The sequence below is a fragment of the Tetrao urogallus genome (assembly GCF_951394365.1).
Source record: "Tetrao urogallus genome assembly, chromosome: 19".
In the NCBI taxonomy this organism is placed as follows: Eukaryota; Metazoa; Chordata; class Aves; order Galliformes; family Phasianidae; genus Tetrao; species Tetrao urogallus.
In genome coordinates, this window is record NC_136832.1 from 4723036 (window position 1) to 4844931 (window position 121896).

Sequence of the window (121896 nt, forward strand, 5' to 3'; positions counted from 1 at the left end):
AGCTCCATCAGTGCTCAGAGCCCCAGCAGCCTCACCTTGGCTGTCTGCAGGGATGGCCACTATCACCTCTCTGGGCAACCTTTGCCACTGCTTCAAGTGCCCTCGTATCCAATCTTTTCTTTATATCCCAATAGTGTTTGTGGATGCAGAGATCCATGCCTCAACTGTAGGAAGAGCAGCCCCACAAGCTCAGCTGTTCATTATATCCCAAAGGCAAAGGAGAGGCCTTCATGCATATCCCAGCTGCTGGAAATACTTTGATCAGATGTAGCAGATTGCCCTGGGACACTAAGCTGTGGGAAACAGCTCTTCCTCCATGTCGGTGCTGCTGAGCTGAGGCTTTCAACCTGTGCCATCAGATTGTGGAAAATACAGGGTATTTTCCTTGTTGAGTGTGGGTTGGTCTGGTTGGTGCCTGCCAGTTGCTGGTCCAGTGTGGAGGCACAAAGACATGCCTGGAGTCCCAGCTTCAATACCAGCATCTTGGTTGTGCTCAAAGGCACATGAATGCCAAGGACCCACACTGAAATGAGCATCATTCTGTTCCATCCTTGCATCAACTAAAGCCAGGTGGAGCAAGGCAGAGGCTGTGGGCATGGCTGACAGCCGTGTGCAGCCAAATCACTGACAGCTGTCCTGCTTTGCCCCCTGCTGCTCACCATTACCTGGTCACACTTATCCAGGTGGGGTCTTGGCATCAGAAATGGATGCTGAAATCCCTTGCAGTTTAGCTGCCCCATCTCAGCTTTCCAGAGCTACTGCTACAGTGGTTCAGGATGGACCCTGCTCGGCTCTCTCCCTGAGGGGTAGAACCCAGCTTTCTGTCACTGTGTAATGGGATTACGGTCATTTTCTTGTTTACCAGCTTTCCTTTAGCTCTCAGTGTGGCTGTTTGCTATCAGGGCACTCTCAGCCGCTTGCATTTTTCCAAGTGCAGCGCACGTTCCCCAGCTTGAAGCAGAGCAGCTCATCAATCACAGGAAGCGATGCTCGCTGGGGTTTGGTTCCTTCTTATCTCTGCTACCAAATTCTCACAGACCCTCTTGGCCACGTGTTGCTGTTGCACTCGGGACTGACTGTTCCTCCCATCAGGATCACCTTGTGAGAGCCAAAATCCTCTGCTCACATTGCAAGCTGACTGTGCTTGTTTACTCTGCCTCTGTTTTCTCGCTGCCTACCAGTGTGAGCCTCCTGTTCTTTTGGTTTGTGTTGTGCCTTAAACCAGAGTTAATGGAATAGAGATTTCTGAGAAAAGAGATCACGAGGTTTCTTTGTGATTATGGATTTTTTTTTAAAGTTTCTGTGCAAATAAGAACCTGAGCATGTCAATGCAGGAGGCAATGCATGGCTTCACTACTCTGCTCTCTCAACTGTGGGAGCTCCTGAGGGGGAAAGAGCTGGTTAAAGCAGCAGGCTAGGAGCAGCAGCCCGAGGCTGGGAAAAGGAATTGTTACAGATGGGCTATTTGGAAAAGCTCAGCTTTGGGAAGAGGTCAGCTGTGTTGTTTGTGTCTTCGCAATGGGCTCTATTTTATTTTGTCAGCTTCCCTTATGTTTTGCAAATAGCTGCCACCTCTGTTAAGATGGGCTCTGCATTCTTTAGATATGTGTGTTCAAATTGCTCCTCCTGGGTCTGCCATGCAAGGAAACTGAAAACCCAGATCCACCCAGAGCAACCCTGCAGCTTCTGAAACTGGTGACATCGGATGCTCACCAAAACACCACCCACAAACAGTGAATCTGGAATGTACCATTGGGCTGAGGAGGAACCGGAGGATCACTTCAGACTGAGTGTTTTTATATGGCTGATCACACTGCATGATTTTATTCCATTATATGCTTTTGCAGCTAAGAATAATTGTAAGGTGCAATAGTGATGGTATTTTCCCTTACCCAGCTGACCCTGTCCCACTGAGCTCTCCAGTCTCCTTTTACAGGCAAGAGGCATAGGGAAAGAAAGGTGGCAGAGAAATTTAAAACACTTTACGGAGTATTTTAGAGAAGAGTGATGTGGCATATGTGGAGTGGTTAATAGCATGGTGCAAGTAACTGATGGCACTGATATGTGGGGCAATCGCCGTGTGAGCTCACGCTAATTAAACCCTTAATCAGCACAGTGTAACCATCACCAGCCAGGGAGATGCTGCCCTGGGTCTGGTGAGAGCTGTGGGTTACAACTGCTGCAAAAATCCCCCCAGCAGCAGAGCCTGGGGGAAATGAGTTCGGTGCCAGAGACCTGGAGGGAGGGGAGCAGCTCGTGCTTACGGAAATGCAGAACTGGCTGCATGAAAATTTCATGATGTTTCTGAGTTTCTCCATGTCGAGGCTTGGTGTAAATTCTGTGCTGCTTGTGGAGGTCAGTAGGGCAGCTCGCTGCGTATCGATCTTTCTCTCTGCGTTATCGTCGGGTGTAACTAAAAACAATCCAGGAGTGTGTGCATGCGAGCCTGCATTCAGGCAGACAAATGCAAATCTCCTTCCTGTTCTGCAGGGTGAATTCCATCAAGGAAATTGGTTTTGGAGTGGAAGCCAGCCCCATTTTTTTTTTTTTTTTCTTTTTTTTTTTTTCCCCAGTAGAAGAAATAGAAACGTCAGGTTTCAGGACCATATACATCTCTGCCTCTACTACACCAACAAAAAATAATCAGGCTCCCATCAAAACGCGTCCCCTCTTATCTTGACAGCTGCTGACAGTGATGGAGACTGACAGGTTTAGGAGATCAAACACAAGACAACCCATACTGCATTTCAAACCACCCGAGGCTCTTAAGAGCCGTTGTGACATCTGGAGGTCTCAGGAACACGAATGATGCTCGGCAACACCTCTGTCCACGTCAACCCTCATTTAGAATCATAGAATCATTCAAGTTGGAAGGGGCCCTTAAAGACATCTGGTCCCACTCCCTGCACTGAACAGGGACACCCGCAGCTCCATCAGTGCTCAGAGCCATCCCCTGACCTTGGGTGTCTGCAGGGTTGGGGCACCACCACCTCTCTGGGCAACCCGTGCCGCTGCCTCACTGCCCTTAGCGTAAGAAATACCGCTGTTATAAATTAATAGCTTTCTCCACTTTGAACTCACTATCCAACATGTGCACTACGTGTGTTTCTCTGTTAGGGATCAGGCTGTCTTGAAGGCAGGAGGCCGTGGGAATGGTGATAGGGTATGCGAGATGAATATGGAGCTGTAAGAGGATGCCTTGTGCCAAATAGTACATTGGGAACATGACGTGGGTTCCACAGTGACACTGGAGGGAAACCACGAGCAATTGGACTCAAATGGTGCTCAGGGAATGCAGAGAACTCTCCCACTTGCAGCAAGGCTGGCTCACAACGCGGTTATTTGAGGGTTATGCAACTGTTGGAGAACACACGATGTGCTCTGGTGACTCAAGGTGAAGCAGGCTGCCTTTTCACCCCTCAGCTGTCAGTTTTCCAGGCTGCTGGCACATATAGGCCTGAGAGCTGTAAAGGGCATCCCCTGGTGCAGGGGATGCTGCTCCCAGCAGTGCCAGCATGTTAATGATGCAATAATGTGGTTACATTTCCCACTTTTCCGAGCACTAATACTGCGATTACTTCATCTCAATAATGTCCAGGCTCAGGCTGCCATGTTAGCTTTCTGAAGTGCAATTTACAGGCGTGATAAATTAGCCTCTAAGCCATAGAATCAAAAATAATTAGCCTTATATCTCGATCCTTCCTTTATCTGCTGTTCCTTTTTCCTCAAGAGCCGTGCAGACGTGGTACTCAGGGATGTGGTGTAGTGGGTGATGTTGGTGACAGGTGAACAGTTGGACCAAATGATCTCCGAGGTCTCTTTCAACCATAATGATTCTATGATTCTTACTCTAAAATAATATTAGGTGACCTCCAAGCATGGAATACAGCATGGAGAGGGTTGTCTGGATGGCCTCCGAATTGTCTGTGCCTTTTTTGTGTGGTTCTGCTTCACTAGCTCAGCCCAGGGCATTGGGCACAGTGCTGGCAGCTCATATCCTCAGATCCTGAATAGGATGGAGAGAGCAAATCTCCTCCTAGGACACAGCGAGTGGCACCTAAGCTGGGTGGCTGTGCCTGGTGACAGTGCTGAGCACCCTCACCAACTGCATGTCATGCAGAGCACAGCTGCTCTGAGCTGGTTTACTCAGCACAATACAGAGGTGTCTGCTTTTGCTGTCAGTTGCTCTGAGCAATCCCAAGCAGAGCAGCTTGAAAGAGTGGAGAGTTTCTTGTCTCCACTCTTTCCTTTAAACAAATGGGCATTTTCTTTCTTTCTTTCTTTCTTTTTTTTTTTTTTTTTTTTTTTTTTTGAGCAGCTAATGTTCATTTTGCGTGCGGGCACGCAGTTCCAATTCTGTTTGAGAATGCACACAGTGCAGTGCAAAAATAAAGATTGCATCTCATCCATAATGCATGCCCCAGCAATCCGCTTTAACAAATTACCCAAGTAGATTCCTCTGATGGGGCTAAGGGGAAAGGGGGGGTGGGGGGAGGGATTGTAACAAGTATCTTTCTAAAGAAAGGAAAGGCAAACACGCACAAAAAGTAGGCAGCAGGGCTTTTCTCAAGAGGAATCGATTCAGAAAGCAGGTTGGGTGCTGGGCTTGGACAGGACAGCAGCCCTGAGATCCCTGACCTCCCTTCAGATCATTGCGCTCCATGGAGGGCACATCTTCAGGCTCTTAAAGCTGGGCAGAGGGGAAGAAGGGGTGCCCCTGTGTGTGAGGTTATCCTGCATGGGGGAACCCGTGTGCGTGGGGGTACCCGTGTTGTACCGTGTTGGGGGTACCGTGATAGGAATGGGAGGGTGGTTGGATTAGGTGATCTTGCAGGTCGTTTCCAACCTTGTGATTCTGTGGCTGTTGACACTTTATTTCCACCCATTGCAGAAACGAGCAGGAGGGCAGCGTGCGGCACTTTGCAGAGCGCAGTGCTGCCAGGTGAGGCTTCGTGTCGGAGTCAGCAGCCTGCAAAGCCTTTTGGCTTTGAGTGTCAACAGAACGTCAAAAGGCGCTGCAGCTATTTCTGGTTTTGGTGGTGTTGGTTTTTTTTTTTTTTCCTTTCCTCCTCTCTTTTCCATATTGCAGCTTCTGTTGAATTTGGAAGTGATGACAGGAGCCGCTTTGTCTCGTTCAGGGTTGAGAATAAACCCAGAGCACAAGCAAGGTGTGTGCACCTCGCTCAGCTCTGCAGGCTGACATTCAGCAGGGTGTGAGCCCTGCCCTGCCTGAACCCCGGTGTGAATTGCACACAGCCTCCCTCCCCAGCACACCCCCCCAAAACGCAGCTTCGGTGAATTAAAATACCACCCTGTTCTACTGTGCTTTTGTTTTTAAACGCTTGACTGCATTAGCATTGATTTATTTTTAATACAGCCAGCTGCCGCGATTTGGGGCATTGCTTCTGTTTGTTCGCTTTGGCGACTGTAATGTCAGCTACCGGCACAGCCTGCAGGACAGGGGGCTGGTGGCAGGAATGTTGTGTGACACCAGCAGCGCCTTCATTCATTGCTTGTAGGGGCTTAAGGAGAAGGAAAAAGCATTCTCTTGCTTTTCTCGGCTGTTTCCAATCACCTTGCACACGAAATGGAAGCACGGACAGGAACTCCCTAAGTAAATGAGCCCCTCCTTTAATTCTATTTGCTTACGCCACTGATTTTTCTCCCCCGTAATTATTTTTACAGGAAAATTTAATTCTGTGTAATGGGGACAAAGTTTAACACTCCATAAGCTTTGTCTGCTGCAGCCCTCCATCTGCTACGCTGTTTTAGCTTCATTGTTTTTAAACTGGCCCAGTAAACAGCGCGTTTAAGAGGCGCTCCTCGTGGAGATGCAATGCTTTGATCTCACAGAACTGTCTGGTTTTAAAGAGCTGATGATCCACCAGTATTTTTTTCTTCCCAGTAGGGAACCTGTCTGCCTCACCTGCCCTGCCCTGCCAGAGCTCCGTTCAGACTGATGGAAGGCAAAGGGGCTCAGGAGCAGAGCTGGGCACAGCAGGGACCAGCAGGAGTCAGTGACAAATCAGCTCAGGAAAAAAAAGGAAACGTTTAATTTTTATTATTTAATCACAGATGGTGTAGGGAAAAAAAGAAAAAGAAAAAAAGCTGCACAAAGAGCAAGAGAGGGGTTGCACTATATATAGATGTACAGCTGTTTCCTTCAGGTGTTATAACTCAAAAACGTAGGATGATTAATTTTGAAAGTTGAAATGTATAGCAGATTCTGATTACATCTGAGTGTCTATAATTTAGCTACTTAGTAAAATTAACTTGATGTTTTTAGTGAGCTGTGAGGACAATAACGTGTGAAGAGACTGAAGAGAAAGTTTGACTGCATGCTCTTTCCTTACCTCCCCCCCTCACTTTTCAATTTGCAAAGTTAAAAATAAACTTTTTCACTTTTTTTCCTGCATCTTTCCTTTAATCCAGACAAATGAGTTTGCCTCCCCCTGCTGTCAGCTGCAGTCCAACGTTTTGCTTCGGAGCATCTCAGAAGGAGAGGTGAGCACTGTGCAGCCAGGAGCAGGAACAGAGCTTTGGGCAGCCCAGGTTAAGGAGCAGCCCAGCTTGGGATCTCATTGTTGTGCTTCAGAGAAAACCCAGTGCTGTGATTTTGTGAAAATCAGGCAGCTCAAAAGCGTGTGGCTGTTGTTCTACCTTTAATAAAACCCCACCAGCACACACAACCCTTGTGGGGAGCACAGCCAGCATTCAGTGAGCACAAACTCATTTTCCAGTGAAAGCCTCTTGCTCTTGCCTGTTCTCCAGAGCGCAGCGTGAAGGACCCAACAGAACCCAACCCTGTGCTGAGATATCCCAGACCTCGTGCCAACCTCTGTGGATGATGAGGGTAAGTTATCTTGTACAGCATCATCAACTTCAAATTCATTTTGTTCCACGGAGCCAGGACTGCACCATGTTTTTGTAACCAACAAGCACTTTCAGTTATGGGCGTGTGAGGGTTAAACTAAATGATGTCCCAGCTCATGCTGTGCCACTACCTGCATAGAGTCTGTGTGGGCAGCTTGGACTGAGCTGTGGAAAAGGCAACAGAGGATGAAGGGAGCACAACCACGTACGTGTGGTGCTGCCTGGCCAAAATATTGCTATGAGAACACTTTTAGAAGTAATAATAAGTGATTAGCTTTAAAATTAGGACATTTTGGAGTGTTTGTAGCAGAAAAATGGATTTCAAAACTGTCAAGCTGTGGTCTTGCTGCGAGGTCCTGTTCTCTTGGTATGGATTTGAGGGGTACAGAAGGGAGCACAATGCTTCTGCCAACAGCAAAATGCCTTTTGATTGTGGCTGCTTGAAAGCAGGTTCTCAAAGGGAGAACTTAGCAGTGATGTGAGCAAACACAGCTGCAAGGGCTGCATTCCATTTGCTCCATGATGACAGACTCAGAGCTCTGTGCCCCCCGTACCGAAGATGCCCAGCCTTGCCTTCTTTGTTCAACAAGAGCTCAAAGTTCTGCCGTCTCAAACAAAACAACGCAAACAGATCTGTGATTATGTTAAAATTTAATGAATGGTCTGACCCTATATAGTATTTTCAGACCTAGCATCAACCTAACTTCCTAATAGGGCAGTGAGGAAGCACAGGAGGTGGCTTCCAGGAGAATCTTCCAGATGAGATTTAAATGCTTTTAAATACTGAACATTATTTATGTTACTATAAAGCAACGACAGCTGGCAAAACCATTCTTCTTTCACCTCTGTTCTGTCATTTCAGCAGTAGAGAAAAGGGCTGGAAGATGGATTGTGCTCTTGATTCTTTCAGGACCTGTATGACTACAACAACAAACAGCTGTATAACACAATATAAAATCTCAAATGAGCCAGCTTTAAAAAAATCTGGTTTTTTTCAATAACTCCAGTACCATGTTTTTGTAATAAATATTAAAAACCAACATCTTTTACATTACAGAAAATGTTAAATAAGTTATTTACAAAAAAAAACAATTTTTTTTGCTCTCCTCCCTCCCCACGGCTGGTTCCATAAAAATATTCTTTCAGCTCTTTTAACATCAATAAATAGTAAGGCATAAAGAAGCAACCACCATGCAGAGGAACGGTCTGTCTTTATTAGTGGACCTTTCTCCTTCAGAGAATCCTTTTTTTGCTGGAATAGGAAGCTGGTTTTTGATTGTCAGCTGCTGGGACCTGGTTAGAAAAGCAATAATTAATACTGTTCTGCTGTACTGCACAGATCCAGTCCCTATCCCTGAGCTCTCATCCCCCAAAAGAATCAGCAAATCCTGTGTTCAGCTGATCTACCACGAAAGATGAGATTTCTGTAAGCAGAAAGACTTCATGTCCTCAACCTCCAACTCAGGTAGGACTGAGCCTGTGTAGGAGCTGCATAAGGAGGTGCTCAGAAGGTGCTGCTGATGAGGATAATAGAGAAGAGATTCACAAAAAGAGAGATAAATTTAAGGGCGGGCTGGGAACCATACAGCCATTGAGAATGGAATGGTGTGAGGAGAAGGATGCGATTCAGGAGTGGAGAAGTATATTACAGCCTTCTGGGAGTGAAGTCAGAGCCTTCTGGGAGAAATCAAATCTGAACAGTGGATACTTAAACACTCAAAGTAATTTAATGCTCTGCATTAGCAAAGAGCTGTTTGCAGAAGCTTCACCTATCAGGCCTGCATTTTAGGAAAACAGAAGCACCGGTTGTTAACCCACACTCAGGCTTTAAATAAAGATGCCTTTTGTGAACTTATTCAGTAGACAGCTTATTGGACTGTGAGCTGATGAAAATAAACCATCGGAGAAGAAAAAAGACATCTGAATATTAATCTGGGGAAAGTATCAGAAAAGAGAGAAGGTTTAGCTGTTTGCAGGGCCAGTCATGAAACTCTAATTGAAACATCAAGTAGTGCAGAATATTTATCGTGGTAAACTGCTGTCACCCAGACTTGATCTTAATGTTGTTCCAATTGCAAACCCAAAACAACCTGGACTAATTCTGCAAAGTGCTACTGGCATAGCAGAGCCTATTTCTACTGAGCACGTCAAGGAATTAAGCGCAGCAGATACTTCACTTACTTCCAGGTTTCCTCTAGCCTTCTTCAGGACATCATGAGTTAAAACCACTGGAAACAAAGAGGCAATGATTACAGGACACTGCACTGCACTCAAAGTCTTACAATCAAATAATAAATGATGTACAAACTGACATCTATGAGTTGGGCAGCAGCCAGGCAACCATACACAGCCCCATCACCACCACTTCAGCTTTCTTAGCAAAACCCAGACCTGTTCCTCTGTCCAAAGCCCTGTTTGGGCTCAATCCAAGGCATCAAAAGAACGTTTTCTGTTCATTTTAAGAGAGATGGTGCATGATCTAACAGAGGTTAGGGGGAGAAGGAAGAAAATGGTGCAGTGGAGAGGTTATGTGGGATGATGGGCTGGGAAGACAAGGGATGGCAAAGAAGTCAGCCAGCTCCTCCTGCAGTTCAAGGACAAAGCAACCTAGATATGCTTGGGGGAAATCACATCAGTGGCTCGCTCTGAAGTGGCCCAAGCTTTCTCTGCTCGTTCAGCTAGTTTTGCCTCTGCAGGGAGAGAGCAAGACCTGTGAATGGAGGAGGGGATGCTTCTAAACAAAACTGATATTTAGAAATGTCAGGTTAAATATGTGATTCTCTAATCTGTGTCAGCTCCATAACTGCTGAAAAATACCATTCACAAGTGCCAATTTAATATTCCAGTCTCAAAAATAAACAATTTAGCCATAATAAAGATTTTTCATTACAATAATAAGAACCCAACAACTCCAAGGGTATAGCTGTCATGAGATAATTATACCCTCGGCGGATTGCTGCAATTTGGCACTGCACTGTTACATGTTCAGAGGTTCAGATGAGGTTTATAAGCATTACATTCTCTTGCCCAGAGAAAGCAGACAGAAGACTCTGAGCCATAAGAATGTTCCAGTCTCTGACTCTAATGTATTTAGGAATGCGAAACTAAATAACAGAAACCTGAAAATCCTCAGTGGAGTGACCAGCTAGCAGGGTACTGAGAGAATGAAGCCAAGCAAGGTCACCCACTGGAATGCCTGTGGTTGCTTACTAGCAAAACAAAACAAATATAAGCATCATCATAAACTCCAGCCTATGATTCACCACTTTTGTTGTTTGTACACAGATGCAATTTGGAAACATTTCTGAAATTGCTCTTTAAGGCACAGGTGACTTGACATCCATAATTCCCATCATCAATGAAACTTAAAGAATCTTGTATCTAAGTCTTTCTGTGCTCTTTGCTCATAAAGATCTCTGCTAGTAAACTCACTTCACTTGGCAAACTAGATTTTTCTAAATCAAAAATATTAAATTCAGTCCACAAAGAGAATTTAGAGTATGTGACACTAATGGTGAAGCTGCTGGGAGGCAGGCAGGACTGCACAGTACAGCTTCAGAACACACAGGTTCCATGTTATTAGGATCTAATTCTGGGTGTGAAATGGAGTGAGTAAAATAAGAGGGAGATGCTCCGTTTTCTTTCTGAAAGGGTGGATGGAAGGAGAGGCTGTGTCCATGAGGTTAAATCTCTGCTGATTGAAACCCTGCACAGCTCTACTGAAATTACCCACTGTCTGTCTGACACGTCACTGGAACTAGGAACTGACCAAACCAAATCAGTTCATCTCTCCTGAGGGATTTTAGTGGCACAGACACAATAATAGCTTTGATTTTTTTATATGACAAATCCCAAAACAAATCCCTAAACAAAATCTAATTTTAGATTTTGTGTAAGTAACTTGTACGTTATCTGGTACAACACTTCTGGAGGAGATGATCAAAAATCAGCTCATAAGTGGTAAAAAAGCAACAATAATCTGTATGCAGGAGATATACGAAATCTAGACATACAAATTGTAGGCTATGGAGCAAAATAACACAATGAGTTAAAAAAGGGCAAAATAAATGACTTGAGGAACACAGTGTTACAATAAACAATAACTTTGCATGATGCAGAGCCTTTTACCTTCTAGATTAACTACTGATAGAATGAATGCCATTCAGCACAGCCTAACAGCCTTCATTTTGCTGTTTCTCTAATTCAGTGGAAGCCACGAATTACAAAAAGGAAGAGCCATTGTAAGGCATACACTTACACTGGTCAATGATGACTTTCTCCATGTTTTCCTTCAGCTGGTTTGTAGAGTGCAAGCGTTTCACTGTGCTGTGTAACTTCTTCTCCTGCTCAGTCAGTTTCTTCCGCAATCGAAGTATTTCTGCTTTCATTCCTTCATCCTGCATCCAGAGATGATGATAATATATTAAAGCATAACAGAAATTATTTATACCCTGTTAACTTTAGGTTCAGTTTTTAACCACCAATTCTAAGCAGGTCATGGTTGGCACCCTGTAAAACAGGACTTCAAGTAGCCCTGACGCAGTCTGCTAATAATGCACTGATCTGGATTCCCCATGCAAAGTTAAGCTTATACATTTGTCTTGTTGTGCTGTGAGATAATAGTACCTTCTGGAATTCTCCCCCAGCACTTTGCTCTTTAGAAGAGCTGATTACTCCTGTGGGGCTAAACAGAAGGCAGCGAACGCTCAGTATCTTCTGGGAGGCATTCTTTCATTCTTACTGCATTTAAGACATCAGAAGCACTCTAATAATCCTAAGATCTCAGTATGTTGGGTAAGAAGGTCTAAAAAAGAATTCTAAATAGACTCTAATTAAGAACTGTAGTAGAAACTCAGATCTCTCACACACGAGGTCAGATTTTCTGACTGATCCAGATCAGGGTTTAAATCATACAGACAGAAAAAGCCTTTGTCTGTGTGTATCTGTGACGTGCTCAGATCACCCAAGCCAGGCCAACATACAGCTGCCCACATATACTGTGCACGTAGGGATGAAAATGGAAGTGTTCCAATATCCCACATATGGAAGTGAGACATGAAAGATTTATACTGCTTTTTTGATTTAACACATATAACAGTGCTAGAATGGCAACAAAAACGTTATTAAAATGATATATCAAGTGTTAGCTTTCCTAAAGTTCTATTCTCTTCAGCAATCTCCTGCTTCTTTTAAGAAATACGTACAAAAAGCTCAGGGAAAAAAAAAAAATTCAGATGGATTTTACAGCCAGAGTTTGAAGCAGTTTATTGTTGAGTGGTGAAATCATGACAGTACAGATAATTCATTCCTCATTCGGTTTACTTTCATTCATTTGCATAGTGCAATCCTTTTTAGTTAAAATGTTATAAAACTTGTCTCGGGGTTTTGTCACACTTTTAAGAAAGCATCCTATTTTACAGCTTAGGCATCAAAAACATAAAACGAAAATGTAGCTCAGATTACATCAAAGTTGCTGAAGTTTCTGTTGTTACTGGAATATATATAATCAAATTGAATTTAATTCTATAACAGGGAGTCCAAATCTTGTCTCACTGAAAGGGAATGTTTGCAGTTTGCCTAGCTTGCCTAAATATCACACGGCAAGGCTGCAGATGAAACCTTCATATAAGGAATCTGGTAAATAAGCAGCTGAGTTGTGCAGTCTGATCAGCACAGGAAGGCAGTGCACATTCAGCCATGGCCTTCAGATGAGAGCTACCTAAAAACTGGGCTACCCACGTTGGATTTACAAACCATTTTCCCACATGACATGTTCTTCACTGGTGTGTCCTCCTTGACACACGGCAACAGCTCCAGACAGCAAAACTCAAACAACATGAAACAGAACAATACCTGAGTGCTGTGAGCAGAACTATGTGCTGCTTTCATTGGAAGGGAAACTCTCCAGAGAAGTTTCAATAAACGTGCAGCCTCTTCTAAAATCTGCTGCACTGTGTTGGTGCTTGCAGAAAAGCTTTGCAGCGATGCCTGCTCTGGTACCTGTATTGTAGGATTAGACACACGTTACATTTTACCTTTAAGGAATGATGAAAATGTAATCTTGATTAGTGGTATAAATTCCGTTGATAAGGTTTCCTATTTAAGATGATGTACACAGCTATTGTGTGCCAAAAAAGCTCATTTCTTCGTTTAGACAGGCTGTTGAATTGCACATTATCTCAGAATTTGAGGGAGGAAGGAGATATCTCCTCATCAATAACCATGATTAATAATAGATTACATTTACTGGATTTGCTGTGCCACATGGTAACAGTTGGCAACTCTTGCCTTCCTCCATTTGCATTTTGTGTCACGTTATTTGAAAGTCAAATGATTACAGACATCAATTTAAGCAATATAGATGTTTCTTCCTTAGCAGACCCTTTAAGCTGTTCCATTTAATGCTAAAATAACTATCAGAACACACATAAAGTGTTTTCCTCTGCTGACAGATGAGAAAATCAAATTGAAGAAATTGCACAAATGTGAAATAAAGGAGAGAAAGAATGCAAGGGGAGCAAATGGATTACCAAAGCAGCAGTGATACAGAATGGGGGAGGGCAGTGAAGTAAAGGCATTTATGGTTTGTGCCCCATCCAACGTATCATCTGAACAGTGACTCGGAATTGCAATCCTCCTGTCATACAAAGCATCCCATTTGCCAAGTAGTCTGAAACATCAACGATGTAAAGCCTGATAGGAAACCTCACTGCTTTTATCTTTACACCAACAGAAGTTAAAAACTTAGATTTCTTCTTCAGTCATTATTAGCACCTTAACTGGGTCATCTGAAAACACACAGTACTTCAGAGACCCTTGAGTGTCATTCACACATCTTTCTACTGTGAGTGTGCAGGTGATACTACAAAAAGAATTTCAGAGTTGTTGCAGGCTGCATTCTCAACAGCTTTACTAATTACAACTTGGAAATAGAAGTGTTCTTAGAAATATCTCTGCTAATAGTGATTCAGCAGTGTCAGTGAGCAGCCTCCAGTACAGTGTTTCACTGTTTCTACCACCAGCATCTCATTCCAACCTTCTGTTCCAAATCTCCCCTATTGCAGGTTAAGTTTCTCAGTTCATTATTAACTGCCGTGGACACACAGATTGTTCTTTCCCTTTTGCTGAAATGTGGAGGTAGGTTTGATTATCTCATCCATCCCGAATGCACTATTGGGCTGTTAACTGCACCCAGATATTAACACTAAGTAAGAACAAATTAGTGTAAGCAAACACTTGCTCTCCTGATTCTAGGGGAAAACCATGAAATATCTGATCTTTTTTTTCCCTTGGTATCTTTATGTCACATATGATGCAGAAAGAAAGACAGACTGTGTCTAAGAAGTCAAGACTTTCCCATTACTGAGATATTCAAGTTGCTGGATTAGCTGCTGATACTACTGAAGTATTCATCTGCTACCAGAAAGTGGAAAAAATATATAAGAGCTTCCTCAGTGTGAAACCACCCTCGTTAGCATACATCAGTCATTGCTATAATGTGATCACTTGTGTTACTGGAGGGCAGGGTACAGGTAAGTGGAGAACCCAGCCAGCTGGCTGTCGTCAGCTGTGTATTAAATTACTTTTAACTAACTCTCATTTCCTGGGCTTATCCCAAGCCTCCATTACAACAAAATCTCCTTTATTATTATTATCCTTAGGTTACTGATACATACCCATAGCTTAAGCCCTGTCTAAAGCATTTTACAATTGAACCTGTTTTGCTGTTGTTTTTTAGTAACTTTCAGTGTGATGACTACCAGTTTCCATAGTAAAAGCAAGCAGTCTCACCTCATTTCAAGCAAAGTGAGACACCTTATTAAAGGACCAGAATTAACTAATTTACCCACAGCCCCATTAACACAGAATCACAAACAGGAGCCTGCATCTAGATGCAACTTCAACAGCCAAGGCTGAGGTATCCCACCAGAGTTAAGAAGTTAATAGTGCCTGCTGCACCATTAACCTGGTTGTTTTTGTAATCTATACATTTTGCATCTCTAGGCAAAATCCAGCACTTTCTACCAGCTTTCACTGCTTACCTTTATTCCAGGCTCCTGCAGCTTCGTACCGGCGACCTCTCTTAAAGTAACCTCCATTTCTCCCAAAACCTCTTGCCCTTCTGAAATCTGTTTCCGGAGAGCATCGTAATCCTCAATCAAACCAAGGACGTGGCGCCCATTTTTGTCTGCCCACATCCGATGCCCAGGAACGAGCCGAGGGGTACATGGTGTACCAGAAGATGAGGTACTGCAGCAGTCTAAGTCGTCTTTAGAGGCACAGTGTGTACCTGGCACAGAAAAGCAGTACAGATTTGTTCTATCCTTACACATAGTTGACATGAGACGTCTTTCAAACATGCACATACAGGGTACCTGTGGATGTACCTGTTTGTGCCAGCGAAAAGCCGTGTCTGTGCTTCTGCAGCTCACAAGTGTTTCTGCTGGCAGCAGGGCATTTGCAAGGATTTTCTATACATCAAAAGAGAATAAGGAAGAACGTATCAATAGAAGTTAACACACATTAAAAAATCATCCTGGGTCAACTTCTGTTCCTCTTTTCTACAAGAAGTAGGGAAATACAATGAATTTTCTTGTACTCAGGCCGAGCACCTTCCTTCACCCACACTCATTATTTTTGGCATCTACCCAGAGCTGAAGATATCTCCCAAACTCAAGATGTGGCTACAGTATAGCCTGATGAAGATATTTTAATCAGCTCCGTAAGGATGACACTCTCCAAAGCTACATCATACATAAGGTCAGATCTTGCATACCTATACAAGCAGTGGGAAGGGAGACTTTAGGCTGTACGTATGGAAAGCTGCAGAGCACTTCAGCAGCAAGACAGACCATTTTTGTGCCTTGTTCATCCATACTGGGGCCATAACCCGAAATGCAGCCATAAGAATACATTTTCCCTGATGTGCTGCAACAGTATCACTTAACAGTGATTGAAATAAAGGTAAAATATTTCCCAAGAGCATAAAGGGGAAAACTGATTTATACAAAGACCATTTAGTGAACTTATTGATCCTTCCTGAGTCAACCACAGCAAATGCTATAGAAATCTGCATTAAAATAAGAACCCTCCAGTAAGCAAAATTTCTGGCACTTTAACACAGCCATCCTTCCATCCCAGACATTTTCCACAAATGCTTTTCTTGAATGAAAAAGAAGTGACAGTTGGAGCCTATAAGACAGCACAGTGTGCATGTCATCACCCCGTGCACTAATTGCTCTAGCATGAAAGGGATCTGAAGGGCTGATGGGCAGTTTCCAAACTGTAGAGTCGGTGTTGAATAAAGTTTTAAGAGCATCTTTAAACAAGGAACAGGTTCTACAGTGTAACCAAAGCACTTGTGGCACAGTACCGTTCATTCCTGCATAATGCTGAGATTGTTTGAAAAGATAATTGATATTCACAGCTGACACTGATCCCATTTCCTCCTTCTTTTCTTTTGAAAGCTGCTCCTCTAATTTTTCGTGCAAAGTCTTGTTTGTCTCTATGCTTCTTTCAAGCTGCACTCGCAAACTCTGTATTTCAGTCAGTAGTTCATGCAAGTCAACTGGATTATTCTGATCTTTTCGAAACTCTTCTGATGCATCACATCTGGGATCTGAAACGATTTGAAAGAAACACTTAACATCTTTCACAATTAAAATAATATCAGCCATTATCAGAATGCTGAACAAGTAAATTATAGCCAGTTTTATCCTCAATATTAAGAATTAACTACAAACGGCACTGAGATAATGGTTTGACAAAGCATGTCTTAATTGCTTTTACTCTCAAAAGATCTGAAGAGCTGAAAATTATTTTGTACTTTGTCCATAAAAGCTAATAAGTCTCATACCAACAGCAAAAATATAATAGTAAGAGAATGAAGAAGATTTACAAAATTTGAAGTGCAATAAAGCACAGTCTGGGGGAAAAAGAAGTAATGGGTAATCTTGGAGTACAGAGGAGGAATAGAGGACAACTGGGAGTTTAATTTTACACACTGCAGAGAAAAAGAAAACAGTGATCACCTGGCAACCAGCAACAAATCTGAACCTCAAAAAAGAAAGGCTGTATTCATCTTTCATAGAAGGGGGTCGGTACACCAAAAATTTCATGTGTTGCTGATGCTGAAATCAAACTGTTCTCCAGATAGTGGAAAGGATTCCAGTGGCGTGAGGTGGGTGCTGCTGCTCTCTAATCACATTACCAGTTCTGCAAGGAAATGTACTTCTACCCCTGAGCCAACAGTGGCTTAATGTCTGACATCAAGAGGGCTGTTCTGTAGTTAGGCATGAAATACAGTAACAGCAGGGCATATTACTTAATGTTGGAAGAAGAGAAAAGCTGACTTTCACAAGAACTTCCAGTGGGACATTTGCTGGATCCTGTATGCTGTACTGAGGGGCATTCTGCTGTTTTACCTAACCATGCTACCCCTATTTGGTGCCATATCTTCCATTAAAGGTGGAAAGCAACCTGAACATGCCTGGTCAGAGCATAAGCACACCTTGCAGCTACACTTCCCAAGTAAAAAGCAGCATTTTATCATCAGGCTGTTGCTTCTGCTTTTGGAAAGCAAACCCAAAGCAGCAGTGACCAAGCCCTACTGTCCTCTGACAAGATCATATCCAGGGAGAGAAGGGCTGCAAGAGCCCAGGGTAAAGAAATAACTGTGTTTATACCTGTCCTCTTCCTCCTTGCTTCCTCCAGCTTCTCATAAACTTTGATCTCAGTCCGGAGCGACTGCAGTAACTTCTCATTCTCGGAGAGCTGATGCTGCTTTACATTCATTTCTGTTTGCAACCTGTTAGGATCCAATAAATCACTAAGTTAATGGTTGAATTCTTACCCTTTATTTCAAAATCTAGAATCCGCTCCTCCTTCCTCAACAATTCCTCTGTTGCCTTTTGAATGTATCTATGAACCTGATTAATGTTAATGGCTGTGGCTAAACACATCCACATCACACTGACAATTTTCTTCCCTAAATGCATGTCTAAATGTGGACAGAATCTATACCTGTTTAATTCATTACGACTGCTGTAAATTTCACAGGTCAGATATCTGGTCTCGTCCTCCTTTTTGCCAATTTGTTTTTGCAACCTTTCATTTTCTTTCTTGATGCATTCATAATCCTCGTGAAGATGTTCAATGATTGCATTCTTTTTAGAAAGAGATTCTCTTAGCTTTTCATTTTCCTTTTGTTTATCTGAAAGAAGAAACACGTGGTGTTTGTATTGCCTATAACACATTAAAAGCTTTTCAACAGAATCAGCTCTCTTAGAGACTGACAGAAAATAGCAGCTGCTCTTGTGAGTTTTAGGATTTCACTTTCCCAATTGTTAAATGATTTTTTGCTGTACATATTTCCTGTGAAAATACGACATTTAATCCCCAAGACTTGCAAGAGGTTCTTTAGGAGGGCTCAATAAAAACCTGTGTACAGCCTCCTTTGCCAATGCCCCACATCTTGGAACTGATCAGAAGGAAAGCATTCAAAAACTAGCAGCAGCAATTTCCCAAAGAAGGCACATTAAATTTGATAATCCTCCCAGAGTAACTTTTTTTAGTTGTTAGGAGGAAAAAAAAATTAATAGGCTCGCTTCTGGGAGTTGCATCCATTCCATCTTGTCCCACAGAAATCCCTTCATCCTATCCTTCCCAGTCTTATCCATCTGCCAACTTTATCACAGCTGTCCTCCCTTCCTTGGTACAACAATTCCCCAGGACAAAGAACTGTTGGTAGGGACAAATGACTGCTGCAGCCAGAGAACTCCACAGGGACATTAAGTCACCCGAAGTGAACCAGCATTAGAAAAGAAAGAGGCAGGTTTGGCAAGGTAACACAAGGCAGAGTCATTCCAACTCCCAACAGTTAGAAAATCATTCCTTCACCTTCAGTAGCCGTGCTGAAAGCACATGCAAATGGTAATACCACGTGCTGCTGACAACAAGCACCTTCAGCCTTCCACTGCTAACAGGATAAGCTAAGATTGGACCCAAGATGAAAGCAAGCAAGAGGTAAGTAGGCAGCTTTCCTCCAGGAACAAAAGGAAAAGAAGCTCACAGCTCTGGAGACATGGATATTATTTTAAAACTCAAGGGCAGCAATGCGTTATTCATCACAGTTCTTAATATAAAAAAGAAACACTGGTATTATCAGATCATATTGTCAGATGTAGAAACAAACAAAAGCTGTAATATTTTAACAAACAGTACATTTTGAACACAATGGTAAGCTGTAAGAGGCACCAAAACGAGGGCTTCAGAACACAGACACGGGGAAAAAAGGATTATGAAAATGGGAATAAAAGGCACAGAAGAAAGAGGTGAAAGGACATATAAAAAAAAATGGTATATAAAAAGAAGAATGGAAAAATGAAAGCACACATCAAATGGAAAATGCTACGAATAAAGAGAAAGGAGCATTACTGCTTCACTTTTATCATTGTTAACTCCAGTGTGAGTGCTTCTGGCTGAGCACGGAATTTCAGGTGTGGGAAGAACGGGGAAGGTAATTTAATGGACTGTAAATACTTCCTTGTTTTCTGATTTGGAATGAGTTGCAGTCTACTTTTGTAAAGCAGAGTTTTACATTTTACCTCTGGATCCTTTTGCCAGCATTGCATTCAGAACTTGATTTTGCTTTCTCAGGAAATGTACTTCAGAAGTGAGAGAATTATGCTGCTCTGAGCCATGGATAAAATTGTTTGCAGAACCTATAAATATGTACATAAAAGATGATTTATGAGTCATCTGTAGGTCATTAAAGATTAAACTTTCCAGACAAGAACAATTTTTAAAATTGCAGAAAAACATGTTATGAAAGGTATTTATCCCCTATGTGTTTTGAAGGTTATCCTTACAGACTGAAAGACAGTTCAGGTTAATGCCAAGTAACCTCAAGCTCTGCATCACAAGTACCTCTCGTTGCTGGGCAGCCATTACCCAAATTGCAAAATTATCCCTGCTAGTCTTTAACTATCAGCCAAGAACACACCAGGACAGAATGCAGCAGTATTTTGTGACATTGCTATTTTAAAATAATGCAAACTGTACCAAGGTTTACCTGTAATTCTGTATTGCTCTGTTCATACAAACCATTGCAGAGACGGCTAGCTTTTACAAATTAATTAACAATGGCTAATGAAGGAAGTAATGTGATGTTCATATATACGATGCCATTTCAGTCCAGAGTGTAAGCGTGAAGTCACCATCTTTCCCTCCAGTTATAATTTATGATGGTAGGGATGAAGACTCATACCTCTTTATTTCAGATATTTAAGGTTTATATAGCTGAGCTTGAAGGCTTGGGCTTCCTTCAGTGGAACCTTGGATGGAACCTTGGGCTTCCATCAGTGGTTATGGGGAGGCACAGGAACCCCCAGAGAGGGACACATCCTCTGCACATCCCTCTGGGGAGGAAATGCACTGTTCTCCAAAGGGAGGAACTTCTTGCCAGTGCCTCCAAGAGGAGCTGTGTGTGACTGGATTTTAATGTCTGACTGCTAGAAACTCAGGGTTGGTGAATCCTACTCTGAAGGTCTCACATGGATGTGAGTGTTGAATCCTGTTGTATCCACATCAGGTGAACTCCAGCCTAAGTAATCCTCACAACGTACTGCATTTACACTACTCATCCCACATTGATGTGTACAGTACACCTTGAAAACTGCCATATTCCATTCACAAGGCAGCTGCCTTGCAAACACAAGTCAGGTAACTGTTATTGCCCTTTATAACCTATTTCTAGTCAGTAAAGCACTTCAGAACCCACCGGAATTAACATTACCATTAAAAGTATTTTTCAGTTGATTGGTTATCCCAGCATCTACTATGCTTTAGTGCTCGAGATAACTGCATGAGTGTCAACTGTTTGGTTAATAGAGAAATAACCAGCTGGCAGAAAAATTAGTGGAATGTATGAGGAGGATGCCTTTCAGCTCTGGCAATTCAATTCAACTGGATGTGCTGCACTTCCTCTGAATAATCTCATTTTATTGTAATCCCAACTGAAGCTTTTACCAACTACCTAACTGCGATGTAGTGTGCCATGATATGCACCTCTTGTCATTACTGAAAGACTCACACGCTCTAGAAGCTCAGCACTAATGGCATTTTACTATCTATATGTTAAAGAGTTGAGGTAGCTACGTGAACTCAAAAGGCTTTTTCCTTTCAGATTTTAACAAAGCAATTCGACTTCAAGTGGCAAACCTTGATGGTCTCATCTTGATTCTAATTTAATTTATTGCCCATCACCCAGCTTTATCCTATTTGAAAAGTTATGCTATCACAATCCGACCGAAAAGCTTTAGAATATAACTATTAGTTATCTTACATAATAAGGGATAATGCAGAGCCAGTGGTAATAAGGCCACAATCCTGCAATTTGACCTACTACCGAGACTACTACTTCTGTGCAGAGCCCTGCTGACATCAATTATGCTCTCCATAGATGCAAAGGTCCATCCAGCCAGAGTACAGTGAAGCATCAGGGCCTGCAATTGGGCTACACTTGAGTTTTCATTATGTTATGTGCTGAGCACTACGTGTGAGCACTAAGAAAGCATACCTTGAAGGTTTCAAAGAAGCACTGGCTGAAAGACAGGCACTACAGAACATCACAGCAAAGAGCAGCAAGCACTCCCAATGAAAGCAAAATAAAGGCAAAACAAAGCTGAAGGCTGAGGACAGACATTAGTTGCTTATGGGTTAAAAAAAAGGAAACAAAAACCCCTTTTAATGTTAACTGCTGTTATTAACATTTGAAACATAGGAAACTCAAAATTAAACCTTTGATTTTATTTTGATGCCTAACATTTGAAATGATTGAAGCAATTATTTCAGTTCTACTTGCACTGCAAATCTCAGCTCTGTAGTAATGATGTAGTCATTACCAGCACCTTGTATCACTTATAGAATGGTGGAAGCCCAGAGGCACTCAAATGCTTTGAAAATCAACTTATTAAAAATAGTGTGGCAAAAAAAGCGGGCAGGTGTGTGTGCATACATAGATGCAATATCTACCAAATAGTCAAGAAAAATTCTGTGTGTTAAATTTCTTTGAACACATAACTCAATATCAAACAAATTTAAGAGGCTCTCATCAGCAATTAAGTTCTGTTACAACTTGGTTTCGATTTTTAAAAGAAAACAGAGTAAGGATATTAAGTTAAAACTGAAAAAACTGCTTTGAAGATTATGACTCAAAGCTAAAATCCCCTTCAGCTCCACTTGGGAACTTGTTTTTACACTGAAAGTTAGAACATAAAATAACAAAACCCCACGAACAAAACCCATCTATTATGAAAATAAGTAGCATCATTACTCGAAGAGAAGATATCTGAGAACATGAAAGAGATCTTCAGAACTGAGAGAATAAGGAAGAGCAGAAAGAACACCATAACAAAAAGGAACAGCTGTAACACACAGTTGTTTTTTCTTTTCTTTTTGAAGATTTTCCTCCATGCATTGCTAGGTGCACCAAGGCAACAAGAAGACAGACAGAAAGCATAAGACAGTTTATAAAGAAAATATACTTTCACTGCATTAATGGATGCCCTTGCCAGAATCTTTATGAAGCCATAACAGAGCTGGAAGTGTTTCAGTGTGGTTATTTCAAGAGAACGGTGTGCTTTTCCAGCACTGTAAATACTTCATGTATGAAATGGATGCTTTTTTTATACACCATTCCAGCAGCGTAAATTATTCCTGAAAGCACACTGCCATTTGTAGCCAGTATCCATTTAAACAACAACAGAAACGGATCACGGGGATGATGTAAAACGTAATGAATCTAATGTCAATATTAGTGAAACTGAGTTTAGAGAAGAGCACAGATGTATTCATTGCCTGCTTCCACTCTGAGTAATATTACATATTAATCAATTGTCCCATAGGGAAAAACTTGGGAAGGAGAACAAGAAAAGAGCAAAATGTAGGAAGGTATGTCTGGTGCTGTGTGCTTGAAAGGTGCTAGGAAATGGTCCTGAGTGGGAGCCTGGCCACCATCTCATGACAAGTTTTAAATGCACCACTGAGCTGAGTTTTCAGAGGTGCCGAATACTACCAAGAGAGAGCACAGTAATTCTGAATTTGCATGTTTATTTTTAGTCTTTTTCATCCACTGCTTTATATTAGAGTTTGGAATGAAAACCCACTCTATGTTAAAATTTCCATCGGTTTGACAGGTACTTCTCATTAAAAACTCACAATGTCATTTTGTGTAGAACACATTTATCATAGTAATCACTTCAAATGACAGGTTGAACAACAAGGCCCAGGCTCTGTGCTCTACTGTGGCTATTTGTCCTTTATGTACACAAACCTGGCTTCAGAGGCAGTCAGAGAGCTGCACAGAAGGCACTGTGCTGTACATGGAGCACTGACCACCCTGAGTACACAGGGAGGAGAGGTATGAGAGCTAATTCCACAGCAAGCATTCCTCCTTCATATCAATAGCAGCAATGTAATTTAGAGCAAATACCCTCCTCTTTTCATACTGGGCTTGGGCCCAATTGAAATTATGTTGTTAAAATTGGCTTCCTCACCTGCAACTGCCCCCGGCTGGACGTGGCAGAGGATTAAGAGGGTGACATCCTAACATCCAAGACCATTATAACAATAATGATGTCCTAAAGGCAAAAGGAAGCGGGCTGTTCTCTGATAACAGAACTAGAAGGTCATTCAATTTTCTGGGTGAAATTCAACCACAGTAACATCAAATGGCTTGAAACAACCTGGTAGCACTTCGGTCCTGTTCTCTTAGTAACACTTGGAACTGTGGTGTGTCTGCATCCCACAGAAGCTCTGTGCATCTGTATTGCTTCAATGAATGGAGTTAAGGTTAGGATTAGGCATTTGTTCCCTCAGGCTTCAGGCAGAAGAGGTGGATTTAAGTTATCAGCAGATAAATTCTTACCTTGATCTAGCTCTTTGTCTCTCACTTGCCTCTCAAGCTGCTTCCTCAGTCTCTCATTGTTTTTTATGGAGTATTCTAAACGCTGCCTCAGGATTCGAATTTCATTCAGATACTCCATTAATAACTCTGCATGAACCAAGAGATCACTTCTTATTTACAAGAAATTCTTCTTATTTGGACCACTTCTTATTTAGAGTAAATGACTGTATCCCTCTCCACTGAGCACTCCTGTCAAATCTAATGTGTGTTACGACACAGAACCATTCAAAATGTTACACACTAAGTAACTGTCTCCACAACAGGCATTTCTCCATTTGGGCCCAAACCACACATGTCCTGAGAACTACTCTAAATGTTAACAATGGTCCAGTTTTCAGGCTTTTTAAACATCATCTTCCTAAAAAAACTGTAGCAGATGGAAATAACATCTAGTTAGAACATTGCCTACATTCAGACATGAATCCAAAGCTCTGCAATACAGCCAAACATTCAGACTAAACACACTAAGAGTACACATTCTTCCTTATAACAATAGGAAGCCTACTGGAGTAACTCAGATATAAATTTGACTTTGGCTCACACAATGCATACCTTAATAAATAAATCTGCTCTATCAAGTTTCATTACCATACCTGTTCCTTCTTGCTTTGCCATTCTACAATTCTTCTTCCACTGGCTGTAGGTTTCAGCGTTACCCAGGAACTTATCTGTTTTAGCTGTCACTATCTTATTTGCCAGTTTATCCATGTCATACACTCCTGGTTTACTCTGCAATATTTTTCTCCTGCACACGACGTGCTATCCCAGCTATTAAATTTTCATTGCTGCCTGTAACAAACTGCTGCCAGCACCGCTCGTGCTTAGTGAAACTATCCAGGTCAAACATGACACCGCTTATTAATTATGCAGCACTTACAATTCTCAAGGAAACACAACACTGGCTTTTATAAAATTAGAAAATCTTTCTTTTTCAGTGCAATAATCTCTTGACAATTGTCTATTTTCCCTCATAACTTGTCTATTTAAAGACCGTCTGGAGTACCGTAAAAGATGATAGTCTAAAACAACAAAGACAAAATATCGTAGTTAATTTTGTTTCAAACAGGAGGTAGTTCAAATCGTTGTCATCTCTGTATGCCTTATTACTGAAATTGCAATGATTATGCAAGATACTGGAAAGCTGAAGCAGACAAACATTCTTCATTATTTCTTAATTAGTTCCCTCGTGTCTTATTTATCGCAGTTTCCCCAATATCTTCGTTGGGAAGATTATTACCTGGGGGAAATTTGCTTGGCAGAAGTGCCAGTGTGGCATGCTGTCCTTCTCCTAGGTCATGTCTGGGCTCTGGTGATCCAAGAGATGACTTCTCTGACAAATCAAAATCAGACAGGCTATGAAGAGCAGATGGTACAGGTGATTCATCCTTAAGCTCCTCATACATCGTGGCATTCTTCTCATTTTCCCTTTTGAGACAGGCAACATGTTTTAAAAGATAAGAGTTATTCTATTATTTTGGGAGCAGGAAAGAGAGCATGGCATCATGTTTACAGGACAAAGGTAAAGCAAGTGATTTTAGGTGACTAAACATTACAGAGCACTATGTTAGCTGCATGTATCAAGATTGAAATCCAAACCTCACTGAAGTCAGCAGGAACAACCAATGAATCTGAAGCTCAGTGTTCACAGCGCTAAGGGGACACCTCTGTGCTAAGGGGACCTCAAACTGCCTTCAATAGGAAGCTGAGCACTTCTGTAGCACAAAAGAACCCCAGGCTGGCAAGAAACCCAACATATGCAGCCAACACCTGCTCTCTTCACCTTCACCCTTATGCTGCTTTCTTCAGCAGAATGGTGTTTTGACAATGAAGTACAACAGAACTGTATACTGGTGCACCAAGATCACACAACCAGAAAAGCTACCCTTTCTAGCAGCTGCAATTAGGATAATACCTAAATACACACAGTGGTGTCTTACAGCACAACAGCGAACATTTTGTTTCTTTGTGAAAGGGAAAACCTGGTAACGCAATGTTTTGCTTCAGTAATTAAACCATGCATTGGTGAAACACTGGCAGAGGTTGGTGGTGGATGCCCTGTCCCTGGAGACATTCAAGGTGAGGCCAGACCAGGCTCTGAGCACCCTGACCAAGATGCAGATGTCTCTGCTCAATGCAGGAAGGTGGACCTTTAATGATCCCTTCCAAATGATTCCATGATTTGCTGAGTAGAGAAAAAAAAAACTAAGCTTGTTTTCTGTGAATATTTTACTAACAAAATGTATATTACTGAAACAGGCAGCATCAAAAAAGTCCCCTCCAAAAAGTAAGACAGTAAGGTTGGGCTGCAAAACATGGAGCATCCTTACCAATTTGTCAAACAACAATACACTTAAATAACACTGAGTTGCACTCTTACCTTTGAGCTAATTCATAAAGTATGGTAACTTCTGCACCTACTGACTCTCCTGCAAAGCAAAAGCATCTGATTAAAGAGAGAGACTGAGAATAATTTTTGCTTCCCCTCCATTTCAAGCAATTCAAACACAGAATGGTAAATTAATGAGAATTTAGAGAAGCCAGTGGATTCTCAACACGCTGTGCATTCATGTCAAATATGTACATGAGAAAAACTACTTAGAACACAGCAACAAAAGTTTCTTTGAGTTCAAAAAAATGACCAAGGAAGGACTGAGCAACATATGTGCCAGATTTTACACAGATTTTAGTGTTTTAGTTAGCAGACAGAGATGAAATATCCTGCTACATGACAAAAGGATTAGGGGCACTACTACTGCCACTGCTACTTCAATAAAAATTACACAAGAACCATTCCAGCTCACTTGGATGTTGGCCATCTGGAGCCAAGCTAACAAGCTGTCCTTAATAAAGGAGCACACACAGGGCTCTGCCTGCGGTACTCTCAGTGGCACAGTGTGTAAGCACACACACAACTCAGTGCTACAGACCTGGGCTCAGACACTAATTTGAATTAGGAAATAAGAATTGTGTCATGTCACCTTGGCTCAGCACAATGCAAAATTTTTGTGCAATTAAGCAAAAGTGGCAGGCAAGAGTTGCACAGCTCAGATTTCAGGGGAGTGAACTGAAGGTGAGGATGGAAATGCAGAGACAGACGGCTGTTTATGCACCTTCTTTACAGTCAGTTCCTAGTAAGCTGGATGTTCTTTATCACCCTACAAACATCATTTTATTTTACAGTGTGATTCAGTGCAATAGCATTGTGTTAGATACATTGAATTGTCTCAGTTGTCAGTGGCTTTTCATAGTATATAGGATACCATCTGTTGGCTCGGTGGTTTTTTTTGGTTTTTTTTTGTTTTTTTTTGTTTTTTGTTTTTTTTTAAGACATTTAATGTTTATTCACTGCACACTCTTCTTATTTTTAATGCAAGGAATCTCTGTTGCCACCAAAATCACTGAAGACACTCAATCTCTTATTACACTGCTATGACACCCTGCCCGTTAATGCCTTTTTCTCATATACAGCTCCCTTCCATGAGCCATCACAAACAGCAAAATGCTGCAACTATCTTTAAAGAAAGACAGAATACAGATCATTGCAGGGCTGGGAACTGAACGTTTCCAAAGGGATCTTCCAGAAGCAATGTCAGAAAGACACAGGGGGTCTGGGTCCCTTTTTTTAGGGCAATTCAAGTGCTTGGCTGAAGATGTCCGTTTTGCAGCTGACATCTGCAGAAGCTCTACCAGCTGGGTCACAAACAGCACCATTTGCAATCATAGGACTGAAATTAAAACTTTAATAAACCATAACCACTGGGTTTTGAGCAGTGTAAAATCCTCTAAGACAACTCAAAATGGAAGGTACCAATACAGAGGGCAACTGCAAAGGTAAAGCCCAGTCTTTTTGGATCTTCCAAGCCAGTCCATCGCATAACACATCCAAAAGCAACCATGAGAAAGCAAGGTTTCCATTTCCACAGACACAAAACTCTACACGAACACATTTCAAACAAGCACAAAGCTTTGCTACTTACCATACAGGAGTTTCCTTTCCAGCTTTTCAAACAGCAGCACACTTTGATTCAGCTGCTCACGGAAGCCTTCAGCAACGTAATAATCCACATCGCTGGCTTGAAGCAGTTCCTCAAAAGCCTTAATAAGGCTCGTCAGATGCTGATGGTAAGTGACACAGCCACAGCGGATCTCTTTAATTTGGTGGTGTTGAATGGAAAGCTCTTGAGCTTGTGAACGAACTAATGAATCATATCTGAGGAAATGAAATTATCTTTGAAAGTAATTTTCTGACCGTAAATAACATTTAAATATAAATAAAAAGTGAATTAAATTTATATTTCTAAGCTATAATTTTATGGGACTCGATTTTCTTTTAAAATGCTTTTATGGCCACAATGACAAACGCTTTGTCTCTAAGTGCTGAGTTTTGTATCTGTGGGCATAACTGGTGGTTATTGTCCCTCACTTAACTGCTTCATTTTTAAGATGTGCAGAAACTACAATGAACTGGTTTGTCTGCCTGAAAGTAACACAGATTGCATCGAAGGTGCCAAAATAAATAAGGCAGAATACACTAAGAGAATGTTAAAGAATACACTTATTTTTTCCTGTTATTATTATTGTTTTTTACTCAGCATGCAAACTTTCTATACTGGCCACCAGGAGCACATTTGACTTTCATCCAGCTTGATGAATTCTGCACATCTCTGCATGCTTATTACCAAAGACATGACCATGGCAACCACTGCAGTGTTCAAACTCTTCTCCACAAGCTAGGGGTCTACATATCAGTTTAGAACAGTTGAATTTATTCTGCACTTGTGAATGCAGACATCTCCTTTATATTGCAGCTATCTGTAGCACAGATGCACTCCCTTTTATGGAATCAAACATCAGCGGATCTGAAAAAACGCAGGGAGTCAAAGAATAGAGGGCATAAACAAAATTTATGATGGTGTGGGTTGTTATGGCATTTTTATTGTCATTTGTATAGGGAGAGACACATAATTCATTTTGGGGTCTGTCATTTGTGACTCGCGTCGTTGTTCTACACAGTGGCCATAAAAACCTCACAGAGCTCCGTACCTTCCCATTCCTTAATTCACACAGTTACATCTCCCTTTGTAATATGAAAGAGGTGTACTTTCAAGGAATGTAAATTTATACATGCTATGTAGTAAGACTGTATTTTATGACAGTAATACTAGAAGACAAACAATTGTCCATGTTGCTGGTTGCTCGCTGTCTCCAAATATCTCTACCCAAGCATTCCAAAGAAAGCCAACAGGAAGAATACCTTTCCTTGTAATGCTTCCTGTTATTCAATCAGCCCTCAAGAAATTAATGACACTACAGTCAGGGAAAAAAAAAGGTTGGATCTTATGAGCCCACATTTTATGTCTGTGATTTCTATATATGCTATCAGAGATGCTGCCCCTAGTCCTTCCATATGAAAAATAGGACTGATACTTCCCAGCCTCCCATAAATGATTTTCTAGCTTACAAGTTTATGCCATAAAATTTCATTCATTAATTTCAACATATATATACTTCTACATCCTTCAAAGAAGGCACTACAGCACACAACTGCAGAACAAATTATAACTAGTCTCAAATTCTTATTTTACACATAAAGCGTGGTCACACAAACAGAGGGTTTGTATAAACATGTCAGCCAGCTTCCCAGGGAAATATTTGTAGCTTAGTGGGACCTTCCATTTCCTTATGCATGTCAACTGACAGAAACAACCTCTGAGTGATGTAAGGTCATCCCAACTCATAGAGTAACCAAGGATATTTGAGTTTGCTCAGGAGAGGATATTTCACTGCAGAGCTGTGGGCCTGAGGTGTGGAAAGAGATCCATAGCATCCCTACTGCAGGCAGTACGAGCTTTTCAGTGGTTCTGCACTAAGAAATATAGTAATTTGTATTTCAAAACATCTCTTAATTAAATGCTTCAGTTCTTTTATATTATATTAGTAAAATTCATCATTTAGTGCAACACAGTTGTATGTGAATAAAATCTATCACTTGGTAGTGCTGTTTAGAAAAAGGAACCTGAACCAGTAACAACTTTACTCACTTGGATGGTGATGTGTCTCTCAGTTTGTTTTGAAGGCTGTACACGTCATCAGGATGCATATCTGCAACCAGCTCTTTTTTGAGGTCTGTCTCATTAGCTGAGAGTATTTCCTTAAAGTTTTGTGCTGGCCACAAGGTTTGTGCTTTTGAAGACCGTGAATTCCTATTTTCGGTGTGAATCTCACAATCCTTCAGCTGATGTAAACCAGGAAATGGTTTGATTTCCTGCATAGCTGTATCTTGTACAAAACGTCCTTCCCCAGGCAAAGCTGCATCACTCAGCACTGCCCTGGAAATACCACTCAATAAAAGCTGGTCAGAGGTCTGTAAATGAAATACGAACATTTGGTACTTTTCAAGTTCAGACTGCATACTCTTAATTCTTTGTTTCAGTTCTTCTGTATCATCTACGACTTCACAGTCATCAAGTGCATCTGTGCTTGTTACACTCGATTTGAGAGAACGAAGACAATTGGAACCTGAATGTGCTGTGGCTGAGTCAGTGTCCTCATGTTCCACTGAATAAAGCTCTTCATTTGTTTCTTTTAATGAATGCTGGATATTCACATCGCTAATGTCATGATGATTTTCCATTTCTGAAAAACAGGAGGCTCGTGTGTGAATATTAATATTTATTTATCTAACATTCTGTTCTTAACAGCACTAGAACGAATTCATTTACTTCTATAATGACTGAATAAAAATGCAGAATAATTACGAACTGCACCACACTTGTTTTGGCCCTTTCACCCCTTTCTGTGATTTGCCCATTAATTCAACTTGAACATCAAATACTGCAAACTCCTTATCAGCTGTCAAATAACCAGTACTGAAAATAAATCCACTTTCTTTTCCCAAACGACTGAAGAATACTTTTGGTACATTCACTCCTGAATCAGAGACACTGACGATGCCCACTTCTTTCCAGCCAAAGGGATGATAGCTTCAGACATAAGGCAGTGAGGTTTAAAAGCTGACTGCGTGACCTTAAAAGTGTCTTTCTAAAACTTCTAATTATATATTCTTTTTCTTCTCACTTCAAAATCTACGTAAAACCATTTGGAGCAAAAAGTTGGTGGAATTTTAAAAAGACTATTAACAAAACAGTAAAATTTGAAAGAAGAGTCTTTAATAACATCTTTTTTAAAATGTGCTCAAAACAAAATTCATTAAAACGTTCACTGCTAAAGGTTTTACCAGCACTGATTTGGCATTCACAGCACATCTCTTGGTTGCCTTTGCCACTCTAAGTAATGAAATCAACGCAGACTCAAAGCAATAAAAGTTATATATATTGCTACATATGCTCTGTGTTAATAGTTCTGCGTGTGCTGAGGGCTGTAAGTATCAAAGAAAATGGTATTTTCTGGTTACCAATAAATTAAAGTCTCCCCTTCTATTAATTCTGCAAAAGATCTTAACTACTTAGAAACTCCCTTCTGGGAGTCATTCACTGATGTTGAGTAAGTCTGAAGAGTTTCAAATCCCTTTTCATGGAGAATGAATGTGAATGCCCGAAATCTGACTCAGGATAGTATGTTTGAGGGGACAGCTGTATGTGAAGTCTTAGGTCAAGCAGAAGGATGAGATAATAAGAACAAAATAACCTAAAAAGAGGGGGGGGGGGGGAAAAGGAAGCTAGATTACTGGAATATCAACATATTTGAAATTAAGGGTAGGTGATATTCTCTGCAACACACAGATTGCTGAACAGCATTTACATCATTCCAAAGGCAAAAGAATCACAGGACCGAAATGCTTCTCAGAAAGCATTCAGGTATGAATTCAAGAAGACACAGTGAATAAGAGGTGCAACATTAAGTTCATTCGCTTCTCTTCCTCCTCCTCTACCTGAAAGGCACAACCCTTTGACTTGGTAGTTTATTTCTGTTGAAAGAGATGCAGAAGGGCTGTGGACTGAAGTACCACATGAACTGAAACTCTGTAAGCCTGACTTGGGGAGTAAATGTTTCTGGTTAGAATATGGCCTATAGCTTTCAATGAAACACTGTCCATTAAGAACTAAAATGCCCTATGTGTGTACGTGTGTCCATGCACACAGAGCACGAGCCTGCAGACTGACAGGCTTCAAGGACTCTTATGAATAAAAAAAGTGATGTGATCAAAATTGACTATATCCTCTATCTTGTGAACAACAGGTTAACTTCGTTATTCAAGCCCCTCCATAAATGACTGATACACAGTAATAAGCCTATTTACATTTTCATTAAATGGTTTCATTAGGTTTCAACCTAGTTGAATGCCTTCAAATAATTCAGATAAGCAAAATTCTGTCATTCGACTGCTTCATTCCAATAGTTTTTAAGTAGATGCAGAAGCATAAGTATATAAAAAAATATATATTTAATACAGAACAGTGTTCAGAAGCAAGGACATTAACAGCAGAGATCAGGGTTAGGCACACAACTCACTGTTTTTACTGGTATCCAGATTATGAATTCCTGTGACCCTTCTGAAAACAACCCTTAAAAGACTAACTTGAATTCTTAGAGCAATTCATCCATACTAGCCAAGTAAGCAAGATTTAGAACTCACAAACAATGACAAAGGAGACAGCTACCTGCAGCAAGTTACAATATTGCAAAACTTAGCAGAAAATAGTTTCTTTTTTTTTTTGTTATCCCTTATAAATGCTCTACCTTGACAGTTCTGCTGATTTCTGTACATCACATATTCCTTCTTGCCCCCTGTATCGGCATCCTGTGATTCAACCTGGGGCCCAGTGCTGCCTGCTTTGCTGAATGAGTCACCTGGAGAGCAGCAGAGCAGGGAACAGAAGGCAGTAAGTGAATGAAAAAAAAAACACACACCCACAAACCCAAACCTGATCTCACAAGTCAGAACTGGAAAATCATGAAAGGAACGACTCCTGAAAACCTGATACAAATATTATTGGTGGCATGCAACAGTTTTCACATTTCTTAAAGCACTTGACTGAATTACAAGAATAACTACTGAAGAATGTCCAAAGCATCTTAACAATGAATAAAAACAAAGATTTGCAATTCCCATTTGTAATATAACTGCTAATCAATTTTTAGTGCATTTTCAGATGTCTCATGTGAAACCCAGAGAAAGGCTAAGAGGTGTGTCTGCTGCTCCTCTGCAATATTCCATTGCATCCAGTCTCAGAATTAGTCTGTAGTACAACCATTACCCTCTACAGGGTAAAGAATCCCTCTACAGGAATGGAAAGGAAATCTCAGCACTGCAGTATTCATTTCAGGACCAGTCCAAAAGCACTTTCCCTCTCAGAATTCTCCATAGAATTTGCATCTATCAAAATTAAATGCTACAGTCTTATCAACTTCAGCATTAACAATTAAGTCATGCCATATCTGACCCATTCCACAATGTTATCCTTAATGCAAAGCCTCTCATCTTCTGCTTTTGACAGCAGTTCACTTGGAACTTGATTTAATCTTATTTCCTACATTTATGTCTTCTCTGTCCCCCAGTTGTCCTTTACATCTCTACCCAGTTCCAACCTTACTAAATGCATTTCTCCTTTACCACTCCAAATCTTTATATAGTACCCATTGTTCTCTGCCTTACAAATCTGTCATACTTTGCTGATGCAGACACTTTGTCAACAAGTGAGTTTAAATTAACCCAGCCACGCTGGAAACTGACACGGCTGACTTGACTGATCAGTGGAATATTGGGAAAAATATATCTACACAGCATAAACAAATACAGTATTTTTGTATTCTCCTGTCTCTGTTACAGTTTTCATTAGACTTGGAAGCCCACGCAAGAAAGTGTTCGTTTACCTGAACACTGACATGTGTGTGTGCACATGTGGGCACCCTGCAAAACTGCCATTTATTCTGCACTTCATGCCATACATGCAATGTACTTTCTATTCCATATAAAGCTGTTTTACATTCTAGCAGCAAAAATTCCACTAAAAGAAAAAAAACAACAGTGCTTCTCAAGACCTACACACATATAACTCACTACTCAATAAGATCTTAAGTTCAAGCAGCATTTGATGTGTGTAAAAGTGACCTGTTTTCACTTTCTACAAGGAAAGAATCCACTATTTCAAGCAGCACTGTAATGTCTGCTCTTTAAATACGATTGCTTATTCACCTGTCATTAATGTGCTCTCCTGTGCAGGCTCTTCTTGCAGGTCTGCAGTTCCAGACTCGTGCAATAGCAGCTCTCCATTTGCTTGTGGTTGAAGTTGCTTGGTTTGAACCTCACATGCCTTCAGACCTTCATAGGGTGCTCCAGTGTGATTCCAGAGTGCTGAATGCAGCCTGTGCACAGAGGAGCTCACAGGCCAATTTCCTACTGGCCTGGATGATCGTAGCAGGACGGGCAGCCGGGACTTCCTCAGCAGATGAGCAGCATCAGTCTGAAAAAGGCATCGAATAAAATAGGTTAACAGTTAAGTATGGGAAGTAGAAAAACAAGCATTGCAGGAAAAATAAAGATTTTCCAGCAATATCAGTCAGCTTTCACATGAAATTGTTTTGAAAATAAGACTGTAACACCCTTGCATGGAAAACAAATATGCAGTGAGAACAAAAAACTCTGTTCCACCGGTTCAGTTTTCTGAGTGAGTGCTGCTAATGCATCCACAGCCACTGGAATGGCTTCCAGTCCATGAAGTAAGACAGCAAATTCACCCAAACAAAGGATTTTGGTCAGTAGGTCATCAACCTCAAATTTTTGTGTGTCCTAGGAAAATTGCTTATTACTCAAACTGACTTCTGTTACTACCCACTCCAATGATTTGTACCACATGTGACTGCCAAGCAATTGTTTCCCTCAAAACCTTTTTTTTTTTGTTTGCTTTGAAGATCTTTCTAATTTTTCCTAAATTCCTGAACATATTTTCCTTTCTTCCTCTGCCTCCAGGCCCTACACCTCACCCCAGCCCTTTCTAACCTTCGACTAAATGAACAGAGCTCTGCATCAGCTGCAGAAGAAATGCGCTCCGCCTGAGAGAAATTACTGATGAACATGAACAATTTTATCACCCACACACTCTATACATCGCTCTTGCAGGACTCCATCACCTAATGTAACTGACATTCCATCAATGGAGTTGGGAGGAGAAACTCAATTTCTCAGTGGAGATCACAGCATGTCAGCTGCTCACCTTGTGAGGACACCACATAAAATAAATGCAGCCTCGGTTAAGCCATAGAGCATAAGATAGCACTATCTCCAGAAGGATAAAAACATGCTATATGTTGATGGAAGTTATAGAATTGTGTGTAATAATAGTAATAAAAATCAATAATAGCATGTTCAAACAGATTTAGTTTATTCTTTTGCTGTTCATTTGCTCCACCAGCATCATCAGGCCCTGTAATTTCTTTTACCACCCAATGTATTCTGAAATACCTTTCCACATTCATTTCTTAGCAATTATAGTCTTTACACAATTTAAAATAATAAAAAGCAAGTCCCATTTTCCTAATGACATCCTCAATTCGTTTTCTACGTTCGTGAATACAAATATCATTTGGAAGCTGAAAAATAAAGCCTGTTGAGATGAACTTTTCTAGCTTTACTAAAATGCTCTTAATAGTGTCAAATTATTTCCACCTGTGTCAGGGCTGTTGTATATACACACACACTGCACAGATTACTCTAAGTTCAATTCAGCAGGCTATATGAAATAAAAGCCATTCAGATATACCAGTGTATTGCATTAGACCAAACAGGAAGAATTTTAACCAGTGCTGAGGTTGCAACTCATCTGGCAAATGATGAATCAAAATAGCATGCTAAAATTTAACAAAGACAAGAACTTGAAATAAAGAGGTGACAGTGATCAGAGTTGCAGAAAGAACTCTTGGCATTTCTCACAGGGGGCAGGCAGGTCTCCATTTGCCTCCAGAAAGACTGTCCTTCGTTCCTGAGAGGTGACACCAAAGCTACCACGTGTGCTTTCACACAAATCATCACAAGTAGATCTGCATTAATAGGCCAGCTGGGATCTCCAAGCCCTCCCCCTACCAACGCACTTTAACTATTTGTTACCAGCTGCCTTCATCTCTTCAAGTGTTTCTAAAGCCAGCTGCTCCAGGCAGCCCCAAAAGAGAGAGACCAGTTCCTTTGTGCCTCCAAAGGACTTGGTCAGAGCAGCCAAAAGATGGAGGCAAAACAGTCAGCCTGCCAAACACAGCTGACTAAATGCCCAGCAGCCTGAAAACACTAACAGTCACAGAATTACTAAATGGGTTGGGTTGAAAGGGACCTGAAAGATCACCCAGTTCCAACTCCCAGCTGTGGGCTGGTTGCTGCATCCTGTCCCCAGCTCAGGCTGCCCATGGCCCCCTCCAGCCTGGCCTTGGGCATCACCAAGGATGGGGCACCTACTGCTCTGGGCAGCACTGCCAGGGCCTCACTGCCCTCTGAGTAAAGAATTCCCTGCTAACACCTAACCTAAACCTTCCCTACAATGGCCCTAAGAACATCCCTGTTATCATTATCTTTTCTACCCACTTAATTTTTTAAAAGATAGAAAAATTGCAACCAGGACGGAAAGCTTGAAAGTCTGGGAATGTAACTGAATCTCTGCCAGCAAAGATAGAGTTTGATTACGTGTAAAACGATTAGTGAAACAAGATGTTGTTTTTGTCAGCTGCATACATGGGTTTTGAATTCTAAGAATTCTCCATAGGGTTTCCAGGGACCAACAATGCATGACAAAATCTTAAAGTCCCAAACCATACTGAGTTGCTTACACCAGTACAGACAACACCTCTTGCTTTACAAGCACCCTCTTTTAATGAAATGAAAACAAGGAGAACAAGCCAGAACAAAAATCACCAGCTGTCAGCAACCTCTTGATCACTAAAGTCACAGAAAACATTCTTTGCAGCAGGTGCTACAACATTCTCTATTAGAAGCACACAAAATCAACAACAAGATTCTTCTTTGCCTCTCTTCCAAGACCTTCAAAGAGTTCTCACCTCAGCCTCTCCACTCGCTAATGAAACAATATGCAGGTACCCTTTAGTAGACATTACTTTGCCCCCTTTTTGTTTGGGATCACAGAGTACCTGCCTGCAAAAGGCCTGAAAACTTTAACGGCACAAGCAAACAAAGCCTGTGCACAAAGCAGATTCTGTGCTCTTAGTTCCCCAAACAAATACGAAGAACTGACCTCCCAGTTTATAAAACTTTCAGACATCCCTAAGAGAGAGACGTGATGGTAAGATGTTCATAAAAGCACAGAAGAAAGATTTGAGTTTGTTGAAATCCACCATTAGTGCTTCACCTGTGTGCTCTGAGATATTACACAAGTCTTCTAGATCTCACTTGCTACTTACATTTAATAAACCAGAGGTTCAGAACACTCTGGTTCTGCGCTTTATGAGCATCTGTACTGAGATATGAGGCAGCACAGAATCGGGCCACTACGCTGTAATCTATGTCTCTATCCAACAGCTATAATATTTACTAGTGCCTACTTCCAGTGAGGAATGAAATTCCATTAATGTTCTAAGGCATGCTGAAGGATGAAAAGCTCCGAACATTAAGAACAATTACCTTACATATATTTAGTGTACATCTCTCTTTTTAATTTTAAAAATTACACACAAGCAAAATCTGATATTAGAAATGACACGTACTTTTCTCTTTGTACATCTACTCCCCGGGTACTAAAAAGAGAATCTTAAACTCACTTCAGTTGTTCTCCTTGAAAAAAAGCCTCTTTCATGCTGTTTGCTCTTACACACGTTCTCCTGCTGAAGTTCTCCTTCTGCATTTAATCTTGAATATTTTGTTCTCCCTTCTGAGGCTCCTTTATTGTCTTCACATTTGAGTCTCATGACATTTTCCTCTAAAGTCATTGTTTGTGTAGCTGCATCTTTCAGTTCTGCTTTCAGCAACTCAATATCCTTATTAATCTGTGGCGCTGCATCTGCATGAAGCTTCTCTTCCCCATCAAAAGTTGATTTTAATTCTGCTTGCTGCTTTAAGAATTTATTGGCTTGCTTGAAATGTTTGAGTTCAGCTCTTAGTTGAATGATCATTTGCCTAAGATCTTCTTCATTCTCTTTCTCTGTGTCTTCACTCAAATGTTCTTGCTCAGTTGTGCTCAGATGATCTAACAGTTCATTTACAGTTTTCATTTGTTCTTGTCTGCTATACTCAGGAAGGAGGAAGGAAAAGGCATGAATTTTGATTTTTATTTAAGCAAACAAGAACACCTTCTAAGAAACACTTTTGCAGCGTCTTGACATACTTGAAATTCCCGGGAGGCTTTATTTTATGCACTAATGAATTACTCACTAATGAACAGAGGTTTTGAAACATTTTCACAGCGTGAATTGTAACACAAATTATCTCATCAACACTTTTCTTCTATTCATGACCATATATGCTCTACCAGCCCTCTCCTCATCCATGAACAGTTAGTAAACCTCTAGTAACTAAATTAATTGTATACATAACAGCAATAGAAGAAACAGGAATGTATTTTGAAATGAGTTTACTCTTGGATTTAAATACTTGAAAAATAAAACTCCCACCAATACACAGGAGGCTCTAGAGGTTGATTTTTTTCTTAAATGGGTCCCTTTGTGCTTTTCTAATGTAACATGGAAGCTGGAAAAGGAGAAAGCAGCCAAAAGCCTGCAGAAATAGCTCACTACAGACCACCGCACTGCCTCACAGACCACCAGCATCCATTGACAACAGTTTTGAAAACAACGCTGTACATGAAACTGAAGCCAAATAAGCTGCACTTAAGGCATAAGCAAGTCTTCAAATCCTACAGATGATATCATGTGTCCAATAAAGAACAGTTTGTGCCACTAAACATATAAACTAGCATTTTAAACAACTGTATTTATATAGTTAGCATTTGAAGTGCTACAGACTAACTAGGCTCTTTATGTCTCTGTCTGGCATCTAATGTCATTAGTGAGAATTAAGTTACCCAAAGTACAGGCTCATCACCAGCCAGTCTGGTCATTTATATCTGAATACAGAAAAAATTACACATTAGAGACCTAAAGATGACGGTGCTGGAATAACTAGCAGACTTTTAAGTAAAGTTAACAAATAAAACAATGTTATCTGTTCATATTCTATGAGTAATAACCCCCTCATTTATCACTGACTGGTGCTTTGACAGCTAAGATCATTGGATCTCTTGGAGAGTTCTGATCAGCAATGTAAAAACACAGAACTGCTTGAGTAAAGCCAGCTGCAGTGCATGCTGAACACAGAATAGGATTTGACTTGTGTAACTCCACAGGAAATTCTGCTACCAGCACTGCTGAGTGCTCAGTATATGGAAGGTCATTGCCATTACTCTGAAAGCACAACACTGATGGGCACAGGAAGAAAAAGTCATTCAATACTGTATACAGTCATAACACTGTGGAAAGAACAAAGAAAGAAAAATGAGAGTGATCTCCAGGAAAGCTGTAATTGAGTTTTCAACCAGAAGATTAAGTGGTTTAAGCATAAAATGGGAGGGAAAAAACCTAATGAAGGTGTGTTTTTTCTAGACACCTTGTTTGGTATTGTCCAGTTCCTGCATTTCAGCTGGGAACTGACTGCACTGTAGTATAACACGCACACAAACAGAAAAGACAGAGGCCACGAAGGGTACCAGCAATGTCTAATCAGAATTAACCCTCCAGTCACTGTAACTCCATTTCCACCGTCCATAATTTCTCACTCATACCCCTTCTAAGCAATATGGATTCACTCCCTTCAGCACACCATCATTTACTGCCCTGTGTTTTCAGCTATGTTAGTATCATTGAGAACAAAACAAAAAAATAAATAAATACAAACAGAAAGCAGTAGCATGTGTTATCATCTGAGTCCTTTAGCACTGCTCGTCCCCGCTCTGAAAACATTCCTCTGTACAGTAAAGCTCCATGTATCAATAACTTTGGGGAGTTTTTTTTTCTTGTAATGGTTTTTTCATAAGGATTTCTACCGATAGTATATTTCCTAATTACTTAATTGCATGATAGACTAAAATGGCTCTGAAGGCGCCTTGCCAATCTCTCAGGTAAATTAGACAGTGCCATTATCTAAATTCACTTTAGCAAAATTACTTTATTCTCTTCTCAAATAGAAATACTGTCAAAAGCAGTGCATCTCTCTCATACTTACGTAGATTCAAGTACAGACGTTCTATTTTCTCTTAAAAAAGATGTGAGCAAGTTCATCTCTTCTGTTTCATGTTCACTCATCCCTATTCTGCCAAAGTGTTTGCCAGTTGTATCATGTTCAAGCTGAGGCTTATTTGGATTCCTATAATGTCTATCTTTGCAGAAACTCTCTGAATAGCCTGATGGAGTTATCTGTTAAAAAATTGCAAATATTTTCTTATTAGATAGGTATGCAATGCTCAATTAAATTAAGGGCTGTAATCTTTTTGTAATCAGGTTTTCTAATTCCTGGTGCCCTTTATCTACATTAAGAAGCATCCACAGACATTTCACTGACCAGTTATTAATTGAAAAACAAATGAACATCTATTTCACATGATTAATTCATACAGATCAGTTGTTCAGTAGTAAGTAGACTTCCCTGAAGGTATTCATCTCTGAATAGGTATGAAATTTCTGGAATGCTGCCTGCACATCCCTGCTAGCTTTCTAGTTTTAGTTTACCTTTGAATCATTTGTCTTTACAGTATCAAATTCTGTCCTGAGATCACCAGGTGCAAGCTCTGACAGCAAGGACAGGATACAACTTAAACTCTTTACAAACTGCCAGCTTCTTGCATGGAGACTTTGTTTCTACGTGGGTCCTCTCCAGTAATTCAGCATTCCTTTACGTCAATGGGAGTCTTTTGTATCAACTACATGAGTACATACACCAGGTCCACTTCATGCAGTTTCATGGGTAGGCATCACCAGTGAGACACTAAAATGTTTAAGAGGCAGGAGAATTACTACAATACAACATTTACCTGCTTATCCACCTCAGAAGGACAATCCATGGGTTCATGAAGGCATATCTAGTCAATAGAGAAACACAGAAATTACAAAGAACAGCATGTCACTGTGCTTCAGCACAACCACTCCAAATGTGTCACTCTGTGCCCTATTTTAGCACCTCACCATTTTCAAACTATTAGAAATGTCCAGCAAATTACACTTTATGATCTTCTGAGGTTCCTTTTAACTTGAATTATTTTAAGATACCGTGATGCTTTGGAATGATCAGAGTACAGCAGATTCCAGAAGCTTTTGTCAAGTACACAAATGTCTCTAGCAAGTTACCATGACATCCAGTATTCCAACCCAGAAGGATCTCAAATACTTCTCATCAGTGATGGCAGCAGACAAACCTCACATCATTTGAACTACAGGCTTTTTAAGGAGAAACACAGTGCATTCAGTGCAGTCCTACCTGACTGTCCCTCTCATAAAACTGACTGCTCTGCATCTTCCTGTCATTGTCACCATCTTCAGTCTGCTTCACCTGCTCTTCTGTTATTTCAAGAAACTACACAAAGTATGGAATGATGTGAAAATGTAGCACAAAAGAATACTGTGATATGAAACATGCATAAATAAGTCAGTGACATGTCTTAAAAGGAAACAAAAAAAGCCTGCAATACAAAGTAACAAACACCAAATTAGATTTCTTCAACAAGATCAAAGAAAATTAATATAAAAACCAGGAATTATTCATATTACAGTGAAACCTTATTTTATACATTACTTCATTGTTATTTAACCCTCCTCCCTCAGATATTACAATAACAAGTGAGCATCTTTTAGGCTCTCCAGACAAAAGTCCCCTATCTTCAGTCATGTTCTCACTGTGCCTATTTTATTTTCCCACTGCCAGAATTCACTTTTCCTTGTTGCACCATTAGGGCTTTTCTCCAGCACCCACGAAACAGACACTTGTCAAAGAAAGCACATGCAGCTTTCTAGAAAGAGTTACAACAGTTACATCTGCTTTGTCTAGCCTGAATTTGCCAGTTGGCAGCAAATGGTATTGAATTTACCTACCATGAGGCCCTTGGAGCTGCACGGCATAAGCAAGCTTTGGTCTCTTACTTTTTTTGCTGATATATAACTAAGTAGTAATGCAGAAGAGAGAAAAATAATTCATTTACAACCCTGGCTACATTCCTGTAGCTCACAGAGTAAAACTGGTGCTTTCTGGGGGAGTTCTTGCCTGCACTGTGGTATGAATTTGGAAAAATTTAGTATTTTAGCAACACTTTGGAACAAAGGTTCCCAAACTGTAGCAGACCTGAGCCAGAGAGCAGCTCCAACCCTACCCAGCTGGGAAGAATGAGCAGCAGAGCACCAGAGGAGAAGCACAGCACAGAGCCTCTGTATCACTGCAGACGGCATCCAAACAGCTCCATTTAAAGAAATCTGAGCTAAAATTTCAACCAGACTGGACATTTATATCATTTTGTTTATAGCATCTTTTTTCAGTCTAATAGAAAAAGATGGTTATTTCAGACCTTTCCTGCTAGAACCTCATTAAAAATAGGGAACATGAGTGATGGTAAATACCAACGATGCTGTGCCTAGGATGTCTAAACCACAGGCAGGATATAGCATTGGCACAGCAGATTCAGACTTGCATTAGATTCCATTTTTTACCCTTAAAGCACTATGCCAATAACATAGCACTGCTGTGTTTAACAGTCATGTGGAGCTACAGAAAAATTAACTTGAGACAAGAGGAAGCAGAATCCTGAGCACGCTCACAGAAAAAGCAGTAAACTGAGAGTATAGGTACAGAGACTGAGATGACAAATTGAAAGGAAAGAAACTGGAGCCTAGTGGTTGAGATGTGATATTTATAGTTTTGATGGATACAAAGTGTGGAGCTGAAACTTGGGACATGAAAAGAAAAACCTGCTTCCCTGGTATCACATGCTGTAAAGTCTTGGCTCTCAGCACGTCCATCCAAGTGCAGACAAACAGGATTCTGCAGGGAGTGTTATTTTTGCTTCCTATGAGCACTGGGAATTGAATACATGTGTGGGTTTGTTGTTTTTATTTTTAATTGAGCACAAAAGGTGCACATAAATGTATATGGGAAATAAATGAGAAAAGCTTTTTTTTAATCTTCTGATCTCTAGCACTATAATCAGCTCTAATGGTTTTAAGTAACTGGATGGTGCAGTCTATTAATATATTTGCCTTTTACTATTAGAAATCTATATTCAAAATTAACTTCTAAGTCACGCTTCAATTATCTTGGTATTTTCACTTAAAACTCAGTTTTCCAGGACAACACAAAGTAAAGGCAATCTGAAAACCAGAGCAAGATAGGCAGAGCTGTGATAGACAGCAAGAACATGCATTTAAAAAGACAGCTTTTCATTGCAGTCATAGAAAATCAAAAGTCCAACAACATTTGCTGAATATGACTAAATTTCAGTTTTCCATGTAGGGTTTGATGACCCGAATCTACACATTTGTGTATTAAAATTCAACTTATTAGCACATGTAACTTATCCTCCTAATGCAACTACCTTTACTGGCTCAATATTTCCTTGCATACGAGTTTCCCTGGCCAATATCAGACTAAATAAACGGTGCTGCTCAGAACAGAACTCTTATGTCAGACCAACAGGTTGCAGCACACCATAACAAGGAATCGCTGCAGTTTAAGCCTGGTTCTACATCTGAGATGCTGAAAGGAAACTTTCTGTGCTCCAAGGAACATAATCTAATGCTCAACAAAATATTAGAAGCAAATAAGTGGCTTAAGGACAGAGAAAAAAGTCTGCTAAAAATAAGCAGCCTGTTTAAAGTATTTCCCTGGGGACTGAAAACCTTTTCCTAAATGAACCACTGATATGCTTGGTTTGTAAAGATCCCCGGAGCCCTGAAGGCTGAAATCACTGAGGCTGCTTCTCTCAGAGAAAGCAGATGTTCAGAGGACAGCACACAAACAACCTTTTTCTGCTCTCCTCACTCCCTTCCAAACACAAGGCCAAGAAATGGAGCAGCGGAGGCTGCCAGGCCCCTGGGAGATGCCCTGCAGAGACCCCAAGATGCACATTTATCTGATCTGTGCTCTGGCTTTCGGAAGGAAAAGAAAGATGGGTTCATTTTAAGAACCTGAGAAGGGTGCATGCTTCTGTTCCTGTCCCAATTCCTCTTTAGCATCATCTCAGCACTACCTGCCAACAAATCCTTGCCCAAAATACACACAAGAAATAGAACATGGTCTCTCTGACAACAGTTATTAACATGCAAAATACACCGTTGTCACAATCCCTAGCCTGGAAACGAGATAGCCCTTTATTGCCAAGGCTGATGAAATAGTCCCTTTTAAGCTAAAAGCATTTAATCACAGCTCCTCTAACTTCTGAGCTCTACAGAACTGTCATCATACTGACACGCAATCAGATGCTACCAAATTTTACATTCCTATGTCTGCTACAAGAATTTTGGGGGCTTTTATTTTACAGGCTTCGCTCTTTGCCATTCCACATCTATTTTCACGTAGGCAGCTTCCTAAGCAGCCTCACACGTTCCACCCATGCCGAGACAAACGCACGGTCACGATATCCTGTCATGATAACGACACCAATTCCTTCGGTCTGAGCCATGGCATCAGTGGGGGTGCAGCACCCTCTGCAGGACGGCACGGCAAACGACCAGGGGAGACACCCACAGAAAGCACAAGCACTCTGAAACGGGTTGCCCACAAGCTTTTCAGTGCAGAACCATTACAACAACCTGAAAATGTATTATTTTAATAAAATCCACCATGCTCCTAAAGGCTGTTCTGTAATTTAAGCATATTTTCGATTAAAATATATTTCAAGTAAAGGTAACAAAAGCATGTCTTGAAAGTGAAAAGCCAAGAATATTTTGTGATTTCTGATGACACCAAAGGAATTTGTGCCCTGTACTGAGACAATCATGACAGGACGTTGCTTACTTTTAAAGCAAAATTAACTCTTTCTTCCTCTTCTAAATGAGGAAACCAACAGATGGCAGACCCAATAAATGTTTTAACATACATGTCGTTTCTTTAAAATCTACTAAAAACATCTCTGAACACTTGCTGAATTGAGATTGTGAGATCTTGTGTTAACCTCTTAAATTTATTTCCATCATTAAGTTCCTATAAGGAATTAAGGATCTCAAGTCCCCAGGTTTTATGGTCATTCTCACTTATGTAAACCATTCCACAAAGTACATTAGAGGTGAGACTCAGATTCACTGCTTTAACACTGAAAACCTACCTCACTCTGGTTTAATATCTTCACTGCTTCCTTCCCTTGAGAATCTGTTGTGAAGAATCCAAGCTGTTTCATCTTAAGTTCTTGATTAATTAACTGCAGGTCCTTAACCACCAAGAGAAGATCAGTAACCTAAACGACCAAAGGAAGAACAAGCAAAACTGATAGCATCCATGCTAGTATGAAAGCAAATTATAATATATAAATCTCTATGTAAATCTAAACTGCAAAGTTGGAATGTCTGGGCTTTTGTAACTGCTCATAAGGCAATCTCCCTACGTAAGGAAAACATGACAATGTGTTTGTAAGTTGGTGTTCAAGAAACCTCAACTTGGAAGACTCTAGTTTCCAGCTAAGATGAAGCACCAAACTTCAGTATTCAGCAACAGAAAGAAACTCAAGAGCACCTCACAACAACAGGCTGATTTATGAAGATTTTTGATTCCCTTTTTGATGCAAGGGAAGCCAGCACTACATAGAAATAGTAACACTCTGAAGCAATCTGTTCTTGTACCTCAAACACCCTATAAGACACTACCACTGAGTTATTTCACAGATATAAAATCTGCATCAGAGTGAACAGTCACATTCAAGGCTCTTGAATAGACATCAGGGACACAGACTTCCATAGTTACATCAAGAAGGCAGCATTTGCAGAAGGTGGTGAAATGTTTTTATTAGAGCAATTACTGTATTTGCGAAAAGCAGATCAGTATTCAGTCATAGAACCTTTTTTCAGGCAAGAAATGGTTTATCAACATCTTTTGCTAATGCTGTCCCTGAATTTGCCAGAGGAAATATGTTCAGAGATAAAGGTAGTGTTCCTCAGAATGGGACTGATAGACAGTCTGGGGCTTTTTTACTTACACCTGCTCAGTGTAAGGCAAGATTCTTTCCTTCCCATTACCCCCCCCCCCCCACATTTTGAACACTTGCCTACAATTCAGCTGCCCATGAGAAATGGAAAGCCTCACTTATGTTCAATCTCAAACAATTGCATTCAGCACAGTTCCTTATCATAAATTGGTGCACTGCTCAGAGATCAACGCACAGGATGATGAGTTAGAACAGTTTTCTGAACTCCAATACTAATCTATTGCTTGACAACTGTCTGCAAATTTAATTCCTTTGAATTTCAGTTCTACTTATGTAGAATGAAGATAATATTAACCTACCTCAGGGTTCCTTTTTAACATTCCATATTTGTCAAAAAAATTGTGAAGCCCGTGATGGAGTGTGCTATACAGAATAAATTACAGACACCACTACCATATTCATGATTAATAAAGGCAGGTGAGATGTGCATTGTAGGATACTTAATACAAAAACTTTTCTTTGGAGTCGGCATACTTCATGATCACTAAAATAGGGCATTGAGTTTGAAACCTGAACCCAGCTGACTATTTGAAAAGCTTTGCAGCAGCTCACCTACCTTGCAGTTGACTCTCAAGCTCATGTTGTGTAACAAGTAGAAACTGCTCATAAAGGGTAGATCACAAACCACCCAGATAAGAACATCAAATCCTTTCAGAACTAGCAAGTCATACCTAAATACAATGCTTCTTCCCGTGAGAGACGCACAAACTACAAATGAATCAGAATTAAGTCATTAAAAGCAGTAAATATTAAAACAGATCAATACCTTTTTCTTAAGTTCTTCAAGAGACAGATGGTCTATCTGTAGGTTTAAATTATCTTGCTCTCCTAAGCAAATACTCATATAAGATGTTTGATCTCCACAGAAAGACAGCGTTTCATCTGTCAAAATAACCAACAACAGGAATTATTTCAGAAACTCTCATTTGTTTGCAGGAAAAGAAAGCATAAGATGCAAAGAGAGGACTTTTCAAATAAGAGCCTACCAGGAAGTCTGGGGGAGGCCTGTTAAAATTGTTTCATTCCCCAAAATAAGCTTTATGTTCAATTGAACCAATTTTGTCCTTACATTTCTTTGTGCCTCTGACAACTAGACATGCTGTATTTTCTGTGGTTATCAGCATGAGTTGTGGATGCAATTCCACATTATAATCTGCATATTTAGCATTATATTTAGAAACATTTTTTAGGAAGGATAAGCAAGGCATGAGCAGTTATTCTAGCTGTATTTGTAAGAGTTAGAAGTCTCGAGGCAAAGAGCCTGGTTGGACAAGGTCACAGAATTCATTCTGCTTTGGGGCCAAAGGAACTGAAAACAAACAGAATTGGAAATAGTTATTCATTGCCTCTACAACCACATGACTGGTTTGTTATGCTTCAATAAACACCTGTTCATTTACAGCAAAGATGACAATTCTTTAATATTATCTCATTAGACAGCGAGAAAGCATCTCTGAATTGTGACAAAGAGGAGACATCCAAATTCTATTCCCAACTCTGACACTGATCCTATGGAAGCCCCACTGCTTCTGACAACTGGACCAGGAGTACCCACAGCTCCTTTGGGCTTCTCCTGGCTGTTCATCACCTCTTTACTCTGGAGGCTGGAAACTGTGACAAAGCAGAAGCTCACCTTTGGTCACTTATCAAAGTGGAGAAGAGAATGATGCCAAAATGGAAACTCTAAGTTGAAAGGCCAAGTGAACAGGCTTTGTTGTTCTTTAATGTATCTCCTAAGAACAAAATAGATCTCTCTGCACATGCAGTGAACTTTTAATATCCATCATTCTTTTCTACGGTTAAGTATAAACTTAAACCATCTTCAAAGAAGTAAAACCAAACTGTATTTAAAAGCTCTAATATTTCTGAATAAACTACAAAAGAATAAAACTACTGGCTATGTTTTTCTTCTCTGGAAGTGCTTCTTGCCTTAGGAGGAGTTTACCAATTTCCTGAGACATAAGCTCTTTAGCAAAATATCATCCAATTACAAAGTTCCAGGGACAGAAAGTGATCCCATGGCCACAGAGCCAGGAATCTGATTTCTGCAGAAAACAGGAAATTCTATGGGTACAAAACTGTAGGCAGCCTGAAATGATCGCTGCAGTAGAATTGCCACAGAATTACTAACATTTGCTGCGGGGAAAGAGAAAAGCTGTCCCTTTATACAACTCTTTATGAGTTCTGATTGCTCAAAGATATTCTGTTACAAATCCCCCAAATAATTTTTAGTACAGAAGGCTGAAGTCTTTCTTACACCTTTATCTAATTTCAAACGGTTCTCCTCCATCACAGCAAACTGAGTGCAATAAAACCAGTTTTCTTTTGTGCAAGAAGATCAAGAAAAGGGAAGGGCTGCACGTGCATACAGACCTTGCCTGTTTTTAGCATTCTTAACCTGATCTTCTAAGACCTTCTGGAGATTCCGAGTGGCTAGAATGTCATCTTCGAGTTGTTTCCGTAACATGAAGATCTTGTTTAATTCTGTCTGCAAGCTATTTAAACTAAGGAAAAAAGAAGAAAACCAGAAATTAAACAAAAACATTTAAGATTTTGATTCGAAGCCCTCAGTTAGGCAAGGCAGCATCTTTTACACCTCCAGGCTTCCACAAAGACCCCATTTCACACAGCCAGCACTGGTTTTCATCACACGGTTACATCATTTTGATGCGTTAAATTTAACTAATCCCTATACAGAAAGGAGGTATCAAACCTTTACATCCACATCCTCTTCTTGCTGTTTTGAACTGTTGCTACTTTTAAATCAGCTTAAGCAGTACAGATACACTGTATTGGGCAAATGTGAGGGTGTTTGTTTGTTTGTTTGAAGGAAAACCAAAACAACCAATCTTAGTCTATTCCATATGGTGACTATGGAAACTGTTCCCCTGCTACAGGGCTGTACTGTACAACCCAATGCTCCCCTAAAAAAATAAGGATTAAAAAAAAATAAACCATGTTTCATTGAAAATATGATTCGGGCACAACCCAACTATTTTATTTCTTCCATCAGCCAGCAGTCTGCAAAAAGACCTTTCAAGTTTAAATGGTGCCAATTATCTCAACTGGGTATAAATTTCAAAACTTAAAAATGACAATTTGTCAACATGAATTAATTCCTTAAGCAGCTTTTTTTTCCCAGCATAGTCACCGAAGTGCTTACTTTAGCATCAGTCACTGCCCCCTGCTTCTCTCCATGTCAGCACATCCAGCTGTCCCTTGCTAGATCATCCCCATCACCCTTCACCAGCACCGACAAGACAGCCACAATCACTCCAGAAAAAGACTTAACTACACTAAAAACTGAAATTGTAACAGTATGAAATAAACAGCATTTGATAAAAAATGTGCTACCGAACTCACTGTATTATTTATTTTGTCATCAAATTCACTCCAAACCTCAGGACTTTACGATAAATTATGCTGCCGTAGAATTTCCAACCCACAATATTGAAATGCCTAAGAATTCAGGAATCTTTCAAAACAAAATTCAAATCTGCCTTACAGGAGGCTACACAGGAGCAAACAGTGCATCATACTTGCATGAGGATAACAGCATCTTGCAGAAACACATTAATTAAAAGGCAGCATATATGAAAAGACTCTCGGTCTGTCTTCTGACAAGTGTGCTGTTGTCAGTATTTCTTGCACATGAACCCACTCCTTTAACTAACGCTCCCTGGCTCGGGAATATTCTTTGAAGAGAAAACTCTCTTAAATGCTCAGCAAAAATTAAGAAGAAAAGCAAAGCAAGACATTAGTAGAAGCTAAGTAAGCACATTCTCTCCTCCTCATGAGCTAAAGGTTTTATCAGAATAAGCATCGATTCTCTGCTTGGAGAGACAAGGAATGTCATGGTACTGACATCAGTATCTTATTTTGAAAAATCCCCATTCAAGTTGCACAGTCAGCTACTGTTATAATTTTCCCCATTTGAAAGATATTCTAAGAAAAGATAGCAGCAGCTCTGTTTCTTTGTTGCTGCCATCACTACACAGTGTTGACACAATCACCTTACCCACAGACTGTTTCAACAGCAGGGCACTTTGTGTGAAATACTGAACCAAATGGGCTCCCTCCTTCATTTGGTGATTGCCACAAAAGCCATTGATCTTCTCCTGGAGATAAGAAATAATCTCCATAGTCTGCCTTCTATCACTATTTCTAATGAGAAAGATTCCATTCTCTAAAACAGCTTCTGAGCTGTGGCCAAGCACAGGATGACATTACTATTAATGTGCCTAATTCAAATTCTAGATCTCATCTACCTCAGTGCTACTCACTTGCTGCTTTCCAAACTACAGCTCCTACGCGCTGACCCCAAAATACAAACAGGCATTCCCAAAAAGCTGGCAGGTATGAGCCACTGCATTCAGGCAGTAAGAGTGAGGAGCCATCTCCTAAACGTCCCCAGTACCTAATTAAGATATTTGTAATTATAACAGCAGAAGTACATTTTATTAAACATTATTTCTTTTACCCAAAGGCTAAGAATATTCCTCATTTCATCAGAACATCTCTTCCTCAATGCCAAGCAATAGCAGAATACAAAGTAGGTTAGAGATTTCTTTCTAAAATGCTGTGCTCTTTGATATTAAAAGGTTGAAAAGCACTACCTCCTGCCGCTTAGAATGCTTCTGAATGCTTGATGTTGAAAGAATGTTATGAAAATTTCACTTATTCTATTTTGTTTAAACATCTCCAAAACCTTACCTGCTTAATTCTCATCAAAACGTTCACTGTGCCACTCTTAAAGTAAGCATTATATTATTATTTGAGAAGGAGCAGACTATGGTAAATCATCCAGCACAGCACAGTTGACAGGGATTTGATTTTTCCCCTATATTCCAACACAGGACAAGAACCTCCTCTGAAAACCTATCTGCTTTCTTTGTATGCAAATGGAAATCTAATCCAAAGAGAAATATTTCCAGAAAGATTCAGCTCACTGAAATAACATCCCCTTCTTTACAAAAACATTTCTTTTTTAAGAAGACTACAACAGCAAGTTTATCACCTGTAACCATTAGCCTGCACAAAATACTGCCTACCCAGTTAAGCTGCACCTTTATTCACATCTTCTAACTTTCTTTGAGTTTAGATTGACCATCAAAACAGAAAAATTACTTACCTATCTGATTCCTTAAAGGTCTGCACCAGTGTAGAATAAATATTTTGTTCCTTTTTTAAAGCAAGGATCAGCTTTTCATATTCAGATTCTTTTTTTTCCTAAATTAAGAAAAGAACAGTTATCTTTGAATGCACTTTTTATGTCAGCTTGTCTACAACTTCGTGTAGCCATGAAAAGGAGAGAAGGTGAAGAGAGCAACTCAGAAGACAGGAGTGCCCACCTCAAAAATGTCGTGTGAATCTGGAAATGATTTCTGACACGTAAATCTGCTGTTATTACAGGAGGTGAATAGTGGTTTGCTATTTACCTATCATAAGTGAGCTACGTATCCAAACAGGGGCTCAACCCAGGAACAACCCAGCAAGTTGTTATCATAGGGAAGAAAAGGGAAAGGCGAGTAGAAGCCCAAAGACCAAGTGCCCATTTTAGAACACTGTCCAAACAGTCCTCTCCATTTTCTGGATAAAAGTGGCTTTCTTTGGGGCCGGGTTTTCTGCAAATTCTGTTCCATTTCTGAATAAAAAGGTCTGCATTGAGCCAACAAATACAGGATGCACATGCCAGCCTCGTGCTCGTCGAGTCTGAACACTCAAGCTGGGTCACTCCAAGCTGCTTTCTTTACTCGTACAAAAAAAATTGTTTGCCTGCAGCCTTGCTCACAGAAGGTATATTATTACAAGAATAAATCCAGACTACTGTGCTACTTTCTCAGTAAGCATCCACTGTTAAGTTCCGAAGACTTTTTTCAATCCAACAACCACTCAGCCACTTTTTCAGCAGGAAGCAAAAAAATGCAGCTATTTAAAGGAGTATTTGCTTGCTCTTATTACATAAAAATACCTAAGATGTCAGCTGGCTCGGAAGAGAAAATAACTGGGATATCTAAAGGAAATGTAAATGTATTAATGTCAGGCACAGTATCTTCTGTCTCTGTTTGAGAAGAAAAGGCCACGATGCTTCTCTCACTTTCCCTTCCACTTGAAAATTGAAAGCACAAACAAAAAAGGTGCCACAGCCGGGGAGGGGGTGCATGGCTCCAGCATGACAAGATAACTCCAGAGGACGGGAATGAAAGGTAATTCTATTTTCTCCACATTACAACCTCAAGTCTGGAAACTAAACTCTCAAGAGATGCTAAATCATTAGTGAACACATCATTAACAGCGAAGAAATCTACACCCAGGAGTTTCAAGCAGCTGTTATTACTTCAATTGCAGTTCCTAAGCCAGGAAACTGCAACAAAAATTCAGCTACAGTAGAATCTCGTTAATTCACGCTAACGATGCAGAGACTGTTAATTTGAAGAACTCATATTCTGCAAAGTAAACAGCACAAAAGCAAGGACAACTGTTGTTTACTTTTAATTATTTATGCTCGTACTTCACAGTGTGCTAGCAAACATGTTAAATAATATTTTGCAAATGTAATCAAGTTTTGATCAAATTATTTCCATTGAGTAATCTGCATAACAGATCTCAGTGCTGAAAGAGCAGCTCGTGCCACTTAACCCCGCAGGCTCTTTGGAGAAGTGACCTTGTCTTTGTGTTCATCACGCTCCACCAGCACCATCCCTAACGGTGCCCTAACACACGTTTCAAGGTTCTCGTGCTGTTTGTACGTTCAATACTATTTTATAGGTGAGCAGCAAAATACTGAGCTTCATGTCAAGCTTACTGTCAGGGCGAGCAGAGAAGCAGCACACAGCAATGACTTCTGCTGGCTGAGTGCTGAGGAACACAAAGGCTAACGGGCTGAGATGGGTGATCCAGAGTCCATTAATAAAAAATACCTTTTAAAAAGTGTCAAAAAACGAATCTCACAGCCTGAGTTAAGGACTCTGAGCAACGTGCAGGAATCCCAGCCTTATAAGCATAGGCATTAAGCACGAAGTACTCTGATTGCAATTCAGTTTGGAACAGCATTCATCGCTGACAACAGCACTGATCAATGACACAAAAGGAACGGGAAGAGATAAATCTTTTGACTTAATTTAGTTGGTTAACAGCCTGTTAAAAGTTCTAGTGAACTCTTCCATATGTCTGATACAAGCCTTGTAATTGTTACTGAAAATACTACAGAACTGTATCCTAATTAGAAGGTCTTTCTGAGTAATGTCACTCTGAAGAGTTTAGGACAGGCACATGAGATAACGGCTGTTACCAGTTGTTCAGGGGCTGTGACTGCTGCTTAGCAAAGCAGTGCTACACAGGCCTTGCCTCTTTTCTTACCCTTTTTTCTGAATTCATGAGTTAATTCAGTTCAACATTTGCACCAAAATCTGAGCAACCTCACGAAAACCTCCCAACGTTTTTTTTCCTCCATTAACGGAGACAAGGGCTGTTTCTAAACTCCAAATGTCACAGATTACAGGCAAATTATTACAAAGTCTAAATTCAATTAGCCAGGTAAAGGTTAGCAAAATCATGAAGAAACGTTCTTGATTATTCAGATTCTTCCCTGAATAATAAGGATGAGAAGATACAGCACGAACCTTTTTTTGGGGCACATTATTACTGTCACTTCTAAATAAAGCGTAGGAGTGAATTATTCCAATCAACTCCCCAAAGGTACACAAAACATACGGCAGCTCTGTAACTTACACAGACCATAATGCTGTGGGAGTTAATGAAACATTAAACCTCTTGACACATGGTGTGAGGGAAAATGTGTTAGAAGAGATAGCTGCAAGACATCCAGGACCATATTGCAGTGGAAGATTTATATTCCCGTGAAAGCAGGCAATCTAATACATTAAAGTCTATATTTAAATCTGAAATACTATTGCTAAGCAGCAGCCGTGGAAAACATCACTTATTTTCATTAAAAGGTTTCTGCAATTGTAAGCAAAGAAAGGAAAAAGGTTTGTACCTCTGCAGTAAGTAACCTACTGGCAACGTCACAGGAATATTTGGAGGCCTCATTGGGATCACTTCAAAACCTCTGAAGGTCAGGGAATGAATGACAGAGATGAGGCCACAACCTACAGCCCAGCACTGACCCGGCCAGGCAGCCATCAGCACCAGGATTTGATCATTTCTTATAACCTTGCAGAGAACAGGACATATGGACTACTGCAAATGAAACAATCACTAATAAGATCAAAATCGTTACAGGCCAGTGAGTCATAGACCTGAAGATGGAAATTACTGAAGCTAAAGACTGCTGCTGACTTTTAGAAGATGTCATCTCAACCACAGAAAATGTCAAAAAGCTGATGGCTCTGAGGAACTCATGGCCCCTCCTGATGATATATATGGTGAGATTACTGGACTATAAACATCTGCAAATATCACCTCATCAGGCTAACACTGCTAAGATTAAACTGTTGCTAATATGGAAATGCAATACACAGATCCCACCCCAGCAGGAAGCCATAATCAGTGTAACAGTGAAAAGCATCACGGCTGCAGTGTATGAACACAAGGATAGTGACAAAAACGATGGCTGATTTCAGCTGTGAGCCAATTTCATCAGACCAGAAGCTGAATTGCTTCCCAGTTTATGCATTCACAACAGCAATTGAAAGAGACTGAAAACAACAACTACAAAGCACTGATAACTGTTTAATAGACACTTGTATTAAAAAAAATCAGCTACAACACTTTCCATCTCCCTGATGACTTGGCAACAGCACTGCATCAGTTTACCAGTTAAGACACATCCATAGAGCTGCACCAATTCTGGTTCTCAGCACCCAGCAACTGCAGCACTGGCTACATCAATGACTTCATGCTTTGACTACAACTTCACCAACTGCAGGAAATCAGACATCACAACTGCACACACAGTATTCTTCAAATTCCCTGGCTGCACAGCATTAACTCCCAAAATACTGCAGTAATTATAACTGAAGTCAAATAATGTGCTGATTGTACAGGAATTAAAAAGCACCGTGTTGTTTGCAGAAACATCAGGTTTCAGCTGCTCTCATTTCCCACTCCACCCCTCGAGTGGCACATAAGCTTCCCTTCTCAGAAACAGACATTATGGAGAGATATCACAGCAAATCCAAGGATTCTTTTGGACACTCGGAGAAACCAATTTAGAATTAAAATTCACATCACTGTGACTCCCTACTGCTGTATGCAAGGTTATATGTGTAACACAACAGAACCCAGAAACGTACATACAGGATTGAGCAAGAGCCACTGTTCTCAATTTTCCTGCTTTTTCCTGCTTTTCTCAGTATTGGAATGAACTGCAAATGAAATCTGTTAGAAATGAATTTGCCTAACAAATTGTCCAACAAAAAACGCTTTGCAAGTAAAGGAGTATTGGTAGTGAGAGCAGCATTAAGCACAAAATCATCTACAGTTTTCAAAATTGCAGGAGTCCATTGCACTTCTAAATTCCTTGCTGTAAAAAATACTTAATTCCAAGACTTCATAGACACCAGAGTCAGCAGTTGCATGACTAACCTCATCAGCAGTGCTCTCGCACACTCCCTCCCTCCCCTGCTCTCTCCAGCCCGTAACAGTGGCTCAAGAATCCAAACTTTAATTGGAAACTGTCATTTATCTTCCCCGGCCTGGCCAAGGCACCCAGCAGAGCTTTGGATGTTGGTTGCTTTAAAATTTATCATTACATTAAAATAAAGTAAAAAGGTATGATGAAAGAGAGAAAGTTCTGCATCTCTCAATTCCGTTTCTTCAACTTTAGAGATCAGTGAGGCCAGAACAGCTCGGTTTCTGTTCTCTCTGGTGGGGAGGATCCCACTGTGCATTTGCTGAGCATTGGTGCAGCACTGCAAAGTCATCAAAGAGTCTAAAGCAGCCAATGAGAGCAGAGCTCCAGATAATCTGTGTCCAAAAACTTATGATTAATATGCCAAAAGGGGTTCTTAGAGGTGATATCTTACACAGAGGTTGAGCAGAGAGGACAAAGGGTTGTGATTAAGTATTGTTCACAATCACTAAGTGAACCAGCAATACAGAATAGGTTGTGATTAGCAGGTGGGTATTGGGTCATTACCATGCATGGCTTCACTTGCCACTGTTCTCTTTCCTGGTTGTACACCTGTATCTGAAGTGGGGTGCTCAAAAGAAAATCACTGTTGGATTTGTATTAATTCTATATGATTTTCCATCACTACTAGGTCCCTTCATTACAGAAGGTACATGCACACACTGCAGTTTGTTTTACAGAGCTAAAACTTTTACACAGCCTTTCACAGACCTCATTTTCCCTGTATGCATATTCATTCATAGTTTGTTACACTCTTTGTTGGTATCCTGGCCAATAGTGCTTCAGCTCCTTATTTCTGTGCTTGTCAAATAACTCATGTCTCAGACTGTGTTTGCACCTACCTTATTTAACAATCTGGTCCCTAACATATTAAACATTCCATCACTAGTGTTCTCAGAATGTGACAGTACAGGTAGTACTCATGTTTCCTTTGCCATTGGCTCTTTTCATTTTAAATATCCTCAATAAAGTGTCATTAGTGACCGATTTATTATTAAAGAAATGAAATAGCTTTCTCCACCACAAGGAAGTACCAATCTGGTTCTTGCTGCTTTGCATAATCCTTTTGGAGATCTTAACAGACTACATTGCAAGTGATACAAAAAACAGAATGTATCTCTAAAAGAAACTTCTTTCTCCACTAATCTGGACACAATAAGAAACAATGCACTGATGGAGTCAGCAAGTGATTCAAAACCTCTTGTCAGTTCTTAATCTTTCCTTTTGGCTAGTGCCAAAATAGAGGGGGGAAAATGTAACTGTACCTGTATTCTGATTTCTTATACTCAAGGTCCCTTCTCTTTTATGTTCATTAGATATGTTTAATCCTTCCCCTTTCCTACTAGGAGGGCACAAGCTCTCCTTTGCATTGCTCTTCAGTAGCAGAGATACTTCCCCATTCACAGAAGTATCCATACCCTAATGACCACAAAACTCTACATGTGTATGGTAGGCAGACAAATTATTTTATGCACTTTTCAAGAGTCAAGTTTATAAGTTCATCAGTGCACAATTCTACGTACACTTTTAATACCAAATCAAGAGCATCACAGTCATAGGATTGCAAAACATTTCAAGCAATCTAAAAATAATAACTCAACTACTAATAAAGTCACTGTTATCATCTTGTTACAGACCGAAATGGCACTGGTCTGAAAGAAAAGCTGCCCCTTGCTACATGGATGAATTACAGCGCACACAAATCCACAAGCATGAAGACAAAGGGAAAATGGTCATTAATTTCACGTCAAAGTATTTAGCTGCAAATGATCACAGTTCTGTGAAACTCACCTCTAACTCTCTGACTATCCTGATGACTGACTGTTCAGACTGTGCAGCATATTTTTCCTTTACCAAGCCCTCATTTTTCAGCTCAAGTTCTTGATTGTCTCTTAGAAGGTTCTTGTACTTATTCAGCAGCTCTTGCAATTCTGCTTCCTTTTCTTTAATTGTTTCATCAGATTTCTAACAAAAGAAAACAATGAGACGTTTTGGCAAAACTCACTCTGGTTTTATACTGTAAAATATACACAGAAACAAAACTGAGGAAATAACCAAGGATGATCCAGTATGTTCTTTATAAATCTTACAAAAGAAAAGCTCAACACAGCAAAACAGAAATGAAAAAAGAAAAAGAAACAAAAGCTTCAGCCAGCTATTCAATGCTTCAAATACTAACAAAAATTAAAAAAAAGAAAAAAGAAAAAATGCTGATTAAATCTGAAAACTCAGCAGTATTTATGCATGCACTTTGGTACAGAGCAACCTCAATTACCAGTTGTCACAGTGCTGGTAGAGTGCCATCAGCACTGCTCAGGATCATACCTCCAGCTATAACAGCTTTGAGCAAGACCTTAACCACCCAGGCAGCTACTACCTCACATACTTTGTTTGGAGTTGGCTCTTTGCACCCCCCCTTCCCCCTAAAAAAGAGAGAGAAAATGTTGCACTGTCCATACCTATTCCTCAACTCCTACTTTCTCTGGTCTCTGCACAAACTGTAAATCATAGGCACTGCAAAGCTTTTAAGTATCTTATCACAGCAGTGAAAATTCTGCATAAATATTAGAAAAGTTCTTTCCCCCCTCTGTCCAAACGTTTAATATAACCCTAGAAAGAAATCTATTTAATGGCACAGATCCTCATAATTATATGTCCATTCTGCAAATACAGTATTATAAGAAGTGAAGGATTATCATCGAAATCAACAGCAAATCCAAACACAAATGGGACTTTGTAATCATTCCTCATACAAAGCCAAATGATAACTTCACATTTTTCATTTCGACTCAGGTCTGCCTACCTGAAGCAAAAGATCCTTTTGACTGACGTTGTCTGTTAGTTGCTTGATAAGTAGCTCTTGGCTCTGCAACTTCTGATTGCTTTCGCTCAAAAGAATATTGTAATGATGTTCAACAGCTTTTTCTTTCTCAGCCATTTCACCATGTAATTTCTCTACTTGATTCCTGAGATCCTACCAAAAAATGAAATTGAATATTTAGCAAATCGATTTTAATAAAAGTTCAAGATTGACAAATCACATTAATAGCTTAACTTTCTATTACTTTAGATTACACATAGCACTGCATGTTCTGGTGAACGTACCGAAGTCTACAGCTTTCTCTTAATATCTATAAATACAGTTCAAGACAACTTTAAGATAAGGTACCAGCATTGCTTTTTAAAAATCTAGACTGTTCTAGTTTAAATGCTTTTCACACTGAATGAATGGACACCAAGGCTGTTATGAATAACACACACACACAAGTTGCTACTGTCACAACATTCACTTCTGAGTCTGCTTATTATTTTGATAGGAATAAGAAAAAAATGTTTATGGCTGATTCAGTTTGACATTTGCTCTTTTCCCTTCCAGCAGCTCCAAGATGAGCTGTGCCATTTCCACATTGTTTTCATGCCAAACTTCTCCTCAGACACAAAAAATGGGCTAACAGAGCCCACATCTTCAAATTAATTTGTTTTCCTTCCATTTCCAAAAAGGGCCCATTTGTGGAGTATCATAAGCCCTTTAAATAGTTTGCACATCTGGTAGTCACCTATAAACTTCACTTTTACCTCCACTGGGATTTAAAATTCAATAGTTTTCTTTTCCTAGGTACAGGGAAATAGTATTAGTGACACTTTAATTGCATTCTCTTTACAAACTGCTTTATGCCCTTTTTTTAACTTAATTACCTTGCTTCATGCAGGTTCACATCAAATCTTTAGCAACACTTTACTACTTCCCTGCTTTATGTCTGTTTTGCACATTAAATACAAATTGTCATTTGCAACTCGTTTTGGTTTACTTGCTTAATTTTAGCTTCATTATCAGGAATCAGCTAAAACATTCCTAATAGCTCCCAAAAACCCTCATCAAATGTTGCTTTGTTTCAAAGAATGGGTGAACTTACGCACTTAGTTCTGCAAACTAATAATTTTTTCATCACCAAAATAACTACTTGCTTGCCTAAGAAAACTGAGGACAACAGCATCAGTTCCAACTTTTGTAAATACACACTAACTGAAATATGTTTCCATTCCATCTTTACTAACTGCAAATTACAGAGTGGAAGTAGTGTCAGGTCTGACTACTGCAGAACCTTCTGGCTTTCAGCTACTGACATCTTCACGTGGGTCACATCACCTACACAGCAATTGGAAGTGAAGGGCTAATTGTAACATTATGACTTTCATGACGCATTGCAAAGTTGACTCCTCTTTATTTTTATGTCATCTTCGAGCTACTGGATCAGAAGTCAGTAAGTAAATTTTAAAGAGACACTTGTGACTTGTCCTGGAACTTCAAGCAATTATTACTCTGTGGTTTCTCTTTATGAAGACCATAAATAGATTTAAGAGAAAATGCAGATGTGTGTAGATGGAAAACATGCTGTTGGCAATAATAGTACTCCACTTCCTATAACCTCAGACTTTTCAGTGTACAACACTTGTCAGGCACAGAAGTTACGTTTCTGCCTCTAAAGCAGCACATACACTATGGCTAGAGTTAGGGAAAGAGCTGGACTGGCAATACACATTATTGCAGGGAATGGAAAGGCCTGTGAGAGTTTGCCTCCAGTATTTCTGCTTCCAATATTCCCTTAAATTCTTCTCCAAACAAGTTAAGAGTTGAGATTGAAAGTTATTTTCTTTGCATGAGATGGAATTCTGTAACACACAAAACTATCCATCACTATAGCAGGTCGCTTGAACTCATTGACCACTCAAATTGTCTTAGAGAAAATTTTCTGGCTTCTATACATTGAGTTGCAAGGATAATATAGTACCTACGTTCTCAGAGCATAAGCATTGCTATTCCTTCTGACAACCTTTCTCCCCAAGAGACTTTCCTAAGATTAATGATAGCTGAACTAAGAAAAATGAATGTGAAACACAATAACGTCAAAGACTGGTGCAGATGCCTCCCCCTCATCAGATGGGGAGCAGACTGGTGGATAATTAAGTCATGAAGCTACAAAACCTCCCCCTCAGCCTAACTTACATGCAGGAAGACTCCATAATAAATCCTACCTAGTGAGTTATGCACTTCCCAGACAAGTGAACAAATACGAGCAACTAGCAAGTAAATTCTAATTGTCTATATACAGGTCTGGAGAGACAATGGTTAAAGTGCTTGAATGATCTGAGGCTGGACAAAGGCCTTGATCAAGCAAAACTAGATGTTATATATGTAGCAAGATGGTGGACACAAGTAGAACACAGTGATGTTTACTCCTCATCAGTTGTACGGAAGAATAAATTCCCAAAGCTTCTTGTTTCAAAGATCTAAAGTGCAGATGCAGAACTCAACAGCAGCTTCTGGAAAGCTCTGAACTAAAAGAGTTTTTAAGCTGACAAAAAAAAAAAAAGCTGGAGCATCCAACCCACAGTGCCAGGGACAACACGTCAAGAACATGTGATGCTTCAGAAGAGCTATGCTGTGGGCATGACCACAGGGTTGACATGTGGGTTCGAATGACCAGCTCACACGCAGCAGCCTTGACTCAGCTTAAGCATCTTCTGTTGCAGGACAGTAATGCCCAAATCACCTTCAGGCAGAAGAACCTCACCCAGAGGTTTGCGTCTCCCCCTTCCTCCCCTTCATCTGCCCTCTTCATTTTAAGTAGATAATGAAAAAAATTGCCATTACGATGTAGGTGAACAGCGTTGTAAGTGAAAAGTCACTGAAACCTTCCCTGAGTGAGAGGAAGAGGTAGGACAGCTTAGAATAAAGCTAGCAAGACCGGTAGTAGAAACACTGATAAATAGGTAACTCAGGGCATAAACAGAATAGGATTTTTAGGGCTGTCTCATAAGAGGTTTGCATCAGATCACTGAAGTGGTTTCCTATTTGTCAAACAGTGAAATATCACAGCATATTTTTTTACTCCCACATATCTACTACTTAATGGGCAACATTTCACAGGCAGTCTTGCTCTACCCAAACGCACTAGCAACTCTGAAATTGAAGCAGCTGTTCTGCAAGGAGTAGGAAATAGGTTAGGGATATAATTTTTATAAGACTGCTCATCTTTTGACAGGAACGCTTTTCCCCAAGGAACCAGTCATTTACATGAAAAACTTGGACATAATGGAGTCAAATAGATTTCTGTAATACCAGTAACTTTGAATCCCCTGGCAAATCCCTACTCAGTCCTATTTTTCGTGCTTTTCCCATACAGATTTATATTCTAGCTCCCCTTAAAGATGAAAAAAGATTCTGAATAGAGAAGACAGTTAAAGACAAAATACTTAAATCAATAAAATATGTTCTTTGTGGCTGTTTTACAGCTATCTGTTCCTTCTCCCCTTAACCTCAACACCCAGAAGAAATTTCAAAGCGTAGCAAAGATAAAGACCGTGTGACAGGAGCCTAACCACAGCTGACAATCAACCCAAACTGTAAGTTAAATAAATACAGCAGGCTGGGGGGAAAAGATCTTCTTTCTTTGTAGGTAAAGAGATCCCTCTACTGGTTTTAAGCGATATTGCAAGGGCAGCAATTTCCATATCTACACACTGTATTTAATAAAGTCCTTATTCAATAATTAGGGCAAGATATAAACTAAAGAAGTACAAGCTCATTTGATCTTTTATGTTATTTAAGGTAGAAAGAGGCTAATTTTTAATTGAAAACTATCAGCCTTCGCAGCCAGGCAGGAGTCTGCCCATCATGCAGGTGCTGCCCTTAGGAAAGAAAAATCTGCATTGCAAGAGAGGTGAGAAGTATTTAATGCCTGCACTCAGCAGAATGTGCATCTTTCTTCAAAAGGAAGAAAAGAGTTCAGCCCAACCATCCGCTTTGTTGCATGAGGTGTGCAGGTTGGAAAAAGAGCTTGTCAAGACATCTACCCTCACATCTCAAGAAAGCCCTGAAGAGAATATTAAGATTAAGGAACAGATACACCTTTTTTCTTATATACAGCAAGTTGTGGTTTGGGGATTTTACAAGCAAAAATTACTACTAATTATACAGCTTTTACAGCGACCAAGCTACGATAGTGAAAAGCAAGCTGAAGTTTCAGGCTGCAACAACAGGCTTCTTATTCTTGCACTGCATTAGAACTTACATATACTGCAATTTAAGACAAAGGAGATATGTAACATAGTAAATACAGCAGAAATAACATATACATCTGCATCAGGCATGTTCAGACTGCAATCAGAAAATGGTAGCAAACAGCTACCATTCACTGCTTATAAAGGCTAACCATTTTAGTTAGCTATGACATAACCAAGGCTATCAAAGTAAGATTTAAAAAATACTTTTCTGTGCAGACTAAGTGCCAGAATTTTCCTTGGTCTTCCTGGCCACATTCTTCTGAACACTGAGCAAATACATTTGCCTCTCCAAAAAAGCACCAGTTAAAAATTTAAATTTGTTAGAAAAGGGTATGGTTGTAACATGCAAACACAGCATTTCTAAACTTAATGAAGGAAAAAAAATGATAATAACATTAATGGTTTTGTCACTTCTGCTCTTCTGCAGCTGTGCTTCATCCAGCTCCTTCTCCATTTTCTCTCTTTCTAAATTCAGATCATTTAGCTCTTGATCAGTCCTTTTAATCCTCCGTTGTAGTTTACGATTCTCAGCATCCTTTGTGAGGTTTTCTGAACGCAGCTCTGCTAAGAGGGTCTCTTTTTCCATCAGGAGAGCTTGATAATCCTCAGCACCCTGAAACATAAAGCAGCAGTCAAAGCCTATGCAGGTACTTTGTACAACCTGCAAGTTTTACTGCTGTTGCTTTCCCCACATGTACTCATTCTACCACTTTAAGTTTCTGATACCAAAATACAGTGAGTCACCCAAATAACACACCAACATTATACTAAACATTGTCTCAAGTATCCAACGTAACAAAGCTTTCAGTGACATCTAACATAAGACAAAGTCTCAGATAAGTAAAAATTAGATGAAGGCTGACATGCAAAGGAATCCACAGCATAAATGAGACTGTATTATTATTGATTCCCAAAGCTCTCATTACATAAAATTGCTATTTCAGGGTCAGTTTGAATCCAGACTAGGCCAAGAAGTTATCAAATCATACACATATGCGGTATATAAAATACCAAGTGTGATTTCTTCCCTCTCACATTCTGTTCCAACAGGCCACCATTTCACAACAAGGGGGCAGGAGCTGAGGTTATGATCTACTCACAGAGAACTGCCCTCAAGTTTGCAGCTAAGGAGCAGAGTAATGAGGAAGGCCTGCTCTGTCACACACTGTGCAACATGGGTTTGTGGGCAGGAAGGATTAGTTGCACATTTTTTAAACCCAGAACTCAAAAATAATCAAGCTCAAAAATCATAGGGTTAAATTAGACTAATATTTCATAAAGCAGTAATTGTGTGGTATTAAACATCAAAAAAAAAAAAGCCCTACAGTTTCACACAGAGGACAAAGTGGCTCAGAGACAACACAGGATGTACTTGTTTCAGTATTGTACACCTAAATTCAGGTTCATGTGAAATAAACCTCTTTTGGAAAAAAAAAAGTGGAGGTGCTTTATGAGAACTAAACACTATTGTTTCAATTAGATACTGAAATCAAAACCCAATACAGACAGTTACAAAGCTTAGGTGAATACTGCAGAAGCAAACATATCAACCTCTTCCATTTCCACTGATTTGAGAGCAAATGATGAACAATCATCATAATGGGAGTCGTTACTGCCATTAATACTAATTACTGAAAGTAGCAAGTCTACCTTTCTCTAGGCTTCTGTTTAAGATTAGCTGGTATACATTATGTGGTCTGTTTTGAAAGACAATTTTTTACTTCCTCCTGTTTTACATATTACACTCGTTATCATCACGAAGTCATCTCTCCCTTGCACATACAAAAGTGAAACTGATGTTGCAGAAAGATGATTATTTTTTTAAACAGTGAGTTCACATTGATTATATGAAGAAATACAACTACAAACAAGCATCTCAGGTCCTTTTTAACTGCTGATGTGGAAGGGTGAGCTGTTACTGCAGTTTTTGAAGAACAACAGAAACATTCAATTTAGAGACCTCAGTATAATCTCAACTCCACACGTTATTGCACCTTTATCTTCAACTCGTGCTTCTACGTATTTCTTACTTAGTTCTCAGTTGTTATAGAAGAAGAAAATTAACCAAGAAGTCTGATATCCTAAGATTCAATCATTTAAACAATTACCTTGGGCAAAATGTGTTACATAAAAAAAAAAAAAAGAACATTCAAAAATACCAATTCTTTAAACTATTTTCCAATCCTTTACTTTCAAACACAAAGTAATACACGTTATGTGGAAATACAGAGAAGGAAGGTGCAGAGAAAGGGAAAGCCATATTAGCTGCTTGTTTACCTTGAATTTTTGGATGTGTGCTTGATGAGTTGCCTCTCTTGCCTTAGCCAACGAAGTATTGAGAGCTTCAATTTCAGAAGCAAGTTCTTCATTCTTTAAGTAAAGTAAAATGAACACTACACAAAGTCATTTTCAAGGGATGGCGACTCAGTAACAGCCATCCCACCACCTCATTATCCATCCAGCCAACTACGCAAAACAAAGATTTCTTAAGATCAAATGCATCATAATAAAGCCCACATAAAGAAACTCTTGCCTCACACCCTACTCACTACGCTCCTATCACTCAAGTTAAACACTTCCCTCTCCTCCATAAAATTCGAATTTCGTCTGACACTGACCTACTATTTCACCTTTTTTTATGACAGCTCTACTCACTCAACAACAAAAAAATACTTCTCATACCTTTTAAGTGGCTCTCAGAGCTGATAAACAGCAGTGTTTAAATGAAATCATTTTTCCTCTAAGTTCTTAAGGAGAAAGCATCAGTTAAGTACCTTTTTCCTCTCCCCTCCAGCTGAAGGCCCAAAGCTATAGATAACAAAGAGAACTGCTTACATGCATGACAGCAGCAATTTAGAATCTACTAGAAGCTTCCTAAACAGTTAAAGGGAGAGAAAACAATCCCTGACACAGGTACATCATGCACACACATTCAGCAATGGATCTAAAAACAAGCAAGATCATAGCCATCATACCTCTTTTTCCTTTGCTTTTAGTGCAACAGTTAGCCCTTGAATGGTTTTATCCCTTTTCAAGCCATTCTTCTTTTCAACAGCAAGCTCATTTTCCCTCTCTTGCAACTCTTCTTCGAGAGACTAAATTAGATTATGAGCAAGTTGCATTAACTTCTTACTGAGAGATGCTGTAGCAGCAGATTAATAAGTAGAGACTGTAAGTTCTTATATCTTATAATTCAAATTACTAATATTAAATACATCCCAAACACAAGTCATCATCTTAAAGATAAGCCTGGAATATAGTAAAAGAAACCTAATGATGTGCTGGCCATGAGTACCAGCCACAGAGCTTTAATATTTCATGAGTGCCTTTCAGCTTCACTGAAAACTGCTTTAAAAACAAGGGGAATCCTTCCTGCCACCGGAAAAAAAGAATAACCAAAGGAGTTGCTTCACTACTTCCCTAGCCAAGACTTCTCCATATTTATGAATGTATAACAGAAGATATCCCAAAACACGCTGCATGGAGCAAAAAATACAGAAAGACAACTAGGACTTACCTGGATTTTTTTTTCAAAGGAATTTCTCTCATTTTTAAGTTCCATCTTAATAGCCTATCAAAACAAAACAGGTACATTGATTCTAAACACAGAAGCAACACATTAAGCATTAAAACTAAAAAAAAAAAAGAACTTTGAGGAAAAACACTCTGTATGTGTCTCAGAACTGCACTACAGTCAACATTTAGACAGGAATGCATAGTTGGTTCCTGGTAGCTTACAGATGTATCTGGGCATGGTATGAAAGAAAACAGCGTTCTTCAATGAGAGACAGGACAATTCTACTTGGTAAGCTAATAAAAGTGCATTTTTTTGACACTTAGCCACGTCAGCAGGATCCTTTTAACACAGATTTTAATTAGCGCTTTTCTCTGGGGAAGATCGGTTTTCAAAGAGGAGTAATCCTATATAAAAATGGAGCTGTGCACCAAACACGTTCAGCTTTCTTTCTCTAGTTCTATAGCCCAAAAGGATGATAGCCTGTCCATTTGCTTGGAAATGATTAAAGATGACTCCGCTTTCACCTTGACACAAAATAATCTTGTGGATCTAGGATAGTCCTTCCTGACACATTGATTTCACTCCAGTAAGACCCAGAAGTGAAGTTCTAATTCAGTTCAGTTGAAGAAGGCTCTCATCTATTCCTGACAGAAACAAAAAGGTGTTTCTGTGCTGATTGTTATGAAGTTGTCATCGTCGTCGTCCCCCCCAAAAAAAGAGATAAATCTTTCTCAGAAGCACAACAGCCTCCATAATTTCTTTTTTTCTTCCTGTTTTGTTAGTGTGAATAACCAATGGAAAAGCAAACAACCGAGTAAAGCAAGGCTTCAGACTTATTCCTGCTTTTAAGCTGTCAAGGTATCTGCTCTCCTCTTAAAGAGACAACAGAAATGCAATGACAACTTTTGGAACTTTTTGTAAGCTAACAGCAATGCTTTCACTTTATTTCACCACAATCTTTTAACACTTATCTCCTTCAATAAAGCTTTTTCCTCCAAACAAGAGTACAGAAATATCTCCCTAAAACAAACTCTCAGGTCACACTCTTAACTTACAGTACTGTAAAAGTTCTGTCATCTACTGGTGGGGATCTAGTAACATTTAGCTTTTCTTTAAAATACATACTTCTGTAAAGCAATTACACAGCATCTATGACAAAACAAGTATAAAGTAGAGGGAAATTATCTCTCTTTGAAAGAATGATAAGCATGGCTGGTAACAATGAATACTGGCTGCCAAAACTCAGTATAAACAGTGAATGTTTAGGGGATGAAAAAGGGAGAAAGGAATAAACGTGGAGGATTTTGTAATATTAAGTCACTCACATACTGCCATGCACAAAGCCTTGAGAATCCCAGACCAGGTGAGATTTACCAGATTTACTCTGTGCAACAGTTTCCTCACCTCTATCTCACTGTCTTTTTCACGCCTCAAAGCAATGGTAGCTTCTTCAATTTTCTCTGCTAAGCTCCCATCACCAGGTCCGCACTGAGAGTTTTCTTCAAGATGTTGAATTGCAGCTTCTTTACTTTTCAAAGTCAGATTCAGTTGCTCTATAAGTCTAAAATTGTAAGATTTTTCATGTTAATCTTGCACGATCTACCAGCAATTCTACAGTTATTGCAGTACATCTTGCAGGCAGCTCTCCTAGCTGAAGACTCCAGACAATACTTGTAGAACTTGAGGAAGCCTTTCTTTCCACAACCCGCCCTCCTCCAGAGAAGCTAGAAAAGCTGCCATTCACTTGAAGCAAGCAACAAACACATTTGAGCTATCTGCAAAGCACTCATTTTTCTTTTCCTCCAAAACTATTTTAAACATAAATGCTTAAAGCTTCAACATTTTGTTTCCATTATCCTATACACAAAAGCTTATCAATGCATTCCACTTCCTACACACATCATTACGTACCATCATGAAGGGGTCCCTCAAGTACCATCACTTGTATTTGTGGCTAAAGTTGATCCTAGTTCCACACAACCTCCTCAAAATTAGGCCATGGCTACCTCCATCAGTCAGATACACATCTCAGCACCTCCAGTCTTGATTAATTAAAATCAATGCTACCATCTTTTGACAGACGTAAGGGTTATACCTGAAAACTTTCTGGCATAAGATGCCAGCTGTGATCTTAGTGTTTTGCAACCCAGATGGCAAAAGGATCTTTTTAATACAGCACCAACTCCCTATGTGCTACTTTCAGATCAGTTTGAAGTGTCGCACGTTAGTACTTTGTTCACTTCAAGGAATCAAATGCCTTCCTCCATCAGCACTATTTTTCTGATTCTGTAAATACTCAGACATGTCAGCATAGAGTGACAGGGGATCCTGCCAGTACAGATCACCAGAAGAGCTCCTTACTCCACACAGCCTTAATTTCAGTGATTCAGTACTGACAATTTCTAACCACGCTTGAAGCACTGTTTTCACACAAGCTCTAGAGCTGGAAACTGAAGTACATTGGAAAGGGGTTGCTTTTGTAACACACTCCTTCAGCTTGTATCACTCAGGAGAGCAACCACGTACACACAGAGGTCTAAGAGACTGAAAGAGGACAGGGAAAATAAAGGCAAAGGGAAGAAGACTGCCTAACAGCCAAGTTACAATCACTGCAGTATCATTTAACGTGCAGTAAGAACGATTTCATCAGATTATGATACTGCAGTTCAGATCGGCAGTTTTCAATCTGTACGTTTACATAAAAGCTGGCTGACAAACACTACAAACTTCACTTTGGTCCTACTGTACCATTAAATTGATAAATGAAAGCCTCAGGCCAACATATCTTACCATTACCAGGGCAGACCAATTATGCAGTGACTCAGCAGCTAACTTCAGGATTCAGTGAGAAAAGGACAGGAAAGGATACTCCAAAGCATTACAAATTATAACATTCTTCTCATGTCCTCCCCAGGCTTACATACCCAAGTTACAGAAGCTTTACTGGGTTAACAAGATTTTATCCTAAATATATTTAAAAAATAAAATCAGCCCTCCAAGCGTTGAGATCTGACTGTACACATCCCCCTGCCTGAAGAACAACTCGGGCATCTTTTCAACTACCTGCCAAACTAAGCCAAACCAAGGCTTTGCAAAGCATAATCAAAGCCATACAGCTCACATTTTCCTTTTCCCATTAGATTTTACCAACCTCAATAGATACACCAAGACTGAAGTGCATGTAAGCACTACGAAAGCTGCAAGCGAACACAGACATAAGAGTGCATCTCTACTTAAGCAATGGCTCAAAAGCAGGAAGTAGAAGACAAGAAAGCAGTCACAAAAAAGCTTTAAAGCAGGACACCATGTCACATGCACATTGATTCTTTTACACTTTCAGACATCTTTTAAAGATTTTGCTGTCATGCAACATGTAAACCGGTTGCTGCACTCATTTACAAGCTGATAGGATATCTAGTAACACTCATCTATCTCAGGAAAGGATCAAATCATTACAGTCTGTACCCATGCTGTCTCTTTGCACTTCAACAGTAAAAGAACTTTCATCTGGTTAGAAATATCACCAGCAAGTGTCCTGACCTGTCCTTCTCAGCTCCTGCAATCATATCCAGATCCTTTGCAGGAATGTTTGCAAGTGAAGATAGTTTCTGCTCAGCAACAATTCTCAATGCTTTCTCCTTCTCTGCCATTGCAATGGCTTTCTCCACCTCCTCTTGGGCAGCTTTAAGATTCTGTAGTTAAAATAATTTAAAAAACAAAAAAACAAAAAAAAACCACAACATTTTGATGCCTATAAGAACAAAATGCTCACAGAAGTTTTTCATGCACTGATAAATTATCTCAAGCAAATCACTTTGCAAACACTCCTTGAAAATACAGACATGAAAAGTTCAGGTTAATCAATTTGCTGTGGTACATAAAGAAGGGAAGTTCATTTCAAAGTAGAAATCAAATTCCCTACCCAACAGCAGAAATAGAAACAGAAGTGCCCCTGTGCTATGGCTTTAGATTTAGCAATGATAATTTGCTTTAAAATAATTTGACTCTACCCCACTATCCTCCCACCACCGTAAGAAACAGACGGAAATTAAAGGAGGTTTTATTCAATCAGGGATAAAAATCAATGTTCACAGCCTCACTGTAGCTGACTGGAACTCCAAGATGATTGATTAAGCATTGGTAGAGCACAAATCAAGTTTCCTTTGGACAGCAACAGAAATAGAGGAAACACCCAGACGTTCCCCAGCCCAGTGAGCTGGATCACTAGAAGTTGACTGGAACAAAAAGCCACCAACAAAACAAAAATGCACAAAAGCAACCTGTCACATACTGCATAACATTTGTTTCAGATCTTCATTTTTCTGTGGTAAGCTTCCCTGCTGTGCTCGCTGAGTTTTGCTTTCTGTGATCTATCAGCCTCCCTGAAAGCCTAACAAGTAACCCCCTCCCCTCCAAAGATGATCTCTTGAGGAATGGGGTGTGAAGAAAAAGCCCTTCTCCACTAGAATTCACTGCTCCTCTCCCCTCCCCATCAGCACTCATCTTTCAGAGAAAAACTCCAGTGGAAATTCACACCTGGATCTGTGTACCTATACAGCATTACACGAGCAAGAGACTAATACTGCTCTGCAGTATTTACATTCACCAGCATAATAAAATTCATATCCGAGGCCAACCCTACCTTCAGGCTACAGAAAATGCTATAGCACTGTGAGATAATGTCTGCTACTCTACATGTCAGATTTAGGAAACGCCAGTCTGATCAATCATTTTCTTTTACAATCAGTAATTTGGGATATTTTCTACCTCGGCAATAGCACAAGGAATGCTTTGAGAAACCCCAGTTCTGCTAAAGAAAAGGTCGTGGTGAATCCCCACAGCTCAGCTCTGAAGGAGCTCACTGCTTAATCCGATAGAAAATAGCATTATGAGCCTGCTACAATATCTTCTATGACCAAATCGTTCTTTAGAGACTGAAAAGTAAACACTGGAGCTTAACCTTGTCCTATTTATTTACTCACAAAAGAGCACCAGATCTCTATTCTCTCAAAAGATACAGTTACATAATCCTTTACCTAAGTATACGCACTCAATGATGCAAAACAACTATGAATTTATTTATAGAGCTTAAATATTTCCAGCCAGCACAGGCCATTCAATATCTGATTTGTTCTTTACAAGGAAGAGAAGTCTCCTTGCTTCTGAGCAAGCATGTTATTCATACGGAGACAATTCTTTTCCTCGTGGTGCCTATACACTACAAAACAAGAAAAACAAGAAGCAATTCCCCTGTTAAGATATCAGCAATGGCTCAGAAATAAATACAGGAGTAAACTGTGTCAGCTACATGACAGGAGATCCTACAGAGTGGTTTCAGCTATTTATGAAGCTGAGACCTTACAAGTGTCCAAAATGCAGCCCCTCTTCCTCTAAACAGAGATTGCAGCTCTGGAAACAAAGCTGCTTCACTGGAACTCAAGACTTAAAGGTCTGTTATGAACATATCCAAACAGCATCCAAAGGTAGGAATTTCCTGAAGAATTGCTACCCTCCTGTTCAGTGCTTTAAGAGTAGCTAATGGTACTTTCCCTTTCACTGTTTGTTTTGGTTTTCCCCTCTTTTCTTTTCCTCTTGCATTTGCACTAGCTATTTCCCCGTGAAAGCTGAAGCAATTTTGAAAATACAGACCTATCACAGTATCAAATCTCACATAATAGTACAAAGTACAGATTCCTAACTATTCACTCCATTTTAGGCACTCACCTCCTCCAGAAGGTTTATTCTGCCAGTCAAGATTCCTTCCATTTCTTGTAACTTTTTTTGTGCCTCCTCTTTCACACGCTGTATTTCAGCATCACCACCCTGGGCCAGGCTTTCAACTGCTTTTCTGAAAGGCCATAATATATAATAGAAATCCCATTGCATATCAAAGTAGAAAACGTTTTAGTGAAAGCAGCTGATAGATTACAAAGAAGTTCCTTCTACTTTATCTGTACCTGCTTGTCACTGGAAGGCGAAAATACAAACATCTACACAGCATGTAACAACTTTGGTGGTATAGTCTCTGCTTGATGTACAGCAATGAGAGCTCCACACAAGCCTTGTCACAGTGAATAAGCACACAAAGAAAAATAGTTACTATTTCCTGCATATTTTTAAAACTTTCAAGTAAAGTACCAAGCCTTCAATAGAGCTGTGTTACCTACAAGCAACAGCACTGGAATAAACTGAAGATGCGTAGCTGCAGATACCTCTCCTAATCACTTCTTTAGTAATTAGTAATTCCTTACCAGCTCCTTCTTCTCTCATACTTCCTCACTAAGCAAAGGATGAGCACTTGTTTATGATTTCACTCTAAATTCCATGTTCTATTATGAACTCATGCAAGGTTCCATTCAAAGTCCAATGAAACTTTCTTACAGCTACAAATGGAAATTTATCAGGTCTGCAGGATCTACTTGGAACTCCAAACTACTGAAAGAAGTAATTAGTAACAACTCAATGCTCAATGCCACGTAATGTCAGCCACAGAGAAAATTCCATTGCAACTGAGGCCTGCGTAGCAGTCATTAGCTATTACTGCCAGCTTGGATTCATTTTGAAACTGCTATCTAGAAGGAAACAGCTCTACAGGGAGTTATTATACGAGCTATGCTAACGCTAGTAGGAATGCTAACCCATTCTCTACTAAGGAGTTGCATTTATCTGAAAAAGAATATTAAGTTCATTCCACTGTATAAGTTACTCCATGACAACATCATTGTGTGTAAGAACTAAAATGTCAATCCGGCATCACAGGGGACAATTTCTGGAAAAACTTTAAAACACTGAAATGCTACTTTGCACTCTTCACGTTCCAGAAGCATCAAGAAAAAACACATACAAACAGACACAAGACCTTAGAAGTCTTAAACAACACTCAGTTTTAATATACTGGTACTCACGAGGCCTTGATGAGGAGTTTCTCTCTCTCCTGCAGATCACGCTTCAGACTTTCTATCTCAACTTTCAGCTCGATGTTCTAGAACATAAGAATGAAAGCATCTGCAGAGAACTCAGGGGTCACCACATGGGTAAGTTCATGTCACCGTATAAATTACTTTTGCTTGGAACAGCAAATAAAGTATCACTGGGATAAGGCCAGCATAGCAATTTCAGCTTATGAAAGCACATTTTACAAGGGCCAAGCATTTAGGACCACTGTATTCAAGCAGGTCTATGCACACGTGTATGCTGAGCTACAGTGGGAAGTGGTGCAAATCAACTTGGGAGTTACTAGAGCTTGGAAGCTATAATTTCTAGTGATTTTCTTTTTAAAATCTGGTTATAGCAATTATTGAGGCTTTTAATCATTTTAAAATGATTTTCTTACAGCCTGGGAAAACACATTATACAAGAACTCCTTGGCACACAAGCTGACAGAATTTTCAATACATCAGCTATTGCAAGACAAGCCAGAATACAGTAGAAGACCAGAACAGACCAATTAACAATATTCAGTTGAAACCATGACCTAGCTAGGCAGCTATGCACTTAACTACTGTGACAACCACCAAAAAAAACCTACATTTTCCATTCAATTACAGGAGACTAAATGCCACTGCATTACCAAAATGAATGCCTTGTAGAATGCAGACAAAAAAGTGCTTGTCCCACGGATGCATAGACTCAAATCCTTCTTCAAACTTAAATAAGAAAGCCAAACCTCACCTTCTCTTCTATAAACTTCGATAGGAACCAAACAGATGAATTCCTGATTTAGAGGTACGTAGAGCAATAATTCAAGAAGCTATACACAACCCAAACACAACTTCATCTACATGCTTCAGAGGAAACTGCTCAGCATAGACTGGAAAGTTTGCCCCTTTGATAAGCAGGCTGCCACAGAGCTGGTGAAATACCATTAAAGAACTGCTAGAAAGGAAGCAGACTCCTCCAGTGAACAGTCAAAGGGCAGAATAAGATAGTCATACTGAGAGTTCCAGCTGAGAGATTCAGAAGTAAAACAGGCAGCTTTCCCATTAAACAAACTCTTCAGAGATACATAATTATCTTACGATATTCTAAGCACTTACAATTTTGTACATGTCTTCTGTGGGACCATCAAACTTCTGCTGTATTCGCATTTCCTGGAAGTATATACGAAGCTTCAGGTTGAAGTTCTCTTTTTTCAGATCGGAGATTTGCTGTGAAAGAAAGAAAAAGAGCCAACTACATCATGAGTTTCAAATCAGCGAAAACAAACAGCAAGAACTGCATCCACTTGGTTTTGCTCTCCACTGTGAAAGACAATTACTGGGATGGAATCCAACCAACACGGTGAGCCACGCATGCGTGTGCATACATATGTTTATTTTCAGTCCTTAAAACTCTGATACATTGGCACTGAAATCATAATTATAGAAGAGTATTGTTTAATAAGCATTGCATGCTGTCATATAGTGCTCTTTACAATACTCCTTCTCTAAGTACTAAAACATTGTCTGGCTTTATAAGAGAAACCAAGAGAATATTTTTAGACTAAAACAAGGACTTTTTCCCCACTCTACAGAGTTTAAGCAAAATCTGAAAAGGTATGTTGAAACAGAAGTATTTCCTCAGCAAAAGCATGGGATGGGAGCATCATTCATGGGAGGAAAAGCCACAGGCACACAAGGCAGCAGAGCCAAATCAACTACCAATAAAATCTTTATGCACCCCTATAAGTTTCATAGCACAATTCTTTGAGAAAAAGGCCTCTGATACATGTCCTTCAGGACTTATGATTTTTGCACTAGCAGGAGCAGTAACATAGTTGATGGTTTCATTAAAAAGAGTTTCCCTCTGAAATGGTTTAAGAGGCCAAGCATAAAACATTCATTCAAATAAGCCTCATGACCCCTGTCAGATGCTCTCAGCAAAAGGAAATCTAATATGCTACAGAGCTCCTAATAAAACATTTATGTAGGCTTTTCCAGAACAGTATAGCACCACTTGTAAAAATTATTACCAATGCAATTTTTATAATACTCAGCTTGTGTAGGCCTAGGAAGACTCTTTTCTGTAACTCCTCTCACCACTTGCACTTCCAGTGTAGCAATCTCTGCCTAGCAAGGGGCCCTTTATTATTCACAAGCAAGCATCACCCAAGCAACCAGAAATCCAGAGGACTGTAACAGCTCTGTGGCCCATCCACACATCCTGCAGAAGCTGTCTTCAGTAGCAGCAGCAATGCACACACAAATCCTTCCCTCCTTTCTGTATCCCTACGCTTCCAACCCAAAGACCACAAACAGCAACTTGAACTGTAAGCGTAGAAGCAGTGACCGCTTACAGCATGGCACCTCCTGAGGATCACGAGGCACCTTGAGGAACTGGAAGGAGTATTCAAGAGCATTCGGATGGATGTGAGCGTTCTGATTCACCCCACTGAGCACAATGCTCTCAGCGCTGCTCAAAACTGAAGCCCTTATTTGGAATAAACAAAAATTAATGATTTCTTCAGGGAAGCAAGGCTGTAGAGTTGTCTTCCACATCTTAGTCAGCTTTGCTCCCAAAAATTGAGCCCTATTTGCAACGAGTGACAGCACACCTTGCAGTTCTACTTGTTTTTAAAGCCATCAGAAAATTATTCAGAAAAAGCCCAAACATCAAAGACTGAAGTTATAAGAGCTGGACTTCTGCTACACTTCATACTTTCAGTACAGATCTGAGCTAAAAAGAAACAACCAAACAAAAACAATTTCAGATCTCAGTGTTCCTTAACTCTATTCTCATGTATTTCTGTGGCAACAGAATTAAACCAAAGAGCGTAAGCACACTTTTTGCAGAAGGCAAGCAAACATACTGTACCATTAGAAATGAAGAAGTGAAATAAGTTCCCTCTGACATTCAGTTCCCCTGAGCAAAGTGAATTCGAGCAGGCAACAATTAAAAGTTATAGCTTAATAAAAAGCAACCTATAAAATGTGAACAAGTTCACATCGCAAAGGAACCTTCATGGCAACTCTCCTGCCTTCCTTCTGCCTTTACAGACCCACTCTTAATGCCTTCATACATTTTCATGTCCGTACTTAAGAACAAAAGAGGAGAAACAGTAAAGACTTCACGAAAACAGAGGAAAATGTCATACACTGCATGGAAAATTACACACCACAGACACCATGGTAGCAAATACCACTTCCCCAGCTCAGCTCAGCTCCTCTCCAAGTCTGCACAGAGCCATTTTTATGCAAAGCAGCATCTGTCAACAGGAGCTGTGGTTTCACAGCACCGTTTTTGCCAGCAGAGGCCATTTTACAAGACAGCACAATTCTGAATGGGTTTAGAAAGGCAATAACAATAAATATATAAAAATAAAGCCACCCACAAAATACAAACGAAGAACCACATACAGACAATTACTAAGTATCCTGACTTGCTACCAATAACTCTACTCACGAGCATCTAATAAATCATAACAAGGTCCTCAATTAATAAAGTCTTTCATTTTTGTCCATGTAATTGCATTCAAAGTCACTGGTGCTTTCCCCTTCTCTTGACACATCATAAACACTTCCAGGATTATCTGCCTTTCTTCGTTCCCCATCTCCAAAAAGAGATAAAAGAGACCTTTCCCACATAGGTCCACCCACTGCCCCCTTCAAGGGTCACCACATCCATCCTGGTCTCTCCAAACCACAAGGCAAGTTCTTCCATTCTTTCCTTCCAAGTTCTTTCCCACTCTTCCTTCATTTTCTTCTCACATCCTGAGCAAACAGCATAGCCCAAAGATCAGCAAATGCACATATGTATGTACGCACACCCATCTCCAGGCAGGAGCTATCAGGAATTGTATCTGCCTTTAACATGTTAACTCAGATTTGTTTTAAGGCAGGATAAAAGCAGGCTTATGATGTCAATCCAAGCACATCTAACGGCTCCTGGATGCTAATAAACAGTACAAGGACAAAAAAGTGAGCGCTCCCTTTCTCACATTTAGCCTTCCAGCTACCTGCTATCTCAAAAACAGGAGCAGCAGAAACCCCGGTGTGCTCCATTACCCTTCATTAGGTTCTTCTGCCAGTACTTTGAGAGATTTTTGAGCATTCTGGTACTGTAAGCAACCACAAAGACCTCCAAGAAATCCCACAGCTTAGCTGAACACAAGGGGTCTGTACACACCACGAAGGCCTTTCCTCTTCCATATGAGGCCCAGGCTGACATAGCTCATCTCTAACACACCTCAGCAATACAGACCATGGTAAAAGGCACGATACCAATTCTTCTGCCTGCTCCAAAAGGAAAACAGAACTTCTCCATCACACATAACCAACAACAGATTCTTCCTTCTACATTTTCTCCTGTGAAAATGCTGCTGAGAGCAAACCATTTGCAGAATGTATATTTTAGACTCAGATCTTATGCATGTCATAGTAAAAGACTTTAAGCACATACTAATGCCAAAGCAGAGTCCTACCCCAGATAATATTCCAAAAAATAAAAGCAAAATAGAAACAGTAAGAAATGTTATTTACTGAGACTTTCCAAAGCGAGCCCTAACTTCTAAACAAAGAGCACAGCTCTCTCCTCAGAGGAAAAATAAGAAAAACTGAAAGAGTTCAGAAGAAAGACCCATTTCAGACTAAGCAGTGCTACTAACAGTGCTACTGTTACCCTTAGTAAGATACTGTGCAGTAAGAAGCACACTAAAAACCACCAAGACTTGACACATCCTGAAGATAGCAAGCCACAAAGTTGCAAAGCAATCATAAAAACTTGAGCTAAACATAAAAAATTCTACGGAAGTGTTGTCCTGCTATACCCAAACAGACATCACTCAGCAGCCATAAACAATTAGCTCGTAACTTAAACAGTTTACTCAATGCAGTTGATACTTCAAAAGCATCTGATGATTTCCTCTGTATTCCAGCAAGCACCAAAATCAGCTTTATCTACAGCACTGTCACAATGATAGAAGACCTTTTACAACAAAAGCTTGTACATAAATGTACAAGATACCATGCAATAGTCAGTGAACACAAAATCCTACGCAGGTATAAATGAAGATAAATTTGATGCTTCCTTGAAATACAAGGAATCAACTGCAGACTTGCAAACTACGCTCTCGTATTTCCGGTGATTGCATCTACTTCTGAGCAGATGGTGCCAATTTCTGTTTCGCAACTTAAGAGCAGCAGCTGGCTATACTGCCTTACAGCAATATTTTGCCTTTGGTTCTGAAGGCAGAGAGATGGAAGCTGACAGCACAAATGCCTACAGATCACACCTGTGACATAAGCAAAGCACCCAATCCATAGCCAGCATATCAGAATTATCTTAGACATAACTCTGTCACTAAGTCTTACATTAAAAGCCTGCTTACATTTTCATAGTCCTTCATGGTCCGAGCTCTGATTGGTGAGACTGTGTCTTCTGCTACATCTGGTAAACCTGGACATTGAAGAGACAGAATGAGTTCAGACAGGGGAATCCAAGATAGGTTTCACTCTGGAAACACTGAGTTTTAGTATTACCTTCTAGTCACAGTCAGGATTTTTTTCTGCTCCCAATACCTGGTCTATCAAAACCTCTGAATTTTGAACTTTTAAATCAAGAGGTACATCAAAGTTAAGCTGTACAAGAGGCACTTCTAAACACAAGCCTTCAGAGCATCTGCAACAGGCTTCAGTATCAGAATGAAGTCCTATTAAGCTATTAGAAGTTGGAAACGACCAGCATCAGTATTCCTAAAGCATAATGCCTTCTAAACACGTATGTATTTAAACTGCTTGCATGCATGCTCCGCAACAACTGCATTTAACAGGGCTGCCTAACCATTCCATTCAAAGCTCCCATGAGAGTAAACTTAATGAAAATAGCAAGAATGTATACAGCTCATAGCACTCGGGTTATCCGAAGTACAAAGAGGCATCTGTGGCCTTAGGCTATCACCCACGTGAATTCAAACACTTCATTAAAGTACATTCAAAGTCATTGTGTAACCAGCCTTTAAAGCATCCCAGGCAATACCAGCAAACTGTTTTTAACTCTTTGACATTCTTAACAATCACAAAACTGCATTCCTCGAGCCCAGTCACATTATTTGGCAGCAGCAGCACCACTGCTTGCTTTTGGCAGCCAGGAGGTCCTGGTGAGCCTGGCTCAGTCTGCATTCCCCGCTTCTGCGCAACGAGGTGAGCCGGGTTACAGCGCTGGATGCAGGCGGGAACAAAGGCAAATCAGAAACACGCGCCTTAGGCTCGCGGAGCAGAACAAAGAACAGCTTGACCAGCAGTTCTTCTCAATGTAACACCTTCCAGCCATTTTATCTCAAAAGAAGCTTTATTCCGTTCCTGTCAGCCAGCCTGAAGGATGCCGAACGTAACGGCACCTCGTCATTTAGAAAAATAGATCTAACTACAGCTTCTGTTCAGCACAGGGGGAAAGTTCTCAAGGTGGGAGCAGATAAAGCGTGAGGCGCCGAGTCCATCCCCGGCGTTCAGACAGAAGGGAGCCGGGCAGCCTCACACAGGCAGCGCGCAGCGCCCGTCACCTCCCCCAACCCGCCGGGACCCGCAGCCCACACGCAGCGCCCGCCGCCCCGCCTCACCTCGGCAGCCGGCCGGCTCGAGCTGCGGGCCCTCGCGGGAGATGTCTGGCAGCGCGGAGACACTGCGGAGAAAGCACGGCGCTAAGAAGGCCCGACACGCACCACGGGGGGCGGCGGGCCGGTTCCTCAGCCCGGGCCGGTTACCTCAGCTCCGCGTACCCTGAGAACCGCTCGCCTACCTGCCCTCGAAGCCCACCGGCAGCGTTACGTCTTCCCCTGGTAGAGAATCCATACCGCCCGCAGCCAGCCACGGCTCCGGCGCCTTTGTGCGTAGCTTTGGCGGCTCCGCTGGAATTCAAACGGCCGCAACCGCTTCCGCCATCTTTGCGTCGACGGAGATGAAGCCGCTGAAGGCAGCGCGGAGGAGGGCGGGGGGGAGGGCACAATGGGAACGAAAGGGGAGGCGCCATCTTTGTTGTGGGTACTGGCAGGAGGCGGGCGAGCGGGCGCCATGTTGGTTGAGGGCACAGCGGGGCGGTGACTGCCAGCTAGGCACGAGAGGAGAGCGGTGGGCGCCATCTTGAGTGAGGGAAGAAGCAGCGACGGACAGAGCCGCCATCTTTTTAAAGCAGACAGAGAGGCGGCGACAGCGGGCCGTCGTCTTTACTGAGGTTACAGCGTCAGACTTGGAGAGTGAAATACTTGAGTTTGACGACAAAGTTGCAGTCACGGGCAGAGCGTAGTCACGCAGAGGGCCGGCCTTGCTTTGCTTCACACATCTACCTCAGCGTTTCAGACTGTGGCACTGACGTACCTCCCTGTGACATTCTAGACTTGAGTCAGAGCACTGGGATTTTCCCAGTGAGAAAGGGATATTTCTGCAGCTGCTGGCCCTGAGGGGTGGGGAAATCCAGACAGCGAGCGCTCTTCTTCGTGGCACTGTAACATAAGGACACTCTGTGGGGTGGGACACACACCGCTCTCCCCTCAGGATCAGCAACAGCGTTTGGTTTCCTCGGCTCTTTCAAGTGTGTCACGTTTCCCTCAGTCACCAGCCAGGCTGCCTCAGGGGAATTCTCACCTGGCTGGGAAATAGGCCAACGGTGGGGCTGGCACAGACTGTGGGCTGTGATGATTAGCTTTATGTTCTCGGCATATCTCCCTGCAGCTGTGCTTGTTGGGAGCAGGTGAATGCTGTCAGCCTGGGTGTGCCCCAGTCCCAGCCCCAGGCGTCTGTGGTGGTTGTGAGCCGCCCATCCCTGCTTCTATCACTCTTCTCTGGATGCACATGAGTGCACGTGGGGCAGCTGTCGGTGCTCCTAAAAGCAAGGAAATGCATGCTTGGTACAGCTAAGCTCTTAATCTTATCTCCTTTCCAGTAAGCTATGCCTGATGTTTTGCACTTGGGCTCCAAGGGTCCTAAGATATGCTCTGTCCCTTCAACTCCCTCACTGCCTTCCAGAAACATTTGTCACCTCATGTGACCGGCTCCCCTTTCGCAATGGCCTCACCTTCTGTCCTGCTGAAGTTCACTGTGCAAACCAGGTCTTACAGATGGCACCAAGATCACTTCATCCCGTCTGCAGTGTGCCTGCACATCCTTACAAAGCAGAAATGAGTGTTCACTTCATAAAATGAGTGAATATTTACTTAGAATACCAGTGTGGTGTTGGTTAAGGTTACAGTAGGATATTATGTATTTGATGCATGCCATTAAGTCACCATCCATCAGCCACAAAGGTGAGACTGCAGAGTCCCAGCATATTCCTTCATGAAAGAAAATCAGAAGGGCCCTCCTTGTCAACACTTCATGAAATGATTGTCTGATGGACAACAGCATATGGACAGAGATGTACACAAATACATATGCAGATGTGATGGAAAACTCCCCTGGGTTACTGCACTGCCCAAAGCTTTAAAATCTGCAACTGCAAGAGGCAAGGAAGGTAAACGTATTGCCTGAAAGCCATTAACAACTTCTGGTAATCTTCTTAATGTTATTTAACCTTATCTTAATTAGCAGTACATTTGGGGAGATTATGGAAAATCCTTGGACCAGCAAGCCAGGCTGGAATGGTGTTCTCCTACTTCAGAAGCCAGTCTGAGATTCTTACTGCTCCAGAAACAAAGTGCTAAAGGGAGTTTAAGAAATACATACTTATGGACAGTGCAATGGAATGATCTATGAACAGGTTGCCCAAAGAATTGTGGATGCCCCATCCCTGGAGGAGTTCAAAACAAAGCTGGATGCGGTCCTGGGCAGCCTGATCTGGTAGGAGGCAACCAGTCCACAGCAGAGGGTCAGAACTGGATGATCTTTAAAGTCTCTTCCAACTTGAGCCACTTTATGATTCTGTGTTGACCACAAAGTCTGAGGGAGCAAGGTGACAGCCTGCTGCTCAGTGCAGAAGCATGGTGCTGGCACAAGGATGGATGTCACCATCAGCTGAACCTGGGTTGCTTGCTGTCCTCAAGTCTTGGCACTGGCGACCTAGTTCAGCATTCAGTTTTGCTCACTCCTGAGCAAAATTCCTCCTCAGCTAAGTCATGCAGAATCAAACTGTTCTGCTAATGCAAATCAGGTCTCAATAAACTCCCTGGAATTTCACTAGTGTGGCCTTTGCTTTTATAGCTCTGGCTCAATTAAGCATTTGAATGAACACATAGTTCTTAAGTTCACTCAATTGATGCTGGCTCACCTCTCTTCAGGTTCTTCGCTTAATAGGAGTCAAAGAGTTAGACATAACGTTCCAGGCATAAAGGCGTAACTAACCTTTAGCATTTGTATTTACATCAAACAGATAATACTGACAAGTGAGAAAGAAGTGCAAGTTTATCATAAGTCCTTTTGCAGACATGGCCAAAAAAATGTCCAACACTGCTGATGCCACAGATGTGGATTTCAGAGTGTGTAATAAGCGTAAATTTTCTTTGAAAGACCCATTGTGCTCACAAAGAAAAAATACGATACAATATCCTCTTCTAATTTCTTTGCTCTGAAGGTTTCATTTTTAATGACTGCATAGATCTCTGACAAAATACGTCTATGTGAACATCACATTAAATGATGGGGAAATAAGGGCTGGCTGTCCAGCTACCAAACACACGAATGAAAGCTGAAAGCTGGGATGGTTAATAAGCAGACACAACAGATCACAGGGCTCATTTTTTAGATGGATTATCTGACACGGTGTCAGCTGGACTAATGAATATCTGATGTTGAAAAACATTTTTAGGCCACAGTTCTCATCTCACATACAGCAGTATAATGAAGGAATAATTATCTTGGAACAAATGCCATTACTGGGATGAGATCAGATTCATTCCTTTAGGTTTCAAGCCAGCTTTGATTGCTATCTGTACAAAGACTCCTGCTGAACTCAAATGAACAAAAAACAAATGCAAAAATCCAAGTGGCATAGATACAAATTATATACATTTATTTTTATTCATTTTAAATAACATTCTTCTGTATAAATTCTGACATATATTCAAATCATACACTTTTTTTTTTCCCTAGAAATGCATTTGTAAGCATAGCATATGCTTAGGAGACGCCTTATTTGGATGTGTAGTAAGACTGATGGGTTTCAGTTGGGAGCAAGTACAAGGCCCACATTTTTCTGATTTTAATCCATTCCTCTGACACACAAAGAACAGAATCCTGTGGGAGCTCATTTCAAAACTTCATTTTAACAAGAAATGTATTTTTAGGATACAATCTTAAATCCATTACTTAAAGGAGACTGTGCAAATTATCTGCCACATTTACATTGCATTTAACATTTATGATAAGACACTGTATAGCAGTGGTTAACTGGCCCAGGATACCTGAAGGATGCTGAATACATCCTCTTCTCTTTCGAAAAAAGACATCCAGTGTGCTAAGTTTGTTCAGCCTGGTCCAAGGGAATTATCATTCCAATGGATGACATCTCCTGACAGCTCCCCAGGGCTACTGCTCCACACAGTTATTTCTAGCTGCAGTGGTTCCTAAGATTTAAGATCATCTACTCACATTAACCCAATCATACTTTTGCACTTTGCTTACCAAATACTCTCCTAAATTGTGAGCCAGCCAGGCTGCCCCATGCCTTTGACACATCATTGCTTTTTGCCCTTTATCTGCTCCATTATATCCTCTTGCCTTCAGTTATTTGTGGAACTGAACTCACCCCATCCAGACCAGCTGGATCCACAGAGCCTCACAACCCCGAGGATCGTGCCTGCACAGCTGGCTTCCCACCCCTACTCACCTCATCGTACCTTTTCTGTGTTCTCCAGCTACTTTACCATCCCACCACTGCCTTTCCACACAGTGGTCACACCACTGCAGCCAGACAGCGGTATGGTCCATTAGAATTGAAAGCTTCAGATATCTGTATTTCTACATCAGCCCTACAAGTCATCTAGATGCCTTTGCCTTTTCCTGACAGACACTGAGTTGGGCCCCAGTCCATTCTGGCTAATCTACCCATGGCATTTGCAAACCTCAGCATCTGGGAAGCTTCGAGACAAGTTGTGACATAGGGCAGGCTGCTGTTCCTAGTGGCCTTTCATACCCTGGCACAGGTGTTCTGGCTCTACACTCCATCCACAAGTGATGCCAACCCAAGCTGACTGGAGATGTAACTTGCTTCACCTTCCACAGTGCCTGGGGGGTGACTGCATGATTGACGGAGGCAGCAAGGAGAACCTAATCTCAGATCAAAGTCAAACATGAAGCTGTTTATTCTTTCTTTGCTGGGGTTTCCCTTTATAAATATAATTCCTCCACACCAAAGTTCTGGCTGGCTGGCGATGGCTGCTCCACCCTGCTGAGTCAGCTTGCAATCTGACAAGCACTGTCCCACTGCCACATCCTTTCTGTGCTTTCTTCTGCTGTCCAAACTTGGGCAGCCAGGCCCCACCTCAGCCATTCTTCTCATCACAACTGCAGAGGCCATCTAGATCCCTTTGTCCAGATGTACAACCCCCACAGACCATGGCTGCATCCCCCTCCTTTGCATAAGGCATCCTGACCTCCTCGTCTTTTCAAACTCAGGGCTAAAACACAAAGCTCTTAAGAGTTCTGGAGGCCAGAAGCAACCCAGACACAAACATCTGCCTTTGCAGTGTATGGGATGGGAGGGCTCAGCACCTGAACTCATGCTCCAGTTCACCAGATGGTTGGTATTTTTACAGCCAGAGAAAAATTAAACCCTATTCCAGTTACAAGGTAGCCTATTGTCTTATCAAATCCGGGGAAGAGGTGTTTTGTGGCAAAGAGGATAACATCTACTAAAATGTTCTGGAAACATTAGAGTGAACAACCCATCCTTCACTTTGCCTGCTAGCATTAGTCCCAGAAGCTAACAGTTCCTAAATTACCTTTCCCCACCCTATGAAGTGACCAAGTGCAAGCGTATCACAAAATGAGCACTGTCAAATAATTACAATTTTTAGGAAATTCTCTATTTGTCACCACTCTGCTCTTTAAAAGCTGGAAGAGTAACTCAAGGATTAGCAAATATCCAGATTTTCTCCTCCCTTCCTCCCCCATTTTATAACTAAATGTAGCACTGCTCAAACTTCAGGCCAATTTACAGAACTACAGGACCTCACTCAGGCCCATAGCAGGCAGCAGGATCTCTTCCACATTCCTCTATGCAATACCACATTCTCCTCTCACCATCATTTCTCACCATCCTCTTGGCTATTCTCCCTCCTTGCTGTGCCTCACCTTTAAATCAAGCAACAAGCTTTTGAAGCAGAAATGGCATCTTTGTGCTTGTGTTCAGAGCACCTATTCCCCACTCCCCCAAAAGTCTCCAAAGATAAGAAAAGCCTCCATGCAGCAAATAAATAGTCACCACATTCTTCCTACCATTTCTCACGCTGAGAAATATTTATTTTGCCGGGCTCTGAGGATGCATCAGCCAGCTCCTGCTGACCCTTAGCAGGTACTTCATTCCTCCTCAGCACCAGTCGCTTGCAGAGCACCAACACGTACAGTGATGCAGCTTTGTTTTGCAGGTCGCCTGTGAGTTGGGTGTAATATCTGTGCATATCCAGCAGCACGCTATTGATTTACATGGGGCTGGCCCAGCAGTACCAGCAAGGTGCCCCATGGCACGACTTCCCCAAGCTGTGCTGCCCATTTGTTGTTCTCTCTGTCTGCCAGGCCCACTGAAAACTCAGGGGAACCCATAAAACCTTGTTGAATTCTAGACAGCTGATTCTCCTCCACCACCTTGTGCTACATGAATTTCCTGAAAGCACCCGTGCACGTTCAGCTTTTAAGGCCAGAAGTGCAAATCGGTTTCTGCGAGTATTGAGACTGAAAGCCATTTCCACCCAAATCCAGGCAATTTTTGCCTTCATCCTTCAAGAGAAGCCAGCAGGCTGCAGCCAGCCATAGCCATCACCATGTCCAATGGGAGGAACAGCACCGAGATCCCAAATGTGAGGAGCTTCAGGAAAGCTCAGTCATTGAGAGCAGGCTCTCAATGCATCCATGCCAGTGTATTTGCATCTTGTACAGAGACTTAAAAACAAGTAACCAAAAGGTACATCTGCCTGCTGGATACCTCCAGGCTTTACTCGTGGCAACGCTGGCTACTCACTCTGTATTTAAAGGAATAGGGAAATTTGACAGATGCAAGTAGGGAGCACTCACATTTTCTCTAAAAAACAAAGTTATTCAATGACACACTAGAAGAAAAGCTTTAAGCAGTGGGTGTTGCCAGAGTCCCAGCTCTGACAATATTGCCATCTAATTTACAGTATTTTAAACAACCTCTTTTTTTTTTTCTTTTTTTTCTTTTTAAACAATGCCACTAATCACTGTACAATTAAAATCTAGATGATAAAATATGACTGGGGAACAGAGGAGGTTGGGGAGGGGTCCACGGTTTTGCTGTTGGCTTTTTTGGTTGTTTGTCTTTTTTTTTACAAATAATTACAAATACAGCTCCAAGAAGATATATTACATTTTATATACAGAACACACCATTGCTATCAGGGTAGGGTATTAAGCCTAGCTTTTATTTGTACACAGCAACCCTGAGATGTCTTGTCGTCTTCCCTTGCACAGAAACTATACAAGTTCATTAACCTCTTCTAGAAAAAAAAAAAAAAAAAGTGGATTGCTATGTTTTAATAGCATCATCACCCTGTATAAATACTCAGAAAGGGAAAAGCTTACTCTCCTCCCTAACTCCAATATCTTTGTGATATTTTTTCCTGTTTCCCAGCTTTGTGGAAACTGTTAATGGTGACTTTTGTTCAAGTGTGCAACTCACTCCTCTACTTGCTTGGTAGTACAATAAAGAATCATTTCCCATTTTTTGTCCTCCTTTTCAAGCAAATTCACATCAGGAAGTAATACAAAGCCTTTACAAAGGTCTGTTTCCTGAAAATCCACTGTTAATCCATAAGCTACTTTTCAAGCTAAAGATGCAGGCATAAGTGTTAGGTTGGCTGGAAACAGAGTAGCTTCTGATTAATGGGGCATTGCTTTCACTGCCCCATCACCTCTACATAAAAAGGATATTTTAAGATCAGCATAATCGAGTCTTGTACTGACAGTGAATTATGTGGGTCCTTACGGAGAACAACACACTGAATGCATTTCACCACGTTACCTGCCGTTCGGGCACTACAGCTTCCTCCTGTTCACCTGCAAGCTACAGCATGCCCAGCTAAGAGTATCTGAAGAGCAAATTCCTCTGCACGGAGCCTTGGCACGGATCCTGATACCCCTTCAACAAGCCCTGTAACTTCTTGAAGCCAACTCTGGAACAGCTGGATTGCTTCCTCTTCTAAGCTTTAAAATTGTGCATGGGAGTCGTCAGCGTCAGCTGTCCGTTCGGTGCCACTTCATTCCCATCATCTTCCAGCAGCCCCGAAACATCAGCGTTGGGGATGCTGTCGTGGTAGCTGCTGAAGCTGATGTTGTCCTCTTTGAGTTCAATGGTCCAAAAAGGAGCATTAAGTTTTCTGTTCTGATACTCACGGTACATGTAGACAGCACCCACAAAGCCCATTAGTAGGACCACGACAATGATGATGACTGTCAAAATAATTATATTAAACTGAGTCCAAGAAACATCTGCAAAAGCAGAGGTACTATTGTCAGAGGAACTTAAAGGGAATATAGTCTGTATAGTTGTTGGTGACAATGTACTGTTTGTCACTGCAGTTGGAAGTGACGTTGCCTTGCTAGTGTTCGGAGCAGGACTTATAAACTCTGTTATTTCTGGGCCAAGAGTGGCTTCTACAAAACAAAAAAAAATAGAGATGCAGTCAATAAAGAAACATGATAAACTGCCATCAAACACACTCTTATGTAACAGTTATTATGTCAATCAAATCTACACTGCTAAAGCTGGATGTTTTGCAAAATAGCTCACAAAAAAGGCTAGCCAGGGATTTTTAAAGTAAATCTGTGTGCTAAGTGTTCCCTGATGGCAGAGATCCTGTGAAAATCCGGTGATGGACAGCTGAGTTTACTACCCAAAGACAGATCACAAGTGCACTAACCAAGATTCAATGCTAGGTACGTGACCTCGTGATGAAAGTAAGCCACCTGGTCCAGCTCATGCTTAGCACGTGGAGATGGGACTCCAGCAGGCACAGCAAGAATTTGTGCTTTGGCCCAACAAAGGCAGAGCCTCACTGGAGCAACGGGGCTGGCATAGCACTGTGCACCTTACACAGACACTACAGGCAGGATTTATGTTTGTCTTACCTGTGCAAGATCAAGAGAAAACTGACCCATCAGTATTCTGCTGTCACAGTGCTCAGTACTGGGTTCCAATCCAGTTACACTGTGATATGTAAAAGGACAAAACAATCCCGGTTCTGCTTTCAAATGAAGTCATACACAAACCTCAGGAACCCCTGAGCTGACACAAAGCAGAGGGTAGCTGAACTGCAACTAAAGAATGCTTTGGATGCTCTCCTGAAGCCTGTAAACACATGGGAAGCCAGCCCAGATCCTGTTTTAGTCTCTGCTGCAGGCACATGTCCACACGCCAAGGACAAAGCCACGGGGACAAGCAGAGGGCCTTTCCAACACCACCCTCCTCAGCAGCCTCAGACACAGGCAGCCAAGGAGCTGCCCTCCCTGCAGGGTTAGCTCCCTGCCCTGAGCTGAGGCAGCCTGAAGGGAACGCTGGAGATCTCCGAGGTGAGAAAACAGTGGTTAAGCCTCAGAAAGCACCATAAGAACCTGAGTATCTTTTAAAATGTGACTATAATGAAGTATTTCCTTCACAGGAGTAACCTTTGAATCTATTTTAGACTCTTAAGTAAAAGCAGTAAGAACCTTCCAGAAGCTGAAACCTCAATCAGTCAAAATGTACTCAACACCCATTGTTCCACAGGACTCTCTGCACCCTCTTTTCTCTTCCTTTTCCATTTCTGCTATCAGAAACACAACCTCATCTGAAACCCACGAACAACTGTGGCAATTACAGCTGATGGTGCTGCGCTGTATTGATTCAGCTCTCCTGGAGAGTCTGCTAATGATGACTGAGGAGAGGAGCCACTTCTGAAAGAGTCATTTTGCACAGAGTTGCATCTCCAGTGGCAACAGGAGCTGCTCGTATTGAGCCTGTCTCCAGCCATGGGCCCTCAGAGGGACTCCCAGGAGTTAACTTCAGGCTGATGAATTCCCAGGTCAAGACTGAGAAAGAAATTCCTCTCGAAGAGGCAGCATGAACCTAACTCAGGCTCCTGCTTTGAGTCCTCCCTGCAGCAGCTTCTCTTTTCACTGCAGGTGCTGCATTAGGTTGATAAGGATGCTGAGTGACAGAAAGCACTTCTCTGTGGGTTAATGGGTAGAATCTAGGAATAGGAAGGAACATGACGGGAACAAGAGATTCCTGGATACAGCTTTGGCAGAAGGGCATGAGGAATTCAGTCATTCTTTCCAAATTCCTTCATCAATACTTAATTCTTGGCAAATCCGGACAGTAGCTATAATTAGCAAAAACAGAACTGAGACAATGGCTGATTCACCAGCAAGGAAACAGGACTTTTCAGGGCCTTATATGTGAGTCAGCACCAGCTAAGTGCTGGCAAGGGTGTCCCGGGTGAAAACATATCCTGGAACTGATGACAACATCACAGGAAACAGTGCCATGCTCTGACAGCGGACTGCAGCTTCTGAGCCACAACAAGGGTGCTTGTTTCTGCTCGGCAAGGCCGTGCCAGCCCTCCAGATGTCCTAGGCCTGCTCCTTGAGAGCAGCAGCTGTTCAGTCAATGGGCAGCTTTGGCAGCTTCATCATGAGCGTCATATCCAGCTGCTCTGCTCACCCACAACTCCTGCAAAGCTGCCACTAACTCGTGGCATGAGTGAGCTCCAGGGAGCCGGGGCCGTGCCTGCAGTGCCTAAGGCAGACAGGGATGCTCTGCAGGATGGCATCCCCAGTTTTGGCTTCTTCTGCTCCCTGTTGCACCTCATCACTGCATCAGGATCAGCAGCCATCTGGGGATTCAAACCCTCTACTTTGGTCATCCCATGTGACTCTTGACTGTTCTCCCAAGCTGCTGCTAAAGCATCACACCTGGTAAGGTTTATGAATGGTCCGTGTGGAAAGATGAGGTTGGTTTTAGCCTTGTCCAGGGAGTGCAAGGTGTGTTGTCCTATCAACTCTGATGGCTCAGGAGAGCCTCAGAGCCCAACAATTTCATCTGCAGATCTGGTGAGGATTTCACTCCAGAAGCCACTCCAAACTAGGTCACTCAAACACACTGGTGGTTTGTGAAAATGTCATGCTAAACTAGTTAATGCACAGTACCTCAGCAAGTCAGTCTTTAAACAAGTGAAAGAAACTGTCAGAAAGAGAAAAAGCAGGTGTCAAGGAAACAGGAAAGCTAGACGAACACGTCTCTGTCCCTTTGAACAAGACAATCTTCTCCCACATCAGGAACTGACTTAACAATGTCCTTAAAATAATACGAATTGCAGTGAAAGCTGCAAGTATACAAGCAAAATCATGCATATGGATTTTAATGGAGCAAGGTCACGTAGTTCTTTGTACGATGGCAGAGCTGTGCAGAGCGAGATGATGGATGACCCAATGCAAAACTGTCATTTCCAGGCCTGCATCTGCAAAGTTAGAGCTAATGAGCATTCAACTTTCTTTGTATTGATCATCTCCCTGCACAGAGGGCTCGGTGATTGCACCTCCAGAGAGCAGCACGGGAGTAAAAACCACATTAGCTCCTAATGGAAGATCTGGATTAAATCTCTGTTGGTGACAGGGATGAATTTGGGTCCACGTACACTTGCCCAGCTCTCACCTCTCAGGGCAGATTCAGCTTCCCCATTTGCAAAGCCAAAACAAGAATATCTAGATTAGTTCTGAGTCATTATTTGCACAGTATCAGGGGTGACAAAAGTTATTATGAATGCTCTTTGCATGGAACTAAACAGTGCACTAAAATGGATTGGTCAAACGGGGGCCCTGGGCAGCCTGATGGTGGGCAACCCTGTTCATGGCAGGGGAATGAGTCTGATGGTCTTTAGAGGTCCCTTCCAACCCAAATCATTCTGTGAGTCTACAACCTGGAAATTCATTGGGCACTAGGGGCTCAAATACATCAATCAACAGAAGCCTGAAAATCTACATTTCAATACACTGCAAGTAGATTTCTTCTCAGCACACTGTCGACCTGTGTGGGAAACTCAAGGTATCTGCAGAACACTGAGGGCAAGCAGTGCATCAGGTGCATCCATTGCTGCTGCTCGTTTCAGTATTGGCTGCATTGAGCTTCTGGTAGTGGAGGGCAAAACTTCCCAAGGAAGTCTTCCCCGTGGCCCACGATGGGCCTTTTGGAGGCATGGGGTTCGTTGTTTTCCCTGGAAGACTTCAAAGCCGCTCCGTCCTCAGTCCAAACCCACCCCATGAGCAATTACCAGCCTCCAGGCAGCTCATGCACATCTGACGCACACAGCGGGCTCCAACCCCGAGCCCAGGAGCACATTTTACCTTTCCTGGTGCAGTTGATTCCCTCGGGGTCCCTGACGTAGCCGTCCTCACACTCGTGGCAGTGGAAGCCAGCAGTGTGGTACAGACATCCGATGCACTCGCCACTCTCTGGTTTGCAGATGCTTGGGGACAGCGTGGGGTCCACGTTCCCATTGCAGTGGCACCTGACACAGATGCTGTCAGAGTTGTAGTAGCCGTCGGCACACTGGTTGCAGTTGGGGCCAGTGTAACCAACTTTGCACTTGTCACATGTTGGGGCAGCGTCATCGGGCTCTGCAGAATACAGAAAGCAGAAGAGGTGTGTGCCATAGCCCCTCCCTGTGGGGTTTGTTCTGTGGGACTGTGAACAACTAAGACAAACATCAGTGGCCACTGACTGTTAATCAATCTCAAATTTTAAGCTATAAATATAATTATTTAACTGCAGCATTTTCTGTTTCTAGGGAGAATAAAAAGGTTTGTGGGGTTCTGATGCCTCGTACCAGCATCACAGAGCACGCTCAGCAGGTTGCTAAGCAAACATGCCTGCTCCCGAATGTCTCCATCTCAAGCAGCCAGTTTCAGGAAACAGCTGGATGGAGGCTGCCAGCAATCTGCAGCAACCTGGTGGCACTGCTTCCAGCAAGATGCCCTGGTCCCAGCACAGGGAGACCCAGCGGCTACACGTCGGCCCCATGGCTGTTGCACAATGAGCAGCAATTTAACTGAAACACATTGAGAAGAGCTCAGACCAAGAGGAATCAGACCAAAAGGAGAGCCTTACGGATCTGGCAGGTGCCGGTCGATGCCACAGTGGAGCAGGGGCAGCGGTGGCAGCTGTGGGCGCTCCTGTAGAAGCCACTCCTGCAGAGCTCGCAGTGCTTCCCCTCCGTGTTGTCCTGGCAGTGCAGGCAGGTGCCTGGGGAAAGAGCACAGCAGCCAGTTGGCAGCAGAACTGGAGCAGAGCATTTGGAGCATGAACCCACGTGGTGTGCTTGCAATTAGCAGAGCTCACAGGTGATTCAGGATACCCTCCAGCCAAAATACAATCCTGGGACTTGCCTTGGACTCTTATGACCTTTAGACAGTGTTCCACACACTCAGATAATGTGAAAAAGTAGGTAGCCCAAACAAAGGTGCCCGTAACTCAAAGTCAAGGCAGGTAAACACATGCTATCAATATTAAATATTCCCCAACAGAAGGGGTTTGGAGCAGTATCTGTGACAGCAAGCCAGTATGGCAATACTTAAACCCCCATTTTTGCAAGGGGATTTCCCTCCAGCTTATGCCTTTGCTCCTTTTTGTGTTCCCATATTACAGAGCTGATAAACAAGTGCCACTGCACTGCTGTGGGGGCCAACAGCTACATCCCACCTGTGTGGATCCAGCTTCCCCCATTCCTAGCACAGGAGGAACATTTGTCAGGGGCACAAGCCAGCAGCAATCGGTGACCTTCCTGCAGGGACAGAGGAGACCTGCCTGGGGAAGCCCCTGAATCAGAAAACTGACAAGCTGTGTCTCATGGAGGCTGTGTCCTAATGGCCCTCTAAATTGCATTTTGATATTACTGTGAACAGGGAAAGAAAAATCAACCACAACCATCCATCAGCAGGAACATCCTGTAATTCAGCAGGCTCCTCTTGGAGGTGGTGGTGACCTGAGGGATGCTTATTTGATTAAATCCCCTGCACAAGACTCTAAAAATGCAACAGCCTCCTTGCAACAACCCAAGCTAGCACTGCACATCCACTGCATTTCTGAGCACTGACAGGAGGTTCCCCAAGCTACACCAGCAGCGCTGCTCCTATCTATGCTAACCACATCTAATATGCTGAACTGGTTTAATGCTGACTATTAACATAACCACAGCAGATCTTCTCATTAATTTTGAAGCAGTTTGGCTCCCATGCAAGCCCACCGCATGGCTCCTGCTTCTCTCCTTGCACAGCGATGACTTTGCAGCAGAGCATCCCAAGCCCAGCACCAAGGAGACAAAGCAAACCCTGGTTAGCTGCTGAATTGGGGAAGTGGCTGATTCACCCACGGCAGTGCTGACAGCACCCCGGTAAGCCAGGATGCTTGCTCGGCATCAGCTCCCACACACTGTTTGCTCTGCTCCCGGCTGCCTGCCAGACACGAGCTGGTGGCTTTTGTGGGAGAGGTGCAGAGTTAGAGGGGAAATCACCTCCTGCTTTCTGTTCCCACAGCTGCAGCCCTCAATCAGCTGCTCTGCCAGGCTGCCCTGTGCAAAGCCACTGCTGGAAAGCCAGTATGCTCCATCAGCACCGAGGGTGCCTTGAACTGTGCTCTGCAGGCTTCAGTGGGGCATAAATCTGGGCTCACACCTGCGTGCTCTGTACAGCTGTGGTCATTTCGAGCCCAGTGTCTTTCCTGCCTGTGGAAATTACCAGCATTTATCTGCCCTGTGAAATGGCTGCACTTCCAATGAGTCAGCAGGTTGCTCAGCCGTGCACAGCAATCGAGTATCAATGTTGGAAAGCCTTAATAATTAATAGCTCTTCCCACCCTGATAACACCCTGGGGACGGCTCAGGGCTGGCTGTACCCCAGCTGGATACAACTGAAGCCGCACAGCCCCAACACCGTGCATGAGGGTCACAGCGGAGGAAGCGAGGCCACGTGGGGACTTCTGGCTGCCCAATTTCCAGCCCAGTAATTCTAAATATTCCTCCTGGGCAGAGCTGAGCTGAGACAGGCTGTGAAGAGCCGGCAGGGGGAGCCCAAAGGACAGCATTAGTGCGGAAAAAAGCCTTGAAAATTTGACAAAGACTGCACACAGTTGATGTGAAGCTGGGGAGGTCACACAAAGTGCAGTCTCTAGTGCAGGCTGAGAGCACTGTGTTACTTGTTAGACGTCGGAGCTCATTTTTATCGACTGTTTTCTGTTCTGGTTTTGTTGGGTTCCCCATCTCCGGCAGCAAATAAAGCAGATGGAGGAAAAGGGAGGGAAAAAAAAAAGGATTTTTGTCAAATCAACAATAGCTCATTAACTGAAATGAGAGCTTTTCTTTGCAGAGCTGCAGAGGCCAGGGCTGCAAACTGGGGTTTGAATCGAGAGAGGGGGATCATCGTGGGAGAAGAAGGAAGAGCAGATTATCTCACTCCTTCACAAAACCCACACAGCCAGCTCCAAATCAGCATCAGAGCTGAAGTGTGCACAGCTTTCATATCCTGCAATATCAAGAGGACGTAAAATCATGCTTGAAGTTCAGAGTAGGAATGAATGAATTCAATTCCAAGGAGTGCAGACCCGGAACATGGCCACGGAAGCAGGAGGAGGGCAGGAGCAGGTGCCAAAACTGCCCCAGATCACCACATTGATAAGCCCTGCCTCTCTGTCAGCTATTTAAAAAAGGGCAGCATTTCTGAAATGACTGCTCCTTGATAAGCTCCTGGATATCGCAGAATCACATTGCAATCTGGAAGATCTGATGAGAATATGAATGTTACAGGGCGAATGCTGTTGCTACGTGGGGACTGTGCTGTCTGCACAGAGCTGCTCCTCCAGGAGCTCTCCCTGCAGCGGGGAGGAGAAACAGCTCAGCCTCCCCCTGCCCTCCCATACACCACCCAAGCACAGGTGCCTCAACACTTGCACCCCATCAGCACCCATATGTACAAGAGACAGCAAAGGGATGATCAAGAAAAACAAACGAGGCAAATTCACAAGAAGTAGGCAACAGTAATTAGACGTGGCCAGTTTTTTTCCCAGCGCTAATTACATAATCTGTGGCAATACCAGTCACCTTACATCACTGCCAGCACAGTGTATGTTTCCAGGTAAACAGCATTGAAACAAAAGCTCCTTAAGAGCCCGCGTTGTGTGTTAGTGCAGGAGAACAATGGAGCACTGATTTCCGATAGAGACTGCAGGATAAAGGCTCTGCACTGCAGCCTGGAGCAAATAACCCAGCCTTTATCGGCTCCATTGGGAACAGGACTCCCTCCAGCCCTGCCCTGCGTCTTAATTTCAGCCTCACGGTGATGATCCTGAGCACTCAAAGCACAAAGATGGAGATCAGTAGGGTGAGTGAAAACGGGAAAGGAGACAAAGAGGCAAAGCTTGCAGGCGCGATGCTCAGCAGGGGAAAGCAGAGTTACCTGTTAGGCGGTCGCAGGTGTTGGAGTGGTTGTTGCACTGGCACGGCTCACAGGTGCTGTTGGCTCTGTAATACCCATCACTGCACCGGTCACACTTCAGGTCTGTCACGCCGACTTTGCACCGGCACTTCCCATCGCTGCACGGAGAGGAACAAGCAGTGAAATCATAAGATCACAAGAAGAGACCTTTAAAGGCCATCGGGTCCAACTCCTTCCAATGAACAGGGGTGCTGTTGGTCCCCTGCAGGAGAAGGGATCAGTGCAGGCACCACAACTCACAGAGCACCCCTGGGCAGCACGGGATGCAGCTCCTTCTCACCACCCCTTCCTTCCCCAGCATTTAGCAGTGCCTGCATCCCATTGTTCTCCCTCACTCCTCCTGGGGAAGCTCGAGCACCGCGCTATTTGCTTCTGAAAGCCCCCAGAAAAATCTGTTGATTCCAACTAATCGAGGCTCCAAACAGCTCGATGTGTTGCTTTTAATTAAAACACATTGTGATGTTCTGGGAAGACGTTGCTTCTGTTAGAAATGAACATGATTTTGTATTTCTGTTCTTCGCTCGCTTGCTAAAGGAAAAGGAAGCACTCCAAGGCACACCAAAATGCAGCAGTCAGCCCGGGAGGCTGCACAATTAAACACTTGCAGAATACTAAATTTCAGGCATATGTAATGGACAGATTACAAGCAGGCAGAAGCAACGCGATGTTTCCTGGCTCTTCAGACTATTATCCAGAATTGGAGCGGGCAGATGCGGAATTCAAAGGGATGATGCTGTGAAGCAGCTCCGACTGTTTGACTTTTAAAAAGCTTTTCACAAGACCTGACATTAATCCAAACGTTGTCACAGTGTTTACAACGAGAGCAAACAGAAAGCAGCTTGTTTTTATTTGCTTCTGGCCACCGCTGGGCAGATATTCCTGTAAGAGGGCACGGAATGGGCAGAGCCAAGCAGGGAAAAACAACAGCATGGGGATTTCCCGGAGTGCAGAGTCCCATGTTATTGCCCCTTGTCCCATCCATGATCATGCCTGTATTTACTGACATCCTCCTGCACCTTTCCTCAGACTCCCACGTTTTTAAAAGTTTATTTCCCCACCGACTCCACTCAATGGAGCATTTTGGGGCAACGTCCCTTGATTTTACTTGTGAGCTTAAAAATAACAGGAAAGAAAGGTATTTTTATTTAAAAAGGTTTTGGAAAGTTTAATTTTAATGGCTCTCAAGCAGACCTTTTCTCAACATGTTACGTATGGCACAGAGCCAGGTTCTGCATGTGCAAGAATTAAATCACTCAGCAAATATAAAGCTTTCCCTGTGGTCATTGCTTCCACAGAATAAAGCCCCCTTACAACACTCCTTTTCATAGCCCCAGCCCAGTAAGGGCTGTCAGACACTTTTTAAAGCAAAGGTCAATGATATAAATGCGTCGAAACCACAAAAAAAGTCCTGTTAACAGACCGAGTGCACTCATAAAAATCCAGCAACTTGAAAGAAAAGAGCCACAGTTTAATACTCGCACAGTGAGAACGGAGCTGCATTTTGAGCCAATGCCAGGAATTTCATTTTTGGGGGAGGTGGGGGAAAGGAGGAGGAAGGGAGGAAACATTTTGATGCAGCGACATCAATTGCTCAACTCCATTTTGGAGATTAACTCCACCAAAGCCAGCCAGCTTGTCGCTCTCGACAAACAAGTGATGCGGGGATGGGATGGGACAGAACCAGGCCCCAAATTCCAGCATCTCAGTCAGCTTTAACCCTGCCTGGGAGTGCCCTGGTCCCACCTCTGCAGCATCTTGTGCTCGGCTGGACGCTGCAGAGCCTCACAGGTAACTCCCAGCCAGGACTTACAGCCAGGGATGCAAACACAGACACAAAGAGCTGTGTCCAAACCCCTCACTGCTCAGCACAGGAACTTGAGGCCTCCTTGCATGGAAAATAAGGAAAGCACAAAAATATTTGTGGTCCAGGAGAAATCGAAGCACACAGCTGTGATGGGAGCTGTGCTCCTGTACAGAGACCCCTAAAGAGAAGGGACAGACAGACACAAGACAGATGGGCACACGAGCAGCACAGCCTTAGGGCTGTTGGGAGGCACGCTGTGCATGGTTTAATGGCGTAACAGAAAACCCTTAGCAAACTCCAATAGTTTATTTTCTTCTTTCTTTTCTTTCCCAAGAAGAAGGGAAGGGAAAAATTCATGCTGAACGTCTTCCCAGCTGCCAGCAAAACACGGATGCCCAGCTGCCATCAGGAGCCCCAGGGTCAACCAATGTGCCCCAGCCCCAACCTTTTGTGCTTTCATTTTAAAATTTCCTCCTCATATACAAGGCTGGTGAGACTCTGGAGCAGGGTAAGAAGGAGGGCACACCTACGGGCGTCAGCACAGGGCACGACGTGTGGGTTTCCCATCTCCCTGCTTGCACACCTGGAGCAGGAAAAGCCCCCTTGGGTTTCACCTCCCCTCTCCCCCTGGAAGCCCCAACGCTTTCGTGGAAGCGATGCCCAGCTCTGAGCCGCCTTTGTGGCAGGCAGAAGAAGTGGGGCTTTATGGCACAGAACATTGGGCCTTTGTGCACCGCATTCCTCGCGCTGTGCCGGGGGAGGGCGCCTGGTTAGAGGGCAGCCCTCGATGGAGAGGGACCCTGAAAGGCCGCTCTGTGAGTGTCAAAGGGCCACCTTGTCCAGCCCTGCCACCGCATCCCCCCGCCGGGGACACCCCGCATCCCACCCTGGGAAAGCTGGGGATCTCCACCCCAGCACTGCCTCAGTGCTCAGAGGGAGCTCAGTGGGGAGAGCACAATGCCATTGGATACCAACGCTGCCCTACAGAGTGCAGAACTCAAATGGGCTCAGAACAGGATCCAGCCATGGGGAATGGGCTGCCGCCCATGGTTCTGCACAGCGCAGCCCCTCTGTGCCCCAAATCCTCAATGCAGGGAGAAGGAAGGCACAGGGCAGCCTGAAAACCACAATGCAGCCATAAGGATCCCAACAGCCATGCTGGTATCTTTGCAAGGGCAGTCAGTGCTCATCAGAGCAGCAAGCCTGCGACACAGGAACAACAAAGCCTGTTGGAAAAATCAACCAAATAACAGGATTTCTGAGCAGCCCAAATTACTGTAGGGGAGATTATGACAACCTGCCGCTCACTGTTGTGTCCATTCACTCAGTCCTTTCCCTCTTCTTTCTGCACCCCAATACAGATGGGTGCAGGGACAACATCCACCTGCTTGCAGAGGAGAACCAATCAGCTGTAAAGCACAGGAGCCGGTAATAGAAGAGATATATGGATAATTAAAGCACACACACACAAAAAAAATCTGCTCTGCCAGGGTATTCTTCTACATTTATGACGTCCACATGTAACAATTTCCGCTATGAAAATGATCTCTTCTTGGCAGAAGGATGCTGACGAGGCATTGCCTGGAGATAATGAGCCACTGCTTGTGCTCGGCTGATCCACAAAGGGAGCACAGTGTTTCAGATATGAAATAGGGAAAAAAATGGCTTTTTGGAGACATTGTTTTGGAAGCTGTTGAGGAGTTGGGCTCCCAGTGCGGCTTACTGGGCTGCTGGGATACAATGGGATGGCAATACAGACCCCACCCTAAAAAATGACATTTCTAAGTGAATGACACTGATGGCAGAAAATGAACATTTTCTGCATGCAGAATGAGAACTCCACCACCTTCTCCCCAACAACCCTCTGAGCTGGGATGGGTGGAGACCCTGGCAACAAGGCTGGGGAAGCTCCACAAATGGCTTTCCACAGATCTGCCTTTTCTAACAAACCCCACATTTCCACCCCACATGGCCTCACACCTCAAGATGCCCAACCTGGTTCCAGCTCCTGCCCTGCCCCAGTGCCTCCCAGCAAAACTAATGCTCCATGTTCACATTTCCCCATGGCCTCACTGCATCCTTCCCCTCCCAAAGAGCTCTGCAAGCCCAGCTCCCCCAGAACCCCCAGGCCTTAGCCAAAGACCTTCACAAACAGCATTCTCTGGAGCTGCTGCTCCTACCCTCATCGCAGTGCTTCTGTAAATCCATCCAGGTCAGGATCCCACCCAGCCCCTCCAACCAGAGCCCAGCACATAGAGAGCATGCAGGGGGAGGCTGCTCCCTTTCCAGCCTCACCACATCCCTGCTCCAGGGCACAGCCATGTACAAATGCTCTCAGGGATGCTCTGCTTTAATTCTTTTTAATGCAAACACAAAGCATCGGATCCCCTCGAGGGGGGGGGCAAAACATCTCTGAATTAACACTCTGGCATTTATATGCATGCATTATCTTTTTTTTCTTTTCTTCTCAGAATGGAAGCAAGTGACAGCAGATCTTTGCTACATGCCTTACACCAGCCTGAGGCGTGAAGCATGGCTGCACCAAGACCAGAGCTAGCAGTGAGCAGAGCATCGTGCAGGCTGCAGCCCAGAGCATGAAGCAAACTGCAAAGGCAGCACATGGAGCTCGTGCTTTCCATTGCCCTTCTGCTTGTGGGGAAACTGAGGCACAGGCAGTGGGAGTGAATTATCAAACATTGCAAAGCTTCACTTTAACATATTCCTGTTTTCTTTTGGGATGCACAACCACGCTGCACTCTTGTCCCCAAAGTCCCACCGTGCTCTTCCCTGCACCAGCAATTTCTCTGAACACAATGATAAGAGACAACTGCATAGAAAGGAGAAATGGGGAACAGAGCCCTGAGCTCTTCTGCAGGGCAGTGCTGTCTCACAGCATCTCTTCACGTCACATCCCAACGCGCAGAGTGTGACAACAGCCACACGGGGCCGCCTGCTCGTGTGCCACCAGGAAGAAAAGCCAGCAGGTGCTGTGTGCCATGCTGTGAATTCCCAGCAAGATGCCAACACCGCCGCACTGTGGGGCTCAGGGACGTGCAGGGCTGCCCGGCATTGGCCGGGGAAAGACACAAAGTCCTTCGGCACCTCCTCTTTGTGGGCTGCTTCCTGCAGCCTGGAACCCTGCGTTACTCACTGAGTCAGACAGAGGACAGGTTTCCACAGGAAGGCTGTTTCACCATCCTCTGAGATAGCCTCTGCAGCAGGAGGAGGCTCTGACCGCTCCCATCCTGTGCTTTGGGCACGGTTCCCAGCAGGAGCATCACGCCCAGCGAGGCGCAGGATGGGCAGGCAGGCACAGCTCTGCTCTGCAGGTGCCCACCCAGTGGTGCCAGGGGATGTCAGCGCAGCCCTGCTGACAGCAGCACCCAGCCCTGCTGACTCACAGCCTCCAGAGGGGACTCCCAGACAGGGAACTAAAACTAGAAGCGACCTTTGATTAGCAGCTGCGGAGCCCAGGCACGGTGACAGCATGTCAGGTCAATGTTCACTCCCCAGATCAATGACTTGCCTGAGGAAAAGGATTTTTATTTTTTATTTTTATTTGCGGTCTAGTTAATAAACAGCATTTTGGCTGGCCAGATGATGGCACACGGGTAGAGCATGCCTGGAAATAATATCAATAACGATCATACGGCGCTGCTTTCAAAGTCACTCTGGCAAAAGTCTGAGCAAGCTGACAGCAATGCATCACGCGTGTTGTGGAGGCCACATCCATGCTGCTGCTCTGCTCAGAACAGCAGGTGTTTTTTTCTTAAACCAGGGTGCAGGAATTAACCTGTGCAAGTTAACGCTTGGCTGCTGCTTTAATTAGTTCTAATAGTAATAATAGCAATAAGTCATAAACAGCTGGCAGTATTTTTAATGTCAACAAAGCAGGAGCCAGCTGCTGGTGTGCCTGGTCCTGAGCAGGGTGGAAAACTCCACACCCCCCAAGAGCCACCCTTTCAATAAGAAGGTCACTCCAGCCAAGTGCAAAACTGCATTTAGGTTTTGATTTTTTAATCGTGTACGCCACCAGAAAAGGGCCAATAATGCAGGGCTTGGGCGCTTGGAAAAGAAATAAGGCACAACATTCTTACAGGCAGCATGTCCCTGCAGGACACTGCGGTTCTGACTCAGCACCAGCCTTGGCAGCAGAGTGCAGGTGTTGAGCACAGAGGGCGCCCGGACCAAACCCCAAAAGGCAACAAGAGCAATGCCAGCACAGCAGAACGCCCGGCAGAGGAGAGCATTTGTTATCAGCAATTCAGGAGCATCTGCAGCAGCTCTCAGGTTAAATGAGGCTGGGTTAAAGCCCAGGCAGGGAAAGAGCCACAGGGCGGATGAGGGCAGACCCTGGTGCCACACTTGCCCCTGCCACCACCAATAACCTCCAATTAGCACCAGCCAACATGACCCATCTACAGGCATTGGGCTGGAACGAGATGATCTTTGAGATCCCCAAGACGTTCCACAGCTCTATGATTCACACCTGCTCTGCATCTCAAACCCCCCCCCCCCCTGCCCACCCATCATCCCCACCTGGGGTCGTTTGGTTACTCACTCATCGCAGCTGGGTCCGAGGGCACCAGTGGGGCTGCAGGCACAGGGCAGGCAGTGCTGCTGGCTGTGGTCGGGGTGGAAGCCATGGGCACAGTGCTCGCAGTGCAGCCCCGCATAGCCTGGCAAACAGGTGCAGCGTCCCGGAGCGTCGTGGCACCCACTGCTTCCCACAGCACTGCAGTTGCATGGCTCTCCTGTAAGAGGGAAAGAGAGGCTGAAAGGGGTGTGTGGAGGGCACAGGGATTGGGTCATAGCCATATTATAGGTGCTTAAATATACATACACACATATATAATCATGTTTGTCGTTGTCTGGTTACGTGGTTGGTCAGGAGCCGAGCAACACGAGGTGATATCGGGGTAAAATAACAGTGCTGGTGGTCCTGGGCAAGCTGCTCCGGGTGGCCCAGGTGAAGCAGAGCACCTCCAGGGATCCCTCCCTGCCTTGGCCAGTCTCTGAAAACCATCAGCAGGTGATGAACCCATTAACTGTAAGATCCCATCTCTAGTTTACCGGTGGGATTGGCCTTACAATAAAGAATCTTCAACACACCTCCATGGTGCACCGGGTAGGACCACTGCTCATGGAGAGAGGATACAAAATCCTCCAAAAGCTGACCAGATTTGAGCTCTGTGCATTTGGGGCTAAGCACCCTCCTTTTTTCCATTGCAGGTCCCAACTGCAGCAGCCCAAGCCCCCTGCAAATTTACACTCCATGCCAGGAGCACAGAAACAGCTTTAGCCAAGGGGTGATGGAGCTGGGCAGTAGAGACCCGCTTGCTTTGCCCATGACATGATGATTACCAGCTGTCCATGAGCTTTATGGACCCACACACGTGCTTTGGAGACCCACAAGTCCTCCTGGCACCCACATATGTGCTCCAGGGATGCTCATCCTTCACAAAGCTATGAGACCAAGCACAAAGCAGTCAGTGTTTTAAGAGAGGAACAAACCTGAATCAGCAGTGCCTTCCCAGTCCCCACACACTTTATTTCTTGTAATATTTCCAAGTACCTAACACAGCAAAGAGAACAACCTCCCCAGCAATTTGTTTCTGCCATGAGGTTTATCTCCGCTTCTTCGCTGCAAAGTATTTGGTGCCTTAATAATTTACAGTCTTTTACTGCCAAGTGTGAATTATAAACAAGGATTATTTTCAGAAAGAGCACATCAGGGCTTTACGCAAGCGCTGCTGTTTGTTATTCCCTGAGGAAAGCCACATTTGGGGCACCTTGCAGAGAAGAGAGGACAGGCCCCCAGCACACGAAAACATGACTTCAAGCAGGCTCCAAACACCCCACGAAGACCCAAGGATGCTGCTCAATGTCAGCACTAGGATCTGAGGTTATTTAACACTTACACTGCGTGCTTGTGCCCCAATGAACCATGGGTGCTTGTTAAATACCTCACCATGCTTTGGCTGCTTGTCTGCTTTCTCTCAACACACATACATCTCAAAAAGATGAGTTATTTGGCTCTGCCACTCCACCCGGGAAGTCATCCCATGGAAGTCACTTGGTGCCTATGCACCTGTGAAGCTGATGCCAGCAAGTTAAGACAAACACCCCAAAACCCACAGGACTCCAGAGCTCACTTCACACAAGAGCCCAACTCTCAGCTCAATTAACCCAGTGGAACCCCATCCATGTGGGTACTGAGCTTTTGCCAGAGCGAGGCATGAAAACATGCACTGAGCCAACGCAGCACCTGCACTGGAGTCTGTCAAAAACACATCAAAATACCTCTCAAAGCTCAATCCGTGCTGTAGCTGACAGGGCTGTGCTGAAGGAGGGGATCAACCTGGTTTTGTGGTCATGATGTACAACAGGACAGGAGCCAAAAGGGAGGTAAGAGCTGGGGCTGGGCCACCCCCAGGCACTGCGATCCCAAACTGCCTGGCTGCACCAGTCGGCTGCAGGCTGAGCTCAGCAGTGGTGTCAGCTGCAGATCATGTAGATCATGCCATTTTCTTTCCATGGGCCGAGGCTCCCTCAGGCTTTGGGAGCTGTATGCTCTCCAACACACACAATCATCTGGATGCCTTTTTTTCTTTTTTTTTTTTCCTCCTTTTCTTTCACAGGTCTTTGCTCATCAAAACTGCACAAAGTCAGGTCCAAACCCAGGGGCAGCTCAGCTCCAGCAGCCGAACTCAACAGCAATACAAACAGCACTGGCTCCACATTCCCCATAGAACAAGCAATGCTGCAAGAATCCAAACTAACACAGGCAAAAGGAGCTCTGTGTTGGCAGGCTGGAGGGAGTGCTGAACCCGAGAAATAATTGCCCCTGGCTGCAAGGCACAGCACCACAGGGCCAGCACAGCTCCCCAGGGACAGTCGCCCCATGTGGCCTTCCTCCCTCGAGCACCCAGGAGGACTTTTGGGAACAGAGAAGCATCACACATTGTACCCCAAGGACAAAAGTCCACTCTGCTGCACTCGGCTGACGGATTCCAATCGTGCCCTCAATGCCCTTTGGTGGGAAGCAGAGGAGCAGCAGACAGCAGTGTCAAAACCCGGCGGCGAGCGCAGCGTCAGGGTTTGACATGATGATGTACCAGACTATGAAAACCCCAGGCTTAATTCAGACAACACTTTGGTGTCCTGACGGCTGCCGGGTTGGAGAAAGCAAATGCGATCTGCAGGCAGAAAGGGAACGTGGTAACAAAGCCTCAGCCTTAGAGGTGTGGGAATACATCACAGAAAGTGGGGATGGAGAAAAAGATAAGGAGCGCTGCCCTGGCTCCTGGCTGGACTCTGGGTACTCAGAGCCTTTATTCTGTTCTGTCAAGCAGACACACTGCTTTTGAAGATAACCTTCACAAACACCTTACCAAGAGCTTCTGCCTAATGAGACAGGTCACAGGAAGCTGGGCTGGAGGTACCAGGTTTGGCTGCACATTGCCTTCAGCAGCAGGCACAGCAAAGCCCCCAGGGCCACAGATCTGCTCTGAGCTCCTCACCGTGCTCTGCACCTCGCTGCCTCAGTTTCCCCACGCACAGCTCCATTTCTAAAGCATCACGGTTTCCTTCCCTTCCTTTCTTCTCAAAGCGCTCAGCTCTCAATGATAAGAACAACCACCTTCGCTCATGAAGGTGCTGGCAGGCTCTGATTAACGAGCAGCCCGGTGACACCGTGAGATCCCTGAATAGAGGCACTATAAAAGCGTGCACCCTTCCCACGTGCTGCTACTCCTCCAGCTGAAAAAAGGAAACATCGCTCCCTCCGTGAGCTGCGTTTCAACCTTCACCATTCACTGCCAGATCCATGGAGGCAGCTGGAGGAACAGAGCAGGTTCCCAACACACTGCAGCAACAGGCACGCTGCTCACAGTGCAGAAGACCCAGATTTAAAGTGCAATTACAGCCAGCAGCAAGCCTGAATTGAGTAATTATTATGCAAAAGTCATAGGTTGCCAATAAAGCAGAGAAGAGTTACTCCTGGATTTTCAGCCTACTGGATGCACACAGTCGCTGCAGGATTACTGAAAGTTCTGCTCAGCAGCACCGACACAATGAGGAACCTGCTGGGATCCGTGCACGCACTGATGGACCCAACACATCCCCAGCCATGCCCTGAGGCACAGAACACAGCGCTGAGCCCCAGGGCTGCTTTTAGTGAGCATTTCTAATGCGTGCACAGCACAGCCCCCAGCAGCTGTCCTGAAGAGCTCGTTGCAGTGCAAGAAATGTTTTCTGAATCATATCTTTTTTTGCATCCTATTGGACCTGCCGTGTTTTTGGTCCCTGCATGTGCTTTAAGCATGACTCCTTCTTCCAACTGAGGCACTTAATGAGTAAATAATTTAAAAGCCGCTGAAATATTCACAAAACAGCAAAAGAAGAAATCGCTGTGAGATGCATCAAGATGCCTGTATCAGACCTATATTTGCTGGGGACATCCTTAAACACCTTAAATCCTGAACCAAGTCCCCTACTCATTGGGAACCAACACAAAATTTCTTCGTAACTCTGCAAGCCTCATGGATTCTATCCATTACCCAGCCCAAGAACTTCCCCATGGAGACAGCCATTAGGACTGCTTTGATCTCCCAGGTGTTACAGCAGCACTGACTGCACCTCTGCGTGCTGCAGTGTGCTCACTGCACACAATAACAGCTCGCCCTGGGAAGGCTCAGTGATGCTCCTCATTCAGCACAGGCTTCTCCCTGCATTTCATCCCCAAGTGCAAGTTCTGCCTGCCCTCCCCTTCTCCCTTATTTTCGAGTCTAACCACAGTTCCACACAGCACCACCCAAACCCTATGGCTAAGAGTGACATCCCAACACTCCCTGAGCTCTGGCATCTGGGCTGTGCCCATCACCCTCTAAGACACAGCCTTTCCCAACCCCAGCTTGGCAATCCCCTGACGCAGCTCCTCACCATGAATTCTTGCATGCTGCCAGCACAGAGCAGCACTGCTCATGTTAATGCTGTTAAGAGCTTTACGGGAATCACTTGTGTTGTTCCATAAAAGGATTGCGTGGGTCAGTAGGGGAGAAAAGACAAGGATTTCTCAATGCTTATACGCCGCTTGTAATATCGTTAAAAGATTAAACGTGTTTGTTGAGGAAAATTAAATCAGATTAAATCCATCTCTTATCACTTGGAAAGAAACACAACGCCAAGGTGCCAGCTCTGGGTCGCCAACAGCACGGAGGCAGCTGGGGTGCAGCCAAGACAGTCACTGCTCAGCTGCTCCTGGGCTTCCAAGGGCTGCGTGTGGCTCCTGGTCATCCCCGTCCCCTATCTGAGCACAACAACAAGCAGCAGGCCTGAAATAAACTCAAAGATGGAGGATGAGTTGTTTTTATTCCTTTCTTGCACCTGCAGTCAAACATCCAGGCGTTTGGTTTCCCAGCAGCTGGTGAAAGCTCCTCCGTTGCAGCGCAGGCACGAAGCAATTTGTTGTTCTGCTGTCCTTTTTGATGCTGAACAAGCCAGCAACCTGCACAGCAAGCTTTGAACCAGCTCCTTCCTGAGCAACGTGTGTCAAAGCAGCCAGACACACAGGTGTGACTGAAGCATCAAACCCTGCAGACAGGCACAACATCAGCTAACAAACAGGCTGCACGACCCATCAGCCCTGCTGGGACAAAAAGCCCTGGGCGGCTGGGATCCCACCACCATGGGAAGCGATTTGCACCTAACGCTGAGTTTCCACAGACAGAGAAATCTTCTGGGTCTCTTGCACAGTATTTGAAGGTTGTTTTCATATAAAGAATGTGGTCCTAAAATGCTTACGATACAAGAAGCTGAAGTAACATCAAACAGAACAAAAGAATGTTTAGTGATTGCAATCCCTGCCGTTAATAAAAACCAGACTTGATCCTTTCAATCAATTTAGAAATAGCTTCACTGCCATTTTCCTTTACTTGGTTATATTTTCACACTAATATTTTCACAAATGCCTGCAACCATATAAATATTCTGCCTTGCTGTTTATTTTATTTTATTTTTTTTACCACCCAGAGTGCAACACAGCCCAACTGGGAGGTTGGAGGCAAACAAGACGAGACGTAACTTTGGCACACACCTGCCAAAACAGCCTGGCAAGCTCAATGCCACCAGGCACGCTCCCTTTGGACTGCAGGAACCTCGGTCATTTTGTCAGCAAACCCCTTCAGATGGGGGATGAAGGCACCTCACACAGGCCAGGGTTGCAGATTTATGAGCACGCTTCAATTTTGGTATCAATCTGCTCCGTCCTCGTGGAGAGAGGGATTAAGAAAAGCTGCATGAATAATACAAACTATAATCAGCTGCTGAAGTCTCTGTGTGCTCAGATCCCTGCAAAAAGTAATTAAATTCACAAACTTTGCTCAGCGCTGTGGGGAATTGAAGCTACTGAACGGGCGCATTAATTTATAGCGGAGTTTTAACGCTGCTAACCTTGGGCAGGAGCCATCCTTCCCAGCACCTGCACAGGATATGAGCTCTGCTGCATGTACCAGCAGCAAGAACCCTGGTTAGGAACAGGTAGGAGACTGCTGCCTCCTTTCCCAGTCTTTAGGGGCCAGGGCTCAGTTCCTTCCCTGGTTTTCAAAGCTAGATGTTTTTCAGATGTTATTCTACAGCAAGCATCGTAACCATCCGAGGGCTGCCAACCCGCAGCCCTGCATCTTACTGCTGTGCATCTTTTGGGGGATGCTGCAGCAATGCAAGTCCATCCCTCTGCCAAAGGGAACAACAACAAGCTGCCACACTGGGACAACTGCAGCCCAAAGGGGCAAAACCAACTGATGAACCGTGAACCAAATGCTGAGGATTGGGGCAGAAGTGTCACCGAGGACACAGAGCCCAGCTCCCAGTCATACGGATGGGAATATTCAGCCCAGCACCTGGCATGCTGCCCCGACATCGCGCCCAAATTCGCTGACTGCTGACACAGCATGAAATGCCTGGTGCTGCCCAAAGCCCTGCGGAAGCTTTGTTATCTCAGAGCTTCACCCTCGAGCCTTCTCCTGGAGTTAATTTGTTGTCAATGATTTGGACGCTGTCGAAGCGTGGTGCAAAGCACTCATGTTCTCAGCTGAGCCTCCCAAGGGCTCTCCCTAATTAAAAGCATCTCATCAAGCTCCCATCTATCAGCTGCCCACTGAGGACGGCAGATGCAGCCACCAGCCCCACGTAAAGCACTCAGGTCTCCTGTGCAGCCCAGATCTCCAGCAAAGGGCAGAGGTGACATCCTTGATCACCATGGCTGATCTGCCACCCACTGCCCTTGCAGTGCACAGCCCAGTGCATGGCTTGAAGGGCGCTAAGGCAATATCCCATGGCAGGAGAGTTGTGTGCCACTGTGCCAAGAAATAAGGCAACACAAAGTATTTATCCTGACTTGAATTAACAAACAAGACCTTCCTTGCAATGGATTGCAAGAAGTCAATCGATACCTTAAACCCACGGTAAGGATGGCATCACCAGAGACCTGCGAGCTCCATGTCTCCATCACTGGGACAGGGGGAAAGGAAGGTGGCACTGCTGTTCTTAGAATCATAGAATTGTTTGAACCAGAAGGGGCTCTTAAAAGTCATCTGGTCCAACTCCCTGCAGTGTACAGGGACACCCACAGCTCCATCAGTGCTCACAGCCCCATCCCCTGACTTTGGGCATCTGCAGGGATGGGGCACAACCACCTCTTTGGGCAATTTGTGCCACTGCCTCACTGCCTTTTTCACAGAGAACTTTTTCCTTATATCCAGTTTAAGACTCCAGTCCCTGGGGAAGCTCTGTGTGCCAACGGCTCCTCACTAGCGAGGTGCTAACGAAGAGGGCCTTGCTTTCCCTCTCTCCAGAAGCCCCTCTGCACTCATGCAGCACCACTGCAGTTCCCCGCTGCATGCTGCTGGGGCCCCAATGCAGGAAAGCTCCCACCATTCAACCGAGGGCATAAAAGCACCAACAAGTTAAACACACACAATATCAAAGGCGGCCTCCAAACACCCACAGGCACTTTGCCCTGCTTGTGAGGGACCCCCCTGCTCACCTACACGAGCTGCTTTCTGCCGGCACATTTCCCTTGACCTGATTAAAACCAAACCACGCTGCTGCAAGGCGTGCAGCACTTGAGAGCCCTTTACCCTCCGGACGAGCTGCTATCAGCAGATGCTGCAGATTCTCCTCTTCCAAGTCACAAGCACTGACCCAGCCTGGGCAGGACCTGCACAGCTTCCTCGCCCCACACCAAGCCCAACATTGGGGCCCAGGAGCTCCATGGCACCCGAGAGCTGCCCTGGCCCCTCACAGGGCCCTCTAGATGGGAAGGGACGGACCGGGCCCAGCCTGCTGTAAGAAAGCACCTTGCTCAGCACAGAAACCATCTCTACAGCTGTAATGGATCTCCTTGAGCACCATCAGCACTCCTCTCTCGTTTCAAACAGTCACTCTTATACCAGGAGAAAATACAGAGCAACAGCACGGAGATGGCAGAAGCAACAGCACGGACGTGCAATCAATACAGAATTCAATATGAAAATGCACAGACTCGCTTTGGAGGGCTGCAGGCTATTCTGCGTTTAAGCCTGTGGAGAAAATCTGGAATGCAAACTTCCCTCAGCATCTCCAGCAGGTGGCCAGGGCAGCTCCTTTCAAGCTTCAGTTCCTCCACTGGAGCAGCAAAGAGACAGATCCTCTAACAAAGGCTTCTTTTATCCCTAATGTTAATAAACACTTACTGAAAGTGTTAATGAAGAGGCGCTTTGCAGAGCCTGAGGGAAGACACCCCCCCCCAACACACCCCATCCCTCTCAGCTCATTGCAGTTTCAGCTCACAGATCAGGTGAAGCCACAACAGTACAGGATTCATTTGCCATATAATTTTCTTCTTCCCCCCCCCCCCCAACTCTAAGTAAACAAATGCAAAGTTCTGCTAATTACAGCAAAATAGCAAAGAATCACAGAGCCACAGATTGATTTAGGGTGGAGGGGACCTTAAAGATCACCTAGTAGTTCCAACTGCCCTGCCATGATATTCTCCATTCCTTTCATTCAATTTAACACCTCCGCAGAGGACAGGAGAAGAAAACCTTCCAGCAGCCCAAAGCCTGGGAGTTCTGGTTCTCAAGAGCTTGGTTCCAAGTTTAATGAAGCTATTGTGTCTCATTGCTCAATGAGTGGAATTACCACAGCAGAAACTCTACCGGGAGAGAAGGATAGCACAAGGCATGAGTAATCACAACTGGTTTCAGGCAGGTTTTGCCATTTGGGTCTGGTTTCAAGACTGTGACGACACAACGCTATAGGCAAATTTGGATTTACCACGATTCCTGCCAGGTGAGAAGTTGCAAGCTGTGAAGTGCTGCAAGCATGGGGAGCTCTGAACAGCACAAGGAAAATGCCCTCCCAGGAGGGAAGAGAGGATGCTTCCTGCTGGCCAGGTTTTATGGCTCCATTCCCGTAGTTTATAACATGGGCGTCATGCTGGCCCTGCAGTGTTTTGTGTGGGACTCAGTGCTATGCTTGCTTCTCACTCTCATCCCATTCTGGAGTTCCCTTTGCTTTCAGCCAGCACCAGCAGAACTGGATTGTGGACACTGTAATGAGACAAAACCTGCTGGCAAACCCTAAGAGGAGAAGCCAAACTTTTGAAAAGGGAACCGAGCTGGGCAGGACACATCAGGGAAATAACGCACAGAGGGGGAGGTGGGGATCAACAGCTGAAGGCCAACATTACCTTCTGAGTACCAGCACTCCAAGGCCCCCAGGCGAAGGGGGGGATGTCTGGGAGCACCTGAGCTCTCCTCTATGACTTCCCTCCAGCTGCAGTGTTGGCACAAGGCCGGAGCACAAACCCAGCATGCTGAGGGCTGAGCCTGCTGCTCCCCCGAGCCCTGCAGCAGATGGATGACCTCAAGCAGGGCTGCAGATTGGCTTTTAATTTCTCTCTTTAGTCAGCGTGCTGTCAGCAACACTGACGGACACGAGGTTCATCCAGCCATGGCTTCTGCTTGTGTTTACTTAGCTCACCTTCAAAATGAAAACGGTTCCATCAAACAAACAAGTTCAGCAACTGCAAACAAAGATCGTGTCAGAGCCTAAGCCAAGGCTCAAACCTTCACAATAAACACCATGGCATCCACACTGCCATACGTGGAGTGGTGAAGTGGCCACCTGAGCACTGACAAGAAACCAGAGTACATCACACAGGAGCCTTGTCCAACAGAAGAGCCAAATCCTCTTCAAAAAGGCCTAAAAAAGAAATCTATAAGCAAAACACCTGTGCAGTGCTGCAGAGCACCCAGCAGCACCATGAGATGCACTGTGTTCCTGCATTGCCTGAGGAATCATCCGCAAAGCAAGGCACTAGATCCTGATTTGGATTAGCAAAGGTGAGCCTGAGCCCAACTCAAAGAGATGCTCAAACCACAGGGCTTCCCCTGCAGCCAAGGCTCGGCTACGAGAGGTTTGTTGTTTTTCCCTTCCAGCTGTTCCCCAGTTTTTGAGGGTTTTATAATGTTCCTGGAATAAATTGAATAAAACAAAAATCAATAGAGACTCTAGTCTGGCATAGCCAGGGGTGCACTCTCTAATACACGTGATGCTAGAAACTGTGTAGATGCTGGTGAGAGGGACCGGCTCCATGAGAAGGAACATGCTGCTCCCTTAAGCACCCAGTGCTGGACACAAGCTTGGGTTTGATGCTAAGAGGGATCACATAAGGGGATTGATGGTGAAGAAAAGAGAGAAAATCATCGATTCCACCATTTACAAGGTTCAGTTCAGCATCTACATCTGTTCTGGACCACTCTCAGTGGGTTTGCAGCTCACAGAGGCTGACAACCACTGCTGCAGGTGCCCAGCATTGCAGCTGGGTACTGGAGGTCTCTGTATGGTGGAACACTGCTCTCCATCCCACCCAAAGCCTGCCCGGTTTGGCTGTGCCACCAGCAGCCACACACACTCCTTAAGAGACAAGCCATCTCTCATTTATTTTCTACTTCCAGTGGGTTAGACTTGCACAAAGGCCACCCCTGAAGAGAAACAACCAAGACACACGAGGAATGGAAGGGAAGACCCAAGCACAGGACATCAGCGATAACTCACGTCAGCAGGCACGCTGCTGACAGCTTACTGTAAGCTTCCAGGAAGAAAAAAAAAAAAACACAAACCAACACAGAAAAAACGCTCCTGGTGAAATAGTTAAGCCCAGACAAATGTTTGTCATTCATTATCTGGAGTCAAGCTTGGATTTCTCAACAACACAGCTGAGCCAAAGCAAGTGCGTTAATAATAAAAGATATTTTCCAGGGAGCTCCACGTTGGGCGTGCAGCCTGCCCTTGAAGGGAGAAACGCTGGAGGCAGGTGGAGGCTGTTTGCTTTTCTCCAAGAACAGGTATTTAGCTCCCTGCGTCACAGCGCTTATCGCCAACCGGAGCCACCAGTGCTGCTCCCTGGGCATGCAGCCATGGGGACATCATGCAAGGCACTGAGGGACCCGAGTCCTGCCCCGAAACTGGGACAGAGCACTGACACACACACACACACACACACACCTCGGTTATAGCTTCATTATAAATAAGAATAATTTAATACCTTAACGCAGCTGCTTGCAGGGAGATGAAGGCGGCCGTGGTCACCATCAAGGTCTCTAGGGCTCAAACACAAGGCAAATCCTTCCCCAAGCTCCAAAGGGGGCTGGGGATGATGCTCAGCCCAGGAGGGAAGGCAGAGCAGGACGGGGCTGCTGCAAGCTGCTGGGGCAGCCACAGACAAAAGGCATCTGATGCACTCACACCAAGGGAGCAAACACCCAGCCCGGGCATGATCCAGAGCGCTCCAGCTTCTCTTCCACAGCACTATAGAATATCCTGAGCTGGAAGTGCTGAACAACCTGGGGCAAGCCCTGCACCTGCTCAAGGCAAAGACAAGCAGGGATCCCCCTACTCCATCACTTATGCATCCCATGAGCCAGTTTGTAGGAATCTTACCCCCAAACCCTGCCCACCTTCCCAGCACTCGCTGCAATGCATCCCTTCCCAAAATAAATGGCTCCCTGCAGCAGTCAGGTTGGTGCGTCTCTGATCTGGGGCAAGGGAGGAACACCAGAAAACTTAAAAAATAAAGATAAAAATCTATAATATTTTCTTTGCTCCCAGTGACAAAAGGCATGAGTTACAGCTGACAGAAAAATGGCTTTTCTATCCCACAGGAAGTCCTGGCCTTACTAAAAAGTATATATCTGCTTTGGAAGAGAGGGCAGGAGGAAAACAAATCACTGAAGGTTTTCATGAAGCTGTGAAGAATTTGGGGGGAACAAAATGTCAAACAAACAGCTTTCAGTGGAAAAATCCTCTGAACAAAAAAAGGATCTTTTCCAGAAAGATAGATATTCTGCTGATCTTGACAAAAAGCTCTGAGGGAAAAAAAAAAAAGAACACACACACCTCCTTTTGAAGGCTTTCAACTCACACTGCTTTGCATCTTTGTGCTTTTCAAGAAAGAACCCTTGCAGCACCTTCCTTGCACACAGTGTGCCCAGAAAAGGGCTCTGGGGATGGCCCTGCCTTGCCATGGAAGTGAGCAGATGTCAGCAAGGCTGGAAAATAAACAGTAAGCAGCCTTTCCCCTCTGCTTTACCCCCAGGGAAAGGAAGTGCCGATCCTTTGGCTCGCTGATGGACCTCTTGCAGCCATCCTGACTCCCAGCCCACAGGACGGATGCGGGCAGGGTGAGCTCAGCCATAGGACGCAGCACTGGATGTGGTGGCATTTCCCAGGGTGATCCCATCCCCACGCAGACCACATCTCACCCTGCAGAGGAGGAAGCTGCAGGTCAGGCAGCAATTAAAGTCATTTTCTTAACACCGAGCAGCACCAACCAACCTGTGACGGGTGACAGAAAACACGCATTGCACCCGCCCCATTCTGGCTGGTTTCAACCCCATTTAAGTGCCACAGCACCAGGAAAGACGAAGCATCACCTCCAAGGCCACAGTCCTCCCTGAATATCCCCCAAACACGGCCACAAATCCACAGCAGTGCCACCAAGGAAGCACTGAAATGGTGCTAAAACAGAAGCGCTCCACGTGCTGAAGCAGAGCGGCGCTTGGGGAAAGCAGTGAGAGCTGGAGAACCACTGGGGGGCAAAAAAAAAAAAAAGCAACAAAACAAACAGTCCATTTCAATATCCTTTTCATAAGCAGTTGAAATGAACCCAGGAACACATCAGAGAATTATCATTTAGCACAGATCAAACAGCAGAACTCGCCCATTAAAAATACATGCGGCATTAATCAGCTACGCAGAGTTATGTGCCATCATTTCCATAAATAATACGGGATCAAAGCAGCCCAAGCAGCACTATCAGTTAATATAGGCAGCCAGTCAGTCAAAATACAGTAAAGCTGCCTGAAAAGTGCAGCAGGGTAATTTGCCAGGAATAAAGCAGATCCATCTGAGAAGTGGCACGACCAGTTAAACGGGTGAGGGCTTCCCGAAGCCTTAATTACACAGCGATGCCACAGAGCCAAAGCAAGGCAATGAAGGGTTAATGCAGCCCCAAAATGAAACAGAAGGAGAAAAAAAAAAAAAAAAAATCAAACTTGGGGGATGTTGATGTGAATCTGCCTGGAGGTGAACACCCAAGCAGCAGAAGGAGCACTGACCCAAACAGGAGCACCCCAGTGATGCTCCTGGTGGTGATGGCCACAGCAGAGATGCAGGGTCAGGACACGGGGTTCCCCCAGCCGAGGGGACAGACCCCACCACAGAGCAGGGTTTGAAGTGCAGGCATCCATCACTGCGTGCAGAATGGCCGTGTCATTAAGTCTTTTGCTGAAAGGCTGCAGAGCCATTTAGCCGGCTGGTTTTTAAAGCAGGCGTGCGGAGCAGCGCAAGCTATAAATAGCAGGGATGCTTGCCTTGTCATGTTTCTGCTGGCTTATTTATAAGGACGTGGGGCGAGTGAATTAAAAATGGTAAAAAGAGCAGCTCGGGCTTCTCCATGGTTTCAAGGCTGGTCTGCAGTAAGAAGAAAACCTCAGGGGGGTTCGCTTTTTTTCCTTATCCAGGCAAAGAGCGAACAGCCGCCCTTCCCACCGAGGCTCTGAACCGGTTACATTTACAAGGCAAATTTTAATTCATACAGCAGGTGCTCAGCAAATCCTCCTTCAAGCAGCAGAAGACCACACTGAGACTTAGCAGGAATCCGTGCAGCTCTGGGAGCTCTTCATTGACACCTGCTTGGAAACAGGACTCATGCAGGCGAGGCAGGAAGAGACCCCAAATCCATCCTTTTTCCATGGGTGAGTGCTCCAAAGCCTGCTCCGATAGTGATGCTCTGCACGTGACCTGAGCATCCCTTGGGATCTGGAGCCCTCGTGCACAGACAGGGACAAGCAGCAGTGCTGACTCTGCTCTCACTATAGGACCTGGACCAGCATCATCACCAGCCACCAACCTGCAGGGGGATGGGGGCAGAGGTGTCCCCATGAGTCCCCGTGCATCCCCAAGAGCAGGCAGGAGGCCTGATCAGCACTGATGGAAAATTTCCTATTGAATAAGGAAAAAACATTCCGCCCTAACAAATGGATTTATTCTTCATCCAGAATGCCATGTTCAAAACGCTTCCAGATTGACAGGTTTAACCAAACTGAGACCCTTCCATACAAGCCCTGCTGACTCTGTGAGTGTTTTCCTCCAGCAGCCTTCCCCCAGAGCCCACGCTGGGGATGGAGCAGACGGACATTGCCCACAGGGCAGCACCACGGTGCAGGGCCCTTGAGCTTCACGGGAACACAGCCAGAAGCAATGCAATAACCAGCACGCAGCCACGTTATTTCAGTCTGAACCAACTGAAAGTCAAATTAAATGGGGGGGGGAAGAAAAGAAAAAAAGCAAATAATTTCCTGCAAAGCACAAAGCTTGGGTTGCAGGCAGTTTAACAAGTCTGCAGGTGGGGTTCTGCTGGGGTGGTACAAGGCCACAAGAGCTCCCAAGGCAGGGCAGATGGCGAGGCTGCAATCCTCCCCCCAGGCTGTACACCATGTTAACATCCTACCAACCACCCAGCACAGTTCCAGCCCTGGCCCCACCTGCCCTCTACACAAGGCAGCCCCACAGAGCCCAACGCCTGCAGTCCCCAAAAAGAGCTCAGGTCCTCGCTGCAGCCTCATTGAGAAGCCTCAGCTGCAGACTGAGTGCTGCATCCCGGCTTCAGCATCCCGGCAGTTTGGGGTTTATTTTAAGCACTCGTCGGAGGTACAGCAGAAGGAGTTGTCCTGGCCAGATGGCTGCGGGAGAAATCCCTGCTCCGCTCCCAGAACAGGCACAGCTTCAGCCCCAGTGCCAGCAGATGCCTCACACAGCCCATCTCTGCTCTCGGGAGCACCAGGAGCTGCAGCAGCACTCCCTGCCAGCCCGCTGGCATCGACTGCAAATATTAGAAGCAGCATGATGACTTATCCTGGGTATTTATAGAGCAAAACACTCTGAAATCTCTCCCCTGACTTCAGCAGGCTGGCGTGCCTCCGTTCCTCAGGGACAGGTCCTTCTGTGCTCCTCTGCCCGCAGCTCCTTGGGATGGTCCCTGGATGCCCCCAGCATGAGCCTGCCATCATGGTAAGCAGCTCACTGCAGCACAGCCCCACTCTTCCATCTCATGCTCGGCGTTTCCCACCTGGCAGCTCAGCAGTGCAGTGTTTGTCCCAAAGGAAAAAAGGCAAACCCTTGCACTGCACAAGGAAGCTAATAAGTGAGACTTCGGGTACTCCATAGGTCTTCCCAAAGCATCCCGATTTTTATAAGCACTGCTAAGCCCAAAAATCTCAAAAATCTTGAGTCAGGACCATTGGCAGCATCTGATTCAAGAGTGACTCAGGCACAACAGCATGGAGGCAGGAGGAAGGCAAGTGAGCCACAGGCAACATCCCTGCATTGTAAGCTCAGGATAAAACCTCACAATGTATTCTTCAATTGAAGTTAGGCTCTGCCCTGGCTGCTCCCCTACTCAACTCGAGTAACATAAGTATCCTCCTCACCACAAACCTTCACGTCTGTAACTTGATTTTCACGTCCTTAATTAAAATTAAAATGTGCCATCCAGAAGCTGAGCTGTCCCAGTAACTGAGCCACATCCAAACCTCAAACCAGGGAGCTCCTGTCCCACTGGGATCCGGGAGCTGCAGCCTCCCACAGAGCACAGCCCTAGTGCAGCAGCAATGGGCCTGCCTGTTGATGGCCTTGGAGCCTGAAGCAAAGCCCTTTCCCCTACAAAATTGGGACTGCAGAGGACCCCATAAGACCTCTTCTTGCACATAGGGTGCAGGGACCCCACATGTGCAGCTAGCCCTAAAGCAAAGAAGCATACTTTGTGCTGGTGGCCATGCCCACCCATTTGGCCAGGTCACCCTATGCCACCTCTAACACTGGATCTGCTGGTGCTCTGTGCCCAATCTAAGCCCATGGGCTAGAATCCCCCCATGCAATGCAGCTGCACCTTCCACACCTGTGCTGAGAGCATCCCAGCTGTGAGCCTCAGCCAGCAAACCTCACCAGCACCCCAACGGGGTCCGAGACACCTGCACCCTTCCTTGCTCCAAGTGCTGCTTTCCCAGAGAGACCCTCACGCACAAAGCACCCTGCAGGAAGGAGCAGACAGAAGGGTTTTGTTCTCCATGCAAGAGCAGCCTAAACGGGGCTGTGCTGACTGCATGCACCCAGCCAAGAAATCCCTGCAGTGTGAAGCCACCCCAGCCCCGAGCACATGGGGAACACAGGGTGCTGTGTGGATAAGGCAGGGCACGCTTCTAAGCCCATCTCCACAAACAGGAGGATTAACAATTTGCTTCCCTTAAAAAGAAAATCCGGGATTTTAACAGGATTGGAAAGAAAAATAAATACTGTGAAACTAGTAAAGGGAGAAGAACAAACCAAGCAGAGGCTGAAGGGCTTCTGAAATCAAAATGAGAACAACACACTGAAGTCAGGATTTCAGTCTTGGTAGCATTGAGAAGACTCGCACACCAATTCCTTATCAGGAATAATGCTATCAGCATTAAAGGAATTCCTTCTGATGCCTGTGAGAAGAGGCCCACTTGTTTCATATAATGGATAGAAAGCATTAATTCCCTACTCAGGGCTGAAGAAGCAGCACTGAAGGCACTGAAGCCAAGAAAACCAGCAACTGATCCCATGGATCCCATTGCCCTCACCAACCCTTCAGCTCCATGTGAGCTGGGAAACCCTCCAGCAGGTGCATCAGGCATGGCCAAGCCTAGGGAGCAGCCCCACATCACCAGGCCCCCAAAACAGCCCCGACACATCACAGCCCCTACTAAGACCAACAGCTAACGAACCACAACGAGCCCAACGAACTGACTCTTCAGAAAGGCATCGCAGGTCCACGTGCTCCCACTCCACACGCACTAAAGGGCGGAGAGCAAGAGGAGATCAGTGTCTGCCGCCAGCAACCCCTGGGCACAGCACGAGCATCTCAGTGCCCATCCCCACAGAGCCATGCTGGCAGAGGAGCCGGCCCAAGGATAGGCAGAGCATCGGGCAGGGAAGGCTGGCACGCTGCTGGGCTCCTGCCGGTCCCGCCTCAGACGTGGCAGCACCGCGGGATTTTGCTTTCAGGGATCCCAAACCCTCCTCCCGCTGTCAGCAGCTCCCCATCTCCACCCCTTCTATCTCCTGGAGAAAATAAAGACCCGAACCGCGATACAAAGAAGAGAATCACAGAGGGCCGCACTTGGGAGCAGCCGCAGCCGTAACGCCAGGAGCGCCGGTCGGTGCCGTCGTTCAGCCGCGGGGCTCCGCAGCAGCGCAGAGCGGTCGCTCCGCCACGGGCGGCTCTCAGCAACCCCGGCAAGGAGCAAAAATTACCACCGCTACAGAAATAAAGCAAGCAAAGGAAGGAAGCAGCGCTCCGGCCCCGCTCCCCGCCCGCCGGGCACAAAGGAACCCCGGCACCTCGCGGCGCTCACCTGCAGGGCCCGCGGTCGCCGCCTTCTCCTCCTCCTCCTCCTCCTCCGCTTCCTCCCGGGGAGGCTCCGGGGGCGGCGGTGAGGGGCCGGGCCGGGCCGTGGGGCCGCGGGGCCGCGCGGTGGGTGCCGGGCTGCTGTCGGCGGGGCCGCCGCTGCCGCTGCCGGGCTCGGGGGGCGGCGCGGAGCCGGGGGGGGGCAGCCCGGCAGCGGCGGCCAGCAGGGCGGCGAGACAGAACAGGGCGAGCCCGGGCGCGGTCCGAGCCCGGCGCCTCATGGTGCGGGGCGGCGCTCCGCCATTCACTCCTCCATCCCGTCGCTCCCTCGTTCGGCGGCTCGCTCGCCGGGCGGCGGCGGCGGCTCCCGCCCGCCTCAGCCGGCCATGCCGCTCCGCTGCCCAGCGCCCGCAGGCGGCACCCGGCGCGCCCCGGCCCCGCTGACAGCGCCGCGCCCTCTCCGCCCCGCCCCGCTCGGCCGCAGCCAATCACCGCGGCGCCCGCCGCACGTGACGCTAACTTTGGGACGCGCTCCGTGCCGCTCAGCCAATCCGAGGGCGGAGGGGGCGGGGAGAGGGGCGGGGCCAAGCGGCGAGGCCTCGGCGGTGCGGCATTGTGCGCAGCGCCCCGCCCCCAGCAGCGCCGCCCGCCTCGCGCTGCCGGCTGGGCTTCATTATGCTGCGTTACACCTCTGCTGTGTGCCTATGGCTTTGTATTTTCTTTTAAATATATTTTACGTGTTTATGCTTTACCTACTTACGGGTATCTCTTTTTTTTTTTTAAATAAATAAGTACAGAATTATATCTTTGGGCGGTTTTTTTTTTTTATTTTATTTTTGGTGTTTTTATATTTTATTTTCTTTCAGCATCATAGATCTTTTTTCTACATTTCACTCTTCCACATTTCATATTACAGCATTTTACATTATGGCACGTTTTTAACGTTATTTATATTTATCTATACACATATATGTCTGTTATTGTTCATATTTTTACCTCTTTCATTCAAACGAATGAATCCTCCATCCCACCCCACCCAGCAGTGATGAAGGCTGTCCCCGTGGCCCCCTCCCACCGTTCCATGTTCCCACCCTGCACACAGCTCCCTGTGCTCCCCACCCACACAGGGACAGCTGTGGGATAACAAAGCTGTGGATCCCTGCGCTCCCACCAGCTCTGTGCATCAGGAGTGATTTTGCCCCGCCATGGAAGTGCGGTGATACAAATGTTAATTATTAATGTGGGGCACATGGGTGCACTGTGAGCCCGGTGCTGTGAGGATCCATTGGAGCTGTGCAATAGGACTGTGGTCCTCAGCACTACTGCACATGGCTGCTAATGGTGCTGTGACAGCTTGCAGGGCTGGACAGGACCAGAGAGCAGCCACTGCTCTGCATCCCTCAGCGTCCTTTGCATTGGAATGGTGTTAGTTGGAAGGTACAGAGATCACCGAATTCCAGCCCTCCAGCTGCAGGCATCCCCATGCATGGGGCACCTCACGTGGTGCAAACAGAATCATAGAATTATAGAATGACCTGGGTTGAAAAGGACAACAAGCACCATCTAATTTCAACCCCCTGCTGTGTGCAGGTCGCCAACCACCAGACCAGGCTGCCCAGAACCACATCCAGCCTGGCCTTGAATGCCTCCAGGGATGGGGCATCCACAGCCTCCTTGGGCAACCTGTTCCAGTGTGTCACCACCCTTTGTGCGTCACCCTTTGTGACAGACAGGTGTTGGTCTTGCATCTCTTTCGTACAGGAGGTGACAAACACCGCCCTGGGATCAGGCAGCCCCACCTTCTCTGCTGATCCAGGCTGTGAGTCCTTCCCTAACACCACATTTCAGGTTTGTCTGCAAGGGCAACACGTCTGCCGTGGGTGAATTGCTGCTCAGTAATTCCCCGCTCTTCCCCCATATCCATTCCCTTTTCAGAAATGAATGGGTTTTTTTTCAGGCCTGATAATATAATTATTATCCCCCACCAGCTATGCCGTGCCATTTCCCTCGGGGCAAACCTGATGGCTTTGTGTGCCCGAGGTCTGAAAGCATCCTCTGAGCTCAGCACCGCAGCTCTGCAGCTCCCACCTCCCAGCACAGCGTTGCTCATCTGCGCTCCAAAACGCTTCTCCTATATAGGAGAAGCCCTTAGATGCTATCAAGGGCTGCAAGAAGGAATCGCCTCAGCGCTATTCGTGGCTCAGAGCCCCGGCGCTGCTCCCACCGCCCGCTGATCTCCACCAGCGCTGCGCTGCCCGAGGCGCTCCCCAAGGCCGGCCGGGCCGGGCGGCAGAGCTCGCCGCTCCCCCTGGTGCTTTCAGTGAGGGTTGCAAGCGCTGCACGCAGCCCCGAGTTCGAAGCAGACCGAAATGGAGCTCATCGACA

At 43.7% G+C, this 121896-nt stretch overlaps 2 protein-coding genes across 2 annotated transcripts; both read right to left on the minus strand.

The window, feature by feature from the left end:
* Positions 1-8106: 8106 nt before the first annotated feature.
* On the minus strand, positions 8107-80248 carry CDK5RAP2 (CDK5 regulatory subunit associated protein 2; the record flags this gene model as incomplete). The annotated part of the gene is given in 42 exon segments (XM_079544840.1): positions 8107-8166; positions 9055-9101; positions 11132-11270; positions 12727-12873; positions 14916-15163; positions 15261-15344; positions 16247-16492; positions 17559-17680; positions 17896-18085; positions 19479-19595; positions 23801-23926; positions 25077-25264; positions 26217-26265; positions 27817-28049; positions 29881-30475; positions 32540-32650; positions 33996-34263; positions 37556-38018; positions 40011-40201; positions 40816-40863; positions 41259-41354; positions 45088-45216; positions 46727-46842; positions 48334-48464; positions 51092-51189; positions 57347-57520; positions 58359-58529; positions 63015-63233; positions 64898-64990; positions 65596-65715; positions 66138-66191; positions 67542-67698; positions 69678-69829; positions 71862-71985; positions 73043-73119; positions 74174-74284; positions 78442-78509; positions 79669-79730; positions 79848-79908; positions 79911-80043; positions 80045-80068; positions 80071-80248. Coding segments are annotated over 42 exon segments (6159 nt in total). The 5' UTR covers positions 80188-80248.
* Positions 80249-87410: 7162 nt separating this feature from the next.
* Positions 87411-119792, minus strand: MEGF9 (multiple EGF like domains 9; the record flags this gene model as incomplete). Its single annotated transcript, XM_079544691.1, has 7 exons — positions 87411-87865; positions 91592-91864; positions 92355-92489; positions 95693-95829; positions 102097-102289; positions 118889-118957; positions 119519-119792. 7 exons carry the CDS (start codon positions 119790-119792, stop codon positions 87411-87413), a joined length of 1536 nt encoding a protein of 511 aa, XP_079400817.1.
* Between the last annotated feature and the right edge of the window lie 2104 nt (positions 119793-121896).